Raw genomic sequence first — 144,179 nt, forward strand, 5'->3', positions numbered from 1 at the left:
AAGAACTTTCTCAATATAATGTGATTGTGTTAGAATAAGACCAATATCCTGTCTTATGATTATAATACCCAAAATCACATCAGCTTCACCCATATCTTTCATATCAAAGTTTTGAGAAAGATATGATTTAGTACTTTGAATGCTTGCAATATCAGTACCAAAAATTAACATGTCATCAACATATAAACAAATAACAACACCTTTGCCACCCTTAAATTTACTGTATATACATTTATCTGACTCATGTATCTTATAACCATTTGACACTAAGACTTTATCAAATCTTTCATGCCATTGTTTAGGGGCTTGCTTAAGCCCATACAAAGATTTGATAAGCTTACATACTTTATGCTCTTGGCCTGGCAGAATAAATCCCTCAGGTTGTTCCATATACACTTCTTCATCAAGTTCACCATTTAAGAATGCGGTTTTAACATCCATCTGGTGAATGTGAAGTTTGTATATGGAAGCAAGGGCAGTCAACACTCTAATGGTAGAAATCCTAGCAACAGGTGCATATGTGTCAAAGTAATCAATACCGGGTTTTTGAGTAAACCCTTTGGCAACTAACCTTGCCTTAAACTTTTCTATGGTCCCATCTACATTGATCTTCTTCTTGAAGATCCATTTACATCCTATAGGTTTAGACCCAGGTGGTAGATCAACCAAAATCCAAGTTTTATTACCCATGATAGAATCCATTTCGTCATTAATTGCTTCTTTCCAAAAAGCAACATCTTGTGACTTTATGGCTTCTCCATAGGTTTGAGGGTCACTTTCTATGCTTAAGTTTAACAAGACAGAACCTTGGAGTTTTTCCCTTGTCCCTTCTACCAGGTAGGTTACAAAGTCAGGGCCAAAACTCCTATCCCTTCTATCTCTTGAACTTCTTCTTATTTTACTAGGTTGTACACTAGGTTCACCAACTTCTGTTTGTGATTCTAAAGGATGATCTACAGAAGTTGTAGGTTCAATTTCTTTAGGAATTGAAGTGAACCTATTTTCATAGAAAAATGCATCTCTAGATTCAATTATGGTATTGACATCTATGAAATCATTAGGTTCTATAACTAAGAACCTATAGGCCTTACTGTGACTAGCATATCCCAAAAAGATACACTCAATACCCTTTTCACCTAATTTTCTTAACTTAGGTTTAGGGACTTTAACTATAGATCTACAACCCCAAACTCTAAGGTAACTTAAGTTTGGTTTCCTTTTCTTCCACAATTCATAAGGGGTTATATCAGATTTCTTACTTGGTACCCTATTCAAAATGTGACAAGCTGTAAGTAAGGCTTCACCCCAAAAACTTTTATTTAAACCAGAATTAACAAGCATAGCATTAATCATTTCAGTAAGTGTCCTATTCTTCCTTTCTGCTACACCATTTTGTTGTGGTGTATAAGGGGCAGAAGTTTCATGGACTATGCCTACTGATTCACAGAAATGAGGAAAGTGATATTCACCACCTCTATCTGATCTGAGACATTTAATGCTTGTTATACATTGGTTTTCTACTTCAGTTTTATAAATCTTAAATTTTTCTAAAACCTCATCTTTATGACTAAGTAGATAAACATAACAGTACTTAGAATAATCATCAATAAATGTAACAAAGTACTTTTTACCTCCCTTTGTGGGAACACTATGTATGTCACATACATCACTATGAATTAAATCTAACAAGTTAGAAGTTCTATCTACTGTAGGAAATGACTTAGTGATTATCTTGGTTTGCATGCATGTTTTACATCTATCTACTAAGTCATTTTCATATTTAGGAATTAAGGTTAACTTAACCATATCATTCATTTTTCTAGTATTTACATGTCCTAAACGATTATGCCATAAAGATAAAGAAGAATCCAAAACATAAGCAAAGACATTCACTTTATTGATATTAAGTTTGAACATCCCTTCATACATATATCCCTTCCCAACAAAAGTACCCCCCTTAGAAAGAATGAACTTGTCAGATTCAAATACAAGTTTGAAGCCATTATTGTTGAGAATGCTTCCAGACACTAAGTTCTTTCTAACTTCTGGTACATGGTAGACACCGGTTAGAGTGAGTCGCTTGCCGGATGTGAACTCAAGTTCCACCTTGCCCTTCCCTTTGACTTCTGCTGTCGACGAATTTCCCATGTATAACACGCTTCCATCTTCAACTGTTTCATAAGTTGAAAACAGGTTCCTGTCTTTACAGACATGCATCGTCGCACCAGAGTCAATCCACCAATCATTGCCATCTTCAAGCATATTTGCCTCTGAAATCATGGCGACAAACTTTTCTTTGTCTGTTGGTGCACCCGACTTCTTATCCTTAAGAAGTCGGCACTCACTCTTGTAATGGCCTGGTTTGCCACAGTTGAAACAAGCACCATTTCTTTTCTTATTCTTATTAGTATTCTTTTCAGGGTGTTTGTTTCTCTTCCAATTGCCTTTTCTTTGTTGGTTCGAATTCTTGACATTTTCCACCAAATGGATCTTAGAGGATACAGTTTCATTTTCTTTCTTGTCTCTGATTCTTGACTCTTCCTCAATCCTGAGGCATTGGGCCAAGTCTTCAATAGACATTTCCTCTTTCTTATGTTTTAGACTTTTTCTAAAGTCTTTCCAATTTGGTGGAAGTTTGTCAATAATTGACGGGACAATGAAGGAATCATCAAGAAGGATGCCTTGCAAATGAATTTGATTAATTACATGTTGTATTTCATGTAATTGATCAATAACAGACTTATCATCTACCAATTTAAAATTTAAAAATTGACTCACAGTGAATTTCTTGCTACTGGCATCTTCCGCCAAGTATTTGGCTTCAAGTGCATTCCAGATTTCACTTGCTGATCCCATGCCTTGATATATGTCAAATAGTGTATCTGACATAGCATTTAGGATGTGCCCTTTGCAAATGTAGTCATCCTGTTCCCACTTCATCCTTGCACGAGCCTCCGCCAAAGTTTCATTTTCATTTGCTGACGGCTTTAGAGTAGTGAGAACATGGACCACTTTGAGTGATGTCAAAATGAAGTGCAACTTCTTCTGCCAGCGCTTGAAATTTCCTTTGTCGAAACGTTCGAGTTTGACAAAGTCTTGGGTCATTTGACGAACTGAATAAAGTGCCATTGAAACAACAGTAGAAAAATCTTGTCTTAAGATTGTTGGAAAATTTGTTGAGGATACTGTTGATGATAGAAAACAGAAACTTGTTGCTTCAAGGCGTGATATCACTTTCCTTAAGACAAGATTCGCCCCCACTAGTAGTGTGCAAAGGGGATCCGCGAATTGCCTCCAAGATACAATGAAGCCTAGTAGGGAAGCCCTACTAATGTTTGATGACGCGTAGCACTAGCGGAATCAAACCCGAAATGCCCTTCCGAAATTTCAAGCCTTAGAGGAAATCTCTAGATTCTGTTTCTGCAGAAAAACAGTATCTAGAACAGTAAACAAAAGAAAAACAGTATGTAGAAATACTTGGGGATTTTTGTAGGAGTGTAGAAGAGAGTGTAAAATCAGTCAGAATTGCCAATTCGATTTCTATATTAAATGACTGAAGTTTGCACATTTTTTATAGACCATCTGGTGACTTTTCAGTGTGAAAAACACCTCTACAGGGCACCTTTCCAGAATGTTTGAAATCTGACCGTTAGATCCGACGTTGCGTACGTGCGAAGTACAAAGTGCGCCTAAAAAAGCGCCACTATGCGCCCTATAGCCCATTGCCCACGCCGCGCGCGCGCGTGCGCGTGCGCGTGTGCGAACGGTGCGTTGCACCGTCCCGCGGGTCCAACCATGGGTTCAACCCAATGTGCAATCAACAAGAGTTAGAAAAGGTAGTGCTTTATAAGCCCTTCTCTTTCTTTTCTCTCATCCGATGTGGAACTATCTTTTTCAACTACACTTCTACATCCTTTTGTAAAAGCAAATATTTCCAAGAAAACATTTTCTTTTTCCCAAACGCTTTTGATAAAACATTTTCCAAAACACTAAAACATGTAATATAAATGATTTTGAAAATGCAAAATCACTAACAATGTTGGGAGGGAGATCTAGAAGTTATGGTAGTTCAACGAGGGGTAAGTGTACGAGACTTTGAGCACCCTTCATCCATGAAGATCCTTGTATCGAACATTCGTGGCTTGGGCTCTTTGACCAAAGAGGCCCATGTGAAGGAGGTTCTAAAAAAGACTAAACCTTACATCTTTTCCCTCTAAGTGACCAAGATCGAAGATTTCTCAATATCTGATCTTAGAGGCATTGGATGTGCAAAAAAATCTTGTTTCTTTGCTCTTAGTTCCAGGGGCTTTGAGGGAGGAATCGTCTGCACTTGGAATGGGTCTTTATTCTCCTTTGAGGATGAAGTCGACTCATTCTTGGTTTTGGTCCATAAGTATGCTATTTTATGAACTCAAGCAACTGGCTGGAGCCTGGGATGAGGATTTAGTTGTTCAGTGTTGGAGATATGACTTGAAAAGGCTATGATCTTAGCTATTCAAAAGCATTTAGTGTTTGTGTAGAAAGTGAAAATGCCAGCTTTCTATATGTTGATGTCATGTCCGAACGGGAGATGATACCATCTGCATCATAGGTCTCAAGGAAACTCGAGTGCAAGCCCCATAGATTCGTATACAGAACTAACCAATCATTTCAACCCTGATGTAATGGAAGCATTATGAGATCTGCTAGATGCTTTTCAGAGGCAGCATGGTAAGTTGATTTATCAAATCTGGTTTTGCATATGGAGTGGGAATGGTAATCCTGTTTATGCATACTACATAGTTTCCTCAGTTGACTCATAGGATTCGTAGATACCTTAAGTCATGACTTGAAGGGAGGATTCTATATTGATAACAGGGGTGCCTTTTCGATTATTTTTGCCATTTGGATTGGTTCTCAAGTAGGTAGCTGATCTACCTGTTATTAAACATTTGTTAGAAGCAACAACTGGTAGCCTTAAAATGTAAAAAAGCAACCTGTTGTTGCGAAATCTAGTCAGAAAGCAGAATTCAGGGCCGTAGTTCATGCAACATCCCACTTTACTTCCATACCAGAAAACTAGAAGACATACCTATGTTTACTAATACACTTTACCGAGTTAGGAATATTGATGCTTAGCTGGGCATGCATTGTGATTGGCCTCTTTTTCTTCGGAAGGGAATGACCCTGCTAGATTGCATGCCCGTTCTGGTAAAAATTATGTTTATGTATTTGTTTTTCCAGATGATCCGAGCAGGGTATCTTTGAGTCTCACAATATAATTGAAATTCTCTTGCACTTTCTATGAAACTCTTTGTAGTTTGAATGGCTAATGTGTTTCTTTTCCAGGACTATATTCTTTATTTCTTGATGTCCTTCCTGATCTGTGGGCAAGAAGCTATTGCTCGATGCCTTTTAACTCTCACTTGTTTGTGAGCTGTTGATACTTTCATGTTGAAAATTTGAGAACAGGAAAAAGGAATAAACAAACAAACATAATAGAAATGAACCTTGCAAAAAAAAAAAAAAAACAGAGAGAGAGAGATAGATAGAAATGAAATCGGTTGTCTATGCGTGCATTCACTTGTGCACACGTGTTTCTTCGTTTTTACAAAAGGAAAGGATGTAGAGCTTGTTTGTAGGATATATTGTTAATCCTCTCTTTGTTTTTCTTGTATATGACTAAGTTGTTATCCTTGCTCTTTGAACATAATTAAATTTAAAATTTTACATCAGACAAAAGAGAAGTCCTATTGTCTTGTGCATAGAGTCCTTTTGTGCTCCCTCTTAGGAAGCTAGCTGTTTGTACTTTTGCCATTTCTCAGTTGATAGTAATGGTTTTAAATTGGCTACCTTGTCTTTTCTTTGATTTTTTCTCTTCCACACCATTTTGCTTCTTGGTGGCAAGTTATCAGGTTTTGGTTACAGTGTGCATTTCGGTCAGGACAGAATTAGAAACATGTCGGTTTTGGATGAAAATGTTGTAAAAAAAAAACACGAATAGAAATATATGCAAATTACTGTCATTTAAGAATTAACTTCAGGTAAGTGCTGGAATAAGCACAAATACAAGTTAGAAAATCATCACATAAGTGAAAAAACTACCTATAATGATTTAACAAATATTATAAATATCATACAAATGTTTATACATAATAAAGACACCACATTTCATATGTAATACATGTAAATATCATTCTGTAACAGAGTGGTTTAACATACCACTAATGCTCGATTTTGATTTTGGTATGTGTTTCGATGGGAATGGAAACAGAAACATATCGGTTGTTTTGTCTCTGGTGGAAATTTAAAACCGTGCTCCAACTCTTATTCAAGTATCGTTTCTTTGTAATTCATTCTTTCTATGCTTCTTTAGCTACTCAACCCAACTCAACTCAACTCAACTCAACTAAGCCTTTGTCCCAGAACATTTCTTTGTAATGTATTCTTTCTATGCTTATATGCTTCTTTAGCTAACATTTATTAATTATGTAATCACTCGATGCAATCTTGTTTGAGTCAGTTTTGTCGTATGGTAATTAATATGATGAAACTTCACTTGTTACCTACTTTGGACTCTCAGAAAATGTTTTTATTTGCTGCATGATGAACCGCCCTGCCAGAGACAGGAATCCTATAACTTTTAGGTTCATGCTTAGAGATCTGATTGCCAATATTAATATTCATCTTAAACCTTCTAGCAATACCAATTACATTGCAGAAACCAGAAGAAGCAATTGGAAAATCAATTTTCTTCTGGAATGAACTTTGCATCTACCCATGTTTTCTCAGTTAACGCACATCTGCTTGCCTATTTCCATGCTATATCATCAGTGTTTTAGTAGCTGAAGTAGATCTCTATGGCAGGTCGCGGAAAGGGCCCTCTTCCTTTGGAACAACGATCACATCATAAGCTTGATCGCTCAGAACCGCATTGTCATTTTCCCCATAATCTTTGAATCGCTCGAGCATTACATACAGTCTCATTGGAATCAGGCAGTTCACGGGCTAACAGCGAATGTCCGAAAGATGTTCCTGGAGATGGACAATGAACTATTCGAAGAGTGCCAACGAAAGTATCAAGAGAGAGAGACACAGGCCAAAGGGTTGGAAGAGCAAAGGGAACTGTTATGGATGAGAATGGAACCTGTGGCTGCTGCCAAAGGTGGTGGGGAGGATATGGTTATGGTCAATTAGGTATTTTGTTCTGCACAAATTGGATATACTAATCTACACAATGAAGAGAGAAGGGCAAGAGTAAATTGTAATTTAAAATGTATCATTTGTGTTGTTGTGATGCAGATTATGAATGAATTGGTTTTGGAAGCATTTGTTATTTTCAAAGAGGGTTTTGTTATTGTCCTGTGTTCTCAATCAAAGCTTCTAAGGGAAGGGTGAAAATAAAACACATATAAGAGGATGGTAATGGATTTTGTAATGACTGCATTACAAAGAGCAGGTAGTGATTGTGATCATCCAAATGGGAATGCTGTAAATCATATCTTCCACACATCTCTTGAAGCATTATATCCTCCACGGGTCGATGATTTAAACCATTTATTTGTCTGTTCTCACCGTTTTGGTAAATTTGTAATCTTGTTTAACCTTTCATGGAAGCTTTGATGGAGGTAAAAGAGGAAAACCAAAAACTTAGCACAAGGATTTTATAATCCCGGAGTGTAAAATCCTGGATTTTACAAGCTAAAACCTGAATTTTATAAGCTAAAACCTGGATTGTAAAATTCCAGGATTGTAAAATGCAGTTTTTAGCTTTATTCCAGAGAAACTTTCGAGGTTAAGGATAGGAGGATCTAATATGACAGCTATTGGCGCTCATCTTGAATTTACGTCTGAATTGTGATTCCACAATACGAGAAAAAAGATGGAAATGTGAATAAATTAGAGGGGATTTGCTAGCGTCCATCGCAGAAGGAATTTCGCGGATGGTCTGTTGCATGTGACAACAGCCACACAGGCTCACTTTTGGACAGATTTGGTCTTCGTTCATGAGGTGGCCACTGTCACATGCAACAGACCATCTGCGAAATGCCTTCTGCGATGTAAGCTAGCAAATCCCAAATTATAAATGGAGATGAGAAATTTACCTACAATACAATCGAACATCAAGCTAGATGTCCATTTCAAGTTGAACATCTGTTTAAACTGTCTGCGATAGGCCCATGCGAAGTTTGTCTACGCATGGGCCGTATGTTCTGTCTGAGTAAACAAAACAATGTAGAATAGAAATAGGATTACACGTTTACAATCGACTGTCTTTTTTTATCTACTCAGATAGTCAGACCTAACATTAAGGCAGCATTGATTGCATCAAAGGGAACTAACGTGGTACATAATGTAAAAGGACTTCTTACCCTTATCCCAAAATTTGACTAAGGAATCTATAAAGGTTTTATGAAATTTCAAACTCGTCTAGCTTAAGTAAATGTCCAAAAGGGCTATTATGAAGGGATTCATAACGGTCTTTCCTCAACTTTAACTTCCTCATATCATTGCTGAACTACGAAGGACAGCATCTTGAAATGATGTATTTCTCATGCAAAAGTATTTATATGAAGACAAATGAAATAAACTTACTAAACCTGCAAATAATTAATTTGAATAAGATAATCACATATTAAATGTACCTTGATTGTCATCTTTTCACCCGTTGTAGCAAACTATAAAGATCTGTACAGACAGCAATGTATAACTAAATTCAGTTCAAAACTGTAAACAAAATCTTAACACCTACATACAGTAAACACACACACACACACACACACACACTAGATTGGTAATTCGACTTAAATAATTTTAAATATTATGATTACTGTTCAAACACGTACATTCAATAAAAACACACATTTTATATGTAAAATCTAATTATTTGTAAAATAAAAAAGTAAACCTAATTGCACAATAAATATTTAAAATCTTGTACAAACAGATAAATGCACAAAAGATTCGGTCGAACTTGTTCTAGAATCGGTATGACTCAGGCTCATCTCGGTCTGACTTCGGGTCATCGCGGTTTGACTCAGGATCATCGCTCATCTCGGCCAGACTCAGGATCATCTTGGTCAGACTTGGGTCAACTTGGTATGACTTGGGGTCATCACTCATCTCAGTCGAACTAAGGGAATGGCCCCGAGTCAAACTGAAACGAACCCGAATTCGACCTGAAATACCCTGAGTTGCCGGAATGTCCTCGAGATTGGTCGATTTTACCATAAATTTCATCGAAATGAACAAAAAACAAGATTTTTAACTGGTTGGAATGATAACAACCTTTGGACTGGAAAAATGGTTTCACTTGTTGTTTTTCTTGTCGATGGTTGGTAGTTGGAGAGAGAAAATGGAGTCTTCCACAAAGTTTTCACAGCCGAAAGTTGACGGTTCTTCCCTTACAACAAACAGGTCATTGGCCGACGATTTTCTGCTTAGCTTTCACAACTGAAGGAGGCAAGGCGACAATGACAAACGGTGAAAATGTAGTGGTGAGCAGTGGAAAAGAGAGAGGAGATTTTAAACAAGGTAAAACCGCCCTCAGAGGCATTTTAGACCTTTTCCATTTGGAGTTGCAATCCAATCAACTCTATTTCTGATGCTGTTTGCTGAAAATTTTCAAAATTTTTACATAGTTTATGAGTCATTTTTCCTTAAATTAAAGTAGTAAACTTTTCTAAAGGCTTTTGGTCCTTGTTAGCTACGAAAAAGGTGTGACATATCACATATGTACTCCAACAACAATCCTTTCAGTGGCAAGATGGAGAAGTCTCGGCTGTTTTGAAAATGCAAATCCCCCCCCCCCATTTTTTTTGGTGAAGGTGTTGACAGCAAAATAAGGAGACTGTGTAATTGGCACAAGATGATGGGAGGAGCGCATTCAAGAAGATGAGGGGTTATTGAAGGCAACCAAGAAAGTCTTGAAAATTAGATGGGAAAAGAATGCAAGGAGATTGAACAAGAATGCTAAGGAATTATGCTAAGAATGCAAACTACTAGTGGTGTTAATTTGAGAAAGAGAATGTGGGAGCAATGGTGGCCGGGCGGACGGCTAGATCGGCCATCCGCGGGAGAGAGCAGCTATTTGTCTTGTGGCCACTCCAAGATCGATGGCTTTGATACCATGTAAATTATTGAAGATTTCCACTAATCTTTGCTTATCTTACAATTAAGCCTAATGAGTGTTTATATAGAACACTCAAGAGGATAAACATAGAAACTAGTATCACAAGATTTATGTAAAGAGATTGGACAAGATATGAGAAGATAATCTCAATACCTAATCTAGCCTGCCTGCATAATCTTCCCCAATTAATCCAAATCAAATCTCGGAAGATGTGATTTTATTCTACATAATCAAACCATAGTTGCATAATCTAACCTACTCTTTGTAATACATCCAAGTTTAGTGAAATCTCTAGAATTTATAATGGTATCAAAGCAATAGGAAGATCAACGATCATTTTCTAAACTTGGATGCATTTACAAGAGGATCAATGTGTGCTTATATAGAGCACTTGCATGATAAACATGGAATGGAATCAAGATAATTCTAGAAGGAAATAATCCCTAATCAAATCTACCTAATCAAATCTACTTTCCTAATCTCTATTGCTTGCCTCTTCTAATCCATTTGCCTAATTTATCTAGTTGCCTCGTTTACCCAACTTACATAATCTACGTCCAAGATGATCCAACGGTGAGATCTTAACCCAATCTAACCGTTATTAGAGAATAAAATCAAATCATAGAATGATTGGGGTGGATTTTAGATTGATTGGGTTGGATTTTAGAATGATTTGATTAGGTGGTAGATTAAGGAAGAAGGCTAGATTAAGTAACAAGTTTAGATTAGGATTATCTCCCCAAATCATGTCATATCTCTTTCTATGTTTATTTTCTTCAGTGTTCTCTATATAAACACTCATTGGGCTTGATTGTAATGCATCCAAGAATAATAGAAAATATTCTCTTCAAAATTTAACATGGTATCAAAGCCAACGACCTTGGCTTGACCTCTCCACAAGTGCTTCCGTTCTCAGGCGGTCGGCCATCCGTCCGGACCAACATTGATCCCCTTAGCCTAGATCTTGCTCCTCTTTTTTTCTTTTTTTCCTCGTCTTGCCTTCATCCAACGTATCCCTCTTTCCCTATTCTCTGCCATTTTATTTTTGCTTCTGCAGAAACAGCAAGAAGATCAAAAGTTGAAGAAGGTTTATCTTTTGATGCTGCCCAGCTCTTCTTATGCAAAAAAAAGGGTGTATCCCCAATGTGATATTTGCACACCCCTTCCTCTTGTTCAAAGTGAAATCACCTCCAATATTTGATATCCGCCTCATCATTTTCCTTCCATTGGAACAATTGTCAATGTCATTCTTGTTCTACAATTGTTATTTGCTATCAAAAGCCGCTAGTTGTTGCTTCTCTTTATCTTCTCTTCATTTTCATTCTCTTTACCTTTCAACTTATATTTCAATCTTTGATTTTCTATTTCAGTTGAGGTGCCCTTCTTCGAGGTGCGTGCCTGAAATAATCACTCTACTCAGTTGAGGGGCCTCAATTCCTTGAGATTCGTGCCTGAGAGAGTCAATTTCCATGAGTATCGGTACTTGCCGACCTATGATGTCTTGCCCATCGAGGCCCATTCGCGACCATCGAGGCATCATTTTGCCAATCGAGGCATTGGTCCATTGTGACCCATTTCCAGAAGGTTCGGTATTCAAAACTGGCCTAAAGACTCGCCCATTCCGGCTTGAGTCCAATTCAGTTATTTGAGGCTCTGTGCATCTCATCTTTCATGCGACACATTCTTCAACAACAGGCGGCAATTCATCTTCAGCAATATCAACAACGGGCGGACATCAATCGTAACAGTGTGCATAAAAAAATGTTACATTTCTTTTTGGGGATATCTATTGTAATCAAATGTATATCGATTTCCAATCCATATACGTTTGAGGGGGCATATTAGAGAATAAAATCAATCATAGAATGATTGGGGTGGATTTTAGATTGATTTGATTAGGTGGTAGATTAAGGAAGAAAGCTAGATTAAGTAATAAGATTAGATTATGATTATCTCACCAAATCATGTCATATTTCTTTCTATGTTTATTTTCTTGAGTGTTCTCTATATAAACACTCATTGGGCTTGATTGTAATGCATCCAAGAATAATAGAAAATATTATCTTCAAAATTTAACAAGGCACAACAACGTGGGATATTTTGAACATATTTCTGTTTTCATGTTTTGAATTTTCTTTGTGAGAAGATGAAGGGAGAGAGATGGATAAGTTTGAAGGGGGAGAAGAAAAGGAGGAAGAAAAATAAAAGACATAAGAAGAGGACGAAGAAGAAGAAGAAGAATAAAAGGCAGACGAAGAAGATGAAGATGAAGATGAAGATGAAGATGAAGATGAAGATGAAGAAGAAGAAGAAAAGGAAGAAGGAACAAGAAGGGAGAGGCCTAACATTTGTGAATTTGTGAAAAGTAAAATATTGAAATTTTTCGAGAAGTAGAATGGTATTTTTATGTATTTTTTTTTTCAATACTAAAAGGATATTTTGACTAGTATTCTCAATAACTTTGAATTTAAGTGATAAATTCAGTAGGGCTGTCAACGGATCCACTTCAGATCGGATCCACCTATGTCTTAGTCACGATTCATTCAAATCCCTTATCGGTCAGATCAGATTCAGAGTGTTCTTCGGATCCTACTTCTTGTGTCCTGGTCACGATCCATTTCAAATCAGACTGTCCTAGTAGGTCCTACTTACAAAACAACAAAAAATCTCAGCTTTCTTCATTTGAAATGAACTCCAAAACTTCCTCCATCCAGAAAAGAATTAGTCATGATTTTGATTAAGAATATGATTTTATTGTTGAAAAGAACTCCAATGTTCGAGGGTGCGTGACGTTAAAACTTTCTAGTAACTAATCCTTGTTGAGGGTGAGTAACAAGTTTACAGGAAGAAAAACCGATTGAGGAAAGTAAGAGCAAATGATGTCTGGAAAAGAGGGAAGTTGAAAGTCGTAAGTTAAGCAATATTTACTTCATTTTTATGAAAATACCCCTTCTTTAAGACTTAATATAAGAAATACTTTGAGGGTATTCTAGTAAAAGGGGTTCGGATCGTGACTATCCCACGGAGTTTTTTGCCATGTCTTGAACACGATCCGAAATTTTTTAGATCTTACGAAGAGGATCCAAAATATGTCCATTAATCCTTCTAACGTGCACAAATCGTATCTAATAAGGTTCATATTCAGACTATCCATTAGACCGTCTGGGTCCATGACACCCCTAAAATTCAGGGATGATGTTTTGATAATGAGACAAATCCACCTTGTCTTTTATTAATCAACCACCTGTCCAAAGATATTACAAATTTACACATCTCAAAACCTATCGGCAGCCAATTAAAAGAAAACGAGGTGAGTTCGTCTCATTATCAAAAGCATTGTAGTGCAAATATCAGTAATCGTACTGTCCAAAAACAATATCTCCCTCTTCCAAAATCCCCAAAACTCGTCTCAAACTCTCCCCATGTTCAGCTTGACTACAACTCAGGAATGTAGAGAAAACTATATTATACAAAGGATTTTTTACATCTCGGATGATGATACTGTTATAGCGAAACCCTAATGGACCGATTTTAACTGTTTTTAGATTTCTAGCAAGATAATATCATCTTTACTCGGATGGAGGAAGAAACCACAGAAAAGAAGAATAAGGAGATTGATCCAGAGTTCTTCAGTTCTTTGCTTCAGCCATCAACTGCCGATTCAGATCCTGATTACATCGGGATTCGGAGACTTCTTCTCTACCGGAAGTTAGATTCCGGCATCGATCGGCGCAAGGTATGCGATTTCGCTTTGATTTTTCCATTATTTGAATGGATCTGAGAATGGATCTTGTATAGTTGCATCTAATTCATTCATTGTTGAGAGAATTATCTAGATTGCAATGCTGAATTGAATTCATTTATTAGTAGGTTTGTAATAACTTAGCATTTGAACTTTTGAACTTTTGGCTCCTCAAATAATTAAAATGTTCAAAGAGGAAAAAAAAAACTTTGCACATCAAACCCTAGAGGTTAGAGGAGATCTGGCCTACATTTGTTTTGCTGTCCTTCAGTTCATTGTAAAATGATATTGGATTGCCTTTCAATGATCTCGATCCATTAAGCATAGATCTAGATTTTGTAATATAAATTTCAGCAGAATCCAAACATGTATGGTAGATGTGTGAAATAGAAAGTTAAACTATTTGCTTTCTAAGGGAACATTTTACTAACAATTCACTGCCTTGCTGGAATTATTTCCATGGAATATTTACCACTGAAATATTTGATTTCAAAATCTCAAGTTTTCAGAATCTCTAGATAATACTCCAATCTGGGAGTGAAATTCAAAGGGACAGCAGAATTTTCAGAAGCAGAAATTTTAGATGCTGGATTTTCTGTAGTAACAAAATTCAGTTGTTGGAAACCTCCCTGGAATAAAATTTCAGCCCTTCAGCAGTCATTGCACAAAAGTACCTTCAAACAAACATCAAATGAAGAAGACAATATAACAGAAACAGTAGAAATATTCAAGTTTTTAATCTTGGCAACTTGAATGTAATCTGGAAATTTAAGCAAAAAATGACATAAATCCAAGTTCGCCTAGCTACAGCTTATTTATAGAGAGACGAACCCTAGGCTCTCTTAGACTCGGTAACCTATATAAACTTCTAAGGCCAAGTATCTATTTATGATTTCTCTGAGTTAGAACCCAAAAATTGCAGGTGCCGGAATTTCTGTAGTATAAAAAAATCAGTTGTTGGAAGCATGGTTTGAAATTTCGGTTTCGATACCGGTTTTGGACCGATGAAATTTCGGTCAAAATTCGGTACAACAAATAAATGACTATTTTATTCAATAGGAAAAATTATTAAAAAAATGCAAAGTTTTGTCTAAATTGTGGATAAAGGGCAGTGATTTGAAAATTATAAAAAACGTGTTGTCAGGTGAGAGAAGATAGCTTTTAGGACAAATATACCCCTCATACCTCTTTTTCCCTCCACCTTTTTCAGCTATCCCTATACACTTATTACCTTCTCACCTACCACCTTCTTTTTCCTCAAGGTTTTTCTAACGTGGAAAACTCCATGAGAGGGTTTTGAAGGTTGCCATTTACCTACCACCTTCTTCTTCCTCAAGGCTTCATGGAAGGTTTTTGAAGCTTGCCATTGCCATTGTAGTTGTGGAAAAAAACTCCATTACCAACGTTTCCAAGCTCCATTACCATTGTAGTGTTGAAAAAAAAAACTCCATTTGCAATGTGATAAAGCTCCATTGCCATTGTAGTTTTGGAAAAAAGCCCATTGCCAACGTGATATAGCACCATTGCCATTGTAGTTTCGAAAAAAATCTCCATTGCTTATTTGGGTGATAAACATAGCTTCGGTTAGGTTTAACATCTTCTCTCTATGTATATCTTTAGTAATTGAGGGGGTCTGTGTATCGGATAAGGTGAAGATTATTGCGGAAATTTCTGGGTTTTACAAGGCTTTGTACTCAGCCGATGGGATGCTTCGTCCAATTCTTCAAGAGATTCCGTTTGATAGTTTAAGCCTGGAGGAATCTGCTTTACTGGAAATTCCGTTTTCCGAGGAGGAAATTAGGAAAGCATTGTTCTCTTTACCCAAAGATAAAGCTCCTGGTCCAAATGGTTTCTGTTTGGCCTTTTTTCAACTATGTTGGGAAGCTGTTAAATCTGACTTACTAAAATTTTTCCATGAATTTTTTGAGGGAGCAGTTCTTGACAAAGGGACGGGTGCTACTTTTATTTCTCTAATTCCAAAGATCGAAGGGGCGTCAAAAGTATCGGATTTTCGTCCGATTAGTTTGGTGGGCAGCCTGTACAAAGTTCTTGCCAAGGTTTTGGCGGATCGCCTCAAAGTCGTTTTACCATCAATTATTTCGGATTGTCAAAGTGCTTTCATAAGTAACAGACAAATTCTTGATTGTTCTTTGATAGCTAATGAAGCTATCGATTTTTACAGAACGAATGGGGAAGGAGGGATTATCTGCAAGCTTGATATTGAGAAGGCCTATGACAGGGTGGACTGGGGAGCTTTAGATTATCTGCTGGGTAGAATGGGCTTTGGTGGCCGTTGGAGATGGTGGATCCGAAACTGTTTAGCGTTTGCTTGGTTCTCGGTGCTGATCAACGGCTCCGCCAAAGGATTTTTCAAATCATCTAGAGGTTTGAGGCAGGGAGACCCATTGTCTCCTTTTCTTTTTGTGATAGTAGCAGAATCCCTTTGCAGATTGGTGAAAAAAGGGAGTGCCTTGGGTCTCTTCGAAGGGTTTCTAATAGGCAACAATAGGGTCGAAGTATCGATTCTTCAATTTGCGGACGATACTCTCCTGTTTTGCCATCCGGTAGTCTCCCACATTCTAAATCTGAAAGCAATCTTAAGGTGTTATGAGATGGTTTCGGGTCAAAGATCCAATTTCGCGAAATCCAGGCTATATGCAATCAACGTTCCCGAGTGCGACGCTTCCTCCTTTGCAGTTATCTTGGGTTGTGCCTTCGACTTTCTACCAGCTTCGTATCTTGGCCTTCCGCTCGGAGTGGGAAGACCAAACAAAAATTTATGGATCCCCATTATTCACAGAATTGAGCGGAGATTGAAACCTGGAAGCGTAACTTGGTATCCAAAGGTGGTAGGCTGGTTCTCCTAAAGGCAGTTTTATCAAATATTCCGATATATTTTCTCTCTTTTTTTAAATGCCCTGTGAGTGTAGCTCAGAGAATTGAGCAAATCTGGAGAAGATTTTTGTGGGGAGGATCCGGTTCTTCAAAAGGGATTCCTCTGGTTAAATGGAGTGCGGTTTGTCTCCCTATAAAGAATGGAGGATTGGGTCTTAGGAGGGTTCAAGGTTTTAACAAGGCTCTATTGGGAAAGTGGCTTTGGAGGTTTGGCGAAGAACAGTCGTCTTTGTGGGTTAGAGTTATTGGAAGTAAGTATGGGTTCTCGAAAGGAAACTGGTGCTCCTCTGACAATTATAAATTCAAAGGCGTCTCGGTGTGGAGGGATATTTTGCAGGAGGAGGCTCTTTTTTCGAAAGGCATTCGCTTCAAGGTTTATGTGGGGGATAGGATTCGTTTTTGGCTGGATCCTTGGTGCTCGGCTGCGCCTCTCAAGGAGCTTTACCCTGACTTATTTATGGTGTCGTCTCAAAAAGGGGCTTGGGTCAAGGACTGCTTTGAAAGAGTGAATGCGAAAGTGGTATGGACTCCCAAGTTTAGAAGAGCCTTTTTTGATAGAGAATTAAATTCTCTCCAAGAATTCCTATCTCAATTAGAAGCTTGCTATATTAAGAAAGTGGGTGCTGATAGACGAGTTTGGATTTGGAGCCCTTCTGGTGTATTTTCAGTTAAATCTTTTTACCATCACATGTTTTTTAGTTTAGCAGAGCCTTTGTCTTCCACAATTTGGAAATTCTTGTGTCCGCCGAGAGTTGCTTTCTTTGGGTGGTCAGTTTGCAATGGTCGCATTCAGACAATGGATTTTTTGAGGAAGCGTGGAATGTATTTGGTGGATCACTGTCCTCTTTGCTTATCTGAAGGCGAATCAGTAGATCACCTTTTCATTCATTGTAAGGTAGCTAGAGTCATTTGGGGTCTCATTCTCGCTCGCTTTGGGGTCTGCTGGGTCCCATCCAAAACCTTGGCCGACTTCATTAGGAGTTGGGAGTGGAATCCTTGGAGAAAGAAAGGCCGGATTCTCTGGAAGATGTGCCTTCTGGCGTCGTGGTGGTTCTTCTGGAAAGAGAGGAATGCGCGGGTTTTTGAAGGAGTGGCAAGGTCTCCCTATTGGATTTATGTAAAGCTTATAGCTGCTGTTATATCTTGGGCTCGGAGCCTCCCTTTGTTTCGCTTTGTTTCAGCTTTCGACCTCTGGGAAGGTTGGGCAATCATCTGTAAGGAAGGGGTCCGCAAAGTGAAAATCTTCCAACCCTGGTCTCCTCCTTCAGATGGGCAATTGAAGCTTAACTTCGATGGTTCGTCTCTTGGCAACCCTGGAGAGGCAGGCATTGGGGGTTTATGTAGAAATGTCAAGGGGGAAGTTTTTTGGGCTTACTCGGGTCCTATCGGAGTGGCGGACTCAAACGAAGCAGAGGTCAGAGCAGCCCATTGCGAGATCAAATTTTTGGCTACCTCGGCTTTTGACAAAATTATTGTGGAAGGGGATTCCTTAAATGTAATTCGATGGCTTTCGGGTGAGGCAATCCCTCCTTGGAGATTTTTGCTGCTTTTCGAGGAGATCGAGGATCTGGTTCAGGGTTTTTCTATTGCTTTTGACCATGTTAGGAGATCAGCCAATGCTGAAGCAGATTCTCTAGCTAGGGGAGGTGTTTTTAGAGCAGATTTAGAGTGGTTTGATTATCTTCCTCCTTGACTTATTGTATTTTCTTCTATTCTCTTTGTTCCTCTTCAGGACTATCTCGGTTCTTTTTTAATATAAATCTGCCTTATTCAAAAAAAAATAAAAATAATCTTGTTTGGTTACATGTTAGAACCTAGTGGTTCCGTGGTAAAAAATGTGGTTCCGGGGTAGAAAATGTGGTTCCCTAGTGGTTCCGAGGTATAAAATGTGGTTTTGTAGTAGTTCCGGGGTATAAAATGTGGTTCCCTAGTGGTTCCGGGGTATAAAATGTGGTTCCCTAGTGGTTTCGGGGTATAAAATGTGGTTCCCTAGTTGTTCCGAGGTATAAAATGTGGTTCACTAGTGGTTGCTGTGTATAAAATGTGGTTCCCTAGTGGATATGGGGTATAAAATGTGGTTCCCTAATGGTTCCGAGGTATAAAATGTTGTTCCCTAGTGGTTCCAGAGTAGAAAATGTAGTTCCCTAGTGGTTCCAAGGTATAAAATGTGGTTCCCTAGTTGTTCCGGGCTATAAAATGTGGTTCCCTAGTGGTTCTGAGGTATAAAATGTGGTTCCCTAGTGATTCCGGGGTAGAAAATGTGGTTCCGTAGTGGTTCCAGGGTAGAAAATGTGGTTCCGTAGTGGTTCGAGGGTAGAAAATGTGGTTCCGTAGTGGTTGCAGGGTATAAAATGTTGTTCCGTAGTGGTTCTGGAGTAGAAAATGTGGTTCCCTAGTGGTTCTGAAGTATAAAATGTGGTTCCCTAGTTGTTCCGAGGCATAAAATGTGGTTCCCTAGTTGTTCCGGGGTATAAAATGTGGTTCCCTAGTGGTTCCGGGGTATAAAATGTGGTTCCCCAGTGGTTCCGGGGTATAAAATGTGTTTCCCTAGTGGTTCCGGGGTAGAAAATGTGTTTCGTTAGTGGTTCCGGGGTATAAAATGTGGTTCCCCAGTGGTTCCGGGGTATAAAATGTGGTTCCCTAGTGGTTCCAGGGTAGAAAATGTGGTTCCCACGCCGGGCCTGTACGGGCCGGGTCGACCCGCGGGTCACTCGGATTTTTGCCCTATTTTTTAAGATGTTTTTGGGAAATGTTATCCGCACTACCGTATTTTGATGAGGACACTCCTCACTTTATTAAAAGTACGGTATGGCCCGCACCATAGGATGATCCAAACCGTCCATTAGATGGGCCACAGCCTAAATAGGTTGTGCCCCAAAAAGCATTTCCATAGGTTGATCCTAACCCTCTGATCAGAACGTTAGAGGGTTGGTCCTAACCCTTTATAGATCGGAGGGTTAGGATCATCAACCTATGAAAATGATTTTTGGGACACAACCTATTTAGGCTGTGGCCCATCTAATTGACGCTTTGGATCATCCTATTGGGGGGGCCATACCGTATTTTTAATTAAGTGAGGAGTGCCCTCATCAAAATACAGTAGTGTGGATAACATTTCCCTTTTTTTGTATAGGAATTTGCTAGCCACCTTTGCCGAGGCCACTTCTCGGCTTGTGGCGCATCCTTTGATGCAAAGATTGGTAGAATTAATATGGGTGTAAAGGTGGCTAGCAAAAATATAATTTCAAAAAATAGTAATCATTACAGATTTGTGGCTGAAGTGCTAAGTTTTAAATGAAAAATTACGAAAAAATTGAAGCAAAGTAGTAAAATTACGAAAAAAATACCAAAAAGATGCACTAACATATGACAATTACCGAACTACAAAGTCCGACTGTCTTTCGTCGGAAGTCCGAACGTTTGTTCGGAAGTCCGAACAAACCTTCGGACTTCCGAATAGAACCAATATTTTGGTTACGTATACTGGCTTTCATTCGGAAGTCCGAAGTTTTGTTCGGACTTCCGACGGAAGCCAGTAGAATAGGGATAATTCCAAAGATTTTTATTTTCAAATTGAGTAATAATTCCAAGGATAATAGGGATATACATTGTGATCTTAGTGTCATGCAGACAACCATAAATTGAAGCTTGGTTTTGGTGTTTTAGAATAAAAAAATGCAAAGAAAATGGATTTATCTTGAAAATGGGGAAAACAACAAAATTCAGTTTTAAGCTCAAAATTCATTTTCTTTGCATTTTGTAACACTGCTTCGATAAGTTTATCATGAATAAACCCTCATGAATATCAAACCCTGTTGTAAATGGCAATCTTCAAAACCCTTCCATGGAGTTTTCCATGTTAGAAAAGTCTTGAGGAAGAAGAAGGTGGTAGGTGAGAAGGTAATAAGTGCATAGGGATAGGTGCAAAAAGGTGGAGAGAAAAAATAGGTAGGAGGGGTATATTTGTCCTAAAAGCCATCTTCTCTCACCCGACAACACATTTTTTATAAATTTCAAATCACTACCCTTTATTCACAATTTAAACAAGACTTTGTATTTTTTTAATAATTTTCCCTATTCAATATTAAATTTCGGCCGAAATTATCGAAATTTTGGTGAAATATTAAATTAATCTAAAAAAAACAGGTATTTTGGGTTAAATTTCGGGAAAAACGAAATTTCGCCCGAAATTCTGAAATTTCGCCCGAAATAAAATACCGTTTCGGATAATGTTGATTTCGGTGTCAGTCTCCACCGAGAAATTTCGGATTTCGGTCGAAATTTAAAACCATGGTAGGAAGCCTCAATGCAATAAAATTTCAGCCCTTCAGCAATCACAGCACAAAACTACCTTCAATTAAACATCAAACGTAAAGACTGTATAGCAAGAGCACTCGAACTCATGTGGAACAAGCAGCAGAAATATTCAACTTTTCAAACTCAGCTTCTTGAAAAAATAAACTAGAAATTCCAGAAAAAAGATGACATAAATTCCATGAAATTTGTCACTCTTCATTGCTACGGATTATTTATAGAGAAACAACCTTTAAGACTCTGTCAGACTTATTAACTAAAATAAAGTTGGAAGGCCAAGTACCTACTTATGATTTGTCAGAGTTAGAACCCAAAAATTACAGAATTTTTGGGCTCAAGTTTTTTTTATTTTATTTTAAAGAATGGTAGAAATATTCAAGTTTTTAATCTTGGCAACTTGAATGTAAGCTGGAAATTTAAGCAAAAAATGACATAAATCGAAGTTGACCCCCCTAGGTAGCTACAGCTTATTTATAGAGAGATGAACCCTAGTCCCTAGGCTCTTTGACTCGGTAGCCTATATAAACTTCTAAGGCCAAGTATCTATTTATGATTTCGCTGAGTTAGAACCCAAAAATTGCAGGTGCCGGAAATTTCTGTAGTATAAAAAATTCAGTTGTTGGAAGCCTCAATGCAATAAAACTTCAGCCCTTCAGCAATCACAGCACAAAACTACCTTCAATTAAACATCAAACGTAAAGACTGTATAGCAAGAGCACTCGAACTCATGTGGAACAAGCAGCAGAAATATTCAACTTTTCAAGCTCAGCATCTAGAAAAATAAACTAGAAATTTCAGAAAAAAGATGACATAAATTCCATGAAATTTGTCACTCTTCATTGCTACAGATTATTTATAGAGAAACAACCTTTAAGACCCTGTCAGACTTATTAACTCAAATAAAGTTGGAAGGCCAAGTACCTACTTATGATTTGTCAGTTAGAACCTAAAAATTACAGAATTTTTGCAAGAAAAATCAAATCGTAAACCCACTAAATGCTTCAACCTTTAATCAATTTGGTATCATCAATTGGATGTGCAAATCTGACCAACTTCTAATCAACTTGGTATCATCGGTTGGATATGCAAATCTGACCTTAACTCTTCTGCAATATGCTTTAAAAACTTTTCTAATTTTTTTTTTTTTTTTGAATTTTTGGAACTGCTGGGTATGCAGGTTGTAGACTCCTGCAATAAGGGCTCTTTAAAACCAGACAAAATTAGTCCAAAAATTTATGGAAAAATCAAATTTAATCTAGCTTATGAACATGGGTGGGTGGGTTCTGGAAGTTTGGCAGCATTTTGACAAGATGGGCCCCACCTGCCGACGTCAGCAGGCGGTCGATTGATGTCATGGAGGAGTCAGCAGCGCGCGCGTGCACACACCACATTCTTCGTTTTCCTGAAATAGGCCTTAATGGGTATTGGATTGTTCTGGAAGTTTGGCAGCATTTTGACCAGATGGGCCCCACCTGCCGACATCAGCAGGTGGTCGACTGATGTCATGAAGGCAGCAAACACACACACACACACACACACACACCACATTTTTCTTCTTGAAATAGAGTCTTAATGGCTCTTGAAAGGTTTTGAACCTGAATTTCTACGAAATTGGAGGGCAGTCATATGGGAGAAGCAAATTGCGGAGAAAATTGCGCCGAAGTGGAAAGCACCACCTCCGGGATGGTTGAAGCTAAACTTTGATGGCAGCTCAATTGGAAATCCAGGTCAATCTGGGATAGGTGGAGTTATCAGGGATGACAAAGGGAACATTGTGATGACGTATTCTGGACCAGTGGGGATCTGCGACGCTAATGAAGCTTGTGATGACGTATTCTGGACCAATGGGGATCTGCGACGTTAATGAAGCTGAAGTAAGGGCACTTCTATTTGGGTTAAAATGGTTCTCAGCCAACAAGAAGGGGCCATTAATTATTGAGGGGGATTCAACAAACACAGTCACGTGGGCCACGGAAAAGTCGATAGGACCTTTGCGGATACAAAATTACATCGCAGAAATCCGTGATTTGGTTAGAAGAATCTGCCCCAAAATCGAGCACAGAAGGAGATCTGCAAATGAAATGGCGGAGCAGCTGGCAAAACAAGGCGTCACACTGGTATCGATGTCCATTGTCAATGCAGATATCAACTGACGGGTGTTAGGAGGGATAATTTGAACCCATTGGATTAAGTGTTGACCACATCCAGGATGGTTTTTTCTTATGTTGCGCTTGTGGGACAACTTGTCCCCTCGAATGTAACTTTCGTGCTATTAATAAACGTCAATTTAAAAAAAAAAAAAAAAAACCTGAATTTCTACATCCACATTATACAAAAATAAAGAATATTTATTCTTCTAACATCAAAATTCTAAAAAAATATTACCTTTGAAATTTCTTATTAAGATTCCTAAACACATAAGACCTCAGCTCAACAAGCAATTTGTTCCTAATTATTTTTCTTGTAAATTTAAATGGGACATAGCTTGACCCAAAAGACACCCCCGTGAGAACACTATTTTCATTTACGTTGATACAGCCACCACAGGCAACTTGAAACAACCTAAACGGAGCTTTAATGGTACAGAAACCGTTGCTACATGAAAAACCTACTTAGACCTTGACTTTAGGGAGGGCCCACCACACTAATAACTTTAAAATGAGTCCCAACACTAAAGCATTGTGATTAAATATGATGGGTGTAAGCCCAAGGGTTCTCATGGGTCTAATCATTCACCTTACCTTCTTGTTTTGATGTTAGCAAACTAAATTGATTAGCATTTATGGACTGATGTGTTGCTTTGAGGTGTTGTGTTGTTTACAGGATTTCATGTCATAATTGCCATTACACAACTCAACTCAACACATGGCTTGTGGATCAAGGAGCAAAGGAATCAAGAGCTTGCACTCACAGTGAAGACATCACCATTTGGAGGATGTTCGAATCAAGAAGCTCAAGTTCAAGATTCCACAAGCTGCCTAGCAAGTGTCAAGAAGGAGCTTGAAGTTGAACATGCCATGGTGACACCTCATATACCTTAACATGCATTGAAGATTGGAGGACAAGTTACGAGAGCCAAGACAAGGTCAAGATGTTCACCAAAGCAGAAGAAGTCCAAGAAAGTGCAAATGAGCCTATACATTCCAAGAAGACTCAAGGTTTACATCTTTTAGATTGTATTGGGAGTCCTCTTGATTTTATGTTTAAATGCACTTTCAAAAGGTTTTCAAATGGTTTTTATACTTAACATTTTACATCTTTGAAAACCATCAACACACTCAAAAATGTGTTTTGAAAACCTAGGACTTAAGCCCAAAGACCATGGCCCAAAAGCTCCTGATCTTTTAAAGTTAAAATGGAATTTTACACAGGGCCGGTCGACCGGGGTGTCCCGGGCGACCGCAGCAAGGTAGCTGGAAATCCAGCACTTGTTGAATTTTATCGGGTCGGTCGACCGCTGAGGTGTCCTTGGAACGCCAGGAACAATCCGTCATTGGTTTGGGCGGGCGACTGCCGTGGGTCGGTCGACCGAGATAGGTTTTTGAGCCAAATTTTTGAGCAAACAGGTTGACCTCGCCAGACGACCTCCATGGACCGGTCGACCGCGATGGTAAGAAATTTGAAAATAAAAAAGGGCGCCCGATAGGGGCGGGCGACCGTGGTGGCTCGGTCTGCCGCGACGGTCGGGCAAACTAGCCGTTGGGGCTTGTGCAGGTTGACTTTTTCAACCCAGTTTTTTACTTCAACTCAGTTTTTTACAGTTTTACCCCCAAACGGTCATATTTTCAAATACACTATATATACACTATTAAAACCTATCTAAACAAGCTTTTGAACATTTGAGAAAGATCAAATCCCATTTTTTTTAGCTTCAACTTTTCAAATCAAAAGCTAAAACCTCTTTGAGCTTATATTTCCACATTCTATCAAGAGGCACTCCATAGGGCTTTCATTTGCATATTTTCTTGAAGCGATAGTGAGCTTACAACTTTGTAATTCGCCTATTAAGAGGCATTGAGTGTTTTTCATTTTTATTTGTTTTTGATTGAGGGTCTTCTCTTCGGCCCGTTAAGAATTGTGAAGACATTGTGAGGGTCTTCTCTTCGGCCCGTTAAGAAAAGTGAAGACGTGTGAGGGTCTCTGATTCGGCCCGTTAACAAAGGTGAATCAGATACGAGGGTGTGTCCCCTTGTCAAAGCTTCGTGCAGAAAGGGTTTGTTCCCTTTGGAGATGGAGGAGTCGGGTGTCCAGCTTCATCATTTTTAGTGAAGATCCCAAGGAGGAAAACTTAGAAGAGTGGAGTAGGTCTTGTGATAGACCGAACCACTATAAATCTTGTGCCTTGTGGATTCTTACTCTCTCTCTCTCTTGTACGTGTGGTGATTGGTAATCTTTAACCCTAACTTGTTTATGCTTTTAATGGAACAAGGGTTAGTAAATGCACTTGATTGATATGTTTAAACTCTAACTGTATTACAATATCTATTTGAACAAGGGTTAGCAATTGTGCATGATTAGAATGTCAAAACCCTAGCTTTCATTAATATACCTATTTGAACAAGGGTTAGACTAATTAGTGCTTAATTAATGGATAAACTTTTAATCTTCCAACTAATTAAGCCCAAAATTTTTAATTGACCAATTCACCCCCCCCCCCCCCCCCCCCCCCCCCCCCTCTCTTGGACTGTCACTCTTGCATTTCAATGGGTCATGGGACTGACTTTTCTTCTTGGACTCTTTTGCATGAATATTGCTGCTTTCTCTTGCTCCACTAATCTGCTTTGAATCCACTTTGTGCAAGGTCTAACCGTTTGAATTAGTGCAATCTGTTAGCGATTTAGGTTCTTAAATGGATGACGAGTTTGGGATAACACTGCCGAAATAATTTTGTAAGGATGTTTTGAGTATTTGTAGATTCTTTCAATTGACTGAGTCTAACTATATCTATAGTTGTGTGCCCTTGAAACCTTTTATTGTACATCCCATTTAAAATTTTCCCATTTGAGGCATCAATGACTTTTATTTATTGTATATTATCCTATTCATTATCTTATGGAGAGAGAATTCAAACTTTCCATTCAAATTTGGTTGAACTCATACTATCATACCTTTTATTATTTTGAATTTGTTAATATGATTCTTTTGTGAAGATGGTACTAATTGCAGTCATTCTATTTTGAAGGATTGGAGATGCAATGGCAAAGCTTATGTAGCCTATCGGAATTATATTCGAAGACCAAGAAATTGGGAAACTCTGCAGATACCAAGCCAGCCAAGTACCCCAGGACAGAGGTTAGTGTAACATATAGCCGATGGCTGTGAATGATATGTTTAGTCAGCCAAGTACCCCAGACAGAGGTTAGTGTAAAATACAGCCAATAGATGTGAATGATATGGTTAGTGTCACATATAGGATATAGCCGATGACCGTGAATGATATCAAGTGATTTTTTAATGGTATCAAGTGATTCTGATTCTGATTTCCCTCATGCAATTTTGTAAAGTGATTTTTTTTTTCTTTTTCTATGACTGAAAATCCATAAACCCATTGGGTAGCTGGAAACTTTGAAATTATGTCATACCCACATCTATTCACCAATGATGATGATTTTGTAAACAGAAGATGCCTGTGCTTTGGTAAAAAGCTATGAAATACACAGACTGACATACCGCAGAGTATTTGACATCATTGAGTATAAATGTTTAAGCCTAAAACTTCATAGTGAAATACCTAAAAATTACAGATAGTGAGACACATTTTTGGATCTCAATACTAGGGATAGTACAATTCACAACCACTTGTGAACAGCCAATCAGGGAAATTTAAAATAAAAGAGGAATTCTAGTATCAAGAGAATAGAGCGGATGCCATCTCCCAAGTTTATGTTTTCCAAAATGATATCTTTCATAAATTTATAGGTTATTTGATGCTGATATTCTTCTTTCACATTGGTGTATGCATGTCTTGAGTGAATGACTTTTTTTCCGTAAAGTCTTCATGGATTTGTTTAATTTAGCACCTATTTGTATATCTATGTTTTTATATACGTGTGTGTGTGTGTGTCATCACAACGAGTGTTTTATATGCATATAATGTCAATATAGAATTTGCATACATTGCCTTGGGTCACTTTTGTTATCTCTTACATTTATTACTGCTTAGTGGATTTAGCCATTTGTTGACTTTGATATGCTTGATGACGAGGGCTTTTCTAATGAATATATTCAAACGGAGAACACAGAAACACAGTCCAAAAACCTCCAACGAACTCTATCAGGATGATGAAGCCAATGGATGATGTTCTTGGAATCCCCTTCTATGATAAGTGACTCAAGTGAAGCACCAGCCCACATTCAAACCCCATTGCTCATCGCCAAAATCTCAGTCGTGTTAGAGACCGGTATCCCAGCTGGCCCTGAATAAGCAGCTCTCGTCATCCCTTCAAAATAACGAACTGGCCGACGCAGTTCAGCCTAGCCAGTGTTACCCAATTTAGACCCCTCAATGTTATCTTGAAAGATCAATTTTGAGAAAAAAAAAAGGTTATCTTGAAAGATCCTAGCTTAGGGGGAATCCATTTGTGGGTCAGCACATCCACCATATTCAAACTATCGCCGTATAAGTCCCAAGCTCTCCAAAATCGACCCCCAATACCCACATAAAGCCCTTAGAAAAGGTTACCCAGTCAATGAGCAATCTGAAAACGGAAGCACAAATCACCTTGCATGACTGTGTCACACCTAGAAACACTCTAGTGTTCCTCTCCATCCTAATGACCAAAAAGAGCCACATACACAACTGCCATTGTCTCTTCCTTCTAGCCAAGAGGCGGGGGAGCAGTCAGGACTCAATAACGCCATCAATCAGGTGAGGGAAAACCCAAGAGACCCAAAAATGTCGAGAATGAAACTCTAAATATGAGTGCAAAACAACAATGCACAAGGAGATGATCCACCAACTCTGCCTCCATCGCACACAGAGCAATGGTTGACAATGAGCCGCTGCCCATGCCCAAGATGGGCCACGATGAGAATCTTATAAAGACATGCCGTCGAACAAAATTCCAGAGGGGTGGGGGGGGGGGGGGGGGGGGTGGGGATCGTGTCCAAGGAGCAGGGATATGCTGATGCAGGACCACAAGAGAAAATAACTGTGGAATGGAATTTTGCAGAATAAGGATATGGACTATGATGAATTAAATGGAATCCAAGCAAATCATGGGAGAAATTTCAAATGAAGTTCAATTTCGGACGTTTATAAAGGTGAGTAACAAACCTTATGACAGCCAACAAAACTGAATCAATGCAAAGATTGCAAAAAAATAACTTTTGTTGCTTCTGAGATGATAAGAAAGAGAAATTAATCAAATCTTGCTGTTGGCTTTAAGATCGAGAAATCTGGCCATTGGATTATACATCAAGATTGATAACTAGAACCCTTAGTACTATCAAAGTCAAAAGGCTTGTGATGTAGTGACACCCGATGCTAGTGACGTGGCCGAGGAGATTGTCGGGTAGCTCGAGCATCAAATGGACCACCCGAATCAAGTTCGGCGCTCTGAGCGGCTACAAAAGCAAGCTCTGCTACTACACCAAAAGTCCCACGGAATTAAAACAATCCAACTTTTAAAATTTCTGCAAAAATTGATCGTTAGAACCTTTAGTATGATAGTAGTCAAAGACAATGTTTATGAGAACATATAATATTATAGTTGCAAAAGTAGTAGTGTTAAAGATAAGAAGAGAAAATAAGAGAAAGATCGAAAAATAACTTTGATGGAAGTAGTATAAGGACAAGTGCCTAGAGCATCATGCCTCTAGGGTTGATCCCTGTATCACACCAAGATTGATGGAGAATCACTCATCCATAGTTGCTCAAGCAAGGTTTTTTTTTCTATTTATTATATTACACACTGATAGCCCTCAGGCTTTACGATGTGTGTGTGTGAGAGAGAGAGAGGGTTTTCTAGGGAATTTCATGGAAAGGCATTTCATGGCTCACTTTTGCGTGAGAGAACAGCCACACCGGCTCACTTTTCAGCAGATTTTGTCCTCTTTTTTTTTTTTTTTTTGAATGGTGAAATCATTTATTAAAGAGGGAAAAGGGAGACCGAGGAGGTCACCCCGAAAGATACAAGAGCAAAGTAGACAAAAAAGAAAATACAAAAGTCAAAAGAAACAGAGGAGCAGAACTATTAAGGGGGAAGAAATCAAAAATCTCCAACTCTGGTCTATCTGCACCCTCCCAAACTAGTCTGTCGGCCACACTATTGGCTGATCTTCTAACATGAATGAAAGATACCGATGATCCGGCCACTCGATCTAGAATCTTGTCTAAGTACTGAGCAGCCCGCCAAGGAGCAACCATAGAGTCTCTAGGCCAACGAATTACATCAAGTCCCCCTCAACCACTACTCTATCTAAGCAGTCTCTATCCATGCATTTTATAGCTTGTCGCACTGCACGAACCTCCACCTCGGTAGCATCTGCGACTCCAATAGGACCAGAGAATGCCAAATAACAGCCCCTGAAGCATCCCTAAGTACCCCCAATACCCCAGGTTGCCTCTACTTGAACTGCCAAAGTTTAACTTAGAAAACCTTGATCGGGGAACAGCCACCTTAGATGAATTAACTGAATAAGACAAAATCTGCCGAAGGACTTATTCTAGCTTGTCAGGTTGATGCCGTTCTTGCTCTACCAACAAGAAAAAATTGCCTTTTAGCAAAAGCTTCATTCAACAAAAAAAAGGAAAGAAACTATCGTTGGATGTGAAGAGGGAAATGATTGTCCTACTGGCCATTGCTTTGCTTTAATAGGGCCTTTCCGCATCTGTGACTATTCTTATCCCTTGCTATGGTTCCCTTTTTTGCATCGTTTTTAATTCCGAGGTCACATGGCATGGGAAATAATCATGGTTCTAAATGTCGGCAGAAACCAACATGAAAAAAATTTATATTTTTGAAAAAAAAACTTACATTATGCATGTTAGCTTCTATTTTTATTATATGTGAGTTTTTTTTACCTGATCTACATATTAACGGGGTTGCATATTTTATCTTAATAATTAATTTTTTTATTTTTTTTGTTAGAAGATCCTTTAAATTTTCATAATTATATTGTAATCCTTCATTTTATTTTCTTTCTTATGAAATTAATTTCCACGGATGGCTTAAAGGGAATCAAAGCCATCCGTGGAGATTCGATCGGCTTTTTGATGAGATGTTCGATTAATCGATTGGTCGAGAAATACAGAGTTTGTATTCATGCATTTTCTACGGTTGGCTTAGGAAAGGAGTGCAGAAAGAGTCTCTAGCCTTGTTTGACCCACTTCCTCCGTGAATCCTTTCTTTTGTCTGTAGTTTAGTCCATTGGGTGTCTTTTTCTCATTGTACCTTGACTACCTCGGTATTGCTTAGTAATGAAATGATGATCATTAAAAAAAAAAGTGGCCTTTTTCCTAGGTTTTGTCTTTATTTAAAGCATATGTATGTGTTACTGTATAACTTCTAGTTTAGAATGGACCTTACCGTTCTAAACATGCGCGACAACGTATTTTATTAGGTGTTTGATATTTTTAAATCACTATGGATAGTTATCTTGCTTATGTGATGGTTTCTAAGTGTGCATTTCTACTTATTCTAGCATTTCCTGAAGTTTTATCTTACATTTCGATCATTTGCATGCATTTCCATAAACTTGGCATGATTTTACAGGATTTTCACCAATATCTATGACTGACATGGACATGTTTCCATTTCCGTAGCGACCGGCATACATACTGAAACCAACATTTATAGCCTTAGGCATAGTCAACACGCAGGAATCAATTGCTTAACATTAGATAGCCTCTTTTCAAAACCGAACATATTTGTCTGAAAAGCTCCTTGACTATATATATATCTCCTTCCTGTCCAGTCCTGTAAACACTCCTCTAGGCTTTAGCAATTGTTTTGGTTTGGACCCAATTCTGGAGAAGTGAACAGGCAGCCCACTCACATTAGGGAATAAATATAAGGACTAATAGGAGCCCACTACCAGGAGTTCCTTCGAAGTGGGATCTTTTCAGTCCTTATATTTATGCCCCAATTCTGGAGGAGTTGTCATTATGATGCCTTTCTACGGCAGAGTCCAGATTGGCTATAACTATTTCTCTATCTCAGGACAGTTTGCCATCCGAAGTGTAGATTGTAAGGGTTGGGCTAAATTTGGCTTGAGCAAATGTGGCATTCTCTTTCAGAGAAGTGTTAAGGATGAAGCTTACCATTCAAAAAAAAAGAAGAAAAAAAAGGATGAAGCTTGTTACCTGAGTATTCCTGCACATTACTGAAGTATAATTCCATTTACAGTGATATATATTTTATTCCATGTACAGTCAGTGGTATATATATATATATATATATATATATATATATATATATATATATATATATATATATATATATATAGAGAGAGAGAGAGAGAGAGAGAGAGAGAGAGAGAGAAGTGTTGACGCACCATTTTTTGGTGCGCTTAAGTGGTTATAACGCCTCCCATTGGTTCGCTTAAGCGGGACCCAAACATTTAAATGAATGGGAGGCGTTATAACCACTTAAGCACACCAAAACAATGGTGCGCTTAAGCGCACCAACATATTCCTTATATATATATATATATATATATATATATATATATATAGAGAGAGAGAGAGAGAGAGAGAGAGAGAGAGAGAGAGAGAGAGAGAGAGAGAGAGAGAGAGTTGCTGTACTCAAGCGCAGCTAGGCTTAGCTGTGCTCGAGCACAGAAACAGGGGGGTGGGGACATTGGAGGGGGGTGTTCCTAACCATTCATTTGGGAGGCCCCATCATGGATGGGGGGCCTACCAAAAATCAGCTCCATTGGATCACCTTAGGGTGCCATTTATGGGGCAAAAAATGGACAGATTTTTTGGTGGACACCCTACCCATGAAAGGGCCCATCAAATGAATGCTTTGGATCCCACCCAAAATGTGGCCCCACCCTGTTTCTGTGCTTGAGAGCAGCAACTCTATCCTCATATATATATATATATATATATATATATATATATAGGACAAAATGTTTTTGCAAATAGGGCATCAGCCCATGTTATTTGACTCATCCAACCCATTCATTCCATAGGACCTAACATGGATAGGGTGTTCGTAAAAAATTATCTCCATAGGATCATCCTAACCATTTGATCTGTGGAAGCACTAAATGGACCCATATTATAGCCGCCCATTTTAAACCTCCACAAATCAAAGGTTAGGATGATCCTATCGAGATAATGTTTTTAGGAACACCCTATCTATGTTAGCTCCTATCGAATCAAAATCTAACATCACCCAAACACCATAAGCAACTCACTATTTCTAACGGCTAGCTCATATAAGCTATATGAGGTCTCCCTCAGAAACAGTTTCCCGATATATATTATATATATAAATCAAATGATGATTTGACATTAAACATGTGTTTTCCATGTCATGATAGTTTTGTTGGTTATTTTCTTAAACAATGATGAATTTTGTCATTTGAAATTTCTTCTTTCTGAGCGCTTTTCCAATTTATGTTTTCACGCGATTCTGACATCAGGGTAATTTACTGGTTTATGCATCAGTGGGCGCTGGACTTCATCTCCAGGTCCACTCTCTATTCTGTTTGATGTAGACAGCTTGAGTTCTAGCAGGGTATGTATGGTATTCTGCCTGAGCTTGTTTGTTTCTCAAGAGTAGTTATTTTTTTATTGCATAACATCTGTTTTGCATTCTTTTTTCTATGCCATCTTATCATTGGGGAATAACTGCTTTCTTTTAGGATTTTCTAAGCCGCAACCCAACTCTAAGCCACCGTGCGAGTTTCAGCTCAAGTATGAGCGATGCAGATCGTCCGCTTCGCTTTGTTGAACATGCATATTCTTTTGTAGGAATGCATTGCATCTTTGACACTTGCAAAGCTTCAGGTGATTTTCTTGATGGATTAGAAAAACATGGCTCTATAACTCTATACACTTACGTGGGTAGTCCATACCTGATGGATGGGTTGATAATTCACGTGGAAACAAACTAATCAGTTATTATTGGCAGTTACGGTCTTGAAATTTGGGCACATGAGTTCGGATATACTTGCGTATGGTGCATCTGATGGGTGCTTGACTGTATGCACTGTTTCTCAGCCTCCTTCAATATTGCAGCAGTTGAGAGGGCATTCAAAAGATGTCACAGGTTTGTCAAAGTGTTATTTGTTCTGATTTCTTTCTAAGTAATGCGGGGTTATTATAGAGAAAAAAATTGTAACTTTAATGCTTGTTTGGTGACTGTATATAGGACTTTTCTGTGCCATTTGAATGTGTCCTAGATATGCCACTCAATATTCTAAACAATTAAAAACTAAATAATTAGTTATTTATATCCTTGCACACCTATAGGCCTTGTTTGGATTGCAAGAAAATATTTCTGAAGGAAAAAAAAAATTCTTCGTGGGATTTTTTTCTTCTTTCCACGATTTGGAGGAAAATGATATGATTATGATTAATTTAGAGGGATATTATCATAAATCGAAGGTCATTCGAAGTAAAAATTGCATAGGGTTGACTCGGCACGATGCGGCTGAGTACTTGGTCATAGTCCGGGAGAGTCAAAGTTTTTATTGACTCTGTAGGGAAAAAGGGAGTCGACTCGGGGAAGTCCACGATATCGCGAGGGAGTTTTAAAACTGGGGCTACAGCAATGACGGTTGGGCATCGTCTCAATAGTTCCACTATCATGGACCCCTTCGTCTCAGTCGTCCTTGACCCTAGTCTTTTGAACCGATGGCACTAACCTGACGGTATCAGCCTATCTTCAACAGCTGACGGCATTAGCCTATCTTCAACAGCTAACCATTGCTACATCGTTGTTGTTTCTTTCTCAGCCCACTTCACCACAATATAGCCCTTGGTGACCGCACTCAATTCTCCAGACTAATCTCCACCCTCATTGACCGACGGGTGGTCCCCCACTGAGAAACCTCGCTCCACCATGCCTTCTGGCAATCCTCCACAGTCCTGATCCACAATGTCATTCGCCAAGGATTGAAGGGAGGTTGCGAAGCAATCATAGATTAAGCAAAGGTCGTTTGAATCTATTCCTCTGCCGAGGCTTGATTGTCGAGACAGGTTACAACTTTGTTTCTTCCTTTTAACGGGCCATTCAATGTAAAGAAGATGGGCGGCAAAATACAACTCAATTCTATTTCTTTGTCTTTTTTTGTTGAATGGTCAGTTCTATTTCTTTGTCCTAAGAAATTTTATCAAAATAATAATAATAATAATAAAAAAAAATCTTTGACCTGAGCAAAATACACATCCCCAAAATTGATAAAGGCACCCCTTCCATTCTAATTGTTTCCCTTCCATTTAGTACCCCTTATTTTACTCCAAATACAGCCATCCTCGTCTTATATGAAATACCTCCCACAAATTTGATATCTCCACCTTTGAAGAAAACTATTTCACTGTCTTAGTCCCTATAATCATCTCACTTTTGACAACGTTGCAACTGAAAGTGGTCACCACCACCACTAGCTGCTTGTCGTCGCTCTTCTTTACTAGTTCTTTTGAGTTTCTACTCTTCAAACCCTAATTTCTTATTTTGGTCCATTTTAGTTGTGGTGTGTCATTTCCCTTGGTGCTGCCTAAAAAGTGACCCTCGTAACTATAAAATTTCCTTTTAACTTGTAAATACCTTATAAAAGTAAACTAATTTATACCATAGCTATTTAATACTGTATACATGTAAATTTCATTTCATTTCAAATACCATTTTTTTAGACTTCATATTGTGTTCCTCCATAGCATTACAATTTTTACTAGGTCTTGCATAGAATATAATAACCTAGGAGTTCAAATCAGAGAAATCTCTCCCATGAAATTAAGTTAAAAAAGTCATGTTGTGACATGTAATCACACCATAGAAATGCTAAGTTTCCTTTGATTATCAAATATTTTATTAAATATAAATTTCTTTAGAACCTTTTACCATGCTATGTAAATTCCATCAGTGTACTTTTTTATAGAATTAATGCATGAGGTAGTTTCTTACATTTATGTGGTTGTATATAACCGAAACGGATGCCGAAACCAAAATTGGAAACCTTGCCTACTAGTACTTATGCAATCATCATACTTTTTCTTAACTATGTTTATCGTTTATTTTTATTTTTTTGAAAATTATGTTTATCATATTTTTAGTTGTTTATGTAATTACAATAATTGTTTCTACACTTCTAGTTCAAGTAGTAACAAAAAGAACTTGATAGACAAGTAGACATATGCGGCCAAATGCACCCCAGCACAGTACTAATCTGATAAATTGTATCAAAATTATCAAACCGTAGTTTTTATTGGAAGTCACTATACAAATTCTTAATTTATACCCAAAAAATTGAGTACACGGAGAGTTTATGTTTCTAATTGGTTTTGTGGGTTTCTGTTGTGAAATAAATAGTATATAAGTGCTTGGTGGAGAAATTGTCTCCTTGGGACATTATATTGTGGAAACTGCTTTTTTATGCTCATGTTCTTTGCCGGCCACCTCGTGTTTTAAAATACTAATTTATTTACAGATTTTGATTTTTCTTCCAACAATCAGTACATCGCTTCATCGTCAATGGATAAGACTGTCAGAGTTTGGGAGATATCAAAAGGACACTGTATTCGAGTGATCTATGGTGTTTCTTCACAATTGTGCATTCGTTTTCACCCGGTCGGTACACTCTTGACATTCAATTCTTTCAGATGCATTAACTTTTGAAATTTCATGACTGAAATATCATTTTTGTTTGGTTGGTTTATTTTGTAGACTTCAGTTCTTTTACTCAACTATGCACTTTTCTTAAACTAACATAAGACAGGATTATCACTCATTTATACTATGAAGTGGTGTTATATTAGAATTTATAAATACATGTGTATATATGTTGTATATCTATAATCTATCGTAAGTACACAAATTTTCATCCATAATTGAGATTTAAGGTCTCTCGAAAAAATTGAGATTTAACGAGGCATATCTACCTCTGCGAAATTTCAAATCATATGCTTGCCGATCCTTGATTTTGTATTTGCTAAGATTGACATTGTAGTTCTTCAGTCTTTGATTCTTTATGTTTGACTCATATGATATTACTTCTAAGAATCAGCCTGGGATGATAACTTGAAAACATAGAAAGTATTTTCTAGTAGTTAATATGGCTGAATAAATGATTCAGAAAATATTATGTCAACATCTGTAAGACTATCTTGATCTGCATTAATATAAGATCACATTGTATAGGGGATTCATTCATTGCAAGAAGGGTTGATGTTACCTCTGTTGTGACCAACGTATCCATTCCAAAGATAATAAAGTAACTAAGTGGTCGTATGAGTCTAGGAGAGATGCCAAGAGAAGTAGTGCCTTATCCTCCTCTTCCAATTTGCCCCCAATGTTCAACTATTTTGAGATCATCATGTTGAAAGTGTTGAGTTGTCCCAACAGGTTTGAGGTTTCTTCCATTCGAAGAACATACTGTTACTTCTTAAGAAACATTTTTTTAGTTAGCGTTTCTTCTTGTAGAAACTCTTTGAGTTTGGGCCAAATCCCAGTTGCAGTCTCTTCACCGATTGCGTTGTAAACAACCTCATTCGCTAAACACAGGTGGATCATGCTAACCGCTTTCATATCTGGCTCTTCCCAATCGCCGTCACCCATCTATTTTGGTTGTTTTATCTTTGCCTAATAAAGCCTTCACTAGACCTTGCGAAACCAAGTGATCTCTCTTGTTTGCCACATACTGAAGGTGCCTACCACATTGAATTTCTCCACCTGCAATCGCCCAAACTTGATTGCTTAAATAGGATCAAACCTGAAGTGCACTAAACGTCAATAACAGATGCAAAAAACACAATCACACTGTTAGAATATCACATATTCTAACACACACGAAGCAAGGATACAAGATTCACGTGTTTCAGCAGTGTGCCTACTCCCACGAGAGAAGAATTCCACTATTTTGATTTAGGGTTACAAAACTCTCATTTCCTCTCGGGCAAGAAAACGAAAAGAAAACCTCACCACCCGTAACCCTAATACATGGCTTATATCAATGCCACTACAACAAGCAAATTACCGAAATTACCGATCCTTGAGTGCAAATATCCTTTGCCTCGGTCAACTTGACCTTTGTCGCGCACATTAGTCTGCCGAGTGCGGTATCACAGCTAGAATACGAGACATCTGCAAAAGACTTTTCTTTCTAAGTTGTATGTTTTAGAGTTGGTTAATCAAGGTCGAGACTTATTTATGATTGATACTCTTGTCCCCTCTAGCCGCTGGTTTCTTTTGTCCCATATGTTCTGAGGATGTTCGTTCCCCATGGGTCTTTGAACAGCCATTCCTTCCATTGTCACTGTACCTAACCTCCGTCGCTACCGCAAAACCCTCGTTGTCGCTGCAAGATCATTGCTTCCACTGTCACTGCCGCAAAACCCTTGCCGTCGTAAGACGGCCATTGCTTCCACCGCCACTGCTACAAAATTCTCATCGCCGCTGGACGGTTATTGCTTCCATCATCATTTCTGCAAAACCATCCTCGTCACCTAAAGGCCATTGCTTCCACCATTTTTGTCATGCTACCTTCACTATTGTAGAATGCCCCATTGCTTCAACCATCGCTACCATGAAATCCTCACCTAGGGAGTGAGGAGAAGCCAGAAGAGAGAATAATGTTTTTTTTTCTCTGTTTTTCCTTTCATTCTCCTTTTAACCAACCACTTTTTTGTCTCTTTTTTTTTTGTTTTGAAAAATGTTTTTTCCCCGTCTTTTTCCTTCTTTTAACCAAACGTTTTTTTTGTCTATCTTCTTTCCTTTTTCTTTTCCTATTCTTCTATTCTCGCTGCGTCATTTTTTAAGGTTTTACGACCCAAGGAACGCTACTGCATGGAGCCCAAGGGAATAGTTGGTGCCATCAAACTTGATTGATATACAATTAGACTTGTCAATTATTCCGGACATAATGAGTTTCTCAAAACTGCACACACAGCCCCTAAAGAGTCTTGAAAAGGCACCAAGAAGTATGCCAAATGATCTTCTACTTAGTTTAAGTGTTTGAAATCTCAAAACAGACCACAATTTTCCAATTGATCATACGTCTGAAATAATTGAGTCACATGAAGTAAACAAAAGCACGAAATTCTCTCTGTAATTGCACAATCTCCTTAGCGTAATAGCAACTCGAAAGTCTCAAGAAGCATGCTTTTATCACAAAAAAGACATACCCCACCATCATAAGCAAATTAAATGTTGTCCTCAAATTCCTAATCATAATTTTCTTATATGAAATAATTTTAATCAGCCCCACATAATCAAGAAAGGACCAAGGGTTTTAAATTGAGAGATGATAGAAGTTGGGGTTTTATGGACGTTCAAAGGGAAGTAGGCTTTTGACTTGTTGGATGGAAGACATTAGGTTTTTGAGTTGCTAATTGTGAAGGATTAGGGTTTTCAAAAAGAAAAAAATGGTGGGAATGAAATAGGGTTTTTGCAGAAAATCTAGGTTCAAAATCTCTAGCAGAGATATGAAGACAGGATCAAGATACGCCGACTCCTATTGCGGAGAACAAAAAAAGTCTAGGGCCTCAGATCCGATAATGGAAGGGAGACCAACAGAGATTTTAAGATTCCAGGACCATCCACATGTTTTAGCCAGCTTAATAAATATGTGTACATTAGACATAGCCGAAACCGAAATTTCGCCCGAAATACCGAAATTCGGTAAAAAAGAAGAAGCAAATTTCATTGATGCACCGAAATTACTGAATTTCGGCCGAAAACTTGGAAACAAACTTAAAAAATCACATTTTTAGCGAAATTTCGGCCAAAATTACCAAAATTTGGTTCTCTGGCCGAAATTTCAGGTTTTGTGGATTTCAAATTTCGGTTTCGATGCCTACCGAAATCCGAAATTTTGGTATTTCGGCCAAAATTTAAAACCATGCTCCTGGGTGGTAATGTGGTAGATGAAGGCATCCTCAAGGTGACTCGCAATGCATAAGGAACTCTTGACAAGGATACTAGACCCTCTCATATTGCAAATAAGAGTGACACATCAAAGATTCAAATCCCTCCATCTCAATGCTCTCCCGATTGGCATTGATCCCCTTGTTCATCAAGACCTCAAAATGGGCTGTCTAGCTTCCATACTCGACAAGCATCATTATACTTTCAAAGAGTCTCTATTGGAAGTCGTAGTCCTTTTGAAGGATTGGCCCAATCTACTTTTTATTTACCACAACTTCACGGAGTCTCTAACAGATCTCCATCTAAGCCATGGGACGCTGGTAATAGCCATGTTAATGATACCGTTCATCCCAGAGGGAGGGAGAGTTGGTTGAGATTTTTGGAAAGACTAGTTCATCTGACTTAGAATTAGCAAAATCCAGCACCCTTCTTGGTACTTCTAGAACTTTCAGTTTTTGTTTTCTTCTTATCATGGTCCAACACTTATTTTCCTCCTCTTGTGCCTACGATAGCTCCCTTCAAGCTTCCATCTTAAGTCCGCTTCCCCTTACTCCATTGCCCTTCTTTGTCTGACCTCCAGATTTAGTCCACAGCTCAAGCAAAATTGTGTTCTTCTAAAATTGGTGAAACTGCAATCCCCACATCTCCAGTCACCCAGATGTCAACCATAAAAAAAAAAATCATCCCATTCTCATATCTCCAGGATGCCATCTCTCTTTTTTTTGAATAGCCCCAGGATGCCAAAGGCCCAAGGGTTTTTCTAGAAGCCTCAGAAAATAAGCTGTCAGTTTGAATTGCTTGAAAGAATCATCCATTCCTGATGTCTTGACCATCTCACAGGCTCAAGTAACCACATAATTGTCAGATAGATAAAAAGGAACTCATATCAAGTACTTTATCTACTCAGTTGACCAGAAAACCTAAGTCATCAGACTCATGTCCCTCCAACTGAAAAAAGACTACCTCGGCCAGGGGGTTCGTCCCTCTTTTCCTCTTTAATAAAACATCTACAACTCAACAAAAAGATGGAAGAAAACAAAACAAGCATGTTCATCATTTTCTTTTGGAAGGAAAACAAAAGTTTGTTGAAAGAATCAACAAGAAGATAATAATAATAATAATAATGGGGCTGAGAAGTCCAGTCCCAAAATATAAAGCAAAGAAAAAGCTAAAACTTATACCAGAGGAAATGCATTCCCAATACAAAGATCAGATCATTAATTTTCCTCTATACCTAATGAATCCTCCACTTAATTAGTCTCCCTCAAAACGTTCACAAAAGAGGCATTCAAACTAGAGATAAATCCTAGATTTCATCAAGTTAGCTGATCTTGTAGGACCTTGCCCAAACTTGAAACCTGTGCCATTAGAAAGAAGTTATCTAGCAAAACTTCTAATGGGTTTTAATCATAGTAAACATATAAATTTGTGAGATTCATTAGCAAATCTAGTCTGATCATTTGGGTCTACAATTTTCTCCATATATTATACTAATATTCATCAGATTATTTCATACCTTTGAGAGATAAAAGCCCGTATGATGCCAACCATACTAGCGTAAGAGTTAGGATTATGAGCGAGCTTTAGCAACACAATCTCCATTATAGACCAGAAAGAAGGTCTACTTATAATCATCACATTCTCATTTCCTTCTATGTCTTTCGTTGAATCAATAATGACCGCACGAGTGTCACCAGTCATTGATGTTTCCCAATTTTCACTCTTTACCTTTCGAAATTCAAACACAAGCAAAAGCATAGTTAACCAGATGATGGCTTGCACCACAAAGGATTGAACCACTAGGGCTACTGCATCTTCTCCATACATGGCCTTTAGTGAGGGCCATGGTTGCCAGACGGGAATCAAAAGCGGGAATCGATTCGGGATTCGAAAGCGGGAATCGAAGGCTCCGGGGATGGTTGGGAGCGGGAATCGTGGGTTTGCAGGGGATTCGCCTAGATTCGCCGGAGATTCGCCGGGGAATTACTGTGGAGTTGGGATTCGCCTGGGAATCGCAGGGAATCGCCTGGGAATCACGGTTCTAAAAATTGAGAATCTGGGTTCCTATAAATTGGGAATCGAGGTTCCGACGAATTCGAACACCGATTCCCAATTTTCGGGGATTCGAACCGATTCTCGAATAGGATCCGTATTCAGGGGAATCGGGATACCCCAGTCCAGGGAACGAATCTTGCTTCCTTTCTAAGGGCACCCTAATTACCAAAGTATTGGGTAGAGCAGACAAGGAGAAGTTTGTTATAGACCAAGAATAACTCTCTTTGCTACTAAACTTTGCCCACGCGGCTAACACGACAATGATGATAACCTTTGAAATGACATCTACGCTGATGAACAGATAGTTCATTTTAAATGGCTCGATCTTTGCAGTGAGCTCGAAGACCGTTACTAAAAGCCATGTACGGGGAAGATGCAGTAACCTTAGTGGTTCAATCCTCTGTGGTGCAAGCCATCATCTGGTTAACTATTTTTTTATTTGTGTTTGAATTTCGAAAGGTAAGGACTGAAAATTGGGAAACATCCATGACTGGTGACACTCGTGCGACAACTATCGATTCTATGAAAGACATAGAAGGAAATGAGAATGTGATGTTTAGAAGTAGACCTTCTTTCTAGTCTATAATGAAGATTGTATGGCTAAAGCTCGCTCATAATCTAACTCTTATGCTAGTATGGTTGGCATCATATGGGCTTTTATCTCACAAAGGTATGAAATAATCTAATGAATATTAGTATAATATATGGAGAAAATTGTAGACCCAAATGATCAGACTAGATTTGCTAATGAATCTCACAAATTTATGGGTTTACTATGATTAAAACCCATTAGGAGTTTTGCTAGATAACTTCTTTCTAATGGCTCAAGTTTCAAGTTTGGACAAGGTCCTACAAGATCAGCTAACTTGATGAAATCTAGGATTTATCTCTGGTTTGAATGCCTCTTTTGTGAACGTTTTGAGGGAGACTAATTAAGTGGAGGATTCATTAGGTATAGAGGAAAATTAATGATCTGATCTTTGCATTGGGAATGCATTTCCTCTTGCGTAAGTTTTAGCTTTTTGTTTGCTTTCTATTTTGGGATTGGACTTCTCAACCCCATTATAATAATAATAATAATAATTATTATTATTATTTTCTTGCTGATTCTTTCAACAAAATTTTGTTTTCCTTCCAAAATAAAAGGATGAACATGCTTGTTTTGTTTTCTTCCATTTTTTTGTTGAGTGGTAGGTGTTTTATTAAAGAGGAAAAGGGGGACGAGCCCCCTGGCCGAGGTAGTCTTTTTTTTCCCAGTAGGATGGACATGAGTCTGATGGCTTGGGTTGTCTGGTTAACTGAGTAGCTAAAGTACTTGATATGAGTTCCTCTTTATCTATCTGACAATTCTGTGGTTACTTGAGCCTGTGAGATGGTCAAGACATCAGGAATGGATGATTCTTTCAAGCAATTCAAACTGACAGCTTATTTTCTGAGGCTTCTAGAAAAACCCGTTGAAAACTTTCAGACAGAGATGGCATCCTGGGGCCATTCAAAAAAAGAGAGAGAGAGCATCCTGGAGACATGAGAATGGAATGCTTTTTTTTTTTTTTTATGGTTGACATCTGGGTGACTGGAGATGTGGGGATTGCAGTTTCACCAATTTTAGAAGAATGCAATTTTGCTGGAGGCTGGAGCTATGGACTAAATCTGTAGGTCAAACAAAGAAGGGCAATGGAGTAAGGGGAAGTGGACTTAAGATGGAAGATGAAGGGAGCTATCGTAGGCACAGGAGGAGGAATTGGGTGAATCCCCCTCTCTCCTGTGTTTTTTAAGGTTTAGGGAAGATTGAAGAATAATCCTTTATTCAAAGAGCAAGTTAGTTGAAGAACAAATATACTCTAAAAAAACATCAACACCATTGCACAAAGCTTACTTTAGCTCGACCTCTGGCTTGTTATGCCTTTCAACTTCTTGACACGGAAAATTCTACAAGAAGCAACCAACAATAGACGAATCTCAGTGAGGAATTGAATCCACTGCTTAGAACATCACTAGCGGCTGTAATCATGTCAATGCAAAATAGCTGAATGGAAGAGGACAAGTGACATTCCACAACACTGTCCATATCATGGAAGGGTATTCCCCTAGGGAAACGAAAATTATGCTAGCTATAAACATCACAAGACAACCAAAACCAAGATGCCAATTACTAAAGTTTATGAACGCCAGATAATTATTCGATCTTCACAGATCGATTAGACCGCTTTATTACCAAGTGAATTGTAGAATTATGCGGAACAGGATAGTATAATATGGTATTAATTCATTTACTTCAACCAATGAGGGAATTTGGTCATTCACCATTTACAAAATGTTCCTAGATAAGTTTCTATGTTCTTAGCAGTCACTGTTGCATTTCAACTATTCAGCTGACAGTAGAAAAGGTATGCAGATATGATCATAAGGCTGCAGCCCCACATCTTCATATTAAAAAAAATCTCTTAGTCATGCAGCCATTTTACAATTTCCTGTACTCGTCAGAAAATGTTTATTTAGATTTAGGGCTGATATTAAGTTTTAAGGTCATAATGTTACATGATTGCTACATAAGTTCTTTTTCGTGATCTTTCTTTTTAATAGCATCGACTTCACTAATCAATAAGTTGTTGAAATAAAATAGCATCAACTTCATTAATCTTCTTTTTTGTAATCTTATTAGTTTTGATGATTGAATAAGATCTTTACTTTTCTTTGTTGGGTGTGATGCTCAAGAAGTCTTTGGGGCACTTCTAGAAGCTCTACATGGGTAAATGGTATGCTGAAGTCTTTAATTAGTCTAGTCTTTTTTCGCTATCAATTGTTGCTTTTGTGACTTCTTTTATAACAAATATGATGAATATATAACTCCAGATGACAAGACCGGCTCAATGGGTGTAAGAAATATGATGGAGGAGAAGAGAAAACATCTCTTCTGGAACTACATTGATCATACATTAGATGACGCTGGAAATAAGTCAACAGAAGATATAATATAGAAAAGGAAGATTGATCAAAGGATTTGCCTATAACCATCTACTTTTAGCAACTTGATGAAGGAGTTCATGGATGTTAGGGAATTTAATGAGGCCTGTGTGTGTAAATTGACAAAATGTGAAATAAGCAACTTTTATCATATGTTACATGAAACATGCAAATTTTCTTTTCTTTAACATTTTACTAACATTAAAAGGAGATAATATTTCCACGCACTTATTTTGGTCTTGTCACCGGACTCTTCTACATATATGTTTTCCACTGCTTCTTACAGCTCATAATAAGTTGTATGAACCAATGGAAAAATTCTACATGAAAACATTAATGGAAAGTATCAAAAGGTGGGTTGCAATACTAATCCCTAGTACAATTCCAGACTTAACATTATTTATTTCAAGGGATTTGCTAAGGTCCATCGCAAAAGGCTTTTCGCGGCTGGTCTGTCACACGTTAGACCAGCCACCTCGTGAATGGAGACAAAAGCTGTTGTCTTCATTCACGAGGTGGCTGGTTTGAGGTGCGACAGACCAGCCGTGAAAAGCCGTTTGCGATGGACGCTAGCAATTCCCTTATTTCAATACCATAGTAAATACTAATTCACGGTACATTGTATCATGCGCTAGGCTAACCTCTCAAGCCACTTGGCTACAGCAAGCACTTCAACAGTCATAAATTCAGAAAGGAAAATGATTGGTAAGACTGGTGGTATGACTAACTGCTGTCGCTGATGGAGTGCTTTATAGTCGTTCTTTATCTGGGTCTTGGCAACTCTGTTGTGAAATGATTCGGTGGGGACTTACCATGCCCATTTTCCCCTGGTTAGGCCTTGAAATGATCTGGGGGCTTTGGGGCTGAAACATGGTGCGGTTCAATAGGAAAGGCTAAAGGATCATATGTGCCTGCCAGGGGCTTATGAGCGACTGGGGAAACTCCCATCCCCCCCATCTTATTAGCCGCTTCCGAACGGATGCTGACAAGGGTCTTACGGAAATGAGACAAACCACTATGGATGTGCCACGTTCTGGTTGGTTGAAGTCCAAATTTGATGGGCTCGTTCAGTGATTGGGATAAGCACTGCTATCAAGAATATATCTGAAGCTCAGTTTTGGTATGATGGCATGCAAGCTGGTTGATCATATTATTCTTGAGTTGGATCTCATTACACAATGCACTCAATTTCTGGTTTGGGATCAAGAGATGTGATCACTGTGGAAGGTGATTGGACAAAAAATTCTTCATTATTTTACCAACTCAAACCAAGGAAAATTCTCTGAATTTATGATCCAACATTTTGTTTAGACAATTGGATCATGTACCCTTGTAAGTTGTCCCTATTGGTGCGCACACTACTATCATGTTGACTCTGATAGTCTCCTTGTGTACTTATGCCATCTCAGATGTTGAAAATTATGTGGATGTTCTCCAGATAGTTTTAGGTGGTCCTTAAAATATACTGCAGGACACTGTCTACAGTATACTGCAGCTAAGATATAGGATTTAACCTTATTTGTGAGTATCTCTTTTAGCAATGCCAATAAATGATATCACGAGATTTCTTTATTAGCTTACAAATACCTGAGAATATCTCTTTTAGCAGTGGCATTAAATGCTATTGTGTGAAGAATTTATTAGTTCTGCTCATAATTTCACGATTGTCTGCCTTGGATGTGACCCTCCATGAGTTTGCTTCTAAATCGGAATAGATTGTCATGACAAGTTAGTTCTTTTAAGTACTCAGTTTTGGAGGATTTAAAATCTCTATCAACTCATGTATTCTAATTGAGAATCTATTCTGATTGAATTTTGTTGGAAAACTGCCAAATCTACTAATCACAGGGACCAGAAATTGACCATCAATCATCTTTCCCCGAACTTGTTCTTGAATGTTAGTGTTTAATCCATTTTCTGGTTTACTTTCGATGCAGGTGAATAACAACTTCCTTTCAGTTGGCAATGCAAACAGAGAAATCACTGTAAATATTTCTTTCCTGATCACATCTGTCATTTATGATTATTTTGTGAGGTTCCATACCATGTGAGAAGTCACTGTACCTTATTTATTCATCAAGGAATTGGACAAATTAATAAATACAGATAACTTCATTTAGAGGATGAGAACAGATTTAGTATGTTCTCTTTATGTTTTATTACCATATCTGGTTTCTGATTCTCCCCCTGCCCACGATTTAAAAAAAAGGAAATTTGACTCCAGGTGATTAATTTCAGCACAGGACGGATTATTAATAAGGCTCTATTTGATAATGAGATTACAGCAATGGACAATGATCATACCGGTCAGCTTATTTTTTGTGGTGATGCTAAGGTGTGCTTATTTTTTTATTTTTTTTAATTATTATTATTATTTTGAATAGTAAGTAGAATATATATTAAGAAAAGAGATCGAGAAGGTCTGGGGAAATTATACGAGAGAAGCTTCATGCTACAATAAAATATAAAGAAATAAGGAAAAATAAAGGGGGCAGATAGTCAAACTGCTCCATTCTTTCCCTGGATACCCCATCTTTGGCTAGCTTATCCGCTATGCCATTTGCAAACCTTCTCACATGATAAGCATTTATGTGTGTCCCTCCAACTGTATCTTGTATTTCATCAAAGAAGGCGACGAATCTCCATGGTATTGAGTGTGTCCCATTGATCCAACTTATCCCATTGATCCAACTTATCACATTCTTTGATTCTCCTTCTATCTCAACCTTTTCCAAGTCGACATTGGTTAAAAGCTTGATACCATGGCGGACGTATCGCACTTCCACCTCATTTGCATCCGAGACTCCTATGGGACCCGAATAGGCCCGTATGACATTTCTGTGCAGATTTGTTCTTTTGGCATTTATTTTAATTTGATAAATCATTATTTGACATTTTTGCAATTTGTGAGAAATTTACAGGGATGCATGTACACTGTCAGTATGAACTCCCATACAGGGGCATTATCAAGGTCTCATCGCAATCGAAGTAGCAGTAAACGCAAGACTCCAATCACTACTGTGCAGTACCGTACCTTTTCTCTGTTGACACGGGGTCCTGTTCTGCTCGTATGCACTCAAGACGGAAGTCTATCTTTCTTCAGGTCCCTTCATTGTACTTCCTATTGGACCCCACCATTCATTCCTCTTTTGGATGATTATCCTTCTAATAGAACTTTGTTTCTTGTAGTGTTGCATTGGAGGTACAGGGTTATCTGACTCTTTGTTGTTCTCTCAAATTAGCACCTCGAGTGCACAGCATTCGTGCTTCCTTCTGCCCTTTGCTTTCTCTTGAAAAAGGAGAATTTATAGGTCTGTATTTTTCATTACATGTATGGAAACAATAGGCTGTTCTCTCAAACACTAATTCACACTGCGTCAATTTAAGACCGAACTAATTTACAAATTACTTTATGCTGCATACTCAAATTCCAGTTAATTATGCCATGTTTTTTTTTGAGAAACGATAAATTTATTGATAATTAATAGTTATTTCCAGCTCCTGATGCTTTTATTTGTTGAAATTGAAGTTTCTGGCAGCGAGGACTCTAACGTCTACTTTTATGATTTGACTCGGCCAAAGCACACATGCGTAAACAAGCTACAGGTCTGTCACATCTATACTACAACGATTTTGATGTTACCCTATAATTTCAATGTATTCTCAACACAGCCAAAACCTTTGATCACTCTGCAGGGTCATAGTTCCCCAGTTATAGGAGTTGCTTGGAACCATGGGGAGAACTTATTGGCTTCATCTGATTCTGATGGAACAGTGATTGTTTGGAAGCGAGCGAAAGATCAGTTGAAGAATGATGCGAAAAGGTAGTACCAACAAGCATGTAGAGGACGTTACTCATCTTATCTGTCACCCCCATTGGAACAACAGGTCAAGATCCGTCTTGGTTGGAGAAATTCAAACTACGTTTCGCTACTCGGCCAAGAAACAGAAACGGAACCAGAAAAAGGTGTGCCTTACACCAAAGCCATTTTGGCTTGTTCTGTTCTTCCTGACCTGAATTATCAGATTTGCGTAAAACGATTATACTGGAAAAGCATGGATTGTTTTGTGAAAGAATTTCTGGACCTATAAAAAGTGGAATTTGTGCTGATCGGAGATGAGGCTAATGCAAAATGTTTTCTCGTGCGCGGGACAAGCTCTTCTATTCTGGTTCAAGGTTTCTCTCAGCTATAAATCTTTTTTATTATTAACAAGAAACACTTTGAGAAGGTTCAATTGTCTGATATAAATTTTAGCTAAAAGAGCAACAACTGATCTCAAAAATCAGTTCTTGGTTGAGTACTGAACTCATTTTGATTGTTGAGCAGAGCTCAAATTTAAAATCTCAGTTTCAGAACAGAAACATTTTTCTAAGACATTCCATGCTTTTATTGATAATTGTAATTGGCTTTACATCTTGTGTGTATTACTGGCTTGGCAGAAAGGATTTTGTTGGATGGATATTGGTGAAGAGTTTCAGATATAGTTGGTCTATGAATGCTTTGAATACTAGGAATAGTAGGTATCAGAGTTGATACCTTATTCTGTTCTGTGAGGGATCATATATGGTGCATTAATCTGATGGAACTAATATGGACTTCTTTGGATTGCAGGAATTTTTGGAAAAGTTTTGAAAAGAAAAAAATCCAAAATTTCTTGCTTTTCTATTGTTAGATTACAAGTGGAAAAAAGTAGCTTAACCACTGTACTTCAAGTTTAATTTAAAGGGAGCTTCAATTTATAATGATATCCCCCTAAATAAGCCATGACAATTCATTTCCCTCTAAATTTTGGACACAGGAAATTTTTCCCTTGAGAAATGTTTCGTCCAACACCCCAAAGAGGGCTATATGTATACTTGTTTTTCTAAAATACGGCCCGACATGAAAAATGGAAGGAGGGTCAAATGTGTTTTTATTTTCTTGCAAAATTTACAAGTAATATATGAGAAAATTGAAGAATTGTTTGTTAAATTTGCATTTTATTCAAGTAATGTGAGATTTACTGAATTATTCAGGTTTTTTAAAGTATGAAATGGGGCATAAAAAATTAAGGATTTTTTTCCAAGAATTTTTCAGCTATTCGGAGAATTTTTTAACTATTGCTCTCTTTAAATTGTAAGAATTTTTTGTAAATGTTTGAAAAGGAAATTTTTTTCATAATTTCCTTCTCTTCCATTGTTTGATTACATACGAAAAAATAACTTGGCCCAACAGAGTTCAAATTTTATTTTGAGGGACCTCCAATTCATAATGACATCCCTGTAAATAAGCCATAACAGTATCATTTCCCTTTAAATCTTGGAAACAGAAAATTTCCCTATGAAAAAGAATTTAGACGAGATTTTTTTTTTTCTAGCATCCTATTAAAGTATAAAAGATTAAATAACGCCTTCTCCAACAGCTTGAGGTTTTGGAGTAAGTTTCACATGGTATCAGAGCAAATGCTTGGGTTCAAACCTCCTTGATAGCAAAGATCCACATGTGCCAAACCCAAACCCAAAAGAGGGGCGATGTGCCACGTGTAGGCCAACCCTAGAAAGAGAGGCCACACGTGAGGGGGGTGTTAAAGTGTAAAAGATTAAATAACGCCTTCTCCAACAGCTTAAGCTTTTGGAGTATTTGGTTGTTTCACATATCCAAAGAGGACCTATATGCAGTATAAAATGGGGCATAAAAAATTCAGGATTTTTTCCAAGAATTTTTCAGCTATTCAGAGAATTTTGTAACTACTGTTCTCTTTGGCTTATTTAGAGGGATATCCATTCTAGCAGTTGCCAAGCTTCCTCAACTCTACGACTATACTAATGTCTGTTTCTTAATATCAAACTAGTTAGGGAAATTGCTTTAGGAAACATTTTTGGTAGACGATAACATTGTCGGAAATGATATTCCCACCCTTTTACCAGCATGTTGTCTTTTCCTGAAAATGTGGAAAGCAAAACCCAACTGTGGATAATTTGTTTCCTAGCATTGAGTTAAATTGCCTCAAGATACATTCTTCATTAGGGATCGTTTATGCAATTTCGCCAAAAGTCACTTCGGAGCTCACTTTTGCAGGAGAGAGCAGCCACTGCAGATGAATTAAATGAATAAGACAAAATCTGATTACAAGGTGGCTTCTCTCCTGGAAAAGAGCGCCGCAAAATGGCATCTGAGAAATTGCCTAGAAAATCCCTTAACAATAAAACTATGAGTCAGGATACTTCCAACCCTCAGCATTTTCACCTCCTTGTGTTTGGCTTTCCCTGAAAATGACTTTATTTTGAAGAAAATACAAAGGGGGTGGAAATGCTGTCGGCTGTAGGAAAATACATATAAAATAGAGAGGAAATATAATTTCCCTAACAATATTATGAAAAAAATAACGAGAAATGACATGGAAAATCAAGAGCGGGCCCACCCGCAGGTGCCATCAGGCTTATTAATCTGGTAAGCACAAAAACTTCGGCGGTAATCAAACGATCCTAATCACCCAATCGGTGTGGTTTTGCTTGTTGAATGGCAGTGTCAATCTCGCCCATAAATTATAATCCAAGTTCAAAGGAGCAAGGGTAGAATCTAGTAGAGCTTGATCAATCTACTAATACAAGTCTGCAAATTTACAAATGTTGTACAATATTATCCTAATGTCTTCCAACAACAGCTGTTTATAACTAAGTTGGATAGAATAAAAAGTATCTATAAGACATTGTAATTTTGTAGACAGGATACAACATTGGAATAGAAATACAAATAGTGAATACAAAGACGAAAGATAGTGATAATAAATAGCATACCAGCAGAAATGCGAGGTTTATATATTCCAAGCCTCATATAGAGTGTTCCAACCCTCAAATTTGAGAAAAGAATCTCTCCTTTCAAGTCCTTTGATTCTTGTAGAATTCCCAGTACCCTGCAGACATTGTATCCTGCTAATAAGTCCAACAAAAATGAAATGCAAGGTCCAGAATATCAGCCTACACCTAATAAATACCAGATTGAGGGGTACTCAATATCCTAAGTTAAATATCTTTGTGTCACCAACACTAGTTTATTTATTAAAGATGGCTTATTTGTATTGATTCAGACATCTGCCAATGTGGTTCCGAGTTTCAAACTGATGCTTTCAACAGCATTCAGCATAAGAAAAGAAAAAAAGAATAATCCAGTGTGAAGCACAGAGCAAATTTTGCTTGTAGTTTTTTTTTTGTGGATAAACGGTAACTTTATTAATCCCATACTATAAGTACAAGATTGCTTTCAGCATAGCTTATCACTGCTGAAAAAGACAGGGAAGTGATGAAAAGCGGGCACCATTTGATTCCATCACCCCTTAGAATTCAAATCCAGTATATCCAACTTCCCATCACTGTCCACTAATCCTTTTCGGCATGGTGATATGTTCAACCCACAGTGAGCCTTCACTATTGGTATTCTTACAAAATATCATTTCACGAGGATAATTAGAAATAAATAAAACTGAACATCCCAAAGATTATTACCATAAATATAACCTGTCATGTAACTAAAAAGCAATAAGGGGGAAAACTATTGAAGGGCTTCCAATCAATCATGTGGCTTTGTTTCACTTACGCAAATGCCCTATTCGTCTGGGATTATGACAACCGATTGCCACCCCCAATCAGATTATTGGACCCAAAATTTGGGTCCAATAATCTGATTGGGGGTGGCAATCGGTTGCCACAATCTCAAAAGAACAGGGCCTAAGACTTAAACAGTATGTAGTGAAGAGAATGTGATACCAGACCTTGAGGCATTGTTTTGCATCAGTATCACAGGTTGGATAATCATAAGGGCAACAGTACTTATGGTCCTTACAACAAACAGCAGACTCCATCCCACAACAACTCCATGCCAAGCAAAATCCAAGGAAGCGCCGAGTACAGCAGCAGGTGTTTCCTTCCGGACAGTAGGTTAAAAGGCTGCATTTAGTTGGACCTGGGGAAGGTGGTGGAGGAGGATTTGGAGTGCTCTTAGTAGGGTAAGAAGCCAGCTTGTATATCCCGCAAACCCCTTCTGAATTACCACTATTACGGATCATGTGAATATAGCCACTCATTCCCCATGTTGTTCCCCATGAGTTCTTCATAATCCAGTAATCAATCCCATTTTCTGAACCATACCCGACAAGCAATCCGGCGTGGTTTAAAGAGGTTGAACACGGGCCATTGAAAATTCCCTGTCAAGCCCATACATTGACGATAGAATCTCGTGAACTTTGGTTCATTTGAAGGAATTTCTACCTGTTATGTACAATGATACGCACCTTTGAGTACATTTGGAATGCTCTCTCACTGCCACATAAGCCTACACTCACAGGTTGGGCTGCAACAACCTTGACAGTTCCTCATTATTTGGAGGCACGTCAATATAACCATCAATTGTTACAACATGTCGATTTTTCTGAGATAAATAAGATCAAGAATAGTGAAAACCAGTTGCACTTAATAAAATAGTGTTCAACCACTCATAAAGACTTTACAACAGAAGGAATAGAATGCAATCAAAGGATAATACAACTGTTGAATAATTGTATTATCCTTTACAACAGGAGGAATAGAATGCAATCAAAGGATAATACAATTGCAGAATAATTACCTTTTCCTTGATACAGGTGCTATCCCGAGCTTTATATGGATAATCCTTCTCAGTATCAATCCCATGATTTTGAATAACCCATTTAAATGCATAGTCCATAAGCCCTCCCTCACAGCCATCATTGTAAGATTTGTCACAATCACATAACTCTTGTTCAGAGAGGCTCACAAGAGATCCTGTGACAATCTTATTTATGCCTTCTATCGCACCTGTGGCTGAGAATGCCCAACAGCCACCTGGAAAAGAACAGACAAAAATCACCATTCCAAGAAAAGAAAACAGCACAAATAATCTTTTGAAAAACAAGTGATGGAAAACATGGGTACACATGGAATTGCACGACAATAGCTGTGATCACGACTGCATTACAAAGGGCCACTGATTTTAGCTGAAATTTCCTCCTAATTTGGTGACTAGTGTGACACAGCAATGTAGAACTGGATCACACACACAAGGAAAAAGGTTTTTCCCTAATAAAGCTCCCATGAAATACAACAATCCATTATGCAGTTGCTCCACATAATCAAGATGCTACAGTTATTTTATGCCCTGTTCGTTTGGATTATGACAACCGGTTGCCACCCCCAATCTGATTATTGGACTAAAAAATACCTTCATTTTGGGTCCAATAATCGGATTGGGGGGTGACAATCAGTTGCCACTATCTCAAATGAACAGGGCCTTAGCAGTTAAAATAGGTAATGGAACCTCTGAATTGACAATTATTCGGGGTGCATCATGCACTGATGGCATCCAAAATTGCATTCATCATCAAACGGGCTTCTTTCTGGTTCAGTGACACTTTACACCAAGCAAAGGGTGAATAATAAAATAGGCCTATTCGTTTCTAAAGGCCCACGGGCAAAACAACCTTGATAGAGATCCAATGGCCTGAAGATGGCCTCAAAATTTAATGACAGGTATGAGGATTCAAATTGACAATAAGGAGACCTCTTTGCAGATGGACAGAAGGGCCTGGACACTATAGAAAATATAGAGTTGCCCGAGATTAACAGTCACTTTTCGAAGCTTTTGTGTGCTGATTTTCGTGTGAAAAGAATCAGCATGAGACTAACTCATGAAATAATTGGAAACTTGAACTGAATAAGTTAAGAAATGCATTTTTCCACGGCAAGCCTCCAAGCTAGAAATATCCTCATCATAGTATACTTGTATAGCTTGAAGGTGTTGATTGGACAAGGACAGACAAATGTAGACAGCATACACATACCAATTGTTGACAAGATATGTCATAACTTGCAGAGGTGTTTAACTATAGTACAGTTGATCACTATTTTTTTGTAAAAGAGGACAAAGGTAGGGTAATTGTCGCATTATCATACGTATAGAAGATAGATTGTATGGAAGAAGAGTTGATCACCTTTTTTTGTAAAAATGGACAAAGGTTGGATAATTGTCACATTACCGTACGTAGAGAACATAGATTGAATGGAAAAATAACTCAGGCATCGAAGACAAAGAAGAAAATTTGATATGAAAGATATAGAATGGAGGTTGATATAACCAAAGAAAAGATCACTATTTCAGTGTTTGACAATATAAGTATGCACTTATTTTCTCATCGAGTACAGCGTAGAAAATAGAAAACATGCTTTCACACCTGAAAAAAATGAATAAGGCTTTCAGTGTAGATGAAGGGATCTGATTGGGAAGCTCCTGGGTAATAAGCACATTATGGACAGGCTCAATAGCTATCTTTCACAAGATAAGACATTACATTTACAAACTAAAAGAATTGCATATGGAATTTAGAAATAAGATTCACCAAATACATGAAAGGCGTCTTAGATGATAGACTATGCTAAGTTAATGATTCGAGTAGAGAAATGATCACTTTCATAGATTTTGAAGGATAAACAAATTATAGAAGGTTTTTATTTATTTATTATTTTGCTACAATGCCTACGAGGATGTAGCAGTCAAGATTTCTTCGTAGATATTATAGCAAAAAAAAACAAAAAAACAAATCTTCTATAATTTGGTTATCATTCAAAAAATCTTCTATTTTTTTAAGGTCTTACCGTTCAAAAAAAAAATCTTGTAGCATATAGCAGTGAGACTTGTTCGACCATGGTAAGCCCTTCCAGCCTATGATTTGTGGGCACGGACACGAATGTCGCGTGTCGACACGGTCACGGAGTGGCGGACACAACAAACCCTCAAAATTTAGAAACAGGAACACGGGTAAAATAGAAAGTATATATAATCATGATTTGTAGACACAGATTCGTGTGCCGATTTTCGACATAGATACGAGGAGTTTGACATAACAACCCCTAAAAATCTAGAAATAGTGGCACACCCATACACTAAGATACACATAAAGTTACTGAAACTCTTAGCAGTACATTTAAAAGTGTCGAAAGGAGTGTCGACATGTGTGGACATTCGTGTCTTGTTGTGTGTCAGGAATAAATTCAAAGTGTCAGCCAAATCATAGCTTCCAGCCATTTTATGAGGATGTTAATATTTATGATTTTTATGACGATTACACGTGTGAATTTATATATAACTTTATTCTCTTTGCTTCCTATATTATGATAAGAAAAAGAAATATTGATATGGACATATCTGATTTCGTACTATGTGTCTTGGTCATTGTATTTCTACAGTCTGGGTATGCTACTCGCATAGTGAGAACTGTCTAATGTTTGTTTATCACAACGAGGGTAGAAGTATGAGTGCAACTGGCAAACATTCAAGTGATGGAATTTTATTGGTCGACGTAACCAGAGTAGAAGTCAGGGACAGCGGATTTCGTTGTTTATTAGATGTCGATTACCAGCACCATGATGTACTCGATGAGCATTTTAGGGATGTTGGGGAATTGCATCTCGTCTACACTCTGGTACATGGTTCATACCAAACATCCTAGAGATGAATACCTAGTAGGTGCAAGATAAATCCCTATTCTTGTTACCATATTCATGGCCAATCTTGTATGTAAATCTTTTCTCCTTTGTCATCCACCACCGTGTTATGATCATAGTTACTGGAAGCTCCCTAGATGGGTCAGAATCTCGCTTCTAGAATAAATTCTTCTGATTTCCAAAATTTAGTGGAAACATCCTCTTAATTAATAGCTTGCTTCCTACTTGAGTAATTATTTTTTCACTAAAGGACTGTTTTTCTCCTGTTAGTAATGTCAAAGTTAGTGTTTTTAAAATTAGAAATCCTCCTTCTACATGCATTCTAAAGGAGTATATTTAAAACTAGAACTCATTTTCTGTTTGAAATAAAGCTTATGTAAAATTTCCCCACAAAACTTATGCTCACTCTTAAGGATAATTTTGCAATAGATTAAACCTAAATGAGTAAAGAGGCAACACTGTAAAAGTTTAAATACTTAAATAATTGTTTTACTACTTAAATACAAAAAGTCGTTGAAATCGCCTGTCAGATTCACTTTTCAAATTATTGACTACAAAAAAATTTTGTACTGGAAAAAAGACACAAATACCCCTCTATCACTTCCCAATTTTTTTTTGACATTTCACTTTTTGCAGTACGACAGAGGGTTGTCCCCCCTCCCCCTCCCCCCGTCTCTCTTCTTGTTCTTCTTCTTCAACTTCCCACTTCTCCTTCCTTTTCTTCTGTCTGATGTATACTTCTTCCTCTCTCCTTTTCTTCTTCTTCTTCTTCCTATTCTACTTCTGTCTTTCTACTTTCTCTTCTTTTGTGAAGCACAATGGTTGAATCTTCATAGAGTGGATGTCTCACACTTCGTTAAAAAAGAAAAAAATACTGAGAACCAAACTCTACAAAATATCGTCGAAAATATTAAGAACCGAGCTCAAGGTTGACCTTTAAGCCTTAGGCTGAAACAACATAACCAAGAAAGGACACATTGCCACTCAAGAACGTGCGCTTCTTTAAATTAATATAAAGCTTCCCTTTAGAAGAACCTCCATGACTAGTTATAAATGCACTAGTTCTCATCCCTATTACGACTATATACCAAAATGTCATCAAAGAGAACGGCAACAAAACGAATCAATAAAGGGGCAACGTATCTCTATCATCATGCACATGATGTCGGGCATACTGAATAACCCAAACGGCATAACTATCCACTCATACAACCCACGCAGTGTCTTGTCTTGAAAGCAGGTTTCAATTCCTCTATGGGTCGTATGTCTATTTGGTGATACCAGCTCCTTAGACCGATTTTGGAGAAAACCTCAGAGCTTGAGATCATATCCAGCATATCATCCAATTGAGGGATAGGAAATTTGTACTTTATATGATTTTGGTGTGACTATCCATGCTCATCCGCAATGTTTTGTCCTTGGGTATGAGTAAAACCGGAATAACAATAGGACTTTTGCTTCCACGCACTGCACATTTATGTAAAAGATCCTCTAGTTGTCTGCTCATCTCCAACAGATGCATAGGCGCCATTCAATATGTTGTGTGTTTCAGTAAAATGACTCCCAGAACCAAGACAACGACATGCTGGACAAGCCTCGTGAGCGGTAATTCATTGAGCAGCTCGTTTGGCACCAATCTCTCATAAAATTTTAGTAATTCCGCTATTTCGTGTGGTTGGTCTGTGATGTTTATTTCTTCCCTGGTAGTAGGCCAACTAACTAGTTCAACTATAATACCCATCTGCTTACTTTTGTCTTCATATTGCTGTATTGAAAGTACATTGATAAATTTATTACTGCAGTCCTTTCAGCTACTAGAAACCTTTTCTCTCATGGGATGTAAAGTTGATATCTCCCTTTCCGTTGAAGAGTTCGATGTAGGTTGGTGAGTCACATCATGATCCTATAACGATGGTCTACTCAATACGAACAAGGTTTAAGGTTTCAGCATGAATTTCAATTGATCGTGATGGAAATGGAAACATGTCGGTTTTAAACGGAAATTTCGATTAAATTCGTGCAAACTTACAGAAACATTTGGAAACATATACAAATGATGGGCTTTTAGGATGAAACTTAAGGAAGAGCTAGAATAAGAATCATATACACATGCAAAATCCATTACATAAGCAAAAAAATAAAACAACTCATAATGATTTAACATCTAACACTTATCAGACATGCTTTGTCGCACATGTCTAGCAATTAAGTACATATCACATACTAGTATAGCACTAATACACTTGGGATTTTGGTTTTGCTATGAGTTTCATTGGTATGTGTTTCGGTGGGGATGGAAATGGAAACACTTCGGTCATTTCATGTCGATTTTGGTGGAATTTTAAAACAATGAATACAATATGGCAAAAATCCATGGGTGCCACGTCAGATCAAACTTCATCGTTATATTTTTCCCATGGAATATTTAATTAAACATTTGAAGGTGATGGGAACTTCATTACCTATTCAAAACCAGGCAACTTTGTAGATGTAGATGCTTTTCTGTTGGCAATTGTAGTTTCTCTAGCACCTATTTTGACACCATATTCTCACTGCTGCCAGTCTGGAATAATGTTGCATGCCTTTCTACCAGAAAAAATCCTGTATGGAATATGTTGCACCATCGTCAGTCTTCCTCACCAAGTTTAGTGGCTGTCAACATTCGGCGCACCGCAAAACTTTTCTTTTGCACAGGCAACAAATCAATATCTTCCTAGTCATCGTAGAGGTCATGATTTGGATTTTTTTTTGAAAGACGGGAAAATTTTCATTAAAGAAGGCAAGACCGAGGAGGTCATACCGAGCAAAATACAGAATCAGATATTCGAAGCAAGAAAAGGATAAAGGCTATACAAACAGCGAAGAGGTCATAATTTGGATTCTCCGGTTCATCTTCTTCTTCGTTGTCACCCTTGACCAAATTGACACACTTATGAGGACAAGCAGAAGAGATGTGGCATTAGTCCTCACATGAAAATACTTCTGTGAAACAACCAGTTACTCCAAAAGCTTAAGCTGTAGGAGAAAGGTGTTATTCATTCTTTTATACTTTAACACTCCCCCTCACGTGTGGCCCCTCTTTCTTTGGGTTGGCCTACACGTGGCACATCTGGCCTCACCTTTGGGTTGACCATTGCATGTGGATTTTTGACATCAAGGAGGTTTGACCTTAGGACCTTTGCTCTGATACCATGTGAAGCAACCAGTTACTCCAAAAGCTTAAGCTGATGGAGAAAGGCGTTATTTATTCTTTTATACTATAACAACTTCAATGCCAACTGGCTGTCTCCTCTATTAGTGTTGCTGCTTGCGACATCAGCAAGGTTGCCTCAAGCCAAGCTCTCTCCTTTGTCACTGTCATTGCCACCTCCAACTGCTCCAGTAATTGGACGAGTCATCCTTTGAGTTGTTCCGATCAGTCCAAACGAAATCTAGTGTCTGGATATTCCAACAACCAGCATCAAAACTCCGCATACTTCATGCTATTGTTGTGTTATTAAGGAGATTTCTCCTACTCGTACATTGTGACATTGGTTGTTCGGTCCGAACCGTGTATTGGTATGTGTCCTTGAGGTTGGAAACTCTGATTATCCCCATCTCATCCCTAACCTCAATCTTCAACCCCAAAAGGTAGCGTGCTATCAACTACTCATCAGTTTTATTCAAGCTCGTGCGGATGGACAGATTATTGAATTCGGCTGTTTACACTCTTGAATGTTTATCTCCCATTGTCCAAGCCCGTGAAATCTCTTCATATAATGTCATTAGATAATCTATCAGCAGGAAATGTCGACAAAATTTCCACTTCATGTGATCTCGCGTGCGGATCTTTTGCTTTCCCCTGCCCGGGCTGACACTCTGCTCTTTCCCACCAATGAAGAGCAATCTCCTTTAATTTCAACTTCACAAAAAGCACATTGCACTCTTACACCATCAGTTTCAATTCAAAACAATTTTCTAGACGAGCCTCCCAATCTAAAAATCCCTCTGTATGCATCCTTCCATTTAAATCCGGTAACTCTAAATTTAGTTCCAACACCCTAAACAAGTGCTCTGCAAGGCCTTCGGGCTTGGCATATGTACGGTACGCGGGCTCATGAAAGGGGTTTTTCTTAGTGTCATGGTTATACTCTCCATCACTACTTTTCAGAATAAGAGCAAATCCATGACCCAATAAAACAAATTATTGTTTGGAAATTTTGAGATAATTTCAGTTTAAATATATGATTAATATTGTAGGCGCTGGAAAGGTATTCTTGCACCAATTTGGATTTTTAACTTGTAATTTTTCGCCAGATATTTGTGATTTTCACGTGGATTTTGTACTGAATTTTTTGCATGAATGTGTGATCATGCCTGCATGCATTGTGATTGCCTGTTCTATCTCAGCAACACCAGTGTTTCGTTTTGAGGGGGGGATTGTGGATATATTGATGGAAGTTACTATTTCCTGCATTAGATTCCCATTCCCATTCTACATATAGAGGATCCCCAAGTCCTTGATTATCCATTAAATTATTAATACATACCCAGTTAATATTTCCCACCAATAACATTCTCGCAGAACATGACCTTAATGAATATCAATGGCATCCATCCTAATGGTAATGATTTGAAGGCTAAGATTCGCTATTTAATAGAGAACCATGACCCTTGTCAAGAAAAACACAGTATAAAATTTTTTTTTAAGGTAATGATAAATTTTATTAATGAAGATGTACATCATACAAATGTGATAGATAAGACGGCCACAGCAAAATAAAACATTAAACCAAAAACAAACTATGAAAATAAACCCATGGACAATCAATCAACTTAATGCGGTAAAAGATACCCACAACTAAGGCCTCTATTGACACCCTCCATAGTGAGAGTATGCAATGTATCGTTCGCATTCCTAGGACTACGCATCTAATTTGTAGCACAAATCCCCAACTTCCTAAATTTTGTTCACGAATTGTCATGAGCCTAGGCTTGCTTTAGAAGCCCATGCAATAACATTAGCCCAATCATCCTCACCGTCAATCAACGTGCAATCATCTTGTGCAAGCATCGATTCCTCATTATATTCCCAACTCATAGATAATAAGTTGTCTACAGACCTACCCAAACAAGTAAATAACCAACATATGATTGTTTCTTTTGTTATCTAGATTTCGTTAATGGTGTGGCGTGTGATGTGCACATCAAAATTAGAGGAGCTCACGCAGCGCAACAATAGTAGTCAGAAAAGTGTTGAACATCTTTATCGTCATGGTTCTTTGATTGTCTCATTCTCCATGGGAAGCCATGGAACGTAGCAGGGCTCTGATACCACTTGGCATAGTCAGAAGCACGAAGAACAACTACCTGGTAATTGGTGTTATTCCCTTTGTGGATTCGAAGGTTTACCCGATCAGTGTTCGATGGTGATCAACCCCAACTCAAGGTTTCAACTTTCTACGAGCCTGTGGTGTAATTCAGTTTGATAATTAAGCAACTCAAACAAGCCAAGGACCACAAACTTCAGACAATTAGAACTCCACAAAACGCCCAACCCATATAAAACTAGCATAACAATGGTTTTTGTGAGTTGGGTTATAATCTTTCAAAGAGAAGAGAACATACCACAACTAGCCTGATCTTTCACAGGCGTGACCGTCCCATTCTTCCTCCAATCGATCACAGATGGAACATCGGCCGCAAGACTCGGCAGTGGAGAAAGAGGAGCAGAAAGTGAGACCATACGGGGCGAAGTGAGGCCCAAGCGAGTGGACTTGAACTCATGGTGAGTTAAATCAGCGAACGCGTTGAGGGCGAGTGTATAAGTAGAATTTCCTATGCTATTGTGGTGGTTTATGAAGGCCAGATTGTCCTGAAAGACTTTAAATCTGTGAAGCTTCTCTGAGTCGGAAGAATAGGTCTTCCCATGTTGCTTGCACCATGACTCAAAGAGATCCGAATCAGAAGAAGAGAGAGTGAGGATTAATGAAATGAATGCCCAAAACAACAAAAGGGGTAGGTTTTTTCTGTCCATAAGAAGAGATTAAACTGAAGATTGGTCTTTGGTTCGGAGAGGGGGATGATTTTAGCACACCCCTTGAAAATGGGAGGCAGAAAAATAAGGCTAGTAAGAAGAAGACTTTGAGGCACTTTGTGATCTTTTGACCTCCCACGTGGAACGTGCGTTATTCTGTGTTTTTTGTAGGGATAAGGTTTTCGAAGATACCGGATTCTGACAGGCTCCCATACTAGCTCTTGATTGAGGACATTGTGTCCATTTCTACATTAATTATGTTGGAGTTTTGCTAATAAATTCACCCCCTTACATATCTTATTCGTCCCCACAACTAGTAGACACTGGACACTCTCCTCTCGCAAGCAATATTCACGGATTCACCAACCCAACACAAATTCTCGGTAGACCCAACAACAGTAATTTAGATCTTTGAATAACGCACATCATATGCGCTGAGTTCTACATATTGGAGAGCTAGAATGATCCTATGGAGATGATTTATGAGTGTAAGACATTAGACTTATTTATGTTGGGACCCAAGAAATGAATGATGTGAGAAATGAATGATGTGGATCTTCGAACAAGGTGAGCTCCAATGTACTTTAAAAAACAATGCGCAGCTATGAGAGGATACCATATACAGTGAAGCCCACCTATTATATGGCTCCAAATGAGATATATTATATGGCGTCTGTGAGTAGATGCATGTAGTTTTTTTTTAAAATACACTAGAACTCACTTTGTTTGAAGATCTAAACAATTAAATTGTTAGGCCAAAGTGTGAATACTGTTGGGGGGCCAAGACCCACCGCAAATAACATCCGCCAATCTACCATTGGCGAACACACGGAAATACCCAAGATCTTGCACAACAAGATGGAGAAAATATGTGCCAACAAACCACAACCACAAAAGGGATCAAATCACAAGCAACCACGAGAAGAAAATAGTATACGTGGTTCGTCACAATGGGCTACTCCACCGACAAGGCAACACTACATCCACTATTTAGAACCAAAATAGTACAATATTACATCCACCGGTAAAATCCACCGATATAACCCTTCTCTCCAACCATTTATGCAACCCCGAAGCAATCCTTAAATCTCTACACCGAGTATGTGGAAAACCACTTTGGAAAAAACCTCTAATACAATACTTCTCTTGCAGTGAAGAAAACTCTATGGAGAAGAAGAGCAATGGAAGAACACACCTTGGGTAAACAAGAAGATGAGGAAACACCTTTTTTGCTTCACCACAAAAACCCTTCCAAGAGCCAAAGAAAAAAAAAATCATTTTTTGCTCTAATCTTTTCTCCTCTATTCTCTTCTCAACCCCTTGAATAACTAAGCAAAAGCTTTTTTTGCTTCACCACAAAAGCCCTCCTAGAGCCCCCAAAGAAAAAACACATATTCTTACGCTAGACTTTCTCCTCCTCTCTATTCTTCTCAACACCTTTGAGTAACCAAGAAGAGAGCCTTGCTTATGCTTCACCACAAAAGCCCTACTAGAGCCCGCAAGAGAAAACCCATCTTGTCTTGCCCTAGATATTTCCTCTCCTCTTTTCCAAGCCTCTCAAGTTCTCTAACCCTTCTTTTAAACCCTTTCTTACCTTTATGTATTTACAACATACCCCCACTTAAAGACCTAAAAGGACCTACTCCAAGAAAGAAATAAGAAAACAAAATAAATACAAAGAAGTGGTGGTGATTATACATCACCATTTCAACAATCTCCACCTTGATGCATAATCACCATCTTACTAATCCCTCCTTTAAACCCAGACACTTCCGACATTTTGGCAACACCACCGAATCCATGTCCTATTCTTTTTAAAGAGCTTGCATTTCTTCTTCCACAGCATTTGCCAACCGCCATGTTTGCAACATCATCCCACGTCACCTCCCAATAACTTGTACAAGAGCCCAACTCGAACTCCCTTCATGATTACAAGAGCCCCTCTAGAAACTTTGAGGATCCCTTCTCCACCCGAAAATTTACAACCCTCCAACTCCAAAGAAGTCAAAGAAATCAAACCCTTTGGCATATCCGGAACATGCCGGGCATTCTCAAGTGTGCGGATCATCCCATCAAATATGAGGGTTGTAAGTGTGCGGATCATCCCTTCCCATACAAATATGAGGTGTAAAATGTTGTACTCTACCCCATGCTATGCATGAGGTGTAAAACGGTGGGCCCCACCCCATCAAAACATGAGGTATGAAATGATGGCCCCACCCATGCTATGCATGATGTATGCACATCTATTTTCTATAAAATACATGTACACCCCCACCTAGGTATTGTTTAGATCTATAGATTTTATTTTTTCAAAATCAAAACTTTCTCTGGAAAGTTAGTTTTCCATTGTTTGGTTAACTCATTTACTTGGGATTTTCATTTTTGGATTAAAATTTTCTCTAAAAAAGAAAGAACATTCTTGTTATTTTCCTTTTTCAAGAAAAGAAAATACCTCTATCTAGTAGAACATCCTCATTTGTCTATCCACATCCGAGGAAAAAATAAAGTTAAAAAAGTGAATGAAGCAAAAATGTTTTTAAAAATGCCCCTATATAAGTAGGAAATAACTAATATGCATGAATCTCAGTGAGCAAAAATAAAGTAGCGCCAACTCATGAAAAATGAGCATTATACCCCTAACTTGTAGAAAATGACCAAAATTACTTCATCTTTTATCTTTTATTTATCCTTACCTCATCGGGAATTCGGAGTATTTTGATCATTTTCAATGAGATAGGGGTATTTTGGTCATTTTACAAGATAGGGCAATTATGGGAAATTTCACTTATCTTCTATTTAAATAATTTAAACTGAAAATAATGACCGATAGAAAATTCAAAAAAAGATTAAAAGATGTGAACCCAAAAGGTAGAAAAGACTGATAGGCACTGCTGGGTAGACGATAGAAAGACAATGTGAATGGTGTGCCCATGTGGGACCCTAGAATTAATCATCACCGTTGATCCATTTCGGAAGAATCAGATCGTATTTCTCAGAGAATGGAAAGGCTTTATTTCTCTCATCAATTTCTCTTCTAATCCTCGATCTATAGAGGGTTAGGATCAACCCTCAAACATTCAGATCGGAGGGTTAAGATCAACCTATGTAAATGATTTTTGGGACAACCTATTTAGGCTGTGGCCCATCTAATGGACGGTTTGGATCATCCTATGGTGCGGGCCATACCGTACTTTTAATAAAGTGAGGAGTGCCCTCATCAAAATACAGTAGTTCCGATAACATTTCCCTTTCTTTTTATGTGACTATTGAATGGTTTCTTTTGTACACATAGATGAAATCTATTACTAGGATTTAAGAAGACATTTTTAATGGTACAATTGAGTTAGGGTTCTTATTGTCGTGGTGGCAAAATTTATTAAGAATAGGAAATGATATCCAATCCAGGAAAAAAATGTGGGTTACTGATTGTGCATTTCAAGTTTGGTAATTTGAAGGGAATAAAACCAAGTGTGTTGTTGATGCCTTTCTGTTTCATTTCAAACCAAGCGATTTCTCCAACTGGCTGAGTTGTTGGACACTGAAGGCTTCTTTTGGTGGGGAGAAGTAGGATGGAAAGAAAAAGGAGAAATTATATGATGCCAGACCGTGAAGTCCCGTCAAGGTGGTACGTCAGAGGTACCACCCTTGATATTTGATCCGACAGCAGCCTCTTAAAAAGTGGTTTGTTGTCGGATCAAATATCAAGGGTGGTACCGATTTGACAGTACTTCATGGTCGGGCATCATATAAAAACTCAAGAAAAAGAAGGGTTCACTATGTCAAATGTGACATGGCATGTAAACCTATAAAAATATATGGTTGGATTTGGGATTTAGAGAGTGGATTTAACAACCTATTGTCTTTCCTTGAAAAACTTTTATAATGAGGCATATGGATGTGCTAAGAGTTCATTTTGAGTAATGAGTTAATGAAGAGGAACACTTGTGAATCAAGGGGAGGGAGGTACCCAGAATAAATAGCCTAAATTATCATCCTTTTTTAGCTGAAAATCATTCAAGAGAGGGACATTTTCTGATCAAAGAGAGGAATTACCAAAGTAAACTCTGTCTTGATCATCAACATTTGGGGTCCTTTATTGTTTCATTCCATTCCCCCTTGATGCCCCTCCTGTCTATTTCTTGCCTCTTTTTCTTCCCTCTTTCTTCCGGCTATGGGTCATACCACCCCCCCAACACACACACACACCTCTCCCCGACTTGTGGCTGATATTGTTTCTTCCCAAAGTCACCCTGCTTCTTTCGTCCCTATTTCCTTCATTGCTTCCTCGATCCTTTCAAAGGAAACCTGTATCGATATTGCCTTTGTTGTTCCTAACAATTCAAGATCCATGGGTTCTTTTGTGTGGCATCAATATAATATTAGTTTTCCCTTTATGCTTCGTTTGGTTGCATAAAAGGAAAAAAGCCAAACCGAACCGGAAAGGAAAAAAACCAAACCGAACCGACCAAACGAATTCGGTTCGGTTCGGTTATTCGGTTATAACCGAATCATGAACACCCCTATCCACAACCAAATAGGTTTTAAATAAAGGCACATAAAAATAGCTTACCTGACTTATCAATCTTGAACACAATTTCCACAGCTCCTTCAGTATGCTTTTCATTCTCCTATGATGAAGTGCCACAGTGTACATCAATCTTAAAGTATGTTAAATTGTATATTGTAGCATCATTTTCCTGTTAAATTATCAAGATTTGGGGTTGTATGTTCTTTTTTTCCGTTGTATTAAGGGCCCGTTTGGATACCCATTGGATTTGGATTTAAGGGTGAATTTGGATTTCCAAAATCCATGGATTTGAAATCAAGAATTTTAAAATTCACAAATTTATAAATAATGCCGTTTGGATGACCACGTATAGATTTGGATTTCAAATCTAAATTAATCTTTTTTTTATTTGGATGCTCTTTGGATTTGAATTTGAAATCTAACAAATCCAAAAAGTCCTAAAATACTTGATATAGGGGCATTTCAACCATTTTCTATGAGCCAGGGGTATTCTAGTCATTTTACCTTATATGGGGGTATTTTGATCATTTTCTATGTCATAAGGGTGTTTAGTCATTTTCCATGACTCAAGGTATTTGGTCATTTTCACCCGGTATAGGTGTATTCCGGTCATTTGGCATGACCCAGGGGTATTCTAGTCATTTTACCTAATATGGCGTATTTTTATCATTGTTATCTCATGAAGGTTTTTTTAGTCATTTTTCATGAGCCATAGGTCACTTTTACTTGATATAGGGGTATTTCGATAATTTTCCATGATCTTAGGGTATGACCTCCCCTCCAGTATCGTCACCGCAGTAGAGTTGAACCACCAAGTTCGGGATGGATTGGTGTGGTTCCTCTACGCCTAGGACACCAGAATATCGAACCATGAACGAAGAAAGGCATGAGAGAAAAGCATATTGGTTAGTGATTGTGAGACCCCAATTCTTGACTGGAAGGGACACCAAAGGCCTCTGCCCTTCCATCCCTTTGATCGATAGAGAGGGAGGGCAGAGCTTTTAGTCATTTTACCCTATATGAGGTTATTTTGATCATTTTTATGTCATAAGGGTATTTTAGTCATTTTTGCACGACTCAGGGGTATTTTGTCATTTTTACCTGGTATAGGGGTATTTCTAGTCATTTTACCCAATATGGCGTATTTTATCATTTTTATCTCATGATGGTATTTTTAGTCATTTTAGTCATTTTTTATGAGCCATGGGTCATTTTTACTTGATCTAGGGGTATTTTAGTAATTTTCCATGATATTAGGGTATTCTAGTCATTTTACTATGTATGAGGTTATTTTGATCATTTTTATGTGATAAAGGCTTGCCAAAAAAATCCAAATTCACCTCCAAATCCAAATCCAAGGGGAATCCAAACGGGCCCTTAATGAATTTGTATTTGTGCATTTTGATAGGCTATCAATGGTAACTATGTCCGCAACATAGTCCTATCTTACATTATGCATAATTGCTTCAAAGAGACTCCAGAGACATTCATTACTTGTACTGTGATGAAGCTGCCTGCTGATTTTCCCCTGGAGTCTGGAGATGGATATGAACAGTTGAGAGTTGAGACCATAGTTAGCAGAACATGATGCGGTAACAAAACGGGACAGGAAAATTCGAGTTTAATACGGTATTAGTTCAATAAAAAACGGAAACAAAATTTTGTTATTTACAAAATACGGTGGCGTAAAATTGTAAAGTTGGCCAAAAAAATGTATTTAAAGCATTTTTCTCAGAAAAGGCAATATTTTTTTTAGGGCGAAGTATTAAACTTCACACCAATAAAACGTGTTTTTGTTTTTAAAAAAATGCCTTTTAAAACAGAGTTTTGCTAACTATGGTTGAGACACATACAGAAGCTGTTCAAAGCAGAAATCTTGGGAAACCAAATACGACAATATGTCCATAGATTTATATTATAGTATTAAACTATATTATATTTTAGACATTCATTGTAAGGAGTATGTAATAATATCAACATATAATGATTTATTTATAAAATATATTCAAGAATAGCAGAATAGAAGAGAATAAATAAATCAAGCTTTTCCTCTGATTGCCAGTATGACATCCATGTTCTGCAATATGCCTAAATTTTGGAAAACAGAAGTGTGATTTTACATGTTGACTACCATTCGTGTCTAGATATACCACGAAATATAGCTCTAAACATGGTTTTAAATTTTATCCGAAATCTGAAATTTTGGACTGAAATTTCGGATTCGGATTTCGGTCAAGACTGAACCCGAAATTGGCGAAATGTACCAAATTTTGGTCGAAATTTCGGAAATTTCGGAGAAATTTGAAAAACAAAATATTAATTTTTTATTCCTTTCTCAAATTTCAGCCGAAATTTCGGGATTTCGGCTAGGTCCGAAATTTATGCTGAAACCGAAATTTCAAACTATGGCTCTAAATTCTTCTTGGGTGGACATATAGGGCCGTTTGGCTACCATGAATTTATTTTCATGATAAATTAGCTTCTCCAAGTGGTGAGAGAGAGTGGGAGAGAGATAGATAAAACAGGGACCAAGTGACAGGAGGGAAAGAAAGGCCTGGAAAACCAAGAAACAAAATTCTCACCCAAAATATGATCTGCTTTTTCTGTGTTTTTAAGCCACTTACCACCCTCAATTCCGTCGTGCCCTTTCAAGTCTCTCCTTCTCCCACCTGCACTACCCTTCTCTCACCTACTTGGAGAAGCTAATTTATCATGAAAAAAGTTTCACGGTTGCCAGACATGCGCATAGTGTTCTTTGTTATGATGATTCTAAATTTCTAATTATGTACTGCATATTAGCAATTTACCATTTGGCGCTGGAGGGGAATGTTCTCAAGGCCATAGAACTAACACAACAAGTAGCTCATGATTTACTGGAGGAAAATATGGACTTGTATTTTGTTCTCTTGAGCCTTCACTTTGTTGAACTTGTCTGCTCTAGGAAGTGGTAAGGGAACTGTAAAAGTGCATATGTCCCAAATCACTGTTTACTCTCGTCATTTAACTGAATGCAATATTCGCTCAACTTTCATGGCAGCACAGAAGCTATGGAGTTTGCTCAGACTAAGTTGACACCGTTGGGGAAGGTGACCAAATATGTCGAGAAGCTCAAAGTATGTTTCTTTAACAAATACGCCTCGAGAATCTCTTGCTGGTCTTTTTATTTTTATTTTTTAATTTATTTACTACAAAACACCATGTGTATATGCGTACATAGCATAAATAGCATAGTTTTAAATTTCGGCTGAAATCCAAAATTTTGGCCGAAATATTTCAGTTTCGGTCCATACCGACACTGAAAGTACATTGAATCGTTTTTTTACAGGATCTCGGCGAAATTTCGGATTATTTACAAGATTTCCATTGAAAATTTAAGATTTCCACCAAAATTCACGAAATTTCCACTGAAAATTTCACCGAATTTTACATGATTTTGGCCGAAATTTCCACCCAAACCGAAATACGTACATGCAGTAATAGATAGGTCTGCATTCCTTTTTACATTGGCAATGTGTTTTTGGGCTTCTATAGAGGTAAGGACAATATTGGTACTCATTATAGGAATTTGTGGCTCTGCTAGCTTATGAGGAGCCAGAAAAATCCCCAATGTTTCATCTGCTAAGTGTGGAGTATCGGCAGAATGTTGTGGATAGTCTTAATCGAGCAATTCTGGGTATGTTTCTTATGTTCTGATTCATTTTTGCCTTTGTTTTTTTTTGCAAATCTAGCATTTCTATTTTTCATTGAATCAGTTTACCACATTAAGATCATTTCATCTTTCACTTCATTCCTTGCTAAGGTAAGAATCTTATTCAATGCTTTAACTCACTCCCTTGTATTGATCAACATCAGCGCATGCTAATTTGCCTAACTATTCATCAATGGAAAGGCTGATACAACAAAATACAGTGGTTAGACAATTCTTACATCAAGAACTAGGCAAGGTAACACGTGGTTTTTATTTCTCTTGTGGGATTTGTTCATACTGCTTTGTGTTTAATAATGGGTTGCCTCTTTGATCCTTGTGACTGAACTGTTGACAAGTTGTCCATCGTCATTTTCCAAGAAACCATTCACTCTTTTGTGCTCTGATTGTACCTGTTCAACTTTGCCCTCCAGTGGTGCTCACATGCTATCAATGTCAGACTGCATTTTGTATCATATAAGACATCGTTTTCGTTTGTTCCTGTAAACAAGTAGTCGACCTGAGTTTCTGGAAGTGTTTAGAATGATGTGTGCCTTTTTTTGAAAATGAAGAATGCGCCCCTTTTTCATCACTTGGGACACCCAGCTACTGTGTGTCTATGACTGCAAAGGTGCTGATGTACTTCACATTTGTAGGAATGAAGTGACCTGGTTGCCACGCACAATGCAGCTGGGTGTCCCAAGTGATGAAAAGGGGCGCATTTATCATTTCCCCCTTTTTTTTTGTAAAGATAATAATCTTATTGACAAGGCTAACCATATTGCATCATTGGGAACTAGGTGTCCCACTAATGCAAAACACCAGTTACACTATTCCATGATTTGTGTTCAACAATTTAACATATTCCCTTACCCGGCAACCACAATACTCTAGCCATTTTTCATTGATCTGCCCCGTTTCATTTATACAAGTATAAAATGTAGGCGATATCTTGTAAAATTCTGATTCTATTTTAATTTCGTGTCGGCTTCAACCGAACTGACACATTTCGGTCGAAATTTTAAACCATGGATACCAAACCACTCCACCAACATATGATTGAAAATGGCTTGAGTATTGTAGGATGAATTCTTACTCCGTTTGACTTGTGGAATAGCAGAATGGGCCACCACCTTTTTCTTTGAAGGCTTTTCTCCAGAGCTAAATTTCCAAGGTGTTTGAAAATACTCTACGAGTAGGAAATAGTTGTGAAGGCATATATACATGTGTCTAAAGGCTTACTGTGTGCCTGCATCTGGGTCTTTTTCCGGTGTTTGGTTAGATATGCCTTTTCTCAACTGGCAAAATGGAAGTAGTTCGATGCACAACTCACTGGTGTTGCTGCTGGTTCTTCTTGTTTGCATATTATAAGAGGCTACAAGTTGGTGCCTCTTTGTTGTTTATTGTCAGCTTTGTTTACACATTTGAAAGACTCTTTAAGAAGAATGATTAAATGATGCCAGATTGGAATGATAAACACTGTTTGCAGTCTTAGCAGATACATAAAGTTTGTAAACTCTTATGGATAAGTAACTCAAACCATAACAGTTAAAGAGAGATGTTCAGCTATTTCATCCTTGGCCACGCAATGCGCAGAGGAGTTGGTGCTCGCCCAATGCTCGCAGTTTCGAGCTATTATCTGTCAGATAGCAAAACCAGCTACTTCACTATCTACTAGCAGTGGCGCCAGCCAGCAAACTTAGTACGTGAATGGAAAGGCTGGGTTGGCTCGGGGAGCTATAGATGGATTAGGCCTGCTTGGTAAGCACTTCGCTGTAGCCAAGCTACCTTCATACTGGTAGGGAAAATGCGAAGAACTGGTAGGATTGCAATTTTCTTATAATATAAATTATCAATGAGAAATGAGTAAACCAAACACTGGAAATTTTATTTTTCATGAAAAAAAAATTCTAAATTTTCCTATATACAGAGTTCTAGACAGCCCCTAAAGACATGTTGAAATGCTTTGGGGACTGTTAAACTATCTGTTTTGTTAATATATATTTTCCATGGAACTAACAACCAAAAGTTTTGAACCCAGGACCACCTGGTTTGAAGTACAAGAACACTACCAAGCATACCGAGGTTGGGTGGCATGGGGGAGATTTGTCCGATTCCACTCTCAGTTTCCCTAGAACCACTCATTTTGAAAAGAAAAACTTTTAACAAATTTCATGCTTTTCCATTGGTTGGTTACATATGAAAACATTGTCTTGAACTACCTGAGCTCAAGTTTTATTTACAAGGACTTTTAATTTATAATGACACCACTAAAATTTATTATTTCCCTCTAAATTGTGGAAAGGAAAAAATTCTAAAAACAATATCCCAATAGATGTTTTCTTGCAAACCAAACAGGCCCAAAAGATGAGTTTTCTAACTTTTTAGTCAACTTTTAATATCAAGAAGTTGTTAGGTTTTGAACAGGGAGGCAATGGCTCTGGTACCATGTGAAACAACCGATTACTCCTTCACATGGTATCAGATCTACAGGTTATGGGTTAAAAAACTCGCAACTCCTTGCTATCAACCCAAAAAAGAGGGGCCACATGTGAGGGGAACTGTTGAAGTATAAATGATTAAATAACAATAAGCTTTTGGCGTAATTGGATGTTTCACATGGTATCAGATAGGAGTGTCAATGGATCCAGACGGTCCAATGTATCGTCCGAATCCGAATGTTAATGAACGGGTTCTAAACATATGAATAGGATCCATGGGCATATTTCGGATCATTAAATCTAGGATCCAAAATTGGCACACCACAAATGCCCATTGGATAGTCACGATCCGAAATTGTTTACAAAAATACCCTCCAAATTTTGTTAATGCTAACCGTTTTATGAAGGGTATTTTGGTCAGAACCTCTCTTATCACTTAATGAATTGGATGGGAATGCAATTTCACTCATTTCAGTCGTTTCATTTCATGCTTTCACGAAGGAAAAGAGAGAGGGGTTTTGTTCTTTATGCATCATATTCTTTGGTAATAGTTATATATTATATTTGTGTATGTAATTTTGATTAGTTTTATTGTTTACAAGCATTATTATACACATAGATTAAACATAGATAAATTTTTAATTTAGTTGAAGAAAATGCATAGAGACACTAATAGTGGACTGCCTTTCTATCTCTTTTTTAAAAAAAAATTTACTTAGCTTAGTGGGACATAATAGGACACTCCGATGGACGGTCCGAATTAAAATGGATCGTGATCATGACGTGGAAAGTAGGATCCAAAGAACAATCCGACACCGACCCGACTGATAAGGAATTTGAATGGATCGTGACACATAGGTGGATCCGACCCAAAGTGGATCCGTTGACACCCCTAGTATCAGAGCAGCAAATTGCCAAACTCCCTGATATTGAAAATCCACATGTAATGGCCAACCGAAAAAGAGGGGCCACACACGAGGGAAAGTGTTAAAGTATAAAAGATTAAATAACACCATCTCCAACAGCTTAAGCTTTTGGAGTGATTGAATGTTTTCACATAAACTTTTTGAACGCGCTAACTAAAACTGTTTTCCATAGGCTTTGTTTCTTTCACGGAGAATGGGCGGGAAAGCTTAATTAGATAATAATCTCACTAAAGATTTCTTGTTTATTAGAGAGGTGATCAGTTTCTCTAATATAGAAATCCTGACACATGTTTATCCCTGTAGGCGCGGCGACTAGAAGCCGGACTATCAGAATCACCCTTTTCTGACCGCTTTTAGGTCTTCCTTTGTCGAAATTAGAGGAAGAACTTTCTCCTAATTTGACTAGAGTTGTCAAATCTTGGATTCAAAATCTGGTTCATTTTCACAAATCTAGTTTCTGATTTCCAAAATTTCAACAATTCCCAGATTCAAGATCTGGTTCATTTTCTCAAATATAGTCTCTGATTTCCAAAATTTCAAATCCTCAAGATGCGAAAAATTCTAGCATATTCATATATCTTGGTATTTAATTAGACAGAATCAAATTAAGCAGAAAATCCAAACTACCGAAAGATGGAATTCAATTGATCGATTCAAGGAACCTTAAATGAATTCTCCCAGTCTAGATCTGAATTCCTTTCATTCAGACCTTGATCACATGATCTAGATATGAAATTGAAGATCTAAGCCTAAGAAGTAAAAAAAAGTAAAAATTTCAGCTAAAAAAGCAATATTAGCTCTAGCACTGTATGGATTATGTCCTATTAATCTGTCCAGAAGAAGCCCAAGAAGGGCAGCCCAGCGCAAGAGGCTCCCGCCATTGCAGGGTCTGTGGAAAATACCTTGAATTTGAAGGTAGAAGAATGAAAGGAAATAAAAATGAACTAAAAATGCATGGATTGTGTCCTATTAAATGAACTAAAAATGGAATTAAAGAATTAGCTAAGAAAGAAAATGAACACTACAAAAAAATACCTCGAATTTGAAGGTAGAAGCTTGGAGTCACAGAGTTTGCTCCTCATATTTCCTTCACCAGATCCTGATCCACTAATAAAGGAGCGAAATTCCAAGGACTGTGATCTCTCTCTATTTCGGGAGTTAAAACACTTTCTCCTCTATTAGAGAGAGTTGGATTGAAATTTTGAATTATATTGATCTTACCTTTTGGATATTGGATGGATCAAATTTGAAAGATTTGCTTTAAAAATTAAACGATAATCTCAAAAAAAAAAAATCATCATCACAGTATTACAATTGACTAATGTCAAGGTCAGGGATTAAAATGAATGTCCCTCTTTGGCAGAGACTTAACCACAAAATTCTACTGCCTAAGCGACACAATTCATAGGGCTTCTGAGTTCTCAAATTTGAATCCTCGTTGTTAAGTTGAAAATCTCTCCCTAACAATTGAAAGATTTGAAAAGTTAAAAATCAAACGATCGGGTCCTTAAAAAGACCTATCTAGAGCTAGACCACTGGGGGAGATGAGAATGAGAAGACAGGTATGTAGTGTCCTTAGGATCTCACCCTTTCCAATGCAAATTTGTGAGAGAATCCCAGAGGATAGTCCTAGAGATGCACTCTACCACAAATAAAAATGAACTTTGCATTGGCTCAGGCTTGAGGATTAGCTCAGGTCTGGGAAGGATATTGGCTCTGGGCCAAGGATCGGCTCAGGGCTGAGACCAGCTCATGATAGAGGAGGGAATCAGCTCAGGCCAAAGGATCGGCCCAGGGCTGAGAAAGGTATTGGCTCAATACCAAGGATCAACTCAGGGCCAAAGATCAACGTATGGTTAAGAAGGGATTGACTCAAGGCCAAGGAATGGCTCAGGGAGAAGGATCATATATGGTCTGGGAAGGAGATATGCATGGGCCAAGTATCGGCTTAAGGTTGATGGTCATCTCAGAGCTGAGAAAGAACTTGGCTCAAGGTGATCAACTAATGACTGATAAGAAGATTGGCTCATGTCCAAGGATCGGCTAAACGTCGAGGAGGTGGAGACTAGCTTAGCTTCAAGGATCAGCTTAAGGTCAAGGGTCATCTCAAGGGTGAGGAGGAGATTAAATCAGGGCCAAGGATCGGCTCAGGATTGAGAATCGGCTCTAGGCTAAGAACGGAGTTGGCTCAGTGCAAAGGATTAAGTTAGGGCTGAGGATCAGCTGGAAGACGAGGATCTACTCAGAGCTGAGGAGATTGGATTATCACCAAGAATTAGCTCAGGAATGAGGAGGAGAACGGCTGGGGAGCAAGGAGCAACTCCAGAAAGAGGATCAGCTCAGGGCTGAGTAGAGGATTGACCTAGGGACAAGGATCGGTCAGGGATGAGGATCAATTTAGGGCTGAGGAGGAGACTGGGTCAAGGTCAAGGATCGACTCAGGGTCGAGTTTCAGTTCAAGGCTAATAGGGAGATTCGCTCGGACCCGAGGATAAGCTCAAGGCTGAGGATCAGCTCCGGGTTAAGAAGGATATTGGCTCAAGGCCAAGGATCTTCTCAGGGCCAAGGAGGGGATTGGATCAGAGCCAAGGATTGGCTCTGGTCTGAGGATCAGCTCAGCGATGAAAGGGGATTGGTGAAGGGCCAAGGATCAACCTAGGTCTGAGGATCAACTTAGGCTAAAAAGGAAATTGGGCAAGGATTGAGCCTGCAATGGCGCCTACCAGGAGTCTCATCCTCTAGAATTTCTACACCATAAAGATACCTGATGGGGTGTAAAAACTCCAGCCACTCACAGGCTGCCACCTGTCCCAGAGCAGGTGAACTCCAGCCACTCACAGGCTGCCACCTGTCCCGGAGCAGGTGAACTCCAGCCACTCACAGGCTGCCACCTGTCCCGGAGTAGGTGAACTCCAGCCACTCACAGCCTGCCACCTGTCCTGGGGTAGGTGAACTCCAGCCTCTTACAGGCCGCCATCTGTCCTGGACACCTGTCCAGGACACCTCACCAGGTTTTCCCTATAAAAAGGGATTCAAAGCTCAAACCAATGGGTAATGCGAAAATCCCTTCTCTCCCTAAACTCTTAGACATCTCCCCTTCACTCCTGCTCATACTGACTTGAGTGTCGAAGGGCCTGTCCGGAGTAAAACCCCTTCACTCCGGTCCTTCAGGACTCAGCTCCCCTAGTCATCCAGCTCAGCTCTTACATCACTGCTGTACCTGTTACCGATTTTAGGTCTAACAATACCCAAAACAGATACTAACAACACAAACACCTCACTAACACCTAGATAGACCTAAGCCATGCTTTTCCATAGTGGTATCAACAATGGCCTTGACAGCAAAGAAAGTGGAATGACTGTTGGAGAAGAATGCATAGAGATTTGTGAAGTTCACCATGTTAAGCAGAAATAACCTTTCAAAGTCCTCAAAACAGGGTATTTTGGTCATATTAATTAGGAACACTTGGAAAACGACAAGCACTAGATTATGTTAGCAAAATAAAAGTTAAAATGATCATATTTCATGATTGAAAATCCTAAAAAAATTTCCGAATCATACCAACTGAAATTTATAAAGATATGACCACTAAAACAAGAAAATATGATTGATGCAAGTTATGAATAGTCCTTACGACAATTTTCAGAATCATACCAACTGAAATCTATTTCATGATTGAAAATCCATAAAGAGATGAATAAAAAAACAAGAAAATACAAAGAATTCTTATGAACAATCATCGCTATTTTGTCAGCCAACTCATTCACGCTTCTAGGTATATTTATCTATCCTAACTCCTTTCGGAGACTATTTTATCTCACAAACTGATCTAACCCTCACGTCCCTGTTTTCTCTTCCTTCAACGATGAGATTATACTTGATGAGTCTCCTTCTAGCGTGATTTAATCTTCTTCTTTGGGCCTCTTCCTACCAGAATTTCTTCCCACTTTTTTTCATTGTCTCATGTGCATACCCTATGAATTCCTTGCTGCATAACAGCCCAGCTAATAAGGTTCAACTTGATATTTAGAATGACAGAATTCATTAGATGGATCAATCCTGAAATGTACGCTGATTTCTTTCCTTTCATCAAAGACCCCACCAAACATCCATTGGTGTCATATTCCAAATATTTTTCCCATGCTGCATTGCCATCCTCCGACAGCTCTTTTAAGTGTTTTTGGTCCTTGCATAACACAACCGTTTGCTAAATGGAATTTTCTTCTCTTTATGCTATCCTGTGTATTGATCTTTTTCAATATTGCGGTCCAAGTGAAGGCTTGTATGTTAGTTGGAACTGTTGCACATCAAATCTTCCTACATTTCCGCCGGGATAGGGACAACTATCAAAGACACAATATATGGCCAATATAAACCCCTCCCCTCTCCTCAGCCAATGGATCAACCACCTCGTTGGGTGAAGGATGGGCACGTTGGAACGTGACATCATGGGACAGAAGATGAGGCTATCAACAGGTTACTGCAGATGGAAAATCTATAACCCTATAGAATCATCATGGAACCCGTCGATCAAAACCTCTTCGCTCGCCTTCACCACTAGACAACTCAGAGCTTCTGCTATGATAGTTGAAAGAAAACAAGAGAGAGAGAGTGAGTACCTTTGATAGAGCTCTTCAAAATAAAAAACCAAGAAGAAGAGATGCAATTGTTCATCCACTCTATCCACCTCAAGTCAAACCTGATATAGACTATTATATAGTTAAGGAAACACCAATCCACTTGATCATATCTTTTCTCCATATCAATCTTGCACAAGATACCTGATCTCCCACTCAAGAACTATGAGTCGATACATCCACGAGCAATACACACCCCATCAAGTAGCTAACAGCACATTATGAAGGCATTCTGCGGCTTAAAAAAATGCAGATCCAAAAGTTTCCATAGACTTAAGGCTAAGATCTTGGCAATTAAATTGTAACTGCTTCCAACCAGTCTAATCAGTCTAAAGTCACTAGATAATCGATTTCATCCTTCTTAGATATTAGCATTATAAAATCCCAACACTTTTAAAAGAAAGTTGTGCTAAACAATCAGCCCCAAGAGCTTTATCTCCTTTCATAGTGCACACAACCCCCAGCTCATCCTCTAAGAACAGTCAACATAATAAGTGCAAGATGAGATGGAGCTCAGTCCCACGAAAATAGACCCCACATTCCATGGGTTGGCGCTTATGAGTGAGAGTTTAATTTAAGTAGAGGGGCCACTAGGTAGCCATTGTGCCCATTCATTTTATGTTTTGATTTTCTTTTTTAAGTTAAGTGATAGGGCTCCCTAGGTAGTGTTTTAAGTTAGAAGGGAGCTCAGTCCCACGAAAATAGACCCCACATTCCATGGGATGGCGCTTATGAGTGAGAGTTTAATTTAAGTAGAGGGGTCACTAGGTAGCCATTGTGCCCATTCATTTTATGTTTTAATTTTCTTTTTTAAGTTAAGTGATAGGGCTCCCTAGGTAGTGTTTTAAGTTAGAAGGGGGTAATGTGTGCTTATATGTCACTTAAATGAGTTGACCTGTGATTATAGGTCATTTAAGTTTCACTTAATTTAAATGGTGGGACGTATTTTAATAGGAGCTTTAGGGGGATGTCTAACAGAAGGTAAAAATCCTATTTTTGGATCTAAAAGTGCATTAAAGGAGGGTAAGTCATGGGTTTTGGGGGGAGCTTCCAACCCTATTGCTCTAGGTCTTAGGCTTTTGTCAAGAGTCCTCTATATATCATTGTAACCCTCTTTTGAAGGAGATGGACTTTTACTTCGGAAAATAAAGAAAGGACTGGTTCTTGGCTTCTACTTGGTTTTATTCTTCATATTTCTTGTGTGTGGGAATTTTATACTTGACGACTGAAGATTTGGGTTCGACACATAGAGCTCCAGGTATTGGATCTAGTCAAGAGAAAGTTGCTATCACACGGCTGTGAATAACCTTGGATAAGGCTTTCATTCTTCTTTATTTGTGAGTGATTTTTTGGGTGTACACCAGGGTCAGTAAATCCCAAATTTTATTTATAAAACTGTTTTATTTTCAAGAAGGTTGTTCCCATCAAGAAGGAGTTGGAATTTTGCATGTTTTGCAATTTTATTTGGCTTCAAAATTTAGCATATATTTATATATTGTAGATTGGAAATTGTGATGGATCTGTTCAGACTGATATAAACTTCAGATCTGTAATATATTTCAGATTTGTCATAAATTTCAAATCTGCTATAAATTTAAGATTTATTGATTAATTTGGAAATCGCTCGCATCGTCAAATTCTGAAATCAAAGCATCGATATGATAATCAGTCCCACAGTAGAATCAAATCTACATCAATTCGGCATTAGAGGATAAGAATCATCCATACTACAATCAGACCTACATCGATTTTTGGTATAAGAACAATGCTTCCAAGAAAGGCATCAGGTCATGATACTAGTGAAGATGTGCCAGAAAATAAAACCCTCTGAAGATATTAAGGATTTTTTTTCGCTAGCATGGAGAGTTGATATGGTAGCAAGGAGAGAAATACGATTGGGTAATGAGAGATGAACATATAACACAGCTTGGGTCATGATGACAAATTTTTTGCGTAATCAATAGTCACAAGACTCCAAATGTGTTATGCAGAGGTTAATATTGGAGGATTTGACGAGGAAGTAAACCCCAGGCAACATGTACATAATAGGAAACATCCTCAACAACAATCGCTGCCCCCAAACAATTTTCCACAAGAAAATAATAGATGGGGAGTGAGGATCAAGGTTGAAATTACCGAGTATTGAGGAGGGTTGAGGTGGTTGATTATAATGAGGTGCCTATGCATAAACGGGTATCTCTGATAGCGTTGAGACTCGGGGGTTGAGCAGAGGCATAGTGGCAGTCAGTTAAAATAAAGTGGGCACAGTTATTCCATCATTCAGTTACTACGTGAGAGGAAATGAAATGATTGATTTTATTTTTGGACAGTAGAAATGAAACGATTGATGGGCAAAGAGTTTCTACCATTTAACTACATGTAAACATTGTATGAGTAGGTTCATAAGCTCACCTCAATGTTACTAGGATCGCCGACCCCAAACGTGGGTCGTTTTCGACCCGGATCGCCAAAAATGGCGACCCGGGCGACCCATAGAAAAGGGAGAGGTGCATAGAGAGAGAGAGAGAGAGAGAGAGAGAGAGAGAGAGAGAGAGAGAGAACAACACAAAACAAAAAATAATAATAATAATAACTCTCCATCGCAACTTTAATTTAATCATGCCTTATTGGAGACCGAAAAAAGAAAACTAACCTGAAGATGTTGTTCAGACAAAAACTTCCATTGCAGATCGCCAATCGAAATACAATCCATGTATAGTATTGTAAAATCTCCTTCCCTGCTTCCTTGATTTTGCAGAGAAGAGGGGGGTGGGGGCGTTGTAAATGGCATAAGAGATGAGGGAAAAGGGAAACCGTGGAAGGAATGCAACCACATAAAAACCCTAACAATGATTTAGCATCTCTTGGCATAACATTAAACTAGAGAGAGACCGCCAGAGTGACCCGGATTAGCGCTCCAAACAGACCCACAACCCCATATAGTGAACCGACTTAGCCTACCCTCGCCGTACCTTGTATAAGGCTACCATCATACCCCGTACCCATTCCCATACCACATACCGGAAAAAACCACGTTCCAGGTAACCTTGGCTCGCCAAAGGTCGAAGATAGTAGCTCAATATACGGAGGCATTCTATAAGCTACTAGTACGGAATCAGTTGTGAGAAAATACAAATGAGCTCATTGATAGATACTTGAGTGGGCTGCGGCAGTCCATTCACGATGAATTACAAATCCACAGCTTTAGGACCATGCCTAAGGCATAAGTAGAAGGACGAGCAGTGGTGGAAATGCAAAGACGAGTTCCCTTCGGGCCATCAATATTGGTGGGCAGCAATAGACCATTGCTTACTCCAAACCCAAACGTGCACCTATAGAGTCCAAATCAAAGGAGTGTGCAGCCTCCTAAGTCATATGAAGTATTTTCTATGGCTCCACAAGAGAGTATGCCCAAATCAATCCCTAAGCGGGCTAGTGTTAAATGTTTCCATTGTGGTAAGATGGGGAATTATTCGTTCGATTATTTGCAGGCTTGACAACAACTACTCACAGAAGAGGAAATGGTTGATAACACTGATGAGCATGAACACGATGAAGGGAATGATGAAACTCTGGAAATGATACTGGAGGAAGAAGGTAATATGTCATATAAGGATTCACACGGTTCTTGCTTGGGGGATATGAGATTGTTCTATGCACCTGCAAACGAAGGACACTGATTGTGGCACAAAATCTTCTCTAGGATGGCTTCCATAGGGGGCCATAGGGCCAAGCTCATCATCTACTCTAAAAGTTGTGAAATTGTTATATCTAACCAGGTGGCCAAGAAACTAAATTTGAAAATAGATGCTCGTCCTCAATCAAAAATACTAACATGGTTAAACAATTCGAATGCCGTATCATTTCCAAATAATGTTTGGTAGTGTTCTCCGTTGGAAATAGATATAAGGATAGCGTGTAGTGAGATGTTGAACCAATGTTTACGTGCAATATTTTACTTGGCAGAACTTGGCAGAATGATAGAGGAGCTATGTAATAAGGCATTTGACGTAGACATTGGGAAGTACAAAGTGATGTCAATCAAAGAACATTCATGTGCCGGCAAGGGGAAGAACATTATATGCTTATCCAGGTATAAGTTCAAGCATGATGGAAAGCATAAGGAAAAAGCATTTGAACGCAATGTTTGCTCCATAATGCATACATCTCATCACTACGGGCTGTTTGAAAGCAAGAACTCGAGGACGAATTATTATCATGTGGGGGTGACTGATGCAGTTAATCCTCCCAAAGGAGTTCAAAGAACAGGTGCAAGAGGAGAGGGAGCTCAGTCCTACGAAAATGGGCCTCACATTTATGTGTGGAAGCTTTACTTAAGTAGAGAACATACCAGGTAGATATCGTGTCCATTCATTTTTTTTGTTTTTTATTTTTCTTTTAAGGTTAAGTGATAGGACCCGCTAGCTAGTGTTTTAAGTTAAAAGGGAGTAACATTATTTATAATTAACTTAAGTGACCCAGCCTGTGATTATAGCTAACTTAAGTTTCACTTAAGTTAAATGGAGGGACCTATTTTAAATTCGTCACAAGGTTTAAGAGATGAAAATGTCTGAAGGGTGGAGGCAAAATCATCTAAATTATAGGAGCTTTTGGCGGGCATCCAAAAGAAAATAAAAATGCCTATACTTTCGATATAAATGTGCATCAAGAGAAAAGAGGGGGGGAGGCGTTTTAGGGTTTAGGGTTTTGTCAAGTCCTCTCACTCTCTGTTTATAACCCCGATAAATTTCAGATCTTTTAACTAAAAATCACTCGTCGTCAAATTTCGGAATTAGAGCATTTCTATCATAAGCAGTCCTACATTGAAATCAGATCTACATTAATTTGGTCAAAGCATAAGAATCATCCATACTGGAATCAGATCTACATCATCCCTTCACCCTCTCAAGCGTGTAAGGGGCATCTTATTGGTCAGGACATACATCACCCAACAAAGAAAGCTTCAACCTGTCAAGCAAAAGGTCTATATAATTCATCAATCATGTAGAGATCCTTATCGAACTCAACAGTAGGTCTTGAAATGCCTTCAGGATTGCCATATCTTTCACCATTTATCATGAGCTAGTGGATTCTGATGTGACTGCACCGAGCATTAGTGATATTGTGAAAGAAAGCTGTGTTTTTTGTCTCCTTAGGCCGTCTCACCATAGTCAGTTGGTGCCACTTAATCTCTTCTTGGATACCCATTTTGGAAGCTTCCTCTTTGAAGTTACTTTTACGAATAATGTCGTCCCTTATCAACAAGCTAAGCTCTTCCTTTCTATCCTGCTCAGCAATAGAATTAAGGATCGTCCCAATTCTGGTAATCTGAGAAAAACTTTCTCTTTGTTTCTTCAGGTTACTTTAAGCTTTTCCTTAAAGAATCTCAGGGTGCCCGCTAAATGGTAGGGGTGTCAACTGATCCACTGCGGGTCGGATCCACCTATGTCAGAGTCACGATCCATTCAAATTCCTCATCGGTCGGGTCAGAGTCGGATTGTTCTTCGGATCCTACTATCCACGTCATGATCACGATCCATTTTAATTCAGACTGTCCATCGGAGTGTCCTATTATGTCCTACTAAGCTAAGTAAACAATTAATCTTTTTAAGAAAGAGTTAGAATGGCAGTCCACTATTAGTGTGTCTCTATGCATTTTCTTCAACTAAATTAAAAATTTATCTATGTTTAATCTATGTGTAAAATAATGCTTGTAAACAATAAAACTAATCAAATTACATACACGAATATATAATGTATAACTATTATCAAAGAATAAATTACCCTAAAACTCCTGTCTCTTTTCCTTCATGAAAGTATAAAATGAAACGACTGAAATGAGTGAAATCGCACTCCCATCCGATTCATTAAGTGATAAAAGACCAAAATATTCAGTCGTGAAATCGCACTCCCAGCTGATTCATTAAGTGATAAAAGAGGTTTTGACCAAAATACCCTTCATAAAACAGTTAGCATTAACAAAATTTGGAGGGTATTTTTGCAAAACATTTCGGATCATGACTATCCAATTGGCTTCTGTGGAGTGCCCATACCCAATCCGAAATTTTTCGGATCCTAGATTTGATGATCCGAAATATGCCCATGGATCCTATTCATATTTTTAGATCCCGTTCATTCACGCTCGGATGCGTACGATCCAACGGACCGTCTGGATCCATTGACACCCCTACTAAATGGGGATTGCCCTTCCCACCAGACAAAGCACATGACCATCACTCCCTCAACTTCTCGATCAGATTCAGTTCCTTGAACCATTCAAGCTTGAAACTAAATGGAATGGTTCCCCACAAACCAATTGGAGCATGATAGAGCAATGTTTGGACGCAGGCTTGGAGTGGGCGCTTTGAATAGACCCATGAAAAATCAATCTAGCCTGCTCTTTTTTCTTTCTTTCCTTTTTTTTTTTTTTTTGAATGGCAATCTAGCCTGCTCATAGATGGCGGAGATTGGTAAATGAACCAATTGATGATTAATCCTTTACACAATATGGCTTCCTAGGAGAATAGTGACTGATACAGAGAATACATTGGTTACCCTAGAAAGATGACAAAAAAATGCAAACTAGGATAGAAACAAGTTGAGTGACGGATATTGCAAATACTTGATTATACCTTCAATGCGCATAAGACTAGGGGCCTTGGGTCAATTCTTGTTTCTTACCTTGCATTCTCATTTCATTATGTTTTCATTAGAGTACTTCTATCTTTTTCCTAAAACAAAACATGTAAAGAGAACTTAAGCCATAGTGAAATAAAGATCTCAAAGCAAATTACTAGCAGAACATAAGCTATGTAAAATCTTACCTCAGTGCTTCGGAGTTCAAACATAAAAGTGAATAAAATTACATGCTTGTATCCAAAAACTAGGTACACATCCTCCATGAGTAAGCAAACAAGTATCAATGACAAACAACACTCTGGGACATTGTTCAAATAAGAAACAACAAGAACATATTAACTAAAAACTGATTTCATAATCAAGCTAGCTAGTCTATCAAATTTAAAAGCTTAAAAAGGTTCAACCAAGATCTATCTGAGGCCATATTAGCAAACAAAATCTCTGGATCAGTGGTACGCCAATGGCCAGTCACAAATAGATAGATTATCTACAGAGAAATATAAACACAGAGCAATTGACATGAGGAACATAGACCAGAGAGAAATAGAACATAGAACACAAAACACATATAAGTGCCAGAACAGGCACCCTTTCTTTAACAGTACTTTTCATTAGATATTAAAAGTTTCTGCACCTCCGTTTCGTCATCTTGCTCATTCTCTTGGCCGCCCATTCTTGGAAAAGCTATTCCCTTGAATAGTATCTTAAACCCATCAATTAATTCACTTTTCCTGCCAAATCAAGAAGATGGGAAAACATCTTTAACCGCAGACGCAGCAGTCAAGTAATTAAGAGTATTCTTCAGCGTTTCCTTCTCCCTCTTCAACCTCGTCACCGTATCCTCCAATTCAAGCAATGCCTGCTGCTCTCTAGGCGCCCCTTCAAACGTACTCCCCACAAAGAACGAAAAAGGAGTAGGAAACAAATTCCTCCTAAGATCCTGACCTTCCTTATCAGCTTTCCCATTCAACCGATTCGATAACCTAATCACATCCTTCATATAAGTCTCCACGTCCGTAGCGAGCAACTCTAGGTCTAATTCCGGGTCCGCAGACGGCCGATCCTCAAGCCAAGTAACCTCAGCTACAAGGTAGGGTTTAGTACGAACCAAATCAACTACGCGAAATCTCTCCTGACCTTTACAAATAAGAAAAAATCGATCATCAACAAGGCGCTCGTGCTTCACAACCTCTCCGACACAGCCGACATCGGCTGTGCCGGTGGTGCTATCGGAGTAAATGACGCCGAATCGGAGATCGGTTTGGAGGAGAGTGTGCATCATGATTCGGTAGCGGAATTCGAAGATTTGGAGGGGGAGGATTGTGCCGGGGAATAAAACTAGTGGGAGAGGGAAGAGAGGGAGTTGTACTAAGTGGTTTGATTCGGAGGAGGATGCATGGTGTTTTTCAGAGGAGGATGAAGAGGAGCATTTGATAAGACGTGGTTTTGTGTGTGTGAGTGATGTTTTTCGAAAGGGGTTTTGGGTGAGATTAGGGTTAGGGTTTAAGGAAGGTTTAGTGGGGAAATAAGTAGTGGTTGTTGGTAGTGGTGAGGGTGAGTGTAGGGTTTGAGTAAGTAGTGCCATTGATTTTAGGGTTTTATGTAGGTTTATTGAGTGATTTTAGCAGATTGATGAATTAAAAAACGTACCTGTTGAAGAAGAAGAAGAGAGAAGGGAGAACATGATGGGTTTGGTTTTCCTTCTGTTTTTGGCTTGAGGGATGAGATTTAGGGATAATATTGTTTGTCTGGTGGAGGCAAATATACAAACAGTTGGAAGAGAAGAGACGTTGTGGGTCCGGATTGGGTCGGGTGTGGCAGAAAAGCTTCCGCGTGGATCCGGATAAGCCCGATTCTATAATAATCACACGTGATCATCATTCCCGATTTAAATGCTGATTTAATTTGGGAGATTATTTTTTCGCCCCACTGTAAGATAATACGCCCCATTTAAATCGGCAGACTTGGCGGTTTTTGACGCCAAATCACGTTATAAGGGGGCGCTTATCCTAAAGAGGGGCGAAAAAATCATTGCCTCCTGATAAATAGTGAGAATGAAAACTTGGACACTGGATTCATCAATGGATCTAAATTAAAGGGAAGTGATATTATCTGCCCCCTTCGTTTCCGGGCCACCCATTCTATTATCACACGTGAGTAATTTTTGTGAGTTAATGGTGACCAAGGTTTAAAATTTCGGTTTCGGATCCTGAAATTTCGAAATTTCGACCGAAATCCGGTACCACAAAGAAAATGGTATTTTATTCAATATTAAATTTCGGCCGAAATTACCGAAATTTCGGTAAAATATTTTTAAAAAAAAAAACTGGTATTTTGTGTGAAATTTTTAAAAAAAATGAAATTTCAGCCGAAATAAATGACCGTTTCGGTTTTTGGTGGTTTCGGTGTCGGTCTCCACCTAAATCCGAAATTTCGGTCGAAATTTAAAACCATGATGGTGACAAATTTATAACAGTCTATTCATAAGGAAAGTGATATATTCGCCTTCTTTTCATCCTTAGACTACGCACTCTAGTGTATTTATGACTACTCAATTTACACTTAAGGGTGTGGCCAGGGATGAAAAGGGGGCAAATATATCATTCCCTTTATTAGATGTAGAAATTCTTGGATAAGCTCCTCTTGGTCTTAGTTATCTTTCTCGAATAACTTTTGAGAGGGTTTTGGGTAGGGCTGCAACTCGGGTCGGGCGGGTCGGGTTTTGGAGAACCCAACCCTACCCGAGAAATATCTCGGGTCAGGTCGGGTTGGGTTTTTTTTCAGAAAACCCACGATTCCCAAACCCGGCCCTACCCATGATAAATCTCGGGTCGGTTCGGGTCGGGTCGGATTTTTTCACGTTGACGCAAATTTTTATGGAAAATTCTTGTTTGGCAAGGCAACTCAACTCATAGAAGCAGAAATTACACTCACATTACACTTGAATCAAACAATGATGTAATTACACTCACATCACACTTGAATCAAACAATGCTGTAATCAAACAATGTTGTAATTACAATCAAACACTTGAATCAACTCAACTCATAGAAGCAGAAATTACACTCACATACAGTAACAGTGGGTGCGTGGGTTTTCACTTTTAACTTTGGGATAATTACATTTACACCCCCTCTAGTTTCTAACACATCCACTCCACCCCTATAGTTTAAAACGTGACAAATACACCCCTGTGCCCCCTCAGCTGAAGGTTCGTCCATAGATTGAAGGGTTAGGATGATCCGATGGAGCTGATTTTTTGGGCACACCATATCTATGTCAGGACCCATCAAATGAACGCTTTGGATCATCCAAATAATGTGGGCCCCTACCCGAATCCAAACACTACCAAAAAATCATCCAAATAATGTGGGCCCACATTGTTTGGATGATCCAAAGCGTTCATTTGATGGGTCCTGACATAGTTAGGGTGTGCCCAAAAAATCAGCTCCATCAGATCATCCTAACCCTTCAATCTATGGACGAACCTTCCGTTGAGGGGGCCTACCTTAAACAAATTGAAACTACAAGGGTGTATTTGTCACATTTTAAATTATAGGGGTGGAAGTGGATGTGTCAGAAACTAGAGGGGGTGTAAATGTAATTATCCCTTTAACTTTTAACTAACAATAGAAAAAAATATACATACTATAACTTATGTAACTCGGGTCGGGTCGGGTCGGGCCCCTTCAAACCCGGCTCGACCCGAGATTCATGCGGGCTTTTGAATGCTGAACCCGGCTCGACCCGAAACCCATGAAACCTGAACCCGACCCAGGCTATTTTCGGGCCGGGTCGATGCGGGTCGGGTTTTACCCGGCTCGAGTTGCAGCCCTAGTTTTGGGAATTTGTAATTGCTTTTGACAACTGGTTAAATAATAAATAAAAGGTAAGTTTGTGTCATTGTCAAAAGATAGTAGTGCAAATATCAACAACCTTATTTTATCCTTGAATAAGGTTGCTATCCTTTGTGGGGCCATTTCACCTACGACACAGGAGAATATATCCTTTCCCACACCTCACTATAATTTATCCTTTCCCACCTCACAACAATTAAACTAAAATTGTGGTCCAGATTTACCAACAATTCTCTTCCCCTCCTCTATGGATTTTTCAGCTCAGGACAAAATTCTCGTGAAATATAATAATGTCATTTCCATTTCTACTCATCCGTCTTTTCTCCCCTTACCCATTTTTCCGAATTTTCAGATAAAGAAACGTGCGACATTTCCATTTCTGCTCATCCCTCTTCTTCTCCTTTGCATGACAAATTCCCGTCCTGTTTTTCCACCATTTTTCTAGGCACTCATGGAAAGTAAGCCGATTTAGCCCTTTTCATTTCCACCATGACCGAAAAAATCGAATATCATGTCGATTCCGATCCTTTCAAGAAAGGTGTTCATCTTTTATGGTGTTCCATTGCTCGATGAAGAAGGTCTGGGCTTAAGCCACATGTCATGCCCCCAAGCCACACACAAGGCTTGAGGACATGACAACGACATATACCTGCAAAGCAAGCTCTATAAGTATACAAGACTAACAAAACAATATCAGAACCGCTCATGGCGTAAACTACTATATAATGTCTTACATGAATTTATGATAAAGTCTTACTATTACACAATACTCACTATGCTAATTTAACAAACTCCAATAGCTGATGATGCAACTGCACTCTCTTGAGATTTCCATAAGGATTTAAAATCTGAAAATTGTTGATCCACAGTCAGCTGAGAAGCTTAGTATATAATAATGCACTACAACAGTGGGGTCAAGCATGCTAGCAACAAAGGTAATCAACTAAGCGAATAGAACAAGATACAAAGATACAAAGGCATAGCTAACATAGAACCAAATATCTGTAATGAGTACATAAAGGTAAATAAGAAATAAAGTCTACAAACCATAGCTCAAAAGTATCACATCGGGCAATATCATAAGGTATGAAAGGTCACTGAACTATAAAACACAGCTCGAATGTATCATATCGATGAGTATCATAAAGCAAAATTGAAGCAACACCACTTCAATAGCTAAAAAACAAATTATGGAGTTCCCACAAGGAATGGGATATCATGGGTCGAAGATACCTACACTAGGTACATCAAAGTAAAAGAGACATATGGTCCGCAAACTCATATATAATGAGAGATCAATAAACATAGTCTCAAAAAGATCAATACCACTTCGAGGTGATCGGCCTAGTCCAAAAAGCAAGTTATTTTAACCGACTACCCCTGGGTTGGAACTAGTTCCTCACATCACATACCTGTCGACAGGGTCAGCGCATAGCACCCACTGACGGGACCCACATAGTCCACATATAATCTTACGTCTCTACGAGAAGTGCCCACATAGCTATAGGTCAAAGTACACAAAGCAAAAGAGCAAAGTTTCATAAGGGTTCCACAAGAGATAAAGTCCACATTATTTCTATGGTTCACAAACTAAAGAAGATCCTAAGGGTGCAACACAGTTAGGTTGAATATGGCTACTTGGGGCGTAAAATCCAAAGAACTAATAATCTATGAGAAGAATAAAAAGGAAATGCTCAAGGGTGGGTTCTATAGAACACCAAGGTCCGAAGGTATACATTGCAACTGTAATGGTCCACATAAGTGCCACAAATCTTAGAGTACACATAATCTTTGAAGTTCCCAAGGCATGAATAGCAGTAGGGCCATAGAATACTCAGTCAAAGTGAAAGGGCTCCACATAGTTTCCACAAAGTGGGGTACATATGATTTCTGAATTTCTCGAGGTTGTAAATAGCAACAGAATTGAGGTACACAAGGCCAAAGAGCACAAGTTCATGACGAAATGTTACACATAGCGAAAGGTCCAACAAAGGGCACAAAGGTTGGGTAGCAATGATTCAAGTAGGTTTCCTCAATAGATTTCAATGCAGTAGAGTGTTCATTATTTGAGAAGTCACATTACAACACTAGTCAAATAAGTTATACAATGTTCCAATGGGTGGGAAAAACTTAGCATGCAAGACCAAACTAAATATCAAAGATCCAATAGAGTTTCACATTTAATAGGAAGGTATAGAAGTTGCAAAGAAAAGTGTATGCAAATGAGTTTGGAAATAGACGCACCGAAGTGGTATGAAATTATGCACCTCAATGTTCTCTCCAAACTCTTTTGGACTCAAGATCGATCACGTAATACGACAATCATTCCATTATTATCAATCAAGAACCACAAAATATGAACCAAAACACAAATATCCAATCCCCGGAGCACCATGGTTTTAATTTTCGACCGAAATTTGAAATTTCGGGTTTCGGTCGGGACCGACACCGATGTCACTTACAAGAAATCGTATTGTATTTCGTCCGAAATTTCACCCAAAAAATAGTTTTTTTTTTAATTAATTTAATATTTTACTAAAATTTCGGCCAAAATTTGGTATCGAATAAAATATTGTTTTTATTATTTCGCCGGATTTCGGCTGACATTTTGAAATTTCGGTTAAAATTTCGATTTCGGTGGGGTCCAAAACTGGTACCGAAACCGAAATTTAAAACCATGCTTAGCACGCGTGGAAAAGGAGCTGAAAGTGAACAAAATTCTTACTACTTTCCGTCAACTTTCCTTACCATGAAAGCAACTGGACGTTAGGAACACTAGTAAAAATGCACGTGCAATCAATTTCGCGTAAGAATAACCAGAAATTAAGTAATTGCCTAAAAATAGCTATAAAACCTACAAAAGTGAACTATGCATTTAGATAGGCATAAGCACAAATGAATTTTTTTTATGATAAAGACCATTTGGCATGTGAATTGCTACAAACATTTAGCATAAGTAAACCCTAAGACAATGTGATTAAGAAGACTTCACAAAGGAAATTTATATTAATTAACCTACAATAAAGTTGAGATCTTATTTCTTAGATGGATGCATAAAAATAAAAGAAAGAGAAATAAATCGAGGAGAAAATGTAAGTATTGGCGTACAAATAGCAGTAAAAGCTACAGAAGTCTTCAACTCTATGCATTTAAATAGGCATGAGCAGAAATGTTAAAATGTTATCATAAAGACCATTTGGCGTGCGAATTGCTACAAAAATTTGGCAAAATTGTTTTTGCCAAATTAATTAACCTAGAATAAAGCTCACCAATGTTTATAATCACGAAAACAATGTCTATGTTCCCTAGGAATCTTCCAATACCCATCATGAATAAAATGAAGAATGTGTGCGCCCCTTGTAGAAGGAATACACGAATGACGAAAGATGGTGCAATAGAAGTATGAGAGACATATGCTTTTTGGTAAGAAAAGTAAAATTTTCAAAAGAAAAAAAGAAGAAGTATGAGAGACATAAATTTGCAAGTCACTAAGTAACTAAATTATGTGTTAATATGAAGATGACAAATTAAGAAGAAAGTAAATGTAAAGTATAAAATATACCTTCTTAGTTTTGCCAGAAAGTAGAGTTTCACAATCATTCATTGCCAATGCATTGACCAATTTTTTATCCCCTTTGGGAGAGATTGGACTGTATCTATGTCACTGAGATATGGTAGCAATTGTTGACCACCGCAACTCAAGCCGGGTTGTTTTGGATTTTGAGAAGCAATAGTGAGTCACCAATAATCAGTTTGTAACTCACAATCGGTTCTCAAAATCCAAACCAAACAGGGACTCACAATTAACAAAGGGAAATGTTATCCGCACTACTATATCTTGATGATCACACTCCTCACTTTATTAAAGTACGGTATGGCCCGCACCATAGGATTATCCAAACCGTCTATTGTGGAATGTGGAGACTATTTCAATGTTGAAAAAGAAAAACACATATACAGAACTTCTTCAGATGGAACCCAAATTCGGGTTTCGGGTCGGGTCGGGTTGCCCGACAGCCCAACCCGACCCGATTTCCAATTCGGGTTGATTTTTCCCAACCCAACCCGATTTGCGAAAAAGCTTAACTCGACCCAACCCAAATTCAGCTTGAACCCGACCCGCATGGGAACATCCAAGTAACAACGATGGTTTCAAATTATATATAGTGCTAATGTCCTCACTACCATATTTTATAATGGCACTACTCACCGTATTTTGATGATCGCACTCCTCACTTTATTAAAATGTACGGTATTGCCCGTACCATAGGATGATCCAAACAGTCCATTAGATGGGCCACTGCCTACATAGGTGGTGCCCCAAAAATAATTTTCATAGGTTGATCTGAACCCTCCGATCTATAGAGGGTTATATGTTGATCCAAATCATCCATGTCATGAAACACAACATCAATCGGTTGTGCCCATAAAATCATTTCCATAGGTTGATCCTAGCCCTCCAATCGAGAGAGGTTTCCATAATTGTTGTTCCTCTTAAGATGCCCGGAATCCGTCAATATTTTGCAAGTGTCATGCATGAGTAATATCAAGTAGTTCTTTCGTCATTGTTATATGTCTTACCTCTTCTTGGTACTTTTTTCCGTAATTGTCATAGACAGGTACCGTGTGTACTTTTCGTATGTAGATTACGATTTTACCATAAAGAAAGTAGGTAATATCATAGCGTCTTATTCAAGAGAATAGGCATAATACAACTGAGATATAGATGGAATTTTTGGCAAAGGGTGGAAGAAAATAACCCAAGATTTTGCCTTTATATATGTAGATGTAGATTACGATTTTACCCTAAATAAAGTAGGTAATATCATAACGTCTTATTCAAGAGAATAGGCATAATACAACTGGGATATAGATGGAATTTTTGGCAAAGGGTGGAAGAAAATAACCTAAGATTTTGCCTTTATATATAGTAGTTATATAGATTACATACTGAAAGTGACATCCACACTCCTTTGTTTTAACAGTAGCACTCATATCAGCATTGAAATGTTTCAACAAACAGCCATTTGCGTGTTTTATGGGAGTGCCACTATCACTACTACCGGGGGTAGGCATTTTACAAGAAATTTATGGCGGACGGCGTGCACGCACGTGCAATCCCAAAGAACAGTGGGGCCACATTTTTGGGGTGATCCAAACCATCATTTTAAACCTCCACGGATCGGAGGGTTAGGAACATCTTATGGAGACGATTATCTGGGCACACCCTATGTATACTATCTACGTTAGGGCCCAACAAATGAAAGGTTTGGATCACTTAAAAAAAATGTGGGCCCGGAGGATTAGGAATATCTTATGGAGACGATTTTCTAGGCACACTCTATGTACACCCTATCTACATCGGACCCAACAAATGAACAGTTGGATCACTTGGAAAATGTGGGCCCCACTGTTTTTGGCCGCACGAGCTTTCACGGCCGTTCACCATATAAATTAGGGCAGTGATAAATTCACCCTGTATTTTTCAAAATGGAATGTACAACCCACACCTAGGATGATACAAACCACCCATTTGATGGGCCACAACGTAAATAGGTTGTGCCCCAAAAATCATTTCCACATGATGATTCTAACCCTCCGATCTAAAGAGTGACTCACATTATGGAAACTTCTTTTGATCGGACGGTCAGAATCATCTTGTGGAAATGATTTTTGGGGCACAAACTATTTACGCTCTGGCCCATCAAATGGACGGTTTGGATCATCCTATGGGTGGGATCTACAATACATTTTGAAAAATATGGGGTGAATTCATCCTAGAATGGGGTGAATTTACCACCGCCCTATAAATTACCTATATTTTATTTCCTTTTCCATCCACGCGTCATTCTCGTCATTCCTAATACGTTACTTGCAAGCAACATGGGAATCGCTATATAAAGGTTCTGAGGCACGCAAAAGGAAAAACTTCAATTTGGGGATCTTCTTTGTTTTCTCTTTTTTGAAGAACTAAGCAAAGAGAAAAATGGCAGAAGAGGGTGTTGTGATCAGTTGCCACTCCGTGGAAGCATGGGAAGAACAGCTCCAGAAAGGAAACGAGTCCAAGAAACTGGTATTGTTTACTCTTCTTTTATTATAAATCCTTTATTCTTTTGTTACTTTCTTTGTTTTGATGTCTAATTTGATGTTTCTGCCTTTGGGTTTTATTGTGTTTTGAAGTTGAATGATGGGTGCGGTTTGATTTGGTCTGATGGGTTTGTTGGTTTTGGTTAAGGTGGTTAATGTAGATGGTTGATATTATTTTTGTTTCTAGGGTTTCTGATTTGTACTTGTGCTATTGTTTTTGAAGTTTTCTGAATGTGGATGATTATTTGATCTGATTTACTCTAACTATATTCTGCTTCTGCTGGGGGGGGGGGACGGGGGGTGAGAGTTATCAACAGGCTTTTTCTTAGTCTGTTGGTAAGGATTTGTCAGACAAGAAAGCAGGAGAGGAACATTAAAAGGGGAAAAGAAGGGGCAAATCTTCCTTGGGAAGAGTAGAGAATTCCTTGTGGAGAGAGGATAGAAATTTTTTTTTAAAAAAGGGGCTTTGTCTTGGTAGGGCCTACCTTGAAGCAAGAGGAGCTTCTTCTCACATCTTTCAAATTCCCCTATTTTCACCCTTTCCGGTTGGGTGTATAAACTGTTTCTCCTTATCCCCTTATCTTTTATTTACCTTGATCTTCGTTCCTTGTCTTGACCCTGAAGTTTTCAAGATCTTGATCATTTCTTGATCTTATGTCTCAGATCTTGATTTTAATACTTCTTTCCTTCATCTTCCTTATCTTGGCTAAGATTATCACATCCTTCTCATATCTCTATCTATATTTCTTTCTAGTCTTGGAGGCTACCCTCTACCACACACACATCCCTACCCTTATCCATTACCCCTTTTTCGCATTGTGAATAGACTAGTACATCATTATTCCATCTTAGTTACATATCTTATTTCTTTGGCATACTACTTCCTGTTTATTCTATTATGAGAATGTATGTTGCATATTCTGATAAATCAACAAACGGACGCTAGATTCGCATTAATGCACAAGGAAAATAGACCACCAATTTTCCAATAAGAAAATTATCCCAAAAGCAGGCCGGCTTTAGTTTAAAAACCGACCATGTGGTATTGAGATGGAGCACAAGGAAGTGTGACCATTCCATTAGTGGGATGTAGACGGATGACATGGCACTCCAGTTGAATATGTGTGGTTCACTTAAGGAAAATGGATTGGTTTGAAAATGTATACTGCTTGTGTTGTAAACATAGAGAGCATTGCAGACAATAGATGCATACCAAGATCTTCGAGTGGACCACAAACCAAACAATCTCACTGGATTTAGAGGGCATAGAACACTACTTCGATAGAAGATTTGAATACTTAATCTTGTTTCTTGCATTTCCCCAAGAAACATGCACCATCCTATGGTTAAGCAATGTGTATTTGAACATCTTGCACAGTTTGCATCTACATTAGCAACAACGGGGTCCAATCTCGAAGGTGGTGGGACGAGAAGTTCAGGACCCTAGGTGCTTCGTAATGATCTTATGATGTGTCAACAATCGTGAGATGTGATGAATGAGGGTCAACAACGTACAAGATTATAATCAGGACCAACGTTTAAAAATGCGGATGTGGCGTGGAAGCGGCCGAAGAAAATCCTAGTCGACTCGGCACGACGCGGTTGAGTACTCGGTTGACGTGGTCATAATTCGGGAGAGTCAAAGGAGTTTTGTACAACGCGGAACGCGGCCAAGGTGAAAGGGAATTTTTTCAGGGGAGTCGACGTGGATGCGGGGGGGAGGGCGTGGAGTTTCAAAACTATGATTAGAACGACATGGAAGATACTAGGACATGTCATCTTTTAGTAGATCAAACTCCCAGGAAGCCTTCGTTATAAAGTAGGATTATGAAGTGAAGTACCATCGTCCTGACCATACTTCACATTAAACTGAAGAAAAGTATCCAGTATTGGTATTAATAAGAAGAGCAAGAGGAACAAGATCCTTCATATATTCATTTGGTTGACCAAAATACTATGATCAGAAAGAGATACTTCCAATCCAAGGAGTATGTCAGATTTCCCAAATCCTTCATCTTGAATGAAGATTGAAGAGCAACTTCAATTGGAATCTACCATACGTGTCATCTCCTAATACGATAACATTGTCAACATGTATAAGCAATATAGTGATCTCAACAGTGGTACACTGTTGAAGAGGAAATAATTGTATAGGATTTGTAGATTTGAAATAGCCAGTTACTCTAAAAGCTTAAGCTGTTGGAGAAGGCGTTATTTAATCTTTTATACTTCAACACTCCCCCTCACGTGTGGCCCCTCTTTTTAGGTTTGGCCAACACGTGGCACATGTGGCCCTCTTTTGGGTCTGGCCATTGCATGTGGAATTTTGCTATCGAGGAGGTTTGAACGCAGGCATTTGCTCTGAAACCATGTGAAATAACCAGTTACTCCAAAAGCTTAAGCTGTTGGAGAAGGCGTTATTTAATCTTTTATAGAGGATATCCAAGTCGATATTATACTTGTTTGTTGTGTCAAATTTCTCAATCTTGAGAGTAGATTAGATTTTCACACACTTTCTAACAATAGCTCAAATCTAACCCTCTAGCTGTTTTTGTTTTTGTTTTTGGTTTTGGTCTATTCACTCCTTCCCTCGGAGTCGCTAGCCGCCCCCCCCCCCCCCCCTAACTCCTTACATTTCGTAGTTAGTTGTCCCATTGGCGAACTGATCGATCCCTTCATAGGATATTCGTGCTACTCCGAACACTTCCCAAGCAGAGTGAAAAGTATGCATAAGATGGGCATGTTGTTCCACCATCTGTTTGTGTTTTTATGGATTATAATAATATCGGTACCTTTCAAAAAATGATAATAAATTTAACATAACATTTGTGAAACTCGCATACTCAAAGTTATAATTGCAAATAGAAGACACTAACAAGCAAAAACATGATAGTTTATTCGAATAGAGAGGCACATATTTAAAACAAGACAATTATTTTCCCAACAAAAGTATCCATGGACAGGGAAAACAAAAGAAAAAACAAAAAACAGAAGTATCCATGAAGTAGCCGGGTATCGTGTCGTGTTAGACACGGTACATTGGGCCTCTAGAAATATCCGAGTATGATAGGCTTTGTAGAGAAGCTAATGAAAATACATATTTGTTAGCTAGAGGATGTAAATAGGGATGTAATTACCATGGGGCAGTATTTGACCCGGTTGTAATTTTGCTTCTTTTTTCAAAATAAAGTTCACAGACGTTTTCCACATCAAGATTAAAGAGACCTCCACAATTTTGAGACATGCATTTCCATACATGTTTTGTCATATTAAACAAGCCCAACCACAATCTATTGATAAGAACATCCAAACACAAGTTGTGGATGGGTTGATGAGCTAAATTCTTATTGGTTCAGGAACCAGGGACTTATGTTTCAATACTAGATCTCGGCAATGAAACTTCTGTCTGCAGCGTGGGATTCAAAATATCAAGTGTTGAATATCTTTGGGGTTGCCTCATCTCTTTCATTTGCCTTCTGATTTGGCAACTAGTTCCATCTTGAAATGCCATTTGGTTGGGGGCAAAATGCCATTCATGAGATGGTTTGGAAAGACAAATCCACCACTAAAATTCTTAGATAGGGCCCCATTATAATTTCATTTGATTTTGTGGAGGTGGTTATTCAAGTTACTGAATTCCACCAAGAGACTTGTAAAATAAAACACTGACTGATTTGTGGTATGTGCTAATTCATGAGACTTATTTACTAATGGAGTAGCTTGCTGGGATGTACATTATAAAATTCTCGTTGAAGATGTTTTCTTCCACGAGTCACCTCGCAAGAGGTGGGTTGCATTCATATGCTTCACAATTATCAACTTATAAATACTTCCAAAGACTCTTGAGAGGCAAAGTGACTTAATACAGATTGATTGAAATTCAGTAAAACAGAAAATAAAACCGAATTTAATGCAATTTCCACAGTTTAATATCTGTATGGCAGGTTCCAAATCTGTTGTCTCACATGCAACATTTGTATTGGATCTTGACTTATGGCTTTACATTATATATAGGATTATTGATATTGTATGCTGCATCCAACCTAAAATCACAAGTGTAGAGTAAGTTCAGGCTTGCCTTCCTGGAGCCACTTTCACTCAAGGTTTTAAATCTCGGCTTCAGTTTCGGTCATCAGCGAAACCGAAATGTTTCGGTTTCGGAATGAAATTTCGGACGAAATCTTATAAAAATTTCACCGAAATTTCACTGAAATTTCTGAAACGTTTCACCCCGAAATTTCCGAAACGTTTCACCGTTTCGTTTCGGCTTGTACTTTTCCGAAACTATGTGCATTTCGTTTCGTTTTCTACCGAAACCGAAATATTTCGGCCGAAACGTTCGTTTCGGCCGAAATTTAAAACCATGCTTTCAATTGCCTTCCTATTCGAAGGTAAGAAGAGGATTTAACCTTACCCATAAGGAAATCTTCTTTCCCCAGCCCTTCAACGATGGCTGAAGTGCCGAACCATTTGGTGTGATGATACTTCCTTGAAGATTAGATTCCATTATATACTGTCTTTTCTTCCAATGTCAGCTTTGAACTCTGAGTTCAACCCATTCTTAATCCTTTCTATATTTTGTCTTTTCTCTTTCAATGTCAACTCTGTCAGCCTATTCGTTATAAACAATATGTTCACTGAGTTCAGAAATCAAATTTCATAAACAATATGTTCACTGAGTTCAGAAATCAAATTTCTTACAAACTGGTTAGTAGTAAGCCCCTTCAATTTAGCATGTTGGCCTTGTATTTTGCCATCTGTCGGTACCTGCCACACCTTCCAGCTTAACTCAATGTCATGCCTTATTATTGTCTCGTACACTCCGAATCCCCGATTGTATTTCTTAATGCTGTCACTTTTTCCTTCTAGCTGCAATCTCAGATTTTGGTCGCATTTTCTAATATTGGGTGACTGTGGTTCTCCTGGCGTTTTTAGAGTTCGAGTTGACTGTGTGTTGTCCAATCTTCCAGAGATCCGACAATCAATGGGTTCAAGAAAGTTGGCTTGGAAGGGACTAATATCTTTCTTCTTCCCCGTGTGGTAGGATTGGATAATCATCCAAAGTCTATAATCATCCAAAGTCAGCTATGTGCTTGACTCCGGCCTGTAGTTTATTCCTGAACTTTTAAGTGCCCACTGCGCATCTGTTATGTGTTTAAATCTTTCACCATCTTATATACACTAGTGAGCAACCTGTGCAATGCACGGGGTGAGAAAGGAAAAGTATATGATACAAAAAGATGCATTAAAATAATTCAAAGAATTAAAATAATCTAAACAAAAAACAAATAAAGTATATATGTTAGCAAAATAAAATATCTCAAACAAACAAATGCATATTTAAGCAAAAAATATGTATATACTGAATCTTCTTTTCTATTATTTTAACATGAAGCGGAGAGGTATCATTTCAGCAAATATTTAAATAGTTCATTACAAAAACTGACTTAAACCCAAACTTCAGTAGTCTAGTAAAACTAAGATGATCCCCCCTTGTTGATCTGGTTTTTTTAGTTCATGGTAGTCTTTCAGTAAGTCTTCATACACATACATATCATGGAGGCGCTCAAAATGGATTTACACCATTTGAAGTTCTTCATAATTGCAGTCTTGAATGTCAAGGTCATAGCGTTGTTTTATGTGTTGAATTCCAATTCTGGCTACATCTTGCTCCGCGTCAATCTTCTTCTTAAAAGTTTTACATAGGATTTCAACGTTGAGCCCTCTTCAATTGTGTTTCTACTAGGGTTGCAACTCGGGTCGGGCAGGTCGGGTTTTCCAGAACCCTACCCTACCCGAGAAACTATTTCGGGTTTGGTCGGATCAGGTTTATTTTGGAAAAACCCATGATTCTTAAACCCGGCCCTACCCAAGATAGTTTGTCGGGTCGGGTTTTTTCATGTTGTCGAAGAATTCAATTCATCCAAACTATTTACTTAAAATGTCAAGAATGGGTATAAAATTATTCTCGGAGAGCATAGCATCGATCATCCTCTTCTTCTCATTTATCCCTGATTCAACTAAGAGCAGAGAAAGGGTTTGTGGTAACAATTGCAGCATTTGATTTCTGCACACACACAGAGCGAGAGAGAGAGAGAGAGAGAGAGAGAGAGAGAGGAAAACCCTAGTTGAACTCTCCTTCGAGGGAAAAATAATGGGAAAAAATCCGACTACCTTATAGAAAAATTGAGAGGATATGTAACTCAACGGAAACACTAGAAATCATGGAAAAACTAGAGAAACATAAACTCCATATTGAGCTGAAATTAATGGGAGAAAGGGGGAATAAAATTAAAAAAAAACTCACCGGAGGTTGATGCTCTGTAGGTTTTGGGTATAAGAAATTCCATTGTTCCATGGATAGTCCATGGATAGTGAATGGAGTAGAGAGAGAGAGAGAGTGTCTGTGTTTGTATGGTGGGTTTCTAGGTTTCTATTTTTTAACTTATCTTGTTTTTGTCACCATGTTTTATAAGGATAAAAAATTATACAAAGGAAACGAACCTCCGGGTTTTCGGGTTTTTAGCACTTAAACCTGACCCTACCTGAGAATGCCTCGGGTTTTGGAATTTGAAACCCAACCCAGCCCGAGACCCATTCTCTTTGAACCCGACCCAAGTTGCAACCCTAGTTTCTACTATCAACAAATGCTCGATAATAGCACGCTTCTGAACATAGTTTGACTGTGTATATTGGAGGTGGTAATCTTCTTTTCTGTAAAATCACATTTACTAAGCTTTTGAAAGAGATTTTATGCACCGTGGCAGACTTTCTATCTGCAACAACAAATTAAACATGTCCAGAAAATATTAGTTCAGAGAACATTAGTCACAACTCTAAAGATCAATTATCAAAGAACATTCGAAACGAAACTCATATGAAGAATAGTTCGAAAATCAGATTTATCTGTTCGGTGCTCACATTTCAAGATAAAGAATAACCCAAATAATTGCAACTGAATTCTACCTAATCATAGAATGCAGAAATTAAAGAAACTAAAGCAGAATACCACCGTCATGAGCGTCCAATAAAAAAACTAATAAAGAGCCCAATGGATCTATAAGAAATTCAAGGATGGCACAACTATTATAAATTTATGCGCTGAAGATCTAATCAGCTCATTATCTTCATCTCCATGAAATTCCAAAACATGGGATATGCTAGCGTCCATCGCAGAAGGCATTTCACGGATGGCCTGTTGCATGTGAGATAAGCCGCACATGCATACTTTTCAGCAGATTTTGTCTTCATTCATGAGGTGGAGGCTCTCATATGCAACAACCATCCTTGATATGGGTTTCGTTTCGAATGTTCTTTGATATTTGAGTTTTGGAGTTGTGACTAATGTTTTATGGACCAATATTTTCTAGACATGTTTAATTTGTTGTTGTAGATAGCATGGCTGCCACAGTGCATAAAATCTCTTTCAAAAGCTTATTGAATGAGATTTTACGAAAAAGAAGATTACTACCGCCATTATACACAATAGATCTATGTTCAGAAAGAGGTTATTATCGAGCATTTGTTGCATTAGAAACACAATTGAAGAGGGTTCATCGTTAAAATTATATGTAAAACTTTTTAAGAAAAAGATTAACGCAAAGCAAGATGTAGCTAAATTGGAATTCACCGCATAAAACAAAGCTATGACCTTGAGATTGAAGACTTCAAATAGTACAAATCCATTTTGAGCGCCTCTATGATATGTATGAAGACTTACTAAAAGACTACAATGAACTGAAAAAACAGATCAACAAGGGGGAATCATCTTAGTTTACTAAGACTACTTAAGTTTCGGTTTAAGTCAGTTTTTGGAATGACCTATTTAAATATTTGCTGAATTGATATCTCTCTACTTTAGTTTAAAATAATAGAAAAAAAGATCTAGTATATACATATTTTTTTGCTAAAATATATATTTGTTTGTTTGAGGTATTATATTTTGCTAACAAATATACTTTATTTGTTTTTTGTATAGATTATTCTAATTCTTTGAACAATTTTAATGCATCTTTTTCGTGTCATATAATTTTCCTTTCTCACCCTGTGCATCACACCGGTTGTCCAATAGTTTTAAATCATAAAATGGGAAAAATATTGAAAGGTGAGGAAAGGTTTTGCTAATATTCGGGGTACAAAAGGAGTGCCACGTGGCGTAATAACAAGGTGCAGGATTCCGCTTCATTTATATATTATTGGATTGCTGGACTCATCATTAGAGCCTTCTCTTTTATTTTGTTAGGTTTGGAGGGACGTATTCCTACTAGTTTTTATTTTGCTTTTCTCGCTATAGTAGTCAATACAGTTGTCAATGATTACAGGGTCACGAAGCGATAGAATCAGCATCACACTTAAACAAACTACCTTACATATACAAGGAATAGAAACAAAGTGTGTGAAGCCCAAAGTAATCTTATTTCCAAATACCAAGAATATAAGCCTCAGATCGAACTTTAATTGTTTCTAGGGAGAAGGCCAAGGCAGCCATAGCAAGCCATCCAAAAAACAAAGCGTCTTGTTTGGCTTAATGCTGCACATCGAGCCTCCTCTTATATTGAAATCATATGCCATTGTCCATTTCAGTTATATCTGCATATATTTAATAGTTGTTCTAGTATGACTAGGTTGCATGAAGAAAATCTTCAATTTCTGCCCTGGGATTGTGCAACTGATCTAGCTTGGTGATAGCGTCTGTCTAGTAGTTCAAGTTTCATTTAGGCCCTGTTCGTTTGAGATTATGGAAACCGATGGTGAGCCCCCAAACTGATTATTGGACTCAAATTACATTAATTTTGACTCCAATAATTGGTTTGGGGGCTTACCATCGGTTATCATAATCTCAAACTAACAGGGCCTTAGTGTTGGCACTTAACAAACCTGTATTGTGGGTTTATATGTCTCCAGGTGGTTATTGATTTTACTGCTTCATGGTGTGGGCCATGCCGTTTCATTACTCCGATCTTGCAAGATATGGCTAAGAAGTTACCGGATGTTACGTTTCTCAAGGTTGACGTTGATGAATTGAAGGTAATCCTGCTCCTCTATGCAAATTGAACTATATTATGCTTATCATTATATAACATGTCATTGATCAGATTTTCTTTTTCATTTTTTTGGTACTCTAGAGTAATTGGATTGTCTTCTAGTTTAGAGAGAAACTTTTGGGACAGTGACTGTTAAAATTCATTGGGGCTGTTATGGCTGATTGATCTGGTTGGGAACTATTAGTCCAGTCCATTGATGCCAGACCCATCACGATTGGGTGATCCTACTACCTTAGTCCAAAGACATCCTTTTTGGTTTTTTTTTTTCCATTGGAAGAAAGGGGGTAAAGTGAGGAAGAAACAGATGTAGAAATAGAAACAACTTCCGAAACGAAGGGGACTAAACAGGAACAAGAGGGATCCACCGAAGAAGACCCTTCCTTATGTTCGGAAGAAAAGGAGGATCGTGAAGAGTTTTATTTTTTTCTTTTTAAATTCCATAGAAGAGTTTAGCCATTGATTTTTTTATGGCCTCATCTAATCGATGGGAGATCCGTTCAGAATGAAATTTCAAAGTTTAGACCAATGGTGCCCGGATTTTTTCCCCCAAGAAGAGTTCAGCCAATGATTTTTTATGGCCTTTGTCTAATGGATAGGATCTCCGTTCAGGATGAGACTTCAGACCTATAGTTTCAAAACCCTCCCACGTCAGTGATGACTTGCCTGAGTCGACTCCCTTTTCCATTCTCCGCGTTCTCTCCAAATTACGACCATGTCAACCGAGTGCCCACGCGCCCCGCTCTGCGCCTAGTCGACTAGGATTTACTTTGGCTGCATTTTGGCCCGCATTCACTTTTAAAACACTGTTCAGACCAATTGTGCCGCTTGGTGGTGGCCCATCAGATCAATCGTTTCTATCATCCCTCTGTGTGCCACATCTATTGTGAGAAATGGCTATCCAAATTAGTTTGAAGTTTGTAATATTATTTGCTACTTTGAGTAATTGTGTACATGTATAATTGCAGTCTGTTGCTATGGATTGGGCGGTAGAGGCAATGCCAACCTTCATGTTCCTGAAAGAAGGGAAGATAGTGGACAAGGTTGTGGGTGCGAGAAAGGATGAGCTCCAGCAGAAGGTTGCATTGCACATGGCAACCTAATCGTACCATGCACTTGAAATATTATCATCCATTAAAACAAACATAGAACTTTAATGGTTGCATTTGGTTTCTGGGATTTGAATGTTCATAATGTTGCTGGTGGAGAAGTCTACAAATTGTCTCCTTTACCTAATGATTTTAACTGTTTCTGAAATTCCAGTGGTTTGGCCTTTGCCAAGATAGTGGTTTCTAACATATTTACCAGGGTGGGAAACGAATTTAGGAAATGAAACGTGAAACGGAAACGGGAAACGCATGAAAAAATAAATATAGGGGAAACGAAAAAACAATAGGAAATCGTATGAGAAACATCTTCAAAAATGCGAAACACATTAGAAGCGTTTCAGAAGCGATAGAAAATACACATGAAACACAAGGAAAACACAAAATATGTGGTTTTGTAGATTTAAACACGAAAAACATTTCTCCAATTTTTGTGATCATGTTTCGGAAATGTTTCTGAAACGCGTTTCCCGCATTTCCCACCCGTGAGAAACGCGTTTTAGGGGAAACGGGTTTCCCACCTGGCCCAAGGAGTTTCCGGCAACTATGGTTTCTAATCCACTCTTCTTCCAAAGATTATTCTCAGAGAGGTATTCTTCTAATCTATGGTCAATACATTCTGAGTCAATTCCTCATAAGCTACAATGAATGTTTGGGAATGTGCCAGTGAAACTGAAACCATCTTGTTGTGCCAATTAACTTTAGGGCGCTGATATTTTCGCTCCCCAGTCCCCACTACGTGATCAATGCACACCCTTTTTACGTTTTACGTTTTACGTTAAAGTGCCCCTCTCGTGTACTTTTTTTACCTGCTGAGCAAGTCATTCTCAACCTTTTTAACCTGCTGAGTAAGTAATTCACTAGTGTAGCAGGTTATTTACACCTTTTACCTATTGATGAGCATTTATTTTTTGGCTTATTTTCTCTCTCCCAAAGTTTTTGACGTTGGATGGTCTATCTAGACCACCCATTTGGTGGACCCCACCATGGTTGTGCAAAATTGAACCATTCAATTAACCTAAATCGTTGGATCATCAACGGCCTAACCCTCTATAGATAGGATGGTTAGGATCACCCTATGGAAATGATTTTTGGGGCACAACCTATTTAGGTTGTGTCCCATCTTACGGACGTTTTGGATCATTCTATAGTGTTGCCCCTAGGGAACTTTTTGAAAAATAATGGACTATAAGGCCTTTCATCATATAAAAAGTCGATTTCCATTTGATTTATATGGGCGTTCAGATAAGGAGAAAAAGGTTAGGAGACGAGAGTCGAGAAACTGCTTCCTCCCCTTCTGTTTTTCGTGACCATTTTCTTCAAAAATTCAAAAAGACAATAAAATAGAAATAAAGGTTTACCTACACAACTTTACCGTTTTGCTTTTTCTTCACGTTAAAGGGTGCGAATGGATCGCGTGGGGGGGTGAAAATATCATTGAGAGTCTGAGAGATGGTTTAGTGAAGATGCTCATCTCTCAGCCATCATCTTTTGTGGGAGGGATTTTCTAGGGACTATCCCACAAGCCATTTCACGGGCCAGCTGATGCATGGGAGAGGAGCTACGTAGGCTCACTTTTCAACAGATTTTGTCTTATTCATTTAATTCATCTGAAGTGGCTGCACTATCATGCAACATCTGGACCACAGAGACGCAGCCCGGTATGGACAGGTTTAAACAGGTTTAAAGGGCCTAGACTAACGTGTTCCATCTGTCTTCCTTTGGCATTATTGGTTAGGTACCTAAAAATTGGTGTCAAGCACCCACCAAGTTATGTGCTCGAGTCACGGATGACCTGCGGAGAGCTGGGTATGGGACCAGGTAGGACCTAGCTTGGTATGTAACAAATTAGAAGGGTAATTTTGTACGTAGGTGCCCTCCATTCGGATCTAGAACACTCCATCGGATTTTGTGGCTATATGGTTACAATCTAAAATAATTTTGGACCTTGGGATATGGATCCAATGGATATGATCAGAACCAGCTGTTGTGCTCCAATCTTATCCATTTGTTTCGGACCTTATAGATCCATTGACATCCCTAATTCTGTCTCTATTCTAATGTCCATTAAATTTCCTTTTTCTTTTTTCTACTTCCTATCGAATCAACTAACGAAATTGTCTCTCACATGTCTTACATAGGATGCTCTGCAACTCTGCATCATACCAATATCCTTCATTTGCTAATCTGTTTACCTTTTATCTTCGTATAGGATGCTCTCCATGATACCCATGTAAGACTTCTCCTCCCTCCATGTGAAAAAAAAGGAAAAGGTACTCCACGTCCAGAAAGATTCTAAAGGCAACACTCCATGATCATTAGTGGGTTTCATGGTCTGGAGATTTTACATGCGGGCCTGTGAAGTCCAATATTTTTCAGAAGTTATAGTGGGTCCTACTTCATAGGTGATCCAAACCGTTTATCTGTTGGGGGCCAAACATAAATAGGTTGTTCCTCAAAAATCATTCCCATAGGTTGATCCTAACCCTCCGATCTATAGAGGATTCTATAATGTGGTTAGGATAATCATATGGAGATGATTTACCGGGTACAACCACAGTTAGCAAAACTTTGTTTTAAAGGGCGTTTTTTTCATTTAAAACTTTTGCCATGAATAAAACTCCGTTTTTTAGGCAAATGTTTTACACACATTTAAAATGCATTTTAAACACATTTTTTGGCCAAGGTTCCACTTTTACCCTCACCATATTTTGTAAATGACAAAATAGGAGATGATATTTTCACCCCCTCTGAAGTACGCATTTGCCGCCCTTATAACGTGAACAGTGGGCAAATTTAATGCTTTTTGACGCCAGATCACGTAAAAAGGGGGGCGAATGTGACAGTGCATACTGCAGAGGAGTGAAAATATCATCGTCCAATTCTAAACTCACTTTCTTGTGCTCCCGTTTTTTTTTTTTTTTTTTTTACTACATTTTTTTGAAGGAAAATGATATCAGCACAACCATGTTTTGTTATAGACGCTCAAGTATCTTGTCTTTTACCATTTAAAGAGCGGTCAGAAGGTCATTACATTTTCCAAAAAGCTCTTACAAGCCATTTAAATACTAAAAGACAAGATATATGAGCGTCTTTAACAAAACATAGTTGTGGTGATGTCATTTCCCTTTTTTGAACCAGTACTGTATTAAACTCGAATTTTTGCCGTCCTGTTTTCAGGTATTGCTAACTATGGGTACAACCTAATTACGTTGTGCCCCAAGAAGTGAACAGTTTTGATCATCCTATAAAGTGGGCCCCATTATATTTTTTGAAAAATAATGGACTTTAGGCGCCCACAGCATATAAAATCTCCATGGCTTAAATAAATCCCTAAAATTTAGTGAAAAAATACGTATTTAAAATTGGTTTTTTGTTTTCATGGTTTATAGATCTTAGAATCTTTTTGTGCTCTCCTCAGTCTCCTTCTCCCTCCCATTTCTCACCCATCTCTCACAAGTTACAACTAGCCCCACAAATATTACATGGAATATTTTTTCCTGGTTGGCAAACATGGCCTAATGATTCTACACAGATGCATCCACAGCTATCACTGTTGTGGTTGATCATATAAAAGAAATCTCATTAGGAAAACCATTATTTTAGCTTATCTTGATGCAACCATAACCAATATTTTAGCTTGTAGACCGAAGGCTAATATCATCCTATCAAAAGTAGACCTAAAGCAACGGGCTGAACTTATGCTCGATGGCTAGGCAACATGCTAATGTGGCTGGATTGAATACAGAAAGAAGTTAGAGGACCATATTTGACAAATTTCAAGCAATCTCAGGGCAAGCCATTTCACTCCTATCTCTTTCGCTCTAAGCGACCTGACCACTTTCATGCTTTGAATGATAAGTAGTGCTTTGTATCTTCTTGGGGCTTCAGTTGCTTTCAAAGAAGCAAGTCATGAAGTGGACTGGGGTGCAACTTGGGTTGGGCTCAACCCGAACCCCACGGGTTCAACCCGATTGGGTTGGGTCAGCATTCCCCCAACCCGATTTAATTTGGGTTGGGTTAGGGTTGAGGCCTTGGTAACCCGACCCGACCTCCGTCTAATTTTATCTTGATTTTCTTTGGGTTATGTTTTTTCTTGTACTTTTCTATTTGGCCCTTAGTGAACCCCCAAACCCAACCCAACCCGATTTTGGTTTAGATGGGTTGGGTTAGGGTTGAGAGATTTAGAGGCGGGTTGGGTTAAGGTTGACCATACTCAACCTCCGGTCCAACCCGACCCGAGTTGCACCTGTGGACTGGAATGCCACGTGGAAACCATGGGAAACATCCAAACTAAGACATTCCTCTGGATCCTTGCACATGGCAGGCCTGTTATGTTGTTATGGGAGAGGCTAAGGTAGGATATGAATGAGGGGCATATGCCCTGAAAGAAGAAGATTCCATCCCCATGTACCCTCTTGTTATTCCAATGATTCTTACTAATAGGGGCACTGCACTCCAACCTCTGGCTGGATAATTTTCCATCATTTCCACCTCTTTTTGTTGGCCCTCTTTCTTGAAAATGACTAATTTTGGGAAAAGGCAAATAAAAGGAGTAGATATGTGGTTCAGGAAAATACAAACAAAACAGCTAAGAATGCAGCTCAAGAGAAGACAAACAGAAGAGGGTGTAAATGCTGGAAAAGTGGGTGGAAATATTAGTTCTTAAAATAGGGTTGTTATTAGATGCATTCATGATTTTCAGGCATAAGTACAACTAGGGCCCAATTGAATTCTTTAGTTCAATGGATTGATCAAGCACCATAATTCATTCACCCCCGCAGAATGATTCTAAAGCCTCCAATTTGTGACTTTTAAATGAACTGTTAAGCTGACTATAAACATACAGTAACAATACTAAGAGCATTTAATTTCTAATAAACATGTACGTAAAGCATAATAAACTGACAATTTCTAGCAATGTAGAAAGAGAACATCAGTCTTAAGTTGACAGCAACACCACCTAGTCTTCACTGAATTACACAAGAAACATCAATCTTTTCCCAACATGGGATTCCTTCTCCCCAATAATGTAGCACAATAATCACACATCCATTATTAAACAAAGAAAAACAAGACAAATAAATACAAGTGGAAGAGCATCTCCCTCTATTTTCCTGCTCCCCCTCTTGTCTAACTTCACTCCCGGCGCCCATTTCTGGTTAAAAGGCTGGGCGCTGGGCGCTGGGCGCTGAACTCTGATATCAGAGAACATGGGGGGCCGACATTCCAGCCCCACAACTACAACCACTATGATACAAAACTAACATTACCACTACGAACAAATGGGCGGCAAAGTAAGACTTATCAGACTTTGCAGAATGCTTACAGCTATACTTTTTTTTTTCTTTCCTTCTTTGGTATACAGTTAACCACTCCATGTAACATAATGCGAACCTTTTTACTCCGATTGCTATCAGCCTCTTGAATTGGGTTGCGTTGCGCTGCTACAAACAGCTTCAACGGCTACTCGCTTCATCACGTTGGGACATGGGTCCCCGCCAAAATTATTCATGGAAATGGTTACTGAGCACCTTTGTTGCCCTACGCACTTCTGTGGAATATAAAGCAAACATGAGAATTTCTTCAGTGAGGTAATTTGTTAGAACACATAAAAGTAACATCTCTAAAAATGTCGGCATTTTAGAAATTAAGGGCCATTTTGGATACCTCTAAAAAAATATTTGCTTATAATCTTTTACGCAAATGGTATTGAAGTTAGATAAGATTACTTACAAATAATGGTTATAATAGTTTTAGAAATAATTTAGTTAATGGATTTCAAAGAGGGCTTAATGTGCAGTTTAAGGATGTCTAAGATAGCCTATATAAACATTAAAACATACACATTACGTATTTGTGTGCATACATATAGGTAGATAAATGAGATGGGTACTTTCAGCACCTTCTCTAAGATGTTGTATGAGTTCGGAGAGTGGCAAGTTCCCTGCTGGAAACTCCCACAAGTCCCCAGGGGAGTCCCAAAGCTAGCGAATTTAATGGCTGAGATGGACTGTCCTGTTTGACACCGCAGGTGCACTTTGGGCTTGTGGAGCACTTCTGATTTGCCATAGCTCTCAATATGCCAATTCTTGATAGTTGGATGATATTCTGAAACATCGGCACAGACACTTGAGGTTGATCTCTTTGCAAGAGAAATCCCCGACGCATCACCACCCATTTCTTCAAATACTACCAACAGATTTCTAGTCGGATTCAACCAAGACCGGGGCACATGATACCTGAAAATCTGGCATTAGTTTGCATGAAGACAATGTAAAAACATTGAATAAATTTCCAGTATCTCACATACTGCCAAGTAGTAGAAGAAAAAGAAATACTGCAATGAAATATTCAAGGTAGTATTTTTAAAAAATTATGTTGCCAATCTTACCAGCGCTGCGTTGGCTGGCCGCAACCACTTTGACACTTAGGTGACCGATAAGTCCCAGCATAACTACAGTCATTGCAATTACCATTTGCAAATGCAGTCCAATATCTCCCAATGCTCTGCCCATTAATCCATATTTGACCCTTGCCCATACTCCCCATATCCAAAGCCAAACGTTCATCTCCCTCGGGTGCATCAAAATAAGCCTGTGAGTTCCAAAACCAAATGTCAAAACTCTGATGCCAAGAGTCGCTACGAGTTTGGAATCAGATTCACTCTCATTTCTTACCTTGTGCCATGTTAAAGGCTGTTGTTTTTTACCAACCAAAGAAACTCGCATCCATTCCACAGACGAAATGCCATTCGGAGAAGCGAGATTCATAGCTTCCCCTTTGAGGCCAACCTACATAAAAATTTAAAAAAAAATGATCAAGAGACAGCTTCCCAAAAAAGGTAGATAAATATTTGGCTCAGGAATAAGATTTCAACCTGGTAGGACCATTTCTGCCAAGTCAAGTCTCTCTTCCCTTGGTCAATACCATGCAGCACAACAGGGCCGAGGACTCCGGTGTTCCAATTCTCAAAATGGTTCCCAACATTCTTCACCACGATGGAATAAGTCAGAATAATTGATGTAACCATATCGATTATTCCAGCATAAATGTTAACATTAAAACATGTAAAAAGCCCAAGTTGTCAGGAACTTACCGGCAACCCAACGGCAATGCTTAGAAGTGCAATTCTGTTAATCCCAGCATACATGTTAACATTACCAGTATATGTGAAACTCCTACTCTCCCTGCTTCCATAGGCAGTCCCTGTCATACCACAAAAGGCAAGGGTGTTTTATTAAAGAAGGATACTTAAATAGTTTTAAATTTTGGCCAAAACATTTTGGTTTCGGTTTGGACCGAAACAAAAAGTACATTGAAACGGATTTTTATATGATTTCCCCGAAATTTTGTTTTCGCCCTCATTTACAAAATTTATACTGAAATGTTAAAGATTTTGACCGAAATAGCCGAATTTTCGGTTCGGTGGAATTTTTTTAAAGACATGATTTCGGCTGAAATTTCCACCGAAACGGTTTCAGTGGTGGCCGAACCCGACACCGAAACCGACATTTAAAACCTTGGTTACTTATCAGCTTGAAGAAAGAGAGTAGCACTTTATGGGAATAGCCAATTGATGTACCTGAAAGTTGACCATTGATAAAGACATGCAGAGCATGGCCAGTTGACTGAACAGATAGAGTGGGAACCTTCCCCCCACGCAAAAAAGATTCAGATGGATTTATTTCCACACTGAAAACAGCAGAAAATTGGAATATAGTTACAATAGCAACTAATAAATGAGAAATAATTTTAACCGGCTTATATAACTCTGCAGGTGGAAAGGGGAAAATGAACAATTCTCACCTGGTCATGTACCACAGATAGTCAGTTGTATCCCTTGTGATATTTATCTGCTCCAATAGACCAACTGCACTGATCATCGAATTGTCCTCCATTGAAGAAATATCTTCATCATATGTCTCCCATGCAAGTGATTGAGTGTTGCCAACATCCATTTGCATTTTTGATGTTTGAACTCCAATCTGAGATGTATATGTAAAAAATGTTTGGCTGGTTTAGGGTTTTTTGGGGATTCAATGCGAGGGACAAACTATAAATAGCCTTCTAGTAAGCCAGATGAAGATAAAAACGAGTAGGTTTGCAACTTGGGTCGGGTTTTACCCTACCTGAAAATAACCCGGTTGGGTTTAGAAATCATGGGTCTTGGGTTGCGTAGGGTTTTAGGATGAAAAACCAGACCCAATCTTGGGTCGGGTCGGGTTTAAAGAAAAAAACCCGAAACCCGACTATGACTTTCTTAAATAGCTCTTGAATGACATGGTAAATTATTTTCTAATATATTGATATAAATGTTTTCATTGGGTTGATCATATTTGTGATGTGAAAAAATAGTTTCCTTCTTAAATTTATGCACATGATATAAATTTAGAGATTTTTGGCTTGAAAAATTGTCGTTTTCTATAATCTTTGTAATTAGTCATTATCTTACGCTAAATAATAAAAACCCGATCCAACCCAAGCCAACCCGAGAAACTATCTTGGGTAGGGTCGGGTTTATGAATCTAGGGTTGTTTCAAAGAAAACTAACCCGAACCGACCCAAGATACTTTCTCGGGTAGGGTAGGATTCTGGAAAACCCAACCCGCCCACCCGAATTTCAACCCTAAAACGAGGTTATGAAGTTATTCAATTGAATGCCCAAAGAAAAACCATGATAATTTGCTCATATACAGGATGAACAAATCCAAATCAGAAGAACACAAATTTCATAGCAGCTTGAGATGAGACCACAGGCCCACATGACTTTCAAGAATAACTGAGAAAAAAATAACAGTTGGCAGTTCTCAATGAGTCGCTTCACTTACTTTAGCAGTGTTAAATACTACATTTCTGCAATCCGGAAGGATGCTGATTGACCATGGTGGCAGAGTGTAGTGCATGTTATTGAACATAACTCTTGCAAGGGACTTTGGATTATAATTTGATAGGAAAGCTGCACAGCCTCCTGAACTAGAAGAGAAGACATGTGCCTGTAAATCCAATACTAGAGTCAGTTCAACTATGATAAATTTGTGTAAAGTGTACTTAAACATCTAGTCACTATAAGCAAAGGATCCAAAGACGAAAAAAATGCCATTAACCTGTTCAAAAGGCCCTAGAGAAGTAACAATCGGATCAGCAGAAACTAAAGCTTGCTCACATAGCTTAATGGCCTTATGGAGCTCTTTCAGATGACCATGTTTAGGTTGTCGGCTCAACCCTGCCAAGTTACCACAAATCTGCTTATGAACTTGAAAAAACTAATTTGTAATTTAAAAAGGAAAACTAAAAAGAATCATGGGTAAAGTTTACGCTAAGGTGAAATCCATAGCTGCCCGAAATGCCTTGTGGTGGGGGAGGGGGGGACGTGACTCCTCCAAAACGCATTTTGGAAATGGAAATGAAATGTTAAAAAATATGGGGAAATGTTTGGAAACACATGGGAAACTTATAGGGAACATACGGAAAACACATGGCAAATGATCTTCAGAAATCACATCCAATAAAACATGAAATACATTTCAAAAAGGAAAAGAGAAGAATATATAACAATAAACAATAAAAATAAGTAAACTAATATACTTAAAAAAAGTTTTAAAAAAAATGCATGAACCATCTGTGCATGCCTCTAATTTTAAATAAAAATAAAGAAGAAAATCATAAACACGTGCATTTGTGTGTAAAAGCTTGTAGCAAAAAAAACAAATTCCAAATCTTCAAGGGTGCCTCTCATTTTTCATACCTGTTTCTCTTTCATTTCCTATTTGTTTCACTCGACACTTCGCTATCATTTCTTAAATGTTTCTAACATGTTTTCCAAGACATTTCTCAGTGCATTTCTTACATGATTTCCTCTCGCATCCCGCTTTCATATTTTCCCTCTAGCTTTCTCCCAATGCTTCCATTTTCACGTTTTGCTTATGAATTTGTTTCTAACCCGGTAACTATGCACCATACCACACCATAGTAATCCTCTAAGAAAAAAATAACTATGCACCATACTACCATACTTCCTACTTTCTATCATACATATGGGCTGGCCATGATTGATCTAAACCGTTCACATGGTTCACCGCTCAAAATCAATCAAATGCAAATTACATGCCCATCATTGAGTAAGAACAAATGAAAATTCTTATTTTTACCATATTCATCAATTGGAGCATCATAGTCGTAGCTGGTAGTTAAGAAAGGGCCTCCAGCAGTTCGTCCAAAATTGGTTCCTCCGTGGTACTGTTGAAAGCATAAGTGCAAGAGGTCAGGTTAATCAATTTTAATTTTGCGTAGCCTGGAACTTAGAATGAACTTGCCCAACTTAATTGTAGTAGCCGCAGCTCAAGTTTAAACCATGCAAAATCTTACCATGTAATAATTAAAAAAGGAACCACCCTTTTGTATGAAGCGTCCAACGGCAAATGCCAAATCCTCCACTGGGCGCTTGTGAATAGGCCCCCCAAACTCTGTAAACCTGCGATTGCAATAAAGAAAAGAAAAATGAAAACAGAATTGATTTCACCTTAAGCTTTAAGCCCTAGCTTACCTTATTTATACTATTATATGAATTCTCCTCATGCAGGGTATATCAAAACCCTCTAATGAAAACCCCAAAAGATATAAATGCCTGGAATCTATCTAAGGTTCCATTTACCAGTAAAACTCAAGGAATAAATGTCATAATTTTCAAGTTTTAAACAGCAATGCCTGTGCAACATACTGGCCTTCACATTACACAGAAAATTCCAAGAGTTGGAGGCCAAACTTACCAGCCGCTCCAAGCCTCGGTCCACATTGTAGGCTTGTAAGCTTTGTTAGGAGTAAAATAGTCACAGTAGAAACCATTGCACGCATTTATCTGCCACCAAGATTTGGAAAAAGATGTCTAAGAAATAGCTCAAGAATATCCCTTCCAAAAACCTTTCTACATCCCAGAAATAGTAAACACAGAAGGATACAGGAAGTTGTAAGTGATTATGCAAGAAAGATAAAGCCAGCTTATTGCGTTTAAGCCAAATTAAGAAGATTACTATCAACTTTATAGCTTCTTCATGGCTGCATCCCAAAATTGCAACTAACGAGCACGATCTTCAGAGATTAAAACATGAATTAGGAATCTAAATTAAAAGCAAAACATCTTCACATATGAACAAACTAACAATTCAACAAGTGTACTAAGAATCCAACACAAATCCACGATCCCAAAGCAATAACAAAGCAATTAGATAAAAATTACATTACTAGAAAATGGAAGAACAGACAGCTCCTATGTCACACAATCTCCAGATTTTCAGGCAAGGACTGGCGTATATAAAAGATTTATGAATGAAACTGATATACTCTTAAATCCAAAAGAAGAGGAACAAAAGCAAGATCAAAAGATTTACCACACTAACAAAAGGAACAATTAGAAACCAGCAGCAGAACTATCAACATGAACAGTATTTTCCTAAGTCTTAACTAGTGTCATTAGATAGGTTGTTTAATTTTTTATCCCCAAGCAAATAATTCTCTCAAGTTTCTAGTATAGGGACAAAATGTAGAGAGTGGTAGACTTACTATTGGATCTGGGGCATCATCTTCTTTGCACATCACCCACGGGACGCCAGTACCCAATCCAACTGCCATATTTGCAGCCCAAGTCATGTACGCATAGCCCGGAGCCCCTAACGCCTTACTTTCGGAACCATACTCATTTTCTATCTGTCCAAATAAAACCAGATCAACATAAGAAAAATGTAATAAAATTCATGCTAAGTTTCTTGTATGATAAATACACAGTAGCATTATGTCTCCATCCAACTCTTTCTCTAGTAAAACATCTGCATTTTCTCCCCATTTATTCCCATTAGCTTTTCTGCCTCTCATTTACAATTTCTCAGATGGGCAAGCAAAAGCAGACAATTGAAACATACCTAATTATACAATAAAAAAAATTAGCACTCACAAGAACCATAATCTTCAAATAGTTTTATATTTACAGAGCAAACTACAAACAAAAATCAAACCAGATACCTGTGAAAGAATAATAGGGCCACCCTGGGACTCAAAGAGTGATTCACTCTTCATCATCTGAACAATCTTTTGGGTGAAACCTTGCATTGCCATCTACAACACAAAAAAGAAAGTAGAAATTACATGCATCAATAATCTAGAAAAGATAAAGCAAAAAATCACAGTTATTAGATAATTAACACAGTAATTGTACTTTTTTTTTCTTTTTTTTCTAGAAAACAGAAACCCAAAAAAACCCATGCATGTTTTACATATATTTACTAGAAAAGAGTAAATCAAGACTAAAGGATGAGAAATTTGTACCTTGAAAGGCTCATTATCTGTTCTAAAACTGATGCCTGGGACATACTTCAGCCACACAGGAAAACCTCTATTAAGGCCAAAAAAAAAAAAAAATCAACATGCAGATAATCAAAACAATAGATCTAAAAAATAGGGAAACAAACATAGATAAATAAATAAATATGGGAAATACCCAAAATTCCACTCTGCACAAATATAAGGCCCAATGCGCAAATGAACATAGAGCCCTGCAGTTTGCACTGTCTTTATGAATCGTACCAAATCATACCTCCCTTCAAAATTGTACTGAAAAACACACATAAATTAAAATAAATGCATATACAAAAAAAATATATAGAAAAAAATAAAGAAAAAGGGGAAAAAGAAATACATTGCCAGGAGAAGGCTCATGAACATTCCAAAAAACATATGTGTCAATGACATCTAACCCTCCATCTTTAGCCTTTTGTATGAGATCTCCCCACATCTGAAAAAAAAAAAAAAAAAACCCCATTTCATATATGAAGCAAAAATAGAAAAAAATAGCTATAATTTCAACAAAAAAGAATAAAATAGCCTTTTATACTTCAGGGGTGCTTCTTGGATAATGTATGGAGCCTGAAATGAGAATTCTTCTTTGACCATTTATGAGTATAGCCTTTCTATCATATGTCACACTGCCTTGAATCAACTGAACAAAGAGAAACAAGAAGAAGGAGATGAAGAAAAAGAGGCTGAAACTTGAGATTTTGGCCCCCATTTTTTTCTCAGAAGAAAATGCCACAATGGGAGAGAGGGAGAAAGGGTTCTTAGCAATTCAGCATTATATATAAAAACAAAAGGTGTTATGTTTTCCGTGGGAAAACTACAGAGTAGGTGGTTTCACTTCACTGCTAGTTTGCCTTTTTCTCTTTCTCTTATTCACTCTCTCATAAAAGAGAACAGATTGGGTTTTTTATTGGGAGGGGATTGTTTTTCGCTCCCTATGTAGGATTATGCGCCTCTCTGTAACTGATTTGACGTCACAAAGCGTTAAAGTCTGCCATAATTCACGTTAACAAGGGGGCGCATAATCATATATGGAGGGTCATTTTATTTTTTCCTGGTCAGACACAACTCACAGTGGCATTTTTCCTTTCTTTAGCTGAGCAAGGTACAGTAGGGTGGAGATAGTAAATACGAAGTAGGAATATATACTAAAATTAATATTCCCAAATTGCCCTCGGATTGAGCGAGTCTTCTGTTCTTAAACAAACCACCCTCCGAGCACACGAAAGAGAGAGAGAGAGAGAGAGATTAAATTTGAATTTACTATTTGGATTTTAGATTTTCTGGATTTGGGCGTTAGATCTTTAATGGATTTTGGAAAAAATTTAGGCGGATTTTTCTTATTAGCCAATGAACCTGTAATTGGGAATATAAATTGAACTCACTGCACGCCCGACCAGCCACCTCGTGAATAGAGACAAAAGCTGCTCTCTTCATAAACGAGGTGGCTGGTCTAATGTGCGATAGACCAGCCGCGAAAACCCTTTTGGGATGGACGCTAGGCTGCTAGCAGTTCCCCATTTCATTTATCTAAAGTATCCAATTTAGGTTGGGTAAAGCTGACCCAATTTAATTTTGGGATGGATAAGGCGTGGGGGAAGCTAACCCAATTTAATTTTGGGTTAGGTAAAGGTTGAGGCCTTGAGCACCCGGCCCGACCCAAACTTGACCCTAGCCTTGAGCACCCACCTAATCAGGCATGTTTGGAAAATCGGGTTGGGTTCGGGTTGAGAGATTTAATCAAGGGTTGGATTAGGATTAACCCTCCCTGACCTACGGCCCGAGTTGGGTCAGGATAGCGTTGAGGTTTTGGGTCCTCGGGTTGGGCTAGCATTGGCCTCAGCCCAACCCAAACCGACACTATTTGCACCCAAGTACTTGCTTTGGATCTCTTATGACCCAAAAATGAAATCATTGCGCACCCAAGTCACCACCTTTGGTACTGTGACTAGACTATATGTAAGTCTCAGTTGGGCTTGAAGACTTGTGATGCTTAATGACTCTGGTTCACACTAGAAAGTGAATCATGAAAACCCTAAAATGGATGGATTAGATACCCTAATCTCCAACTCTACATGTGGGGATTTTTGTATTGTTTTTTTTTTAATTTTCTAAACACTCTATCTGGCCGACCACATTTAGGCGTGTTAGAATGAGAAAGATATTTAGGCAAACTAATAAATGAATGGTTTTGATTATTAAACTGATGTACTTTCCTTGTACCTTTGCCTGCCTATTTTTATTTTTTTTTATCTAGAAGCATTGGGACAAAGACAGCCTAGAATTCTCTAGATATTTACTACCTTTATTTAAGTGTTTACATCATTTATTACCAAATTGCCCTCACCTAAAAGTGCAAAATACAATGCACAACCTTATTTTTTAACTTTGTACCTTATTTTCCTAGATCCTTTGAAAGTCCTTAGCAAATCCCACTGTACATAGGATTTGCTAAGGACTTTCCCAGGAAGGCATTTCGTGGCTGGCTGTTGCATGCGGAGCAGCCACACAGGCTCACTTTTCAGCAGATTTTGTCTTGTTCATTTAATTTATATGAGGTTGCTGCTCTCGTACGCAACAGCCACCCGCGAGATTCCTTCTTGCGAAAGTCCTTAAATACAAAAAAAAGGGGCTAGAAATATCTTTTACCTACGTATTATTTCATATAATGGGAAATCATTAGTCATTACTACACATAATGGAAAATCATGTGCCATGTGCACGTCCCCAGAACAAACTTTTAAAAGGCAATTCTTTTTCCAAAATTTTCTGCTTTACGACCATTTGTTTACTGGATTTGCTAGGGACCGTCCAAGAAGGCATTTCGCGGACGAGTTGTTGAATGTGAGCCTCAAATGAATTAAATGAATAAGACAAAACATGCTTAAAAGTGAGCCTCTGTGGCTGCTCTCACGTGCAACGGCCCATCTGTGAAATGCCTTCTGCGATGGTCCCTTGCAAGTCCTTTGTTTACATTTTACACATTAAAATGATAACTTGATAGGGATTTGCTAGTCAATTTCGTACAGAGCTAAATCACGGATGGCTTTTGCACGTGACAACAGCCACCGGAGATGAATTAAATGAATGAGAGAAAATCCAAGAGAAGTCAACCTGTGCGGCTGTTCTCACGTGCAAAAGCCAGCTGCGAAATGGCTTTCCACAAAATTGCCTAGGAAATCCCAACTTGATAATATCCCTATAAATAAACCATAACAGTATATTCATGTGAAATGAAAAATATTCTAAGAAATTGCACCATAAATGTTTTTCCTGCAATCCAAACAGGGCCTAAAAAAAATTAAAAAGCTAAATAAACGGTGATTCCAATTCCCCGACCAGTATGGCACTCCTAATGGTGATTAGTAGTTCATAAACAGCGATTTCTAGCCTACATGTGCCGTGTCTATGTCATTGGGTCTATTGATTTGACAGGAGAGCACGGGACCCACTTATTGCCAGTGTCATTGGCCCCACCTTGATTGGATGATCTTTAACTCTTTGATCCATAAATACTCAGCGCTCCACCAACAAGAGTTTTCTAGTTCTCTATCTTACAAATGTGATATTCCGTTCGCCAAGGGACCAGACCATGTGGCTTATCCCCATGTGGGACCCAAATTGAATGTGAGGATTGATCAGGTGACTCTTCGTCCGGTTGATTTCAATTCGTTATTTTTCAGGAAAACCTCAACCCTACTCGAGCCAAGTTGCACCCTAGGCTGTTATCCAATGAAACCTTCGCCATGTTTGGCATCCATGAAAGTTTTTTTCATGGAATGTTAGTTTATCAAGCTGTGCGAGATGGGCAAGGAGGTGCGAGAGCGAGAGAATTAGGGGTGCAACTCGGGTCGGGTTGAGGCCAATCCTAACCCAACCCGAGATAGCATTCCCTCAACCCTAATTCGACCCAACCCAAGCCTCGGGTTGAGGATGGTCAACCCTAACCCAACCCGCCTCTAAATGTCCGATTGAATCAGGTTGGGTTTGAGCTTATCGATGGCCAAAAGAAAAAATACAAGAAAAAAACATAATAATAAGAGAATCATGATAGAATTAGAGGACGGAGGTCGGGTTCGAGTCGTGTTGCCAAGGCCTCAATCCTAACCCAACCCAACCCAAAATTAAATCGGGTTGACTTTTCCAAACCCTAACCCAACCTAACCCGAGAAAATGCCAACCCAACCCGAGCCAAAATCGGGTTGAATTCAGCTCGCCCAAGCTGCACCCCTAGAGAGAATTGAGAAGGCATGACTAAAGCGAGTAAGAAGTGGCCAAAAACAGGGAAAATAAAAACTCTACACAAAAGAGCATTATTTTTCCTAATTTTCAGCCACTTAGCACAGTCTCCAAACAGCGCTATTCAATTTTTTTTAAAGGGACCCTTTATTTATTTAAGATGGTATCTGTCTAAATCAACCATAATCATATCATTTCCCCCTAAATTGTGTAAAGAAAAAAATTTCCCAAGAAAAATTATTCCATCAAAAACATTTTTCTTGCAATTCAAACAGGGCCTAAAATGCCCCGCCAAAATTACGTCTTCTATTTTGATATGCCCACCCCTTCTCTTTTATGGAGAGGCTTGTTTAGCTGCTTTTGGTGGGGGACTTTTCCATGAAACATGCTTTGTCGAGTGTGACCCGTAAAGCCATGTGCACCACATCCAAATCCCCTGTTTTTTATATTCTCACTGCCTCAAATCCTGTCCATGTTTGCATATCTAACAAAGGTCAGAAAAACTTTTCCAACCTCTCAACCAAACCCTAAAACCTAACCACGTCAGCAATTATTGGATCATTTCTTACCAACCCAGTTTAATGAAAACCCCAACATTATTGATGAATATATTATTATTATGAGGTATTCTAAACTCACAGGCGCCCTTGCTGAAAAGGGCTGAAAGGGCGCCCCATTGGCTGAACGCGGCTGCATTTATGATGTCAATAGTCAAAGACTACTAAATGGCTGAACGCGGCTACATTTAGTACTCTTTGACTATTGACAACATAAATGCAGCCGCGTTCAGCCAATGGGAGCGCCCTTTCAGCCCTTTTTTGCAAGGGCTCCTGTGAGTTTAGAATCCCTCATGTTTTATATATTTGAATAGGACAAAATATTTGAGGTGGCATCTCTCTTCTGCATAAGTGAGCCGCAAAATGGCTTGTTGCAAAATTGGATAGGAAAATCCTTAATTAATTCTTTTTTTCCGTTTAACGACACTACTATCGAACAGAGATCGTATTGGGTCGCGCTTAGCAACTCTCTTACTCACCTCTTACTAATAACATTGGATCCTCTAGTGATAAGATGAATTGAATATTAATTCATGGTGATCAACTTGGACAAAATATCTTATTAGGGGTGTGATTTGGGCAGGATCGGATTGAGCTTTTGCTAAAAAAAAAAAACAATATGAATTGGAATCAGGTAGAACCCGACCTAATTGTATGGTAAAAGGTCAACCCAAATTCCCAAAAATTAACCAAAGTTGCACCCCTAATTAATGATGCATCTACTGAGCAACCTAGATATATAATATAGGCCTTAACTCATTATTCTTATATTTTGAGTAATAAATAGAAAATACTAAAAATACAAAAGAGTGTTACACTTAAAAACCACAAAAAGGACATTGGATTCATGTCTAGTCAGGTTCGGGACGCAATAAAATCACAGTACAATTAGAGTGACAGGGTTGGGTCGTAATAAAACAACAATAAAATTAAGGGTCGGGTCAGATGGAGGTCAGGTCGGGTTGCCCAGTACCTCTACCCAAAACCCAACTTGAAATTAAATCAAGTTAGCTTTTTCGAGTTTTTATATGGTGTAAGCCCGTATAGCCCGGTATTTTTCAAAAAGTATTGGGCGTACAAATAGGATGATCCAAACAGTCCATTTAACGTGCCAAAGTATAAATAGGTTGTGCCCAAAAAATCATTTCCATAGGATGATCTCCTCTATAGATCAGAGGGTTGGGATCACCCTATGGAAATGATATTTTGATGATCTTAGCCCTCTGATCTATAGAGTAACTGCTTATTATAGAAACCTCTATAGATCGGAGGGTTGGGATCATCCTATTGAAACGGTATCTTGGCCCATCAAATGGACGGTTTGGGTATAAGCCGTACAATACTTTTTTGAAAAATACTTGGCTATTGGGACTTACACCATATAAAATATGGGCTTTTTCCAACTCCGACCCAAACCACTACAAAGAAAGGCCAACCCAACCCAACCTAACCCAACCCGAGCCAAAATCGGGTCCAGCCCGATCCGAGTTTGCACCCCTAAGCCAAAAGGTTCACCTACCTACATAGAACGAAAAGATTCCGACAAAAATACAAAAAAAAAAAAAAAAAAGGCTTCATTAAAGAGAGTTAGTTTGTCACATGCAGTTTGTGAATCAATTAAAAGAGTAATTGATATGATTACTATCATTAACTATATAAATTAAAATAACAAGTGGAGAGTCACAATAGAGAAAGGAACCCATATTTTCCCCATCCTATCCATTTCTCTAATATATTCTAAAAATGTGAACAAAAAAACAAGGGGTGCATGTTAAAGAAAGCGAAATAAGGTAGCTGTGGGGTGGTTGGTGGGACCCAAAGGAGGACGTCGGTGGGCATCTCAATCCGGTCCATGATTGTGGGGGACGAAAATCACGTGGTCCTCATTTAATATCGCCACCCTTATAACGCCGTTTGTCTCTTTCTCCGTTCCGTTTGGACCGTTTACGTCGGTGGCTGCGAAGTTAGCGAGGGTATTATAAATTTGTAATCCCACTCCCTCCATTTTTATTTTTTATTTTTAACTTTTCATCTTCCCTCCAAAATCTTTTTCCCCTTTCGCGCCTTTTTGGTGAGTGCTCCTTCGAGTAAGATTGTGGGAGGAGACGAAAAAAACAAGAAAAACGTTGACTGACTGCTAGGCTGTTTTCTAACGTCATGTTCAGAACCCACGTTTGTCTCTAGGATGAAGTCGAATTCGTTGATCTAATTGGTGATTATATGTTCAGCCAAAATTTATGGGTGCAACTTGGGTCGGGTTCAACCCCAAAAAAAGTTGGGTCGGGTCTGGTTGAGTTCGGGTTGGGTTTGGGTTGAGGGTTAGGGCAACCCTCAGATTTTTTTATCAATTTGTTTTTGTATGCTTAACAACTCGGGTCGGGTCGGGTCCAGGTTGAAAAAAAGGGTTCCTCGGGTTCGGTTGGCATCAACCCGACGCGAGTTGCACCCCTACAAATAATGTCGAGAGCGGCTTGATCTAATGATCCTATTGCCTTTATCAGTAAAGATTAGGGGTGTTAATGGACCCATCCAGGGTCCGAAATCAGAAAGGAACTAGATACATTATCAGATCCATGGACACATTTAGGATCCTTAACACGGGATACATCCATGGACACACGGGATACAAACTTTCTTCCCATCGGATCCGGATCCAGACAACTAACAAAAGCCCATGGGACAGTCCTAGATCCGAATTTATTATACCATTTTACAAAAATACCCTTCCACTTTTTTATAACTTTAAGTATTATTTCAGGTGTATTTTAGTAATAATATGACATGTATTTTTTTCAGGGCGGTGATATTTTCACCCCTCTGTAGTCAGCATTCGCCCCTCTTTCAACGTGATTTGACGTCAAAAAGTGTTAAAGTTGCTCAATGTTCACGTTATAAGGGCGGGGCGAATGCGTACTGGAGGGGGCGCACTTACCCTCACCGTAGCCTTCCATTAAAAAAATTAAACTTCCTACAGTGTATGTAGGACACTCCAATGGACAGTCCGATTTGAAATGGATCGAGACCGAGACAATATATGTAAGTAGGATCTGAAGAACACTCCGGATTCGAACCGCGTGATAAAGGGTTTGAATGCATCGTGACCTGAGACATAGGTGGATCCGTTGATACCAGTGGTTGGCGGAGCCAGGATTGGCATTATACATGAGGCTGGGCCCTTAATAAACCCAACTCAGCCCAACTCAACAGGGGCAGCTGCCCCCTTATGCTACATGTAGCTCCGCCCCTGGTTGACACCCCTAGTAAAGATTGTTTAGGCTTTCATCTAGAGAAGCTAAAGCATCGATTCTGTACTCTCTTATCTTATGATTCATTTCAATGTGCAACTTTCTTTCACACACTCACATGCTTGCCTAGTATCTCGACACTAGTGATATATCACTATAAAATTAGCAGCTCATCATGTGACGACTAATCTAAAATGAGATCTCCCGTCTCTAATCCCAGTTATACAAGGAGTCAGAACATCATTTCTCCTAAAAAAGTCTCTCCATTCTTAGACCCGCTAAACATAGAAAGTTAGGTATATAAAAACTAATGATACGTGAGATTATGGGACCGCAATTAGCTTCTGAGAGTATGTTATGCTAACACATGCATTGTTGTTTTGGTGGATCCGATCTTCTTTAATGATCACCCTCTCCTCTTTTAGACATCATTAGCTATCATCCATTCTTTTAAAAATTGACTTCTCTTCTAGGTCTTCCCATGATTAATTAAATAATACTGATTCCCTCTGCATTGAATTTGATTAAAATTCATCTGATGTACATGAATCATTAGGGTAATTCAGATTGGATTATCCCAAGTATAGTGAGAGCAATGGGTCTAGGACCCATCCATTTCCCTACATAGTTGCATTAAGTGTGAGTAAAATTTCCAGGACCCAAAGCGTCATTGGGTAGGAGGAACGTCTAACCCATTGACCATTCCATTTTAACCATTTTCAATGTCTTTTGCGAGAGAGATTCCACTCGGTTAGCCAACAATTTTATGATCTACCAGCTTTAAAATTTGGTCACCGAAGAGGAGCATCTGTAAACACCACATTTTGGCTTGATATGAGATTATTCACCCTCGCCAAGGTTATGTACTTATGTTCCAATGATGAGCACGCCCAAGTGATAGAAGATTGTATCTTAAATTGGATGGAGATTGAATGAAGGGACTGGCTCATTTTGAAAATTGTCCAATCTTTCACAAATAGACCCAATATTTTCAAATGAACATCTATGAGTCATTTCAAAATAGCTTTCCTACACACTTGTGTAGGTAAGTTACCTACACACTACCTTAAAATACAGTGGGGGCCCACATTGTTTGGGTGATCCAAACAATTCATTTGAATGGTCCTCACATAGATAGGGTGTCCACAAAAAATCAGATCCATAGGATCATCCTAACCATTCAAACTATGGAGGCAAAAAATGGACTAATTTGTGAAGGTTTATACACGTCCATTTTACCTCCACAAATCGTAGGGTTGGGATGATCCTATGGATCTGACTTTTTGTGGACACCCTATCTATGTGAGGACCATTCAAATGAATTGTTTGGATCACCCAAACAATGTGGGCCCCCACTGTATTTTAAGGTAGTGTGTAGGTAACTTACCTACACAAGTGTGTAGGAAATGTTCTCTCATATATATATATATATATATATATATATATCAGCTCCATTTGATCACCAATGGGTGTCCATTTGTGGGGCCAAAAATGGACAGATACTGTTTGTCCACAAATCTGTCCATTTTTTGCCCCACAAATGGACACCCCTAAGGTGATCCAATGGAACTGATTTTTGGTGGACACCCTGCCCATGAAAGGGCCCATCAAATGAATGCTTTGGATCCCACCCAAAATGTAGCCCCACCCTGTTTCTGTGCTCGAGTGCAGCTAAGCTTAGCTGCGCTCGAGCGCAGGAAGTCTACTCTCTCTCTCTCTCTATAATATATATATATATATATATATATATATATATCAACATTTGTGTGCAACCTTGGCGACTAACCGAGCTCTGTATCTACCTACCGAGCCATATGATCTTTATTTCACATTATATACCAATTTGCATTAACCCGTTGTTTGCCCTGAGGAAGAAAAACCAATTCTCAAGTACGATTTTTCCCTAAAGCTCATATTACATTCTTCCACCGACGTAGGATAAGTACATTTACCCTTATGAATAGCAATAGGGAGAACATTGTTGTTGAGAGCACAATTATAAGGAACAAAATTAGAAACAATGAGCAAATGAGCTAATGCGTCACTTGTATCCACTGTAGGACTATCTTGGGATAGGTGATTCTCTATAGGGCTTCTGCCTCATATAAACTTTCAACTCATTTGTGGGTGTTGGGATCCGGGTAGAACTCACCATCAAAAGCTAGGCGTTAAGGGGAGGGTGCCAATTCCCTTATAAGCCCATCCACATCCCTCAATTTTTCCGATGTGGGATTTCTTGCTTTTGCGTGGAACCCCCCCCCCCCCCCCCCCCCCCCCCCCCAAGCGGAAGGAACATGGACAATTTCGCCCCTCGACGCGGCGGCAACGTGGGAATTATGAGATCTTCTCCAAGGGAATTTCACCGTCCTCGAAGGCACACAAGGTTTACTAAGTCTTCCCCGGAGGACATTTTCGTCCTCGGAGGCACACTGGGGTTACCACGCCCTAGCTCTAATACCATTTGTTGGAACCCAAGTAGAATTCACCCTCAAAAGCTAGCCGTTAAGGGAAGGGTGTCCATTCCCTTATAAGCCCATCCACATCCCTCAATTTTTCCGATGTGAGATTTCTTGCTTTTGCGTGGAACCCCCAACAATCTCTCCATTCTAGCAGAAGCAACTCGGACAGTGGGGGCGGTATCTTTCAAGAAAAAGAGGATCGTGCACTTCTTAAACCACCACTTCTAAGAAAAGAGACCAACCGAAGAGAACAACTGGATCCAATAAAAAAATGAATATTTTTATCTATATCTATTTTGTATCATTTTGGCGTCATTGCCGAGTGGTGAGGTGGGTGAACCAAAAGCACCGACTGGGCTTATGTGCCTGATAATATATCCTGTATACGCTCCCCTCCACCCCAGGAGCTCAGCACAGGCTAGGAGTGTAGGCTGGTAGACTTGTAGTAATATCAAAGGAAATATAGGAATAACAGGGAAAAGAATAGAAGCTCCAGGTCTGTTTACCCTTCACAGACACCTACCTCCTAAAGAAAGGAACCACAAGCAATAAAGAAGGGAATAGATTAATGGAAAATGATTACCATTAAAAAAAAAAGGATTACTGGAAAATGACATCTTGAGAGTCAAACCAATGATGAGAAGGCGGATGAAAATATTGTTTGCCCTTTTGGGTTGAGGAATAACCAAAAAAATACACTTATGAATCAAACGATTGGTTATAAAAGTAGCGATAAGAACAGTATCAGACCAAAAATTTTTGAGAACATTCTTACCAAAGAGAAATGCTCGAGCGATTTTAAGAAGTTGACAATTCTTTCTTTCATTAACCCATTTTGCTTAGGAGCACCAGCATAAGTAGTTTCATGTTCAATGCTACACTCACTCAAATATAATTTAAGACATCGCATGTGTTCACCGCCATTAACAGACCAATATGTTTTTTTTATAGTATCAAACTGTTTACAAATTCATCTTATACAATTTTTTAAGATAGACAACACTTCATCCTTAGATTTCATAGGATAAACCAAAGTGCTTCGAGCATAATCATCTACAAAAATAACAAAAGAAAGACGACTAAAGAGAGAGGTAGTGGTTGCTAGACCTCAAACATCAGAATGAATAACATTAAAAGGAATAGTACATTTATTCAAACTCAAAAGATACAACACTCTACAGTACAACTTTAACATTGAGGAATCAAAAGATCACGACGAAACAACTCAGGAAAAAAATCTTTAAAGACTGAAAAGAAAAATGACCCAACCTACAATACCAACACATCGGTTGGTCTTTATTGCTATTACCATGGATTTAAATTTTGGTTTCGGTTTCGGTTTCAAACATAGCCGAGACCTAAATTTGGACTGAAATACCGAAATTTGGTACTCTTGCCAAAATTTCAGGTTTGGGTGATTTCGGTTTCGATCCCAACCGAAATCCGAAATTTTGGTATTTCGGACCAAATTTAAAACCATGGCTATTACCAGATAAACTACTGATATTACTGAGCTGGTGTGCCATTGGAACTGAAGGTGTCTCGAGAAGGCACAAGCCATTAGAGTCATACCACAATCCTCCTCCTTGGGTGTCGGCTCCGAAAAATACAATGGGTTGGAAAAACATAACAATACAGTTCAAAGATTTAGTCATGCAACTAATAGATAGCAAATTTGTAGTGAGATTAGGAACATGCAGAACTAAAGAAAGTGACAACTTGGAGTGTAAAGGAACATCTCCCTTCCGAGCAATAGAAGAGAGTGATACATCTATTACTTTGACTTTTTCTTTATAACAGCAGATGATATATTTGGAAAAAAGAGAGGATACACCCGTCATGTCGTCGTAAGCTCTGGAAACAATAATCCATGACAATGGAGTGGAGGAATGGAAGGCAGATGTGTGTATACTTGTGTAAGCATGCGTTGGGTTAGATGAACTCTCTAATTGGGATAACTAATGATGCGGGCAATTCAACACATCCTCAAAAATGGATATCACTCTCAGAGTGATTACTGGACTAGACGAGTCGTAAGCAACAATTTGTGAGGTAAGGAGATATTCCATAGGTATAGGACTCGCTGATAAGTCTGCGGGTGAATTCTTCTTCAAGTTATATCCAGCTGGTCGTCCAACTAGATCCCAACAATGCCATCTCTTATATCTGGACTTGCCATAATGTGCACACTTTAGCATGTCTTTATCCCTGCTAAATTTCTTGTCATTCCCCTTATCTCATCTTTCAAAATCACTGTTTAATGCTAGTGCTGATTTGTTCAATTATAGAAGCATCATAATGCTGTGAGGTAGATAGTCGACTCTCCTCACTTTGAACACAGGCATAGATTTGATGCAGAGTAAGGAGTTCTTCTCGTCCAAGAATATTACATGAATCAACTCAAACTTCAGATTGAGTCCAACAAACTCAATAATGCGGCTCCATCCCATTTTTTATTTATAGGACACATCATTCGCCGTGCAAACATGCACATATGGATCATAGAAATCCATTTCTTCATGCAGACATCGAAGAGAAGCAAAATAATTGACTAGAGACTTCTTCCCATGACGATGATAAGTAACGTCTTACCGGAATTGATATATCCAGAAAACGTTCTTCACTTACGAGTAAGTTTGAGATGCTGCATCCCTTATGCCTACAACTGTCTTCATGAACATGAAGCCACTACTCACCTAGGGGTCCATCGAATTAATCAAGATAGACATGACTGTGAGGTTCTTTGCTTCCCACCTGTCATGAAGCAGATCATCTGGGGCTAATTCTTTCGTCTTACTGGTTAGATATCCAAGCTGCCATCTCCTTCCAATATGCATCTTCACCTTAGAAGCACGAAGCGGGAGTGTTTATGTAACATTTTCTTTATATGTTTTTCAAAATTCATGTACATCAAAAAATAGTAATTTCTTACCATCTTCACATATATCTTTCAGATTTTAAGTACATCAAAAAGTAGTAATTTCTAACCACCTTCATTTCTATGTCCTCTTTCCTCGTGCCTTATGAAGATGCCTTTGTGCTTGCTCCAATGAAGTACACTTTGAAGAGTTGGAGAGTTTGATACAAGGAAGTTGGTGATGGTGGGACTGATGGTGTAAGCTGGATGGGAGTGCCATGAGAGTGGTTCCCGTCTCTTCAAGAGCGCCATGGGAGTGGTTCTTGTCCTAAGGAGCACCGAGTCGTGGTTCTCGCATGGGAGCAGCACCGATGAGGAAGATTCTTGCTCCTAAGATCTTCCCAGCTTGTGGCCATTGGAGGTAATTTCGTCCGGTTAGCTTCACAACTATCATTGGAACCTTCACAACTATCATAGGAACTGTCATATTTCCAAGCGAAGACACAATAGAGCCACCTCCTCATTAATTCCAGAAGAGACTAGTACACACCATAAACGACTCAAAAAATTGGCAAACGAGAGGCAGCCACGGACTGTTACATATGAATTAGTTCCATAATATCAAGAAATTCAGATTCAGCACACACCACAATCTTCTTCACATTTTAATACTATAGTCGACACCCTTATGTAATCAAATTTACCAAATATGGCTTTCGGCATAAAAAACTTGTATAATCTCCACACAACATCTAACAACTTTCACCAATGCATAAAATAGCCCATATATTAACCCATACATAGAGATCGAAAGGAGAAAAGAACCCAAATGATCATCTTCAAAATAGAATAGGCCGAGGATGTGGATCTGACATTTGGATGCAAACTTATAACTAGCAAAGACCTACTATGATCTAATACCTCATTACTCTTGCAACTCCAACATTAGCAAAGAAACAGAGGTGTAATAAGGAAGTAAAGAAGAGGGAAAAAATGTAGGATATTCTAAAGATAGTTTGTTATGAAAGTAGAGGAAACATCTGAGATTTTCCAGTTGAACTTAGCTCACACATTGTATAGATCTTGAAGGGATCCAAGAGAAAAAGAAGAAGAATTATAGTCTATGAAACAAGAAAGAACAGAGTAATAGAGGAGATCTCAGTCTTGGATTCAAAACTGAAAACAAAGGCAAAATTATGGAAAAGATCTTACTCTTCAAGATCCTCCACACTTCCTCTGCTAAAGCTCCTTTTCCCCAAGCTTCCAATCCGATTCCAGAGCTTTTGAGAATTTTGGAACCTCAATTTTTCTTCTCAGCCAAAAGTCCCCATTCATCCATCCATCCCTCCTATTTATAGGTGGAAGACTGCAAGGAGATATTGACATCTGTCCTTGACCCAAGTGGTCCACCTAGACACTTGGCCTTCTTAGGCTGCCATGTGGCAGTGGTCCTCTTCCCAATTCTTTTCACCCCTTCAATGTACCCCTTATTACATGGTTGCCACTACTACTTATTAACAGTCCCTTTAACTTTGCCCTTCAACAGCTCAGATCTTCTCAGAACCTTCAGATGTTCTAGCTCAGATCTTTTCAAAGCTTTTGGATGTTCCAGTTGGCTCAAGTACTCCTCTTCTTTTTGCTCAGCTTGGTCAGAACTCTTGTCTTCATGAGCCGATAAACAACAGATCTATATTTTTTCATATTATCGATCGACCTTAAAAAATCTCATTCATCTTCAAGAAACAGTCTAAATTTATCAGACAATTGATGAAAAAATCAGATCCTACCAACTAGTACTAGATCCAATCAAATTGGGTTAGATGTGATCCTTCTTGATGAAGCCAACAATGGAAAAAAAGGTCTTCACAAGGTGATAGATCTGATTTCCACATGTTTCTTGGAAGTGCAACAACATATCTAATCTCTTTGGCTTCGATGCCAGGTTAAAATGGGTTAGAGAGATCTAACCAAAAATAAGGGAGGAAGAAGATGAATGAGAAGAAGGGAAAGAGAGAAAGGAGATTGGGGTAAGGAGTCAGAAGGTCGTTTCTCAACCCACGACCCTTTTTACCTTTTATTCTTATCATGGAAAAGGGTAAAAAACCCCACTTAACACAAAGGAGGGAGGAAACCCTTTTGATGTACATAGCCCCACCCCTTATTACAATATATTCCAATATCAATCCCATAACTGAAGAACATATTCGTTTTGGAACTATGGCATTGTTTCCAGAGTCATGCATGGGTCCTGGACCATAATCAAGGTGGTGGCTCTTTAACAAGTTGGCAGGGTGCACTAACAATCGCCCTTATGAGGATTCACCAAATCATTGTTTAGATCACACATGTATATAGGACTCAAGCTTGATTGTTATGATTATATGCTGACATTGATCATTTTGGTAGTGAATTCATTAGTTTAAGCTCTTGATTAGACATATCATATTCACACATAGTGCGTGCTATTTTCATTCAGTGTTTAAAAACACGGATGTGACACGGATGAGGCCAAAAAAAACTTTGTCGACTAGGTGCGGACGGGGCAAAAAACACGGTTGACATGGGTCACAACTCGGGAGAGTCAAAGGAGTTTTTATCGACTCTGTAGGGAAAAACGTGAAATGCGGATAAGGTGCAACGCGGAATGCGGCCAAGGTAAAAGGGAGTCGATTCGGGCGAGCTCCGAGTCGAGTCGACGAGTTTTTAAACAGTTTTCATGTGATCACTAATGACAAGTGGGGTGTAAGTGATAGAGTAGAGAGGGCAGTAAGAAGCACCCTAACATGGGCATTTCTACCTAAAAAAATCTCAAACCAATAAAAGGCGCATTATTTTTATTTATTTTTTTGAATGGTAATAAAAGGGGCATTCTTAGTAAACAAAGGCCGGCCTGTTTATCATCTGCAAATTGATAATGTTAGTGAACAAAATGTATGCGCTGGGAGTGAATTGGCCATCCAAAAAAATCTCTTCTCATCGGATGATCATAGCCCTCTGATTATTTATCGTACGTTGATGGTGAAAAATCAAAAAACATACATTGAGATTTGTTTAATAATTGGTTATTCGCATAATCAGTTGCCACTCAGCATGCATACAACAATAAATCAGATCACAGAACCCTACAGCAGATTCTACATCAAGCAAGACTAATCATGTATACAACTAGCATTCAAAACAATTCAAAACAGAAGCTTTAAAAAAATTCAAAACAGAGACTCAATGTGAAGATAACCAAGCCTCAAACTGAGTCAAAAAAAAACAAAGAAAAAAAACTCACTCTATTTCCTATCTCCCAAGCATGAATCTATTCACATGGACCAAAAGGAAAGAGAGAAAAAGGGAAAAAAAACTAGCATATATCTAACAAGTAAACAATTACAGCTGCAATCAAAGAATTCAATCATTACAAAAAGTAGTCAAATGATCAAATACTCATGTATTAAAAAGATTTCCAAACAAAAACATGTAAATTGGCATTGGTAGACATTCAAGCATCTACGAACATATACTCTATATCCCTCATGATGGGACTAACAAGCAACCATTCAAACTGAATATATACCTGAATCCATGCATCAAGCTCAAACTCTTGGTGAATTGGGCAATGGTTTGCCTACTGAAATCCTGAAAAATACCTTTGAAATTCACTTTTTTTTTCTAAAGTTGCCACCTCTTTCTAAAATATTCCATCATGTCCCAAGTGCATTTAATGCATTTTGCGACGACCTTAAGAATAAAGGAACATTCCATGGTTATTTCAGAAATATGACTATCAAATTCCCAAGGTAATAAAAACAATATGGTTTTTGTTATATTTAAAGAATACAAATAAGGAGAGTAAATTTTATTTAAAGTGGAAAAGGATGAATCCAATCAAATTAAAGCTGAAAATACTCACCTTTGTAATGTTAGAGTAGGTGCCCCAAAACCCAGTATATTTCGCATTTTAATCAATAAAAGTTTCTTTTTCATGACATTTATGAGTACTAAAAGTTAAATATGTGTGATATATTACTTGTTATTGACACGTATTTGTCCTTAGGTAGAAAAATAGGAAACCCCTACTCATGGATTCACAGATCCTAGGGAGCATGGAGATATGGGATTTTGGTTCTTTGCAGACCTTTGTAGTTCCTAGTTGGGGTTGAGGTTGGACACCTCCTGTACACAACTAGCATCTATCTTCCCTACATGCACGAGATGTGGAGTGACTTATCTCAATCACTTGGGTAGTGGACCCTAAGCAAGATAGAATGGGTATGACAATGAAACAGTTGAGCTATTCTACCAGACATGACCCTTTACATTTCCTTTGACCTAAGGGGTTATATTGGTTTGTTGGCGAGTCTCTCGTTTTTTGTCTATCTAATCGTGGTTCTTATTGGAGTCACCAGAGGGTAGTACTAAAGTGTTGGACAAACCTTCGAGGTCAATAGTGATACCCGACATGTAATTCTCCGCCTATTTAATAGGATCTACGGTTTTGGTCAGAGCAGTAGGCCTAGAAAAATACCTGGCCAGGTGGATTTGATAAAATGTTTATCAAAAGGATTTCACAAAATAAGTTTTCTTTTGAAATGGTTTTACAAATGCATTTGCGGGCCGACACTGCTTAACTGAAAGGTATACCATGAGTGAGCCAAGGGGGTTAGGCCTGCAAATGGACATTCGAAAATTCGATTACCGTCCGCATCCGAATCCGTTTAAAGCGAATATTATCCGAATCCATTTCAAGCGGATATTATCTGAATCCGTTGATGAGATATCTGGCTCTTCGCGGATACGAATCTGGTAAATGGTACATCCGATACGTTTAACATCCGAATCCGAGAAGTACATCTGTTTATCCCGAATATCCGGGTCCGGATCCGGATATCTGAATCCGTATCTGCATCCGTATCCGTATATCCGAATCCGTATCCGGAATCATTTTATTTTTATTAATAATATCATCAAATAAAATTTACATTTTTGCCGGAGGAACACCTCAAATATAACTAGATTTACATTTTTGCCATCGATATATATATATATATATATATATATATATATATACATTTTAATATTTATTTAATATAAGTCCCGAATTTGCAAAATAATTAGTAAATAGTACTTAAGAATCGCGTAACACCAATGAGTCCAGTTTTTTTAAAATAGTTGCTAAGAAGTCCCTTTTAACAAATGTTACAAATGTTTTTCCTTTCCAAACTCTTCTACAAAATTACAAGTTTTTAACAATCCAAACACAAAGTTAACTTTAGATAGAAGCAATTTTCTTTAAAGTAATTCTGATAGAAATAATTTTCTTAGAAATAAATCCAAAATAACTACAATAGAAACAATTTTCGTGAAAATTATTTTCTCTTCACATTCTACAGGAAAATTAAATGAATATGCCAATATGGTTACTTGGAGCCTTGGAGGGCTAATTATTTAATTTATTTCTATCTTAAAGTTAACTAGCTTGGCCCTGTTTGGATTGTTGTAAACTTGTGAGTGTAACTTTGTGGAAAAACGTATAAAGAAAATATAAAATGAGATTTTATATGGTGTAAGCCCGTATTTTTCAAAAAATACTATACATACCACATCACAGGATGATCCAAACCTTACATGTGATGGAACACAACATAGATAGGTTGTTCCCCAAAAATTTCTTCCATAGGATGATGCTAGCCCTTTGATCTATGGAGGTTTCCATAACAGAGTGAGCCCTTATAGTCCCGTAAAATAGTGGAAGATCGTGTTCCTCCGGCTAGCGTTATATGGTGAAAGCCTTTATAGTCGCATATTTTTCTATAAGTACTGTACGGACCACAACATAGGATGATCCAAACCGTCCGTGTGATGGGACACGGCGTAAATAGGTTGTTCCCCAAAAATCATCTCCATAGGATGATCCTATAGATCGGAGGGCTAGGATCATCCTATAGAAATATTTTTGTATACATAATACATGTAACACAATGTAGTTATGTTTACATGTATAAAAATAAGGGAAAAATACACTTAGACCCCCTTGTGGTTTCTAACACATTCAACTTAACCCCTAATGTTTAAAAAGTTACACTTAGACCCCCTGTGGTTGTGTAAGGTAGACCCCCTCAGTTAACGGTTCGTCCACAGATTGAAGGATTAGGATGATCCTATGGAGCTAAGGGTGTCAATTTTAGCTCGGGCTCGGAAGCTCGCTCGAGCTCGACTCGAATCCTTAACGAGCCGAGCCCGATTTAGGCTAGGCTCGGCTCGGCTCGGCTCGGCTCGTTAAGGCTCGTTAAGAATTTAATATATTTAAATATATATATTATATATTAATATATACATTAAAAGGGTTGTCCAGGGAGTGAAAGGGGGAGGCAAAATATGTCACTTCATTTTTGGAACCCCATTTGTTACTTGGACCACCTCCCATAGTGTAAAAAAGTAGTCAAATTACACTAGATAGGGCTGTCCAGGGAAGATGAGGGGTGTGAACTTAATATAACCCAAGCTCGGTAAGGCTCGCGAGCCTGGCCGAGCCTGACCGAGCCGAGCTTTTGAGCTTAACGAGCCGAGCCTGGCCAAGCTCGGCTCGGCTCGTTTACACCCCTATATGGAGCTGATTTTTTGGGCACACCCTATCTATGTCAGGGCCCATCAAATGAACGCTTTGGATCATCCAACTAATGTGGGCCCACTGTGTTTTCGGTAGTGTTTGGATTCGGGGTATGGGGTTTGGAGGGGTGTATGGGGTCTTCATTAGCATTGATATTGTTTCAAAAGAGGGGCCTACCTTATACAAATTGAAACCACAGGGGGTCTACTTGTAACTTTTTAAACATTAGGGATTAAGTTGATTGTGTCAAAAACCACAGGGGGTCTAAGTGTATTTTTCCCTAAAAATAAAAATTCACATAAAACCAATTAGACCAAACATGTACCTAGAATTTAGGTGTAATCAGCTAGTTGGTTTTCTTTGTGGCATCACATGGACGGTTTGGATCATCCTATAGTGTGGCCATATGCCCATACTCCATATAGTACTTTTTAATAGAGGGAGACAGCTGCCTGGGGAAGAAAAGGGGGCGAAATATATCATTCATATTAATATCGACTACGGCTTTTTGTTGGGAGAAACACACAAACACCGAAACACGCTAAAAAGAGGTCTGCTAGGGTTTTCGTCGGCTCCCTCCATCTTCTCGCCGCCGCCGGCATTCCACCTCATCCCAGCCTCCAATCGGCCCCCCCATCAAGCGCGAGAGAGAGGGATCAGATCGGAGAAGAAAAGCTCTTTGTTTTCTCTCCTTCTAAGTGGGTGAAGCTTCTTAACCTACACACTTTTTTGGGCTTTTTCTTTTTCTTCTTTTTTTTTGCTAGGGTGTGAAGCCCAATGTGTGAATATGGTTGTTCCTTTTCTCTTTTCATTTTCATTTTCATTTTGTTCCTTTTTTTTGCTAGGGTGTGAAACCCACTGTTTGAAACCCACTTCTTTTCATTTTTAGCTTATTGTTCCTTTTTTTTCACTGTTTTCTCTTGTTCACTTTCTATTATGTGGGTTTCTTTTGTTCCTTTTCTATAATATGAATTTTCTAAAAAATAGGATCTGTACTACCTCCTCCACTGAGCTCCACCATTTCCATAGCTAGGGTTTTTACAAGGAGGATTTATAGAGAAAAGAGAAGGAGAACACCGGTCATTCTCCATCGGCCACCCATCACCTCCGGCTGTGATTTAATCTTCAAGACAAACCCTGTGAGTATGTTCTTCATCTCCTCTTGTTTTAATTTTAACATTTGGTGAGTTTCTAGGGTGAGGGTGTAATTTAGGTTGGGCTGATTTAAGCTTTTGTTGAAAAACAATTGGGAACAAACTGTAATCTAATCTAGTCTTTGGGCCAAGTTTCAATTTCAATTTAGAAAGTAAAATTAAACCTAGATTGCACCTCTCATCCATAAAATTCTAGTAACAGTAGTTTAGTGTGTGATTCAGATTCTTTCTCAATTAGCATAATGGCATATCTGCTTCCTCAAGTTTGTTTGTTGTTATTGTTTTTATTGTTCTTAGTTTTTTTGTTGTTGTTATGGACAGATCTGTCATTTTGCCTTTTTGGACTAAGGTGGTTTAAATTGAAGGTCTCTGTTTGGATTTTCTCAATTTGCAGTGCTTTCTTGAAGGAGAGACCCACTCTTGGGTATGTTATTTGCTTACTCAATTTCTTGTTGTTATTATTTTTGCTTGATTTTTCATTTTTCTACTATTTCTCTTTTATTAGCAATTTCTATGCTGAGGATCTAAAGCTCTCGGAATCAACGAGGAGGAACATCAAACAACAATTCTGTTAGTGAATCACAAGAGCTGCAAGAGAAGACAAACCATAGGATTGTGCCTCATCATTGCTCCTACAAAAGTTTCTGTGAGTATGCTATCCTATTTGAATTTACATCCTCTATAATAATGAGGCTTGCTTGAATAACTCAAGGAATGCATGAACCTGTCCTTATCTATTAGGTCTGTCCATAGATGGTTTGTCTCTATTATCTTAATTAGTTTCTCATTATCTTTAAGAGTGGTAATAATTGTGTTGATGGTAGTGCAATTATTGAAAACTCTGTGCCTTTTAGGCTGCTAAGAACGACCTTACCCAAGATAACAATGTCTGAACCTCAGAATTTGGCTACTCCTGTGTCTAGTGTGTCTAGTAGTGCTGATGCTACTATACCTAGTTCAGTTGGTGTTAATATCATACCTCCTAATCATGGTACAAGTATTGATGCCCCTAGTAGAAGTGTTCCTCCACCTGCCACTGATGATTCCGATCCCAATCCTGAAAATGAACTAAACGTCAAAAGACTACATCAGTTGTATGGACAGAATTTACTAGGGAAGTAAAGGGTGGTCGAGTTATTGATGCCATTTGCATGCATTGCAAGAAAAAATTTGATAGGTCAAGTTCAAAAGGAACAACTCATTTGAAGAATCATCTCAAAACGTGTAATAAAAATAAGCAAACGAACGACATTACCCAATATTATCTTGGAAAGACTAGCAGTAGTAATGACCCATCTCCCAAATTAGCAATACATAAATTTGACCCAGCAGTTGAGAGGGCCTTGTATGCTAAGATGATTGCAAAACATGACTTTCCTTTTCTTATGGCGGAGTATGAGTACTTTCGGCTTTGGATTTCATATTGCATGCCTTCTTATAAATTTCGTTCAAGAAACACTGTAAAAACTGATTTGGTGGGTGTTTATAATGATGAGAAGGCAAGGATTTATAAAGAGATTGAAAACACATCCTCCAGAGTTAGTCTCACTACTGATGGGTGGACAGCTGAACATCAAAACCGTGGGTATTTTTGTGTGACTTGTCACTACATTGATGAGGAATGGAAGTTGCACAAAAAATTAATTTTTATTCATGTTGTTGAATACCCACATCGTGGTGACCAATTATGTGATTGGTTGAAGAATCAGATTTTGGAATGGAACATTGACAAGAAGTTATTTAGCATTGTAGTGGATAATGCTAGTGCGAATGGAGGGATGTTGGATGGTATTAGAACATGGTTGAATGGTAAGGGATTACTTGTCCACTATGGTGACATGTTCCATATTCGGTGTTCGGCCCATATCGTGAATTTAATTGTGAAGAAGGGGATGGAGGTCATTCATGGGTTAATTGAGGGAATTCGAAAAAGTGTCAAATATATAAATCACTCCCCATACAGAGATGAAATTTTTTGTCTTGCATTGAGTCAAACTCGGTTAACTACCAAAAAACGTGTGGGTTTGGATGTTGAGACGAGATGGAACTCTACATATGAGATGTTACGAGATGCTTTGGAGCTCAAATAGGCATTTGAGCGTTAGCTGACTTAGATAATGAGTATAAACTCCTACCCACTGAGGATGAATGGGAAATGGGAAAGAATATATGTGAATGTTTGAAACTCTTTTATGAAGTGACTAAAAGACTTTCTGGTACTAAATATCCAACTACCAACTTTTACTTTATTGAGGTGTGCAAAATTCGATTGACATTGAAGAAGTAGCAATTGAGTGATGTTGACTACATTCACAGGATGGCATTTTTTATCCAAGATAAGTTTGATAAATATTGGGATGAATGTAGTTTGGTGCTAACAATTGCAATAATTCTTGATCCTCGGTATAAGATGCATATTGTTGAATATTTTTATGAGAAAATCTATGGTAGTTGTTTTGAAGTGTACAAAAATAAAGTCTGTAATGTCCTCCTTGAACTTTATTCAGAATATGAGGACTCTTCACTTGAAGCTCCTTTTGGTTGTGGGGTTGGGGATCAAGTTGAACGTTCATCTGGTTTAGTTGAAGCTTTTACTCAATCAAGTTTGGATTTTGGAGATTTCAGGAGGTTTATTAGAGAGCGTTCTACTTTGTCATCATTTGCTAAAAAGACAGAATTGGAGCAATACCTAGAAGAATCTTTGTTTCCATTCAACGAGGACGAAGCTCTTTCATTTGATATATTGCAGTGGTGGAGGCACTATGGAAAAAAAATTTCAACACTTTCAAAGCTTACTCGAGATATTTTGGCAATCCCAGCTTCCACAGTTGCATCGGAGTCAACTTTTAGTAAAGCAAGTAGAGTAATTGAGGATAAACGTACCTCATTAAATTCTGAAACGGTGGAAAGCTTACTTTGTACGAAAGATTGGTTGCCATCACTAGACGGGCAAGTAAGTAAAGTACTAATTTAGTTTTTTGTTCTTATTTTATAAGATAATTTTAACAATGACTGATTTTTTTTCTATTTTATAAACCAGTTTCAGGCTCTCAATCTTGATTGATGTTTTGGTCCATGCTTTTGGAAGTGAATTTGGACAGGTATATTCTACATTTCTACCTTTACTTGTTATTTTATAAAATTGCTACGATGTGTTATATTCTACTTTTATAATCTGTTATTAGCATGGTCAGCAATTGAATAATCTGTTGTGTTTAGTGTTGAGTTGGTAGAAGGATAGTGCAAAGGCCTTTGAAACAGATTTGATCAATGATTTTGCTTTAGAGTTTCTTAACATGAGATATTGTGAATCTGCAGGTTACATGTAGCTTGCTTTGAATACCTCATTAGGACACATAAGTACATTTTCTCATGCATACCTCATTAGGTTATTACTGTGTATGTATGCATTTCTTTTTGGAATTGAGCCATTAAACAACTGTAGGCTTTCTCGAGTAAATAACCAATGTTTGTCTTTGTCTTTGGAGTGAGGTTGTATATTTGGCATCTCATATCTGTTGTCTTTAGTCGTTACACATCAGAGTGAAAAAACCATTGTTAGATCTACAAATTGTAACAAATTTTTGGACTATCTAAGAGCTCTTAAGATTTCTTTTGTTTATCTGTGTGCGTGTGCATGTGCATGCATGAGTTCAAATTGTTTATCTATGATTAGCCTCTTGGGCTTATGGTTTTCCTTTGAGATACTTGTAGCATTTAGTAGTCTTTTTTATTAACTGGTTAAAATTTGTACTCAAATCATTACATTGTATGCTATGACAAACATGAACAGTGTTAATTGTACCCTAATTGTTAATTGCTATAAAAGAATGAGTAAGGAAATAAAAGAAAAAATGACCAATGTCTGAGAACCAAAAGATATAATGTCCCATTTAAGCTCAAGGAAACTTGCCCCACAGGTTAGAGGTTGTTTGTATGGGGAATAGACGCATTTTATGTTGTGCTGATGAGGAATCCAACAATCATCTCCTATCTATTGCAGCATTGCGAGAAGGATCTAGTTCTATGTTCTCAATTGTTTTCCGTGTGCTAGTTTTCTCATATTCTTTTGGGTTCCTAATGTAGCACAAATGATGCTTGCATCTCGATTAAAGAGATTGTATACTTTGGAACATGATTCCTTTTCTGTGTTAGGTGTTTGTTTGGTCTTGATCTCTTAGGTGAAATTTAAAGGATGAAGAGGTTTTGTATCTATTTTCCAGGAGGATAGGATGATGGGCTTGTGATTCATATTGCTTCTTTTCAATCAAGTCCCTTTTTATATCAATGGTGGTATCTCTCTCTCTCTCTCTCTCTCTCTCTCTCTCTCACACACACACACACACACACACACACACTCTTACATACTCACAACTTAGCTGCTCTGTCCCTTTTTTCATTTCATAGCTGCTCTGTCCCTATTGTGATTTGTCTTCATTCATTGAAAAAGTTCTATTTATTTTACCCATTGATCTCTCTAATGGTGGGATCTGATAATTTTTGCAGTGGAAGAAGAAGCACATGAGGAGGCTCAAGAGGAAGCGCCGAAAGATGAGGGCCATGAGGCAAAGATCCAAGTAGTTTGACATGAGCATGTTTTGCAACTTTATGTGTTTTGAGAGTGGACCCTTTGAGTTTTGATGGTTGAACACTTGAACTGCTACTTTTTTTTGTTATATTGATTTGATGATTTCCATAGAGGTACTAAAGGAAGTGAGGGTGCAGAGGTATCTGTAATCTCTTCTTTTTTTTAGAGTGGTTGAATCCTCCTCTTTTATTAATTTCTTCTTGAACTGAATGTTTGTGATTTCTTTTAAATGATTTCAGAGTGGTATCTATAAACACTTGAATTGGATGTTTATAATTTCTTCTTTATAATAGGTGTTCGGGTTCGGATAATATGAATTCGGTTATTCGAATTCGAATTCGGATACAAATTCGGACATTCGGATATGATTTATCAGGATATGAATTCGGATATGGATTCAGACACTGAATTTGAATTCGGATTTAAATTCGTATATCCGTTTATGAATTCGAATTTGGATTTGAATCCTGATAAACGGATACATTCGAATTCGGATTTAAATTCAGATATCCGTTTATGAATTCGAATTCGGATTTGAATCCGGATAAATGGATACGGATAATATCCGAATTCGAATAACATCCGTCGGATACGAATTCGATAACAAATTTTAATCATCCGTCGAATTCGGATACGGATACTGAATATTGTAAATGAATTCGAATTCGGATATAGCACTATCCGATTCGAATTCGATCCGTTTACACCCCTACAGGGGTAGTTAATGTCCACCCCCATAGGACTCAACTCGGTAGATGTGGACTTGGAGAAAGGACTTGCACGTTTGATGTGATTAGGGGTATGATGATTTGACGGTTATCTTGAGGGTTACGTCTCGATGGAGGCCACTGACTCAATGCGATTATATCATTAGCTACGGAGCAATAATTGCAGTGGGGCCCACTTGTGGGTTCTGCAGGATCTACCGTTAAATCCCTACTACGATCCTATCCACTACTCGATTGACCTATTATAATCTATTGGATAGAGGTCCCGCATTTATCTAGTTGCTCACATGAACTAGTTTCGTGGCATTGGATGCATTGAAAGGATATACGCAATGTATATAGTGTATATATACTATGGGATCATTGGGAATACCAAAATGGTTAAGTATTAACCATAAGGTACTTAACCATAAGGGTATTTTGGGAATATCATAAATTATGTTGGAGCTTTAATCCTATTGGATAGGATTGGATTGCATTAATTTAATTAGGAATTAAATAAAGAATGCAAGAAATCTAAATTGGATAAGTGGAACCCACATGGGACGAAAAAATGGGTGGGACCCATGTTCACACACCCCATGTGGTGTGTCATTATCAATTTAAAATTCAAATAATATTTGAAATATTATTGCTTGATTTGTTTTAACAAATTAAAGCAACACATGTGATGAAAAATGGAATGAGAGAAAGAAGGAAACAATGTGCAAAACAAAATTGGAAACAAGAGAACCACATGAGGGCAACCCAAGGTAGCTTGGGCAGCAAGGCACGCCCACCTTGGGCGCCCCATGTGAGTTTCCAATTGGGTGTGTCTTGTTTCCCAATTGGA

General features: G+C 38.4%; 5 protein-coding genes, 1 long non-coding RNA gene and 1 pseudogene across 11 annotated transcripts in view; 3 read left to right on the plus strand and 4 right to left on the minus strand.

The window, feature by feature from the left end:
• The first annotated feature begins 13,494 nt into the window (after positions 1–13,494).
• LOC143876023 (Transducin/WD40 repeat-like superfamily protein) lies at positions 13,495–48,532 on the plus strand. The gene is made up of 12 exons (XM_077377628.1): positions 13,495–13,847; positions 26,245–26,354; positions 32,683–32,752; positions 32,880–33,024; positions 33,149–33,286; positions 35,667–35,806; positions 46,057–46,104; positions 46,344–46,454; positions 47,041–47,222; positions 47,309–47,430; positions 47,649–47,725; positions 47,816–48,532. The coding sequence occupies exons 1-12, from the start codon at positions 13,689–13,691 to the stop codon at positions 47,945–47,947; spliced, it is 1,434 nt and encodes a 477-aa protein (XP_077233743.1). The 5' UTR covers positions 13,495–13,688; the 3' UTR covers positions 47,948–48,532.
• A 2,141-nt stretch (positions 48,533–50,673) lies between these two features.
• On the minus strand, positions 50,674–61,783 carry LOC143876024 (low-temperature-induced cysteine proteinase-like; annotated as a pseudogene). Its single transcript, XR_013250276.1, has 5 exons — positions 61,218–61,783; positions 52,720–52,955; positions 52,388–52,524; positions 51,869–52,300; positions 50,674–51,013 (listed from the first exon to the last, which is right to left on the minus strand). The product of XR_013250276.1 is annotated as a low-temperature-induced cysteine proteinase-like (transcript).
• A 437-nt stretch (positions 61,784–62,220) lies between these two features.
• On the plus strand, positions 62,221–71,007 carry LOC143875925 (uncharacterized). Its single transcript, XM_077377506.1, has 8 exons — positions 62,221–62,301; positions 67,566–67,690; positions 67,881–67,897; positions 68,957–69,104; positions 69,195–69,270; positions 69,719–69,830; positions 70,010–70,101; positions 70,963–71,007. Exons 1-8 carry the CDS (start codon positions 62,221–62,223, stop codon positions 71,005–71,007), a joined length of 696 nt encoding a protein of 231 aa, XP_077233621.1.
• A 13,814-nt stretch (positions 71,008–84,821) lies between these two features.
• LOC143876025 (uncharacterized) lies at positions 84,822–86,232 on the minus strand. Its single transcript, XM_077377629.1, has one exon. It carries the CDS (start codon positions 86,069–86,071, stop codon positions 85,226–85,228), a length of 846 nt encoding a protein of 281 aa, XP_077233744.1. The 5' UTR covers positions 86,072–86,232; the 3' UTR covers positions 84,822–85,225.
• A 7,986-nt stretch (positions 86,233–94,218) lies between these two features.
• On the plus strand, positions 94,219–104,728 carry LOC143875706 (thioredoxin H-type-like). The gene is made up of 3 exons (XM_077377309.1): positions 94,219–94,416; positions 103,335–103,457; positions 104,440–104,728. The coding sequence occupies exons 1-3, from the start codon at positions 94,330–94,332 to the stop codon at positions 104,572–104,574; spliced, it is 345 nt and encodes a 114-aa protein (XP_077233424.1). The 5' UTR covers positions 94,219–94,329; the 3' UTR covers positions 104,575–104,728.
• A 4,739-nt stretch (positions 104,729–109,467) lies between these two features.
• On the minus strand, positions 109,468–117,771 carry LOC143876027 (beta-galactosidase 5-like). Its single transcript, XM_077377630.1, has 19 exons — positions 117,461–117,771; positions 117,266–117,361; positions 117,068–117,180; positions 116,896–116,962; positions 116,593–116,685; positions 116,137–116,280; positions 115,347–115,435; positions 114,946–115,051; positions 114,729–114,816; positions 113,685–113,803; positions 113,409–113,573; positions 112,387–112,565; positions 112,163–112,272; positions 111,677–111,786; positions 111,458–111,568; positions 111,258–111,371; positions 110,972–111,174; positions 110,483–110,819; positions 109,468–110,131 (listed from the first exon to the last, which is right to left on the minus strand). Exons 1-19 carry the CDS (start codon positions 117,632–117,634, stop codon positions 109,994–109,996), a joined length of 2,556 nt encoding a protein of 851 aa, XP_077233745.1. The 5' UTR covers positions 117,635–117,771; the 3' UTR covers positions 109,468–109,993.
• Positions 117,772–128,232: 10,461 nt separating this feature from the next.
• The window catches only part of LOC143876028 (uncharacterized), a 23,181-nt gene continuing 7,234 nt past the window's right edge, over positions 128,233–144,179 (minus strand). For 2 of the 5 annotated variants that reach the window (XR_013250281.1, XR_013250277.1), the window contains exons 3-5: positions 139,011–139,088; positions 133,845–134,008; positions 128,233–128,475 (exon numbers count right to left, since the gene is read on the minus strand). This is a non-coding gene — a long non-coding RNA (uncharacterized LOC143876028). Of the gene's footprint in view, positions 128,476–133,639; positions 134,009–139,010; positions 139,089–144,179 lie in introns of those variants that run through there. The other 3 variants (XR_013250278.1, XR_013250282.1, XR_013250280.1) reach the window with 3 other exon arrangements.

The sequence above is a fragment of the Tasmannia lanceolata genome, unplaced genomic scaffold (genome assembly GCF_043159265.1).
Source record: "Tasmannia lanceolata isolate RefF3 unplaced genomic scaffold, GAP_Taslan_0.1 ptg000004l, whole genome shotgun sequence".
NCBI classification, from domain to species: Eukaryota; Viridiplantae; Streptophyta; class Magnoliopsida; order Canellales; family Winteraceae; genus Tasmannia; species Tasmannia lanceolata.

What these genes read in the sequence shown, in the direction of transcription:
- LOC143876023 (XM_077377628.1), top strand. Translation starts at nt 13,689, where the DNA reads ATGGAGGAAGAAACCACAGAAAAGAAGAATAAGGAGATTGATCCAGAG. An exon ending in ACAGCTTGAGTTCTAGCAGG is followed by an intron (nt 32,753 to 32,879) that starts GTATGTATGGTA and finishes GCTTTCTTTTAG; the next exon opens with GATTTTCTAAGCCGCAACCC. An exon ending in TTTTTTGTGGTGATGCTAAG is followed by an intron (nt 46,455 to 47,040) that starts GTGTGCTTATTT and finishes AGAAATTTACAG; the next exon opens with GGATGCATGTACACTGTCAG.
- LOC143875925 (XM_077377506.1), top strand. Translation starts at nt 62,221, where the DNA reads ATGCGCAGCTATGAGAGGATACCATATACAGTGAAGCCCACCTATTAT. An exon ending in AGATATATTATATGGCGTCT is followed by an intron (nt 62,302 to 67,565) that starts GTGAGTAGATGC and finishes GCATTTTGATAG; the next exon opens with GCTATCAATGGTAACTATGT. An exon ending in CTTGTCTGCTCTAGGAAGTG is followed by an intron (nt 69,105 to 69,194) that starts GTAAGGGAACTG and finishes CTTTCATGGCAG; the next exon opens with CACAGAAGCTATGGAGTTTG.
- LOC143876025 (XM_077377629.1), bottom strand. Translation starts at nt 86,071, where the DNA reads ATGGCACTACTTACTCAAACCCTACACTCACCCTCACCACTACCAACA.
- LOC143875706 (XM_077377309.1), top strand. Translation starts at nt 94,330, where the DNA reads ATGGCAGAAGAGGGTGTTGTGATCAGTTGCCACTCCGTGGAAGCATGG. An exon ending in GAAACGAGTCCAAGAAACTG is followed by an intron (nt 94,417 to 103,334) that starts GTATTGTTTACT and finishes ATATGTCTCCAG; the next exon opens with GTGGTTATTGATTTTACTGC. An exon ending in TTGACGTTGATGAATTGAAG is followed by an intron (nt 103,458 to 104,439) that starts GTAATCCTGCTC and finishes GTATAATTGCAG; the next exon opens with TCTGTTGCTATGGATTGGGC.
- LOC143876027 (XM_077377630.1), bottom strand. Translation starts at nt 117,634, where the DNA reads ATGGGGGCCAAAATCTCAAGTTTCAGCCTCTTTTTCTTCATCTCCTTC. An exon ending in ATGATGCCCCAGATCCAATA is followed by an intron (nt 115,436 to 116,136) that starts GTAAGTCTACCA and finishes TCTTGGTGGCAG; the next exon opens with ATAAATGCGTGCAATGGTTT. An exon ending in CCTTTTTTAATTATTACATG is followed by an intron (nt 114,817 to 114,945) that starts GTAAGATTTTGC and finishes TGCTTTCAACAG; the next exon opens with TACCACGGAGGAACCAATTT.